Raw genomic sequence first — 144179 nt, forward strand, 5'->3', positions numbered from 1 at the left:
GTTAATTTAGAGGCAATAAACATTTCTGTAATAACAAATCTGCATTCGTACATTTTTCTTTAATAAAAGAACACATCGCACTGTAGCGAGGCAAATCTACACAATATGATCTAAAACACTTTGACTTTGCGAAATTGTGCTTTAATGTACTGGAAAACGATGGAATTGCTCTTCATGAGGTCTGATTTTGGAGGGAAATTTCGTTCTGCTAGGAAAAAAAGTGAAATAGTGAAAAAGGGGATTTCTGAAGATCAACAAGAAGAGGGGAAATTGTGTTATTCTTAGTCAAGTGAAAGTCATGAATTAATGCCTATGCAAAGTACAGTGGAGACCGGGCGGCATTTTTCCTCCCTCTCCCTCTTCCTTGTGTATTACAGAATGGATTAGTTTATTGTATTAGAAATTCCCCAGATGGAAGTTCCTGTATTACAAATTATAATATGGGTTTTCCTTTATGACTGATCCTGTTGTATAAATGTGTATTGAACAATTAGGTTTTGTATAGCCGTATCCAATAGCGACGGCAATTTGATCGTAACTTACAACGAAGTCTTTTTAACACTTGATGTGTCACATGTGAAACATAGGGTCTATATCGAATGCATGTAAAGTCAATATGAAATTCCAAATAATCATCTTTCATTTAGGTTCAGTATTGATGAAAATGTGACGTTAACAAAATTGATCAATAATTTGTGCACACCTAGTATGGTATATTAACAAGTTGAAAGTTTGACTATTAAATTATAGTTTACTGCGGACTATAAATATCGTCATATACAATTATTCCTCGCAGCAGGGAGAAGAGGGGGTTGTTAGATATGGATAACACCGATTGCGAACCGAGTACAGCAGAATGGAGTAGGGACTCTATTCTCAAAAGTACTCGATTCTGCCCATCTCTGCGTACTAAGGTTTTTATATTTAATTCTACATGACAGTGCTGGTCTAGATTACTAGAAATGTCTAATAAATAAGATACTTCCATTAACAACATCTGATTAAGCCATGTCAGGATACGCGGGCGTCTCTAGTGGGGGGACGAGGGGGACACGTCCCCCCAATATTTTGAGGTAAAATATTCAATATTCTATTCTAATTTAGTTTATTTGCTAACAACAGAAAAACATTACATAATAATAATTATATTTACTTGGTATATAATATTCAGGCTGTGAAACGATTATAACAGAGTTTTTGATATGTTTCAGGGATCTATGAAGGTAAGCAGAAAGGTAACAAATGGAATCTAAGATAACAAACAGGTTGGGCTAGGTACTATCATTTAAATCACTTTCTTTGATGTCCCCTCCAAATTTTACATGCCAGAGACGCCAGTGTCAGGATACATTCGTAGCTTACATAGCAAAGAATATATCTAGCAATTGTAAGCTATAGGATTGGCACTGGTGTGTTGAAAATAAACGAAACAAACAATTAGCATTTAATAACCTAAGCTTTGAAATACATTACTTACGATATACTAGAAGTACGTCGATATGCAATGAAGCTACAATACACCAACCATTAAACCAATGTATAAAGTCTCTGTAGACTGATGTGCTATTGTAATTTTGCAAGTTATGAAGATTTTATGTCTATTATAAGAAATTAGGAAGTTTTACTTGAACTTGTTATGAGAAAAATAGAACATTATAAGAAACAATAATTTAAAATATGCATTTCGAGACCTACAAACCAATTAATCCTATAGTATCTACATCCTACTCTAGCTAGAATAATTAACTGGAGAAGTACATACCTTATCATCCTACCTAACCTAAAGGGTTTGGGTACAAAACCTCGCGGACCAAAATCTCGCCGGGCCGAAACCTCGCCACCCAAAACCTCGCGGGACAAAATCTCGCCAGGCCAAAACCTCGCCTGTCCGAAACCTCGCCGCCCAAAATCTTGCGGGTCAAAATCTCGCCGTTCCAAAACCTCGCCTGTCCAAAATCTCGCCAGGCCGAAACCTCGCCTTGCCAAAACCTCGCGTCCCAAAATCTCGCCATACCCAAACTCTCGCCTGCTAAAACCTCGCGGTCCTGATCTCTGGACACAATCTCGCCTGGTCTAAACTACGTGGGACGTAATCTTGCCTGGGAAGAAATGGCGGCAGTATAAAACCTCGTCAACACGATTTCTTTGATGTAGAGTGCTCTATTTATTGCTATATGTATATATTTTGTAATAACACATAATTGCATTAAAATAATGACAGGAAAATATTCTAACGCGTGCTTTGAAAATCTGTATATATAAAAATGAAACTTATTATGTTTGTGATATCATACCTCTTGAGCCACCCGACCGATCTCGATCAAATTTTCAACATAGATGAGGTTCGGACCTGGGATGTCTTTTGTAATTTCACTTTGACGGCATAATGAAGTGCAGGGGGAGATTTATAAAAATAAATAAAACTTATAACTCTTGAACCAAGAGACCAATCTCGATCGAATTTGCCAGACAGATCAGGTTACCGCCCGGGATGGTTTTTATCATTTCACTTTGACGGGAAGACGGAGGGAAAGGGCGAAACATATAGAAATACATAAAAATTGAATTGGCTGTGTTTGTGACTTAATAACTCTTGAACCACCCGACCTGTCTCCATCAAATTTTCAATATACATGCAGTTCGAGCCTGGGATGGTTTTTATTTCATTTTGACGGTGATCTTAGGAAATTCTTACAAAATCGAATAATATTTATGAAAGTATGAAATAATATGTGAGTTTTTACGTCCCTCGTTATGTCCTGTAGGTTAAAGAAGACGTAGATGATCAGGATGAAGGAAATGATGGAATGAAGAAAGTGGGAAAAAACGGGAATACCCCAAGAAAGCCCCCACACACGATGTTTTGTATATTATTATTATTATTATTATTATTATTATTATTATTATTATTATTATTATTATTATTATTATTATTATTATTATTATTTGTAATATGGAATTGCATATTAAGAAACTCATTGGGTAAGTTTTATGAAAATATTTCATTCAGCAAATTTTTGGCCAAGCGAGATTTTGGTCCGCGAGTTTTCGACCACTAGGTTTTGACCAGGCGAGATTTTGGGCGGCGAGGTTTTGTCCATGCGAGATTTTAGCCCGCGAAGTTTCGGGCGACGAGGTTTTGGCCACGCGAGGTTTCGGCCTGGCGAGAATTTGTCCCGCGAGGTTTTGGGCGGCGAGGTTTGGGCCACGCGAGACTTTGGGAGGCGAGGTTTGGGCCACGCGAGGTTCTGTGCGACGATGTTTCGGCGGCGAGATTTGGTCCGTATCCCAGCCTAAAGTACTATAAATTATTATTATTATTATTATTATTATTATTATTATTATTATTATTATTATTATTATTATTATTATTATTATTAAGTATTCTACCTTTAGGCATGTCCTGGGACTAATGAGTTTTTTTCTTTCAATTTTAGATTTGGAACTGGAAGTGTTTCTTCCATGTTTATCGATCCTCAATTTTCTCTTTTAACTCTAAATATTTTCTTCTATTATTCAAATCATCGACCAGTATTGTTCCTCTTCTTCGTATTGCTTGCTTTCCTTCCATCTATCCTTCTATGGCGATATGAAGAAGACAATTTCTTCGCAAGATGTGCCAATCCAATTGGTCTTCCTAGAAGTGTCTTCTTCTCTCTCATTCATTTTTAAACGTCTTCGTTTGTTGCCCTCTCTGTCTATTTTATCTTCTTCATCTTCTGCAGGAACATATTTCGAAGCTCCCTAAATATTTCTTCTCTAACTTCCGTAATGACCAAGTCTCTGAACTATACAGTCCAATGCTCCATATATAGCACTTGACCAACTTCTTCTTAAGTCCAATATTGAACCTGCTAGTTAAGACTGATCTTTTCTTGTAGAATGCTTCTTTGGCTGTGGCGATTCTTGACCGGGTCTCTTTGGTGCAGTAAGCGTCTCTTGTAAAATACTTTCCAGATACTTGAAATATCGACCTCTTCAAGTTCTCTTTGTTCTATTCTGTTCCGTAAGGGTGTGTTTCCACGTGATATTTTCATGACTTTCGATTTTTGGATGTTGATTTCCATTCCATACAGTTTTCCAGTGTCAACTATTTTGTCAATCATCTCCTATAATCCTTCTTCGGTTCTAGCTATAATAACCATATCATCTGCATATCTGATCTTGTTAATGATCTATCCTCGAATCTTGAAATCTCCAATTCCCATTAATGCTTCCTCCATTAAACATTCACTGTAAATGTTGAATAATTGTGGCAACATTACATCCTTGTCCGACTCCTCTTCCAATTTCCACACTATTGGTTTCTCCTTCATTCAAGCGCAACTTCACTCGTTGTCCTATGTACAGGTTGCGAATGAGTTGTCGGTCTCTCCAGTTGACTTCGATTACTTATTTTATACATATCTTACTCGCCTGACAACTGGAATATACCGGGAAGTCTTCCGCTGGAACATCTTGAATCAACCTCGAAGTATACCTGTAAAAGAAAGAAAAGATGAATATATCATATTGTAACAGATGGTTAATAGTAACGCATTATGTATATTATGGATTATTGGGTTTATGTGTCTATAATAATAGTAATGTATGTGTTAGCATTTCAGTTCTTACATAGTTATTTTCCTGGCATTTCATTGTACTATCTGCGTACTGTAATCATTGTAATTTACTGTAAGATTTCGGTACTCATTATTTCGTTAGGGGCACAAGAATTTAGAAGTGTTATTTAAGATATGCGGGCTTTGAATTTGAACTCTGTTTGGGACCAGGGGCTGGTTCTGTATCGCCTCCCAGTCCATCATTTGCTTAACATCAATATGGCGAGATGTCACGATACAACACTTTTAATAACAACTTTAATCAAGAATGCCCATACACTCAATCCAAGCTAGAATCGGCTGATAGAGCAGCGGCGTGGTGCAGATGTCGCTGTGACACGGAAAATGACTAAGACGAGAAGGTGGGGAAAAATGGAAAAATGGTAAACAATAATTCTTGAATTATATTAAACATTTATTTACCTCAGGAATGTTACTGTGAATGGAGATTTGGAAAATCATAGACAAGTTTAGGCTTGCAATTCAAATAGATAGTTATAAAATACCAATAAAGAAAAGAACAAGAACCTCGAAAAATAAAATTTCAAATTATATATACAAAGAAATACATAAACATAAGGTTTCTTACTATTTTTACTAGCCTGAAGGTCAGAATTGTGGATTTGACCCATTTATAAGTTATGCAGAGTATTTAAGGCAACTTTGTACTCACTCCTCTGGATTTGTGAAACTTCACATGTGGTCATTTAGGTGAAGACCGACAGTTGGAGAAATACTGACACTTCTGATTTTACAACACTATCGATTCTACTTGGAAATGAAGGTAGGAAGGTTGGAATAATCAATACAGAGTGAAACTGTGGTGCTTGGGGAATGTGTACTTGTAATTTGAAAACAAATAGAACAATTGAATAGACAAACCTAGATTTATCAGGTAAGTTGTGAGAGATATTAACTGACGAAAATCATATTCACGAAGAAATTAAATGTCGACTAAAAACAGGGAATTTGTATTATTATTATTCAATTCAAAATCTGTTGTCGTCGCCAATTCTGTCGAGGAACTTGAAGCTTAAAATATATAAAATGATAATCATGCCTATTCTTTTGTATGGTTGCGAAACATGGTCGCTTATTCTGAGGGAAAAACATAGTCTGAAAGTATTTGAGAACAAGATCATGAGACGAATATTCAGACCCAAGAAGAATGGGAATGGGGAATGGCGGAAACTTCATAACAAGGAAATACATAATTTATACTGTTTACCAAACATTGTTAGGGTCATCAAATCTAGGAGGCTTAGGTGGGTAGGTCATGTAGCTAGGATGGAAGAAAGTAAGAACGCTTTCAGAGTCTTGACTCGAAGACCGATCGGAAAACGGCCATTAGGAAGACCTAGGCTCAGATGAGATAGGTATACTAAGTGGAAACTGGATCCAGTTGGCTAAGGATAGAAGTCAGTGGAGAGCTTTTGTGAACGCGGCATTGAACCTCCGGGTTCCATAGGCCATAGGGTTAGTTAGTTAGTTAATTAGTTAGTTATGAGAGATATGTGAAAAGTTAAGGGTCATTGTAAAATTTGAGTTTGTTTTGTTAAGCTCTTGTTTGGAAGTAAAAGTCGTACTGTTAAGTCACCACCAGCTCCATCCTCTATATGGTTCTAGCGTAGCAGTTGAAGAAGTTACTGGCGCAAAAAAAAAAAAAAAAAAAAAAAAAAAAAAAAAAACAGACAATACTGAAATAATTGAAAGAATATTTTTTTTTACACGAATACAAGGTCAGTATTATTTCACTTACAAATATATATGTTATAGTGTCCATTCGGGAATTTACATTTTCCTCAAACAAAGAGGAATCTTTCCTGTACTGTAACTGATCGTCATTGCGGTGGTTGCTGGAAACTCGAATGAAAAGTAAGTAATGTAGCTCTTTGTGGAAAAATTGACTAACACACGTGGTTTCTGTGTGTTGTTCCTGGTTCGACTCACGGTGGATAGTAATTACCTCAGGCACAACGTACAAACCTGAGTGATGGTTTTGTCCCGTTTTATATTGTCTCTCATTGAAGAGGAACATTAACCATTAGTCAATCAACCGAATTAACAGTGAGTGTCTATGCTGAATTCAATATAGACAGTTGTAAGGTGTGTAAGAGGGTAACCGTACTGTTTTACAGTTACTGACGTACAATACTTTACTGTACTTTTATGCCCTTCCTCTTGATCTAGTGGCTAACACGTGTGTTTGTGGTGCTCGAGGAGATTGGAGAGCATTGAAAATTTGAGTACATTACAGTAAATACAAATCGCTGATCAAAGCAACGTTTATTTAAAAATACAATAACTGTGTAATAGTTTCGCCAAATAACTGAACATATTGGCTGCATCAGACAGTCTCAGTGACAGTGTAAGTGTAAGTTATTTAAGACAGCAAAGCTAGTATGAACCAGTTAGACATTACGATGGTTTCGATTTCACCTTAAACTGTAAGTTCACGTTTTACATAGCTTTATAGGTCCTGAAAAGAGATGCTAAAATTTAACAAACAAAAACTTAACTCTCGTAGTTCAGAGGTTAGTTTAAATTACTTCTGTACATAGTTCTAGCTTTTGGGTGTAGAGGGCAGTGTTTGTAAGACTTCCATGAAAATCCAGTTCGTTTGTCTGACATCTAGTGGAAAGTTTGAAAATTAGTTCGTCTTCTTTATGAGCTACTGTAAATATGTTGCTGTCTGTAACAGGGTTGAAAAAAAAAGTTTAAAAAAAAAGAACGTTTTTTATGTTTAAAACATGTTTTTTTTGTTTAAAACGTTTTAAACGTTTAAAACAAAGTACTTTGTTTTAAACAAAAAAACATGTTTAAAATGTTTATTTTGTTTAAAACAATAATCTAAATACGCATATATATATATATATATATATATATATATATATATATATATATATATATATATTACATTTTTACACTCTTAGGTATTGCTTGCCATCTATATTCAACCGCTAGATCAAATTTCGGGAACTTCCCTAATCTCGATCCGCCCAAATGTTCAATTCCGGAGAAAGAAATCGGGATTTTCCCGATCTCCATTCACGGACTATGTAGTTTGGTTTCTTTGTGTTACGTCCTACTGGTCGTCTGCATTCTTAATCTTTAAACGCCCATTGATGCAAGTGCTGTGTCAGGGCTTTAAACCTCAATGGCTCAGTCTTAAACCTCAAATTAAGGCTGGAAAATGGTTTTGGTACCAATTTATTCCTGAAAGATGCAGCTTTGCTGGTGTGCATTATATGTATATGGGAGGAGGGTAAATATCGTGTTTGTTTTGTTTCTTTTCCAACAATTTCTTGGGGGGCAATTTCCCCTCTTGGGGGATAGATTCATAAAAATTGTTACGTGAAGCAATGAAGTAGGCCACTACATGGTAATATCGTGTATTAGTACTTCTTGCTTATATGGGGGAGAAGGGAGGAGGCAAAGTTAGCCATTTTTTGGAGTTTAAGTTTTTTGACGTAAATTACATTTATTTTTACAACAAACATCAATAGCTCAGCCTCTAATTAAGCTAGAAAGATGATTTGGTACCAAAGTATTTTTGAGGGACGAAGCTTTCCATCAGTTGCATTTTATGTATATAGGGGGTACGTATGTACGGCCGAGAAAGGGAGGATGAAGTTCGTTTTTTTAATTTTTCAACAATTTTTTTTCATCAGGTTTTGGCGGGTATTCCTCCCCCGTTTGTGGTACATCCATAAAAATTGGTATGTGAAGCAATGAGGTAGTCCCCTACATGATAGTAACCTGTATGTGTAATTGTTGTTTGTAGAGGAAGAGGGGGTCAAATTTAGTTAATTTACATTTATTTTCGGGACGGTCCCATATAACACAAGATATATTTCAGTGAAGTGGTCTAGAAGCATAATTCTTGTTCTTATATATGATGTGTGCAGCAAAAATGATTTCCATATGGACGTGGTACTAGTGGGGAAGGGGAGAGGATGTATAATTCAATGAATGTTTTCTGCGCATATTTTTTTTTTTTAAATATTTCCTACATAAAGCGAATTCATTGCGCAATGACAGCAATGGCTACAATTTCTTACATTATTGTCACAAGTATGTGGCCTACACATTCATCATTTTGTCAGCGTAGGGTGGCTGCAAGGGTTGCCAGGGCCCCGAAAAATCAATACTTTCATATTTTTAATGATTTTTTATGTGTTTTTTTTCTACGAATACAGCGGGAATTTCACGAATGTTACCTCATTGGAATTTTTGGTATATAAGCTTTCCAATGGTGTATAACTCATGACTCTGTGATAATTAGGGAGGTCACCAGAGCCCCGAACGTGAGAGTCTACCATTTTGTTAAAATCCCTGGCGGGCGTCTAGAGTTAATTGTGTTGTTATGCCGTAGACATTAATCATTATTAGCTACCCATGTTGCAGATAGAGATGTATCTTGAAAACTGTTTAGTTAAAATATGTCATTTGCTCCTTGTAGGCTAGTCACTGTTCTTTTCTATGAGTTGTATTGTATTTGCCAGAGCATTTCTTCTAGCTTATGATGTGAGAACTCTTCATTATTATGGAAATGATAGTGATCAAAAAATACCCAAGTTTTGAATTTGTGAATTTGGATCTTAGAATAGTGTATAATTCTAGTGTATAGTGTATAGTGTATTATACACTTGTGAATAGTGTATAATAGAACAAACTAACTACCACGAAAGAAAACAACCCAGATACTGATGAATTCTGTTTATGTTAGAAGAGAAGTTGCGTTCCTACACAACTAGCCCCTTCGTTCCTTATCAGTTTTCATAACAATTAACACTCTTGGGCTTGGTCTAGATCTGGCGAAAACAATCCGTCTGATTCTTAAGCAAGTCCATATGATCGAGTTTGTTTTGGGTTACGATAATTTACGACACCATTCAGACGCCTGGTGCTTTTGAATCCCTGTTGGAGGGGAAAAGAGGGAATAAGTGATCACGTATATGTGACGTAGTGAAACTTAAAAAAAAAAATACTGCTTTTTTCTGTCGAATAAGGAAGAATCTACCTGGAAGTGAACTTCAAACCAATACTACGAACTTCCCATACTTTGTTCTTACGATGCTATGCATATATATATATATATATATATATATATGCTAAGCATGCCTAGTATTCATATATGGAGAGATTCTCATATACATAAATCAGAGGGTTGATATTATTTAATTCGCTCGCTTACTATTCTCAGGGGTGTAACACGGGGGAAAAGGGGGCCCTGTCTTTCCAAACTATTTCCAACCCCGAAATGAGGTTCGTCTGGTATATTTTTAATAAACTTGTTTAATAGTTAATGTAAATGAGGGACGCTTATAATAAAACATAAAAATTAAATAAGGAAACATCATTAGTACGGTTTCTATACCTAATTAAAACAGCTAAAATTAATCACGTGCTTTACATTCTCATTTTCCTTTCTGGGCGCACACCGTGTGAAGTCTCTATATTATTGCATAGTAACATCTGAGTTGATATTTTTTTCAAGTTTTTTCCTTTAATATTTTAACCCACATAAACACAAAGTCAGATAAACAGATTGCCATAAACAGCATTTGTTTTCTTATGAGTAGCTTATTGATTCATCTTTTACAATCCGGTTTTTAACTTCAGTACTGTCAAGATCCGTCTTTTGATAAGGTAGCATTGTGAATATATAATATGTGTATAGTATGTATGTAAGCTTGCCTCCCCCTGAAAGTACTGTTCCCCTAGAACAACATGCTGGTTACACCCCTGATCATGCTGTAATAAAAGTTGTGAGTTCTATTTGCAAATCGAAACAAAATCCACTGGAAATTAGACGCGGGACTCAACGCTCGTTTTACTAATTGTTTTATATGGGAACCTTTCAAACCGTCTATCATAACAACCAGTTGACATAGAAAGATGTAGTTTTCACGTATGTGTTCGTAATTCTTTTCTCTACTTCGAAAAGTGATCAGTTAATGTGATAATACAATATTTCTAAGTAGCGCTTCTGATATTGTCAAGATTCGCAGTAGCGCGAGAAGTCAGAGTGCAGAACTGCTTGTCGCGAACTGTCAACACCGCTCAATGCCAATTGGATGCCGTGTGAAGCCAACTCAAGGCCATGTCGTTTCTCATTTGAAACCTGCAATAAAACTTTGCAAACAACATGTACCAATTTGTACCACCATAATTATGGCTTGCACCCTTAGCAATTTCGCGAGAGTTGAATTTTTAATGGCGGGTCAAGTAGGCTTGCACAACCCTTTTTTCTTCCCAATTCAAATCAAAACGGTACCAGAATTTTGTACCCAATGTGCATCAATTTGTAACACCAAAATTAGAATTTGTATCTCAAGAAATTTCTTGAAGCATTGCAGGTCATGCCAGGCAGAATCTTGTTGGCTGGTCAAATTTGCCCACACAACTTATTTTTCTTTCCAATTTGAATAAAAATTGTTGAAAAATTTGTACCCGATACGTACCAACTTTTGCCACAAAAATTAGAATTTCTGGCCCCACCAATTTCGAGGAACTTGAATTTTTGATGGCGGATCATACTGACCCACAAATACTTTCTTTCCAATCCGAATCAAAAACCTTACAAAAATTTGTACCCAGTATGTGCCAATTTGAACTACCAAAATAAGAATTTTAGATTAACCAATTTCGAGAAATTTGCATTTTTCTTAGATGTCAAGCTGGCGAGCACAATATTCAGTATTTATCCAGGATTAGGGTACTATTGGTAATAGCTGTTGTATAGCTTCTTTCATCCTGTTTCCTTGGGAAAAGAACAGTTTTGTCTCCAACAAAGTGTGAAGGAAATATGCAGACAGAAACAGACATCTTAATATCAAACGTGATTTATCGTGATGAAATGGCAACTTTGCCATTATTTAAAAATAACTTTAGCAAATTACTGAAGTTGGTTTCTCTTAAGCTTTTAACTAAAACATATATTTTCTTTGTAAGACTATACTTTATAAGGCAAGGTGTGCGACCATACCCATCAATTTAGCTAGGGAGTGAAAAATAATTTTTTTATACAAATATTTTACAGATTTAGGTGCGTGAAACATCCATACACCATGGTCTCGCTTATCCGACCTTCGTTTATTCCACATACCGTATTATCTGACATATCATGACTAGTGTTGTAACATTTCCGGAAATTTTGAACCCGTTGGTAAAAAACCGTTTTTTTCCGGTTTCTTTCCGGAAATTTGGGGAAATAACAAAAATCCTTGTATTAGGTTAATTTTACTAGTAATGAAGCCTTTTTTTTTTTTTTTTTTTTTTTGAAGGCGTGGAAAGTGTAAGTTGAGAAATTTGAATACTGCAAATATTAAAAAAGAAAAAAGTAGCAATCGAAAACAAAACTATTGTAATTATTCTTGAAAGTTAATAGTCTGTACTCATTACCTTTATGTACTTTTTAGTCGTTTATTCGTGGTTGTGTATTAATTAAAGAACTTTTACAGTTGCATACACATCTACCATCATGAAGCGTTTCTGTTGCAACAAATAGGGCTCTTGCACTAAAACATATAATTACTGTTATTTAATATTCTAATATAGGATTTTACATAAATTTTATGTGCAAAATTTTGTATATAAACAAATACATGTTTTCTAGTGTAAGAAATTATCTCTATATATATGAAAATGAAAGTGACTAATTTATAACTTAACAACTCTTGAACCACCAGACGGATCTTGATAAAATTTTTAACATAGATGAGGTTCGGGTCTGGGATGGTTTTTACCATTTCACTTTGAAGGTTCAACTTGAAGGAAGGAAGGGGGGATATATATTGAAAATGACCGATATTCGTGTCGCATCCATAGTTTTCGGAGTTGCTGAGATAAACACTGACACTTCTGATGCTGTTCTAATCCAAATTCAGCACTGAAACTCGGGGGAGAGGGATATATATATATATATATATATATATATATATATATATATATATATATATATATATATATATATATATATATATATATATATATATATGTATAGTGATCGAAAATAATATATATTAATGTCGAATCCATATTTTTCGGGGTCGCTCAGATAAACAGTAACACTTCCAATGCCGTTTAAATCCAAATTCAGCGCCATAACTTGGGGGCTGGGGAGATATATAAAAATGATGAAAAATGACCGATATTAGTGTCGAATCCATAGTTTTTTGGGTCGCTCTGATAAACAGTAACACTTCCGATGCCGTTTAAATTAAAATTCAGGCCCGCAACTTGGGGAGGAAGATATAGTAGGGGAGCTTACGGGAAGTATCCTGCACTTTGTGTTAAAAGATGCCACTCGAATATGTTATTCCCCTGATCCAACTAAGCAGGAATCGAAGTGGCCCCACTCCGACAGGCGGCCGGAATCCAATATGGCGGCTATCAAAGATGGCTGCCTCTGCGAATTCATAGTGTTGGTTTTAGAGACCTATATCTCCTTAACTAATAGTCCAATCTTCACGATTCAAAAACTAAACGACGTAGAAGATAACAAGGTCTAATAAATTAGCAAACGTTTTTACCTAACACTGAAATTAACACATACAGAAATTATTTAATTTGGAACTTTACATTTCTTATGATGGAGTTTATTCACATTTTGTAAAATAACGAGTAAACGGCTGGGATTATCGAAAAAGATGCCGTATAATTTTTTAAAGAGTGTTAAATTATCTTTAATTTGGTGTATAGTTCATTCAGATTGGTTAATAAACAACGAAGTTATGACAATTTAAAGATTCACGTTGAGTCGATTGATTTTCCCAAATTTAGAACAAGAGTTCATTTACCGTAATAAAACATCAGTGGTGGATGCTGCATTGTACGAAACAAATCATTCTCTTGTTATGTATTCTTTATAAGTCCCACTTTCACCAGAAGCACAAAGTAGCTTGACCAAGCCCGGTTATGAATCCAATATGGCGGCCATTAATTATGATTCATATAAATTAGTTTCTTTCGAGATATTGACTCGAGTATCTAGATTTGTAAACAAATACGGACAATCACCTATTCTATTACTATTCACCTTTACACATGAATCGTGTTTAAGAATATCTTAAGAAATTACGTGCGTAGCGTCACGATAGAAAAGTTTAATACAGGGGCGGATCCAGGACAGACATCTGAGGGGGCGGTGGGTTGTAATACTGCTACTTAGAGCTACTTTTAAGAGCTCCAAACTCTGGGATGGGTTTTGTTTATATATAAATTTTAAAAAAATCCTCTTCTGGGGGGCAAATCGCCCCCCCTGCATCCGCCACTGGTTTCATCTGGATTGAAAGAGAACTGTACAGGAAGACTAAGAAGTAAATTCATGTTTTTAAACCATAGACATTGGCTTTATATCCTTTACAATATTACAAGGAATTTACAATATTTACAATATTACATATAATTTCTTTCGTATTGTAAGAACAGAAACACAACACAAACACTTGGTTTGATAATTTTAAATTCACAATATATCTTTTGTATTTTCTATGTGTACAAACAGTTTTATGATTTCGACGAACAGTTAACACTACTTTGTGTACAAGCTATTCTATAAAGAATCATACATTTATCTATTTATTGGTACGGTTCTAACGTGGTGTAAGTTTACTGTGGATCAACTGAATTTTCAAAAATAATGAGTGCTACTTACATGAAAGTTTTATTGGTCTAGATCTTCGTTTTCAGTTTTCATCACCTTTCCACATGTTCCCCTACACACAGAACAAAAAAGCAGCACGGGACGCTTGCACTTATACAACGACATCTTGTGGTACATGTCTTGCAGGCACATTTCAAAAATAGTTTCCTACATGCTTCGTATATAACTGGAATGGAAGTCTATGTTGGAGAAAGTTCACTTCCATCGTCAGTCCATCCCTAGTTTACTGGTGAAGGAATATGTGCTGTCTTCTTTATTGCCTGGCCCCAGATTTGTCCAGCTTGGTATGCTGCACACTTGGTGTGAAGAAGCAAGGCATCACAAGTTGGAGGAAGGGCAGTAAGAGGTCTGCCCTTTTCCAAAAAGATTTCTCGCCGGGCTTCATTAACTTTAATTTTTTCACTTGTTTTTGAATATAATAGGACAACATATCGTTGCAGTGAATTAAAACAAGCTTCGCCTATGTTGATTACAGGGTGTGAAATTATTAGGAAAGCTGTGGTCACCTCTGGATACAAAAGCCATGTTTTCCATGCTGATATTTTTTCCATGTCCGAGAAAGTATGACACTGTATCCCATCCTGTAAACGTGTGAAGGCCTTGTAACGCAGATGATTTTTCTTTTCCTAATGCTTTTGAAATATGATGAACTGGGAGAAATCGATGATGTTTCTTGGTGCCGAAAGATAGCCATAATTTTTCTATACCGTGTCGCTCAAAGTCGTAGAAAAACGATACAGGAAGTATTACAACATCTGCGTCTACTGTGCGGATAACTATCTTTTTGTGTCCATTTAATGTTTCATCAAAGCAATGTAACATGATCCTACTATCAGCTTCTTCTAAATGACTTCCTGATGATTTGTTTGAAAATGTTGGAAGATTTCTTGAAGTTTCTATGTGATATCCATTGCTCGTTGCTACTTCAAAGTTACTTCCTGCCTTTTCACACATATACTTTCCAAGAAAAAGGAACAGTTCTTTATTTTCGTCATTACGTAGGAAATCGTTCCACTTTCTAGGAATTGGTTGGTGTAGTTGGTGTTACTCTTTCCTTATTCCTACGCCCCTGCTTTCTCTTGTGGAAGATTTTATGCTCTTTGAAGAGTATCTATCCCATATCAGATCACTCGCTTTGCATGGAATGTGTCTGCTTCTCTTTGAACATATTTGAAGAAATTACACTGGAAATAATCACAAAATGTTTCTACTGATGCTGGTTGCAAAATGTGAACCAAAACTGCTGCATCAAATAATAAAACATCACAAGAATTAGAAAATTGTTTTCTTTGATGCTGGCTTCACTCTCTAGAAGCATAATTTAAGTCGGACTTTTTTGAGGATTGTGAATTATGGCAGAGAGACAGTAGAATTGGTTGACTCTCGTGCTGAAAGAATTCATCCAAGTTAAGTCGTCTTGTTTGACTGATGTGTAGTAAGCGAGAGAATTAGCTCAACGTCCATCTTAAGTAATTTTATTTCATTTCTGTTTGTTTTATTCTTTTGAAGGGAAGAATGAAGCACTAGAGAAGATTTTTTCATGGGCGAAAAGAATGGCTTAGTACATTCTACTAATCTTTCTTGAACAAATTCCTTGTACGTATTAGACCCTTTTTCTTCTGCTGAATATAGGGATTCAATTATATCACCGCTATAGATGATTCTGGAAGCAACATTAACAAGTCCACTATTTTCCTCAAACCGATTCCCCAATTCGACAAAAACTTGTTTCATCTTTTCAACAGACGATTTAAATCTTTCTTGCATCGACGAGTAATCTTCATAGTGCTTATTATCAGGATCATATTCATTATATGACATTTTGAATTTATTAATTAGTCTACTAAGTTCTCGTCCCGCTGTCATCCATTTGACAAGAGCATTGTCGTCGTGTAAGAGACCAATCGCCCCGCCATCCCCTTTTATAATTTTGTTATTCTGTTCGTGAGCCTGATCTATAGCTATTGCAGAGAAAGGTCTTGATGTCTTTCTTATCACAAAGTAATCCATTTCGAAAGCATTCATATTCTCAGGATGTGTTTCTTCCAACTTCAAATCTAAAATGCGAACGGGAAGCCAACAAGCATAGTTCAGGTGGTCCATTGCGAAAAACAATTCTGCCATTAGTTTTAGTGTTTCAACGTAGAGCTTAAAATTTCCCTGACGTGGCTCTGATGTAAATTAAGAGTAAAATCAGGAGACGGTAATATGTTATCCAAAACTTAAACGTTGGATACGAAGATTCCTTTTCAGTTCACTGAAAGATTGCCTTGATGAAGAATTCTGATATACATCACGCAGAAAATGATGTAAAACTGTCAGAGCAATCTAATTAGCAAAACGAGCTTTTGTAAGGTTAGTTACTTTCAATATACTGTCAGCGATTCCTGGTGTTGCTGCATCTGACTTGCATAAAATTTCTACCCAACCACTTCCATCTAACCAATTGCCTATAAGATGCAGGAAGGCTTGTTCGATGTGTAACCCTCCCAGCATCAGAATTTGATGATCTTCGCCATATAACTTTGGCCAATTCCATTGAATTCATTTCCCCAAGGCAAATAGTGGTTGAACCATTACAAGAACCGGAACTTTTCCTTTGTTGAGTTTGTCTGTAAGTTGTCGCACAACATTCATTTCGTGCCGTATCATAGCAACAGATTTAAGAGTCTTCCTTAAACAACGGGAGCAGGCATCATTTGCAGAGTTTTCGAGGCATGGTGTACAGACCAGGTGCAAGTAGTGTCATTTTTTAAGCATGCTTCAAGCCAACACTCCTAGTTTTCTTTTCTGCGAAAGATCCACTTCGTGGAAAAACTTTCTCTACAAACTGCGGGTTCTGTTGAGGTAAAATTGGTTCCTTACTAGTGATATAAGCAGGAGGTACTAGAGCATAATTATCGGGGAGAGCAGGAGCAGTTCTCATTTTTATATTCACTTATCCAGTGAGACATGGTCACGTCGAATGCCAGAGTTATCCTTAGAAGGATGCTGGAAAATAGAAATGCTCGTACCATGAAAAGAATCCTTTGATGTTGTGCTAGAAGGATTGTAGTCAATATTATGTAATGCTGCAACGGTTAAAATATCTCGACGAAGAGTGGAAGGACACACCCATTTGGCCACTTTGATTTATCAAGCACTGAGAAACACTTGAAGATATTTCCTGTACACATGTAGACGAATTGCCTAGTGAATGCAATTCATTTATGAGAGATTTTTTTTTACGAGTTTTAGCATACACGCTCAGCCCAACATAGAGAGGAAGACGTGGCTCGCGACTGCGTTTATGCCTTGCTGCTTCTGTTTCAATATCGCCTGCTTTCTGATGGAAGTTATTTAACTAATAGTTGAAGTTGCGTGACTTGCCTTGCTATCGGGGGTGACAGATGAACCATAAAGTAATATATTAACAGCAGCTATTAGTGAAGGAGGAACAGAATCTTCGTGGCAGTGATTCTCAAATTTTCCTGCAAAATGACTCTTGTGGTTTGCCATATCCTTTCGAAGCATCTTAACAACACGACTCAGTGCCATAGCATCTTCATCGATGTCTTTCTCCAGCTCACTGATTATGTCAGATCCTTCTGAAGGTAAAACATATTCTCTGCCAGACAGATGAGCTGTTAGCTCTGCCCTGTGACGAAGAATCCTTTCACGAAATCTTGTACTATAAACTTCTATTTATTCTGATTCAGGCTTCTTCATAATAGTCATTAACCGTGTTTTGTACAATTTAAGAAGATCGCTCATTTTGAATCGACGACTTCTTGGTAACACAAGAATTGCGTAGGCGCCTCAAACTTTGACTTTTTGTGTGAATCCGAACTATTCCCGCCGAAACGTTACACGGGATTTACGCCATTGTTACCTTCAATAAAATACTTCGAGAATAGTGCAGTTGTTATTACTCTAAGTTTTTTAAACCCTCAGTTCTATCTGATTCTTTTGATGTATTTCGAAACATGATTTGGAGTTCATTCCTTCCCATACTTACTTTGTGGGGCAGAAGGATCGGGGAGAGAGAAACGTTTGTTATTACTTTGTCGTACTTGTTTATAAATCTAGATACTTCAATCAATATTTCGAAAAAGACTTATCTATGGATGATAATGGCCGCCATATTGGATTCATATAACCGGACTTGGTCAGGCTGTCTTGTGCTCTCGTAAAAATGGGACATATGAAGAATACATAACAAGAGAATGATTTGTTTCGTACAGTGCAGAATCCATCACTGATGTTTTATTACGGTAAATGAACTCTCGTTTGAAATTTGGGAAAATCAATCGACTCAATGTAAATCTTTAAATTGTCATAACTTTGTTGTTTATTAACCAATCTGAATGAACTATACACCAAACGAAAGATAATTTAACACTCTTTAAAAAGTTATAGGACATCTGTTTCGATAATCCCAGCCGTTTACTCATTATTTTTAAAAATATGAGTAAACTCCATCATAAGAAATGTAAAGTTCCAAATTAAATAATTTCTGTATGTGTTAATTTCAGAGTTAGGTAAAAACGTTTGCTAATTTATTAGACCTTGTTATCTTCTACGTCGTTTAGTTTTTGAATTGTGAAGATTGGACTATTAGTTAAGGAGATATAGGTCTCTAAAACCAACACTATGAGTTCGCAGAGGCAGCCATCTTTGATAGCCGCCATATTGGATTCTGGCCACCTGTCGGAGTGGGGCCACTTCGATTTCTTCTTAGTTTGATCAGGGGACCAACATATCCGACTGGCACCTTTTTAACACAAAGTGCAGGGTTTGGCCATTTTTTTGCCTTAAGCTCCCCTACTAATATACAGGGTGGGCCATTTTAATTAATCCACCGAAATATCTGAAAAATGATAAAACATAGAAGAATTTTTTGAAGTACACGTTATATACTGCTAAGGGGGAAAACCAATTCCGCCAAAAGTACCCCTCCCCGCCCCCCGTAAATGGGGGTAACAGGGGGTAACTTTGAAATGTCAAATAGGAACATGGGTCGAGTAATACCTCGTTTGAAAGGTCTTGAAAAACTAAGTAACGCTGTACCAAAAGATGTTTCATATTGTTCACCAGTTTCAAAATGGCCGCCATGATATGGTTCGGAAACTCCAGTACCCGTAGTATGAAAACCATGGAAGGTAAATGAATAGAACAAAATTAAAATACGTAAATATCATAGGGCATATCGAATGATGTAATCCCTGTGATCCCAGTGGCCTCCCTAAAGGGGTCTTGTGGGCTAACTTCAAAATTTCAATGTCCGACCGGACAACGGTTCGGGCGTACGCTTGACCTACCCAATGCTGTTTGGAAGGCAGACTTCATGCATGGAGAATTGGTGCACTAAGTTAACGCGGATGGCCACAGTTACATTTTGATTAACCATTAGCATTCATGTCATATTGTGAGCTTGAGGGACGAAACGGTGTGTACGTATATCCCCGAAATGCTTTCTGAATAACCAGCACGCATTGCATAAACGTTTCTCTTTTTTAGTCACTACAGCGTCATCCTTACAAACAAATGTTTCAACCACACCATACCTATTTGTAAGGTTAGCCTTAATTTACGAATTAAAGTAGAGTTCTCGTTTGAACTTTCACTTTACTTTCCACCCCACTCACATACAGAGCGCAGGGAGAGATTATTTTGCAGGACTTGGATATCTCTCTATACATTATGGCAATTTTACTCTAATATTTTTATCTCTGTTGTATTATTCTCGAGCCTTGGAACGCCTCCGTGGTTTTCCTATTTAATTTTCGTTATTTTCATTTATGTCTAACCGTATTCATACTATGGGCACTAGAAGTTTTCTTAGACACAGTCACCATGTCTTTGTGATCATTTTGAAAACGGTGTCTCATGTCGAAAATTTTCTTACAGAAGCTGTTTGATATTAATTTGTCTATGTAACGTGATGTTACTCGCTTCAAGCTGCTATTTGAAAGTTTCAAGTTGGCCCCGGATACCTTTCAGTTGGCCCTTGGAGTCACCCCGACAACACCTCTCGATGTGCCTTACGTCAGTTAGCTACTCCAGTTTTTCTTTTGTTTATTTATCTCCAATCGCTTTCATACTACGGGTACTAAACCTTTTCTCTGACACGGATACTATGTTTCGGCGGCCTTTTGAGAACACTGCCATTTCACATCAATCGTTTTCTCCTGCAATATGTTAGATTTTGCAAGATTTATCGAACGAGGTACCACTCGACTCATGTTACTATTTGAAATTTTGAAGTTAGCCCCCAAGACCCCTTTAGGGAGGCCACTGGGATCACAGGGACCACACCGTTCGATATGCCCTATGATATTTACGTATTTCAATTTTGTTCCATTCATTTACCTTCCATGGTTTTCACACTACGGGTACTGGAGTTTCCGAACCATATTATGGCGGCCATTTTGAAACCGGTGCACAATATGGAACATCTTTTGGTACAGCGTTACTTAGTTTTCCAAGACCTTTCGAACGAGGTATTACTCGACCCATGTTCCCATTTGACATTTCAAAGTTACCCCCCGTTACCCCCATTTACGGGGGGCGGGGAGGGGTATTTTTGGCGGAATTGGGTTTCCCCCTTAGCAATATATAACGTGTACTTGAAACATTTCTTCTATGTTTTATCATTTTTCAGATATTTCCGTGGATTAATTAAAATGGCCCACCCTGTATATAAAAATGATTGAAAATGGCCGGTATTAGTATCTAAAAATTTCCATATATCATGTGAACAGTTACTAAGTCAGATCAATTTTCGCGTACCCGCTAGAACAACACGGTCTAGTGATCTCTTTTACACTCGAGCTGCGAGAGTTAATATTGTCCAAAGGTCCCTTTTAAACCGAATTGTTAGCACGTATAATCAGTTACCAGAAACTGTAGACGTTTTTTTTCAAATAGCATACCTTCAGATCATCTATATATAAACTACCTTTGTAATGTTGCCATTGTACTGTACCATCTTGATTTCAAATTGTTATTCTATTGTTGTGTTACATAATTGTTATAATGTTTCAGTGTAAAATGGCCTAGTGCTGTATATGAAACCTATTATAAATAAATAAATAAATCCGTAGTTTTCGGGGTCGCTGAGATAAACAGTGACATTTCCGGTGCCGTTTAAACCCAAATTTATCCCAGCAACTTAGGGGTGAGAGAAAGAGGATATAGGCCTATATATATACAGGGTGTTAATGAAATAAACCGCCAGACTGTAAGAAGTGATTCCTCACATCAAAATAAGAGGAAAGTTCATATGGATCTATGGCGAAAAATGCATAGTGTCAGACCTAGGGCTGTCCACAATCGCGAAAAAGTCAAATTTCGAGAGGCCCTATTTTGAATTCGAGAAACTGTGGATAGTGGTGCTTATCAGCATAAAGGAAGTCACGCATACGCAGTCCAAAAATGCACATCTCATTAATGTTCAATGGGTGTACAGAGTATTCCCTGCAGGGTGAAACCCCAGACATGTCATCAAATGAATCTTGAGATATGCTCTGACTGTATGATTGGTAGAAAGTAGGCAAACGATAAGTCTTGATAGCAGTGAACACTGAATCCTTTGATGCTATGCCAGAAGTGTTAATGATCGTCACCAGCACGGTCTCTCCTACTCGGGAAAACGCATACTGCGATGTTTTCTTTCATGCTTGTAAGCCAAGAAAACGTGAAATATAACGTGACAAAAAACATCGCATCACACGTTATTCTGAATACAAAAAGACAAGGAGCTGCCGGTTCCTAACACTTCCGACTTCCCTCCGAAGCATCGGATGTCCCATTGTTGTCAAGGTGTACCTTCTGCCTACTTTGGATCCTCCTTGAAGTCAGGGTATATTTCAAAACTCTATTGAGAACATATCTGAGAATTACACCCTGTAGGGAATACCCTGTAGACCTATTGAAAATTGATGAAATACGCACTTTTGGATTCTGTATGTGTGGCTTCCTTTACGCTGATAAGGATCACCATCTACAGTTTCTGGAATTCGAAATATTATCTGTCGAAATTTAGCTTTTACGCGATTTTGGACAGCCCTGGCTCTGAAACTATGCACTTTTCGCCATAGGCTCATCTTAACTTTTTCTCTTATTTTGATGTGAGGAATCACCTCTTACAGTTTGTCGATCTAGTTAATTAACACCCTGTATATATGATCGAGAATGACCGATATTAGTGTCTAATCCATAGTTTTCGGGGTCACTGAGATGAACAGTGACACTTCCAATGACGTTTAAATCCAAATTCAGCCCCCATGAGTACTCCTAAAGGGGGAGAGTGACATGTAAAAGTAACTGAAAATAGCCGATATTAGTGTCGAATTCATAATTTTTGGTGTCCCTAATGGGTGACACTTTTGGTGCGCTTTATACCCAAAATGAAACGTACTCTCCCCGTGCGAAGAGCAGGTATCCTGCTAGTCTTTAATAATAAGGAACGGAAGTTTCACATATTAAATTCTTTAATGTTTCCCGCTGCTCAAATTTACGCACTTGTGCGGTGTATGTGTGTACGTTAGGTCATCTCCCTTTTCGAGTTGTTCGAAAAGTATACAAATAATAAAGAGGAACTTTACCAGAAATCAGAAAACTAAAAAGTAAAATTAAAGCCTGTTGCTCTAAATATTTTCCTGCTAACGAAATACATTGTATATGCTGCAGACACATTACAGCAAATAAGATTAGAATCAGCCAAAAAAATAGTTTTTAAATTATATTTTCCGTTTTTTGCCAATATTTAAGAACAAAAGATTTTTTCTAATGGGTTCAATTTTACACAGCGCTAGGAAGATACTATCTCCATAAGATATGTATATATATATTTGATTTTAGCATACGGGCACTAACTAAAATTATTCTAGCCCTGGGGTGCACATATATTTGTTGCCACAAATTTTCCCTATTCTAGTGCAGGAAACATTAAGTACTCAATGATCTGAACTGTAAAGTGGTAAATATAAAATAGTTTTCATTTTTAAAACATAATATTCGAAAATTTCAATTTTTCCCAAATTTTCCGTGTTTTCCAAGCCCGGGAAAAAATAGGTAAAAACTGTTTTTTTACCCAAAATTTCCGTTTTTTTTCCAGGCCTTCACAACACTAATCATGACAGATAAAAAATAGCATCAATCGGAAAGAAGAACTGCAAGTTTGGTCTTAATCTATTTTTTGATGCTCAGGAATCTATCGCCTAACGCGCCCGTCTACCCCATGCTTTGTATGTCTATCATTCAGTGCAGACACGCATCCAGGTTTTCTTTTCGGAGGGGTCCCAATACGAATCCTTGTAAGCACGTAATTCTAAAGTTTTAAAAATATCAATAAAATATCAGTATTATTACTACTATTATTATTATTATTATTATTATTATTATTAATAATAATAATAATAATAATAATAATAATAATAATAATAATAATAATAATAATAATAATAATAATAATAATAATAATAATAATGCAACAGTTCTTGATTTCTCTTAAACTTCTCACACTTTTCATTTATGAACCGGTTTAATTTGAACAAACTGCATTGTAACACAAACAAAATCAAACATATTTTCGAGAGACATACTATAACTAAGGAAAACTGTCTGCTACGTATATCACACACACACACACACACAAAGAAAAGGACAATGAGTGTATTGTCCTAATACATTAAAGCTATAAACACAACGGAATCGAAATGTTCATCCTATTTAAAAGTGTTCTTCAGTTCCACCTGGAATCAATGGCATTACGGTATGTTCTTAGAATTATAACAAGACAACAACACATTGCCCAAAGTTTGGACACTGACTCAAAGTAAATTGACATAAAAGAACTTCAAAAGGGTAAAAGCAAGTATATTAAAAAGTGCTTGAGTTTGGGAGGGGAACATCCTTCAGAACCTCACGCTGGATATGTTCATGATTCAGTGCAGTACATTTATGTGTTATAAAACATGATTATTAGATGCGTAATATGTAAAATTAGTCTATATCATAGTTTTACTTTTAATAGGCCTTTCCTTAACACATTCATATTATCCGGCGTTCTACCTGCCTGTTTATGTCGGATAAGCGAAACTGTACTGTATTTCCAAAGATAGCATATACATGAACTAGAATTGTATCATCCTAAAACAGACAATAGTGTGAAATGCTTATATTAAAAGGGGGAAATAAAAAGCTTAAGTGCTGTTTTGGTAGCGTGAGAACAAACTAAAAACAATTCAATATATTTCCTAGGTTTCAGGTTATCATCTTGTGTGTCGATGTGTATTTTTTTTTTAAACATATTTTTGAAAGCCATACCATTCGCAATATTCCTAAGGAAACTGAAAGAAAAACTCCCAATTGCCTCTTGTAGCAAAGTCCCTTAAGTCCGAGATCTGATTCTCACGTTAAAGTATGGATAACAAATTGGTGCATAAAAGGAGTTTTAAATAAACCAAATCAAATAAATCAATCACTCAAACAAAGCATAGAATATTAGGAAGATATCAAGGATTTATTATTTAAAAGAGGTTGGAGACACTAAAATGTCCATCTTAAATGAGTCATTTTCAAACGTAAATAATAATAATAATAATAATAATAATAATAATAATAATAATAATAATAATAATAATAATAATAATAATAAAAACTACAATACCAGGTTTATTCAACAGTCTCTGGCTAAAGTTACCCTGCCAAGAAGTTACTGAAATATCAGTAAAAGCAGCAATCGATGAGAAATATTAGGATAATATTGTAAGTAGGGACGGGTTTTGTACTTCAAATCATAAATAGTATATATATATATATATCATAGTTTGAGGAGTTGCATTGAAGTGCTTATCGTTGCTGAGCCTTCAAAAAGCTCCATGTACAGATTTTGTTTAAAGTATGATTTTTACAGATGTAGATGCAGTTTGGTATTGAGCATATACCTACAATCGTGCTAACCGCACATCACCCCAAAGTCGTGAGTGCCACAAGTTCTCTTCTACACCTTGACACAATAAGAGCTGTTGCGTTTAGAGAGAGAGAGAAATAATTTAAGTCCACTGCACTTACATGCGTTAATAATATGTTAACTTATGTTCATAAATTATGTAAATGATCGTTTCGTTTATTATTATTATTATTATTATTATTATTATTATTATTATTATTATTATTATTATTATTATTATTATTATTATTATATATTTCTTAACAAGTTGACTGCCATGTATATGGAATTCCATACACACGGCTCTCCCGTACAGTGCTGCGTGTGTAATTTCCATACACGAACAATATATTCCAAGTTTGCTGTGTTCATTCTATAGGTGTGTATATAATTAGATACGTATGGGGTAGAAGTCAAATTTAAGTCCATGCCACGTATATGCAAAACCATAGACAAAGAAATTTATGAACAAATACATTTATGGGGCTAAAACAAAGGCGAAAACTAAGAATTACTGGCGAATGTTGTCCGTGGTGCACAGGTGATAACGGTCAACAGTTTTAAATTTAAACAAATAGTTTTAATTAAGCACAATTTAACTTATAGTGTACAGTGGGAAAGGCTCAGGAGTTCCTTAGGATCGTTATCAAACCCTCTGAACTGCACTGCAAACCTGTCCGCAGGCCCTAAACAATGTTGAACAGATATTGTGTTCTAATGTTCATTTCATTGCAAACCTATATACGAGCTTCAATTCTCGCCCTCAAACGAAGATGCAGACTATTCATGAGTTGTAGTATTACTATTTTTTTAAAATAAAATTCTCGCGGACCGTATTTCTAAATCGAAGCCTCTCTATCACCCACTGTATTTTTCTAACATGTCTCCCAGTGATTACAACATTTTTTGGTATATCAATCACTCCTTAGTAGGATAGCTTTACCTAGAGACCACTGATTAATCTGGTGTTGTAATTTTCCCTTTTTTAGCTTTGGAATTGACAATCATCGGTTGGACATTTCAGTCACATCTACCTAATATTAGTAACGTTTCTTCGATAATTTCGTAACATTGTATTATTTCTTTGTATTGTTGATTAGCTTGGTTAGGCTTACTTAAACACTTTTTTCTTTGCACCGACGTGTCATCTTTACCTTAATGTTGGATGAAAATACACAGCTCTCGCTGGGAATCAAATCCAGAACCAATGCACTTGAATCATTTTGCCGCAACAAGGCACATTTAAAAAGAAGTTTCAATTTTGTTAGGAAAATTGTGATTAGGTGTAACACTGAAAAATGTATTTAAGAAAGGGTACGGAGCAAACGCACTGAACTTTCCCGCTCGACTTTCTTAAACTGACTCGTGTTAGGCTGCAGCTATTACTGAAACATTTATTTGGAAAATGCGAATAAAATAATGGGTTTTGGAAAAATTTGTTCGAAGAAATTTTAGGCCCAAAAGTAAAGTACACATTAGTCATATTTTCGTTACAAATAACTTATGCCATGTACTAGAATTATTAAGGAAATAATTGTATGTGAACTATGAGCAAAAGGGTCTGAATAATTTCTGAGACAGTTGTCGAAAAAGTCACCCCCAAGAATAAACTATCACTTGTGTTTCTTTTCAGAACAAAGGAGTTGTGTTAGGTTGTTACTGTTTCCATGAAACATTTATTTATGAAATATGAACAAAATCGCCTGAGTCGTTCTTGAGAAAATCGCAGGGTAAAACTTATTCCCAAAAGTGATATACCACTTCTAGATTTTCAGGATGATGGCATTATATCATTAGGTTATTTATGTAACATTTATTTATAAAATATGAACAACAAACATCTCCTGAGTTGGTTTTGCGAAGGTCATCGGGAAAACTTACCCCAAACTATTATATCTGTAATTTTGAGGATAAACGATTTATGTATATTGTAAATTATTTATGAAATCTGCACCAAGTAGCTCGAGTCTTTTTAAGCAAATCGTTGGGGAAAAAATTCACCGTCAAAGTAAACCTCTTTTGGATTTTTCTTTTCGGGACAAGCAAGTTATACCATATTGTAAGGTTAGTAATGAAATATTTATTACTGAAATTAGGAGAGATTCGTCTGTTATTACTGGAGAACAGATGATAGGCAAAATGTCTATTCTTTAATCTTATAGATATGATCAAAAATAACGTTTTAAAGTTTATATTGGGGTTATAGTTTCAATTTAAGCCAATTGTATTTGACCTATTTTACCTATTTCTCCCCTTCCTGCCTAAATAATTGTTTTAGTGCCTAATATTGCCTATTCTATGCATTTTCTTCAAAATAAAACTTTATTGGGAAAATATATAATTTAGTATTTCAAGACAGAATTCTGTTTCTTTCGAGAAATATAAGTGTTGTTTGCAGTGATAAGATGCCATAAAACTTCGAACTATGTACTGATAAAGTGCTGTAAAACTTTGGACTGTTATGTGTAGTGATAAAGTGCTGTAAAACTTTGGACTGTTATGTGTAGTGATAAAGTGCTGTATAAAATGTATTTACCAAATACACATGGAATACATGTCAATTCGTTTTATTTATACAGTAAAAGAGGACATTAACAAACAGGTATGTTTCTATATTCTTGTAACATTATCTATGACGAATTTATTTCTTAATTGCATTCAGTTTTTAATTAATTTTCAATACTTCGAGCTACATTTTAGTGGCTATTTTTTAAATTGTAAGTGCCTATTTGCCTGCCTATTTTCCAGGTTTTTAATGCCTAAACATTCGGTATCTATTTATTACTAAGAAAATTGTCAAAAACAAATCACTCCTTGAGAAAACCACTCCTTCTGGATGTTTTCATTACAAACGATTTATGCAGTATATTAGGTTATTAATGAAACATTCCTTTACGAAATATGAACAAAATTGCCTGAGGTGTTAATGGGAAAATTGTCGAGGAAAAGCTCACTATGGGTAAACTACCTCTCCCGAATGTTTACATGAAGAACGATTTATGTCATATTTTAGACTATTAATGATACGTTTATTTATGAAATGTGGTTGAGAAAATTGTCCGAAAAAACGCATCCCATACAGTAAATTACACCTTATGTATTTTTTCAGAACAATGATTCATACTACTGTGAAGGGTTGTTAATAAAATATATACTTGTAGAAATAAACACAATCGTTACAACTGTTTTTGAGAAAATTTAATTATTTTAAATTTCTATCCATCAGTTAACTACCCTTATTTTTAGGTGTCAGAGAGTATGGAATTCGCAACGATAAAATATTATAAAAACCTCATATTTAGAATTCGCTCCAGATACGTTGAACAATATGGCCTCTATTTGAGTGCATGTGAAAGCGTGACGAACCGACAGACGAATAGATAGTCAGACATCGAAAAATCATTTTTTTTCGATATGTAGGGGCCATGAAACTTGAATTAATGGAAATCTCCAATTCGATTTTTACCACTATCACAACAATTTCTTCTTTCGTAGCTCGAATGTGAAAACGAATAGGCCTACAACGACAAGTAAAGTGATAATATGTAATCCCAAAAATTTAATGAGTTACGTGTAATGTATTGTCATGCTAGAAAAGAAAGCTTATTCCTGATATTTTAATGTCAGTTTTCCACGCTACTGTATAATTTAGAAGAATGGTACAATTATCGTTCATATCCATGCTATTTTTTGGAAACATTCGGCACACAGAGATCTGTATAATTTAGTTTTGTTCAAAGAAAGCTTTCTTTATTCCTTACACAATCTTATGATTGCATTTCTTGCACCTGTAGATATGAAAAAAAAACAGAGAAAGTCAAGACTCTAAAAAGAAACACACACACGCACACGCAAACACTAGAACAATAATTTAGCATCAGCTTCGATCTGGTGGGGATGGGATGGGATTAGATCTGGTGTCAAAACATTATAATAACTACTAATCCGCCACGCTACCCCCCTAACCACGGAGACTACATTTCTTTTGCTTTCTTTTTCTTAACAAATAAATGCTCATAGCCATAGTGCGTATCACTTCCAACCTTAAGACAACTTTTCCTGTTTGTTTCTATATTTTCGTAAGAGACTTGGTTACAGAAACTAATTTATATTTGACAGACAATCTAGACACTATGTTTAAAAAAATAAATGCAATATTTTATTCCACTTCCCAGTTCCTTCATTCAACTCCCCGACTGCAAATTTGAAATTCCATGCGCAATCGTGCTGTGCTATTTCAAAAATCCCTCGAAAGCATGATTGCCAGTATACACAGAACCGACCATAATTTTGTTTTTTGCTGATTTTTAAAATTATTTTATTATATTATTTGGAAATATCTCCATAGATGTATTGCTTCCTATTATCTGCACTTACTAGTAACAGAATTTTACCCATAAACGTAAGGAAAATTGAATAAATGCGAAAATTCGTGAGTTACAGTATACGCGCAATTTTTTTTAACATGTGGGTACTCAATTCACATGTTTTTTTCTTTAAATCAGGGTTACCAGCGTTCCTTCCCCCATACCCTTCACACGACCAACTTATTAAAACATTTGCAACCCCGCCCATTTTTCTTCCAGGAGAGATTGAAAAAACGCTGTAACACGTCTTTAAATATTTTAAGTGATTGAGTCTGAGTCCAGATGCCAAATGTCATGTTTCTAACCTTAATAGATTTCAGATATGGACATTTAATAAATTAATTGCCAAAACTATTGCCTCCCTGTTCCACGTGATACAATATTATTTTAACGCAAAAACATGCACGCGAAAACAAATTTAATCATTTTAGAGGAAAATCCTGATTAATCACACTTCCTTAATATGAAGGTCAAACAACATTATCTAGATTCTTTTTTTTATCTGTTTCCGACTCGTTTTCGTTGTCAGTATATGGTTTATGGATCCATGTCAATCACCTATGTGAACGTTTGGTAATAGTTTGTGTGTATTGTGCTAAAATAAGTCTGTGATTTCCAAACGATGCGTGCACGTTTTATGCTTTTGATTGTAATTTTTCCAACTTTACTTGTCTTCACTGAAGGTAAGTTTCTGATGTCGGCATTAAATTTGGAACATTTTATAACATTCAAGAAATGAAATCTTTGAGTTTTACGTCCCAGAGCTATGCCGGCTAGGCTAACGGAGACGGTGATGATGAAATAATGAATGAAATGGTGGAATAAAGAAAGTGGAAGGAAACGGGAGAACCCCGAGAAAACCCACGCACACGGTGTTTGTCCACCACAAAGTTTACTTGGTGCGAGCTGGGATCGAACCAGGGACCCCAAGCACCAGAGGCGAACGCTCTAGCATTGATCCACCTTGGCCCCCTATATCATTTAAGAGTCAGATACGTAGCTCTTACCACACTGAAAGAAATATTCTTTGTAACCATACGAACACTATACTTGGGTGAATGCAGTGACGGAAGAAAGTCACGCCGGTAAAAGAAAAACTTTTATGGCGTTACTAAGGGAAGAAAACATCTACTATTCTAATTTCTGTATACAAAAAGTAGAAGTGCGGTGGTTCAGTAGCAGAGCGCTCACCTCTGGTGCGTGAAGTCCTTGTTTTGTCTCAGTTCTCGTCAAGTGGATTTTGTGGTGAACAAACACTTTCCGCACGGATTTTCTTGGCGTTCTCCGGTTTCCTTTTACTTTCTTCATTTCACGATTTCATTCAATATTATCATCACCATCTTCTTTATCCTTGGAGGAGCATAATCGTGGGACGTTAAACTAGAAAAAGTAGAACATTAGATAAGTTTCGTTCCCTTAGTTTGAAGTGATAAAATGTTATTTTTATTTTACTAATCTCACTTCTCCCATAAGCTGCCTCTGGACAAAAGTGAGATAAAAGAATAATATTGGTTGTACGGGTGTTGTATACTGCACGATTACAGCAGAATTTCAAACAGAAAAAATGTACAATACTACACTTGTACAATACTTGTATTAATACTATACAGCGTGTATCGAAATCACTCTTCAATAATGCTGTCTGTGTGTCCGTGCATGTTGCAAGGTTTAATAAGTAGTTCTTGAGTATCAGTGAGAGAAAATGAACTCTTTAAGTTTTATGTGCCACGGTTATGGCGGCTAGGCTAAAGGAGACGATGATGATGAGAAATGAATGAAATTGTGGAATGAAGAAAGTGAGAGGAAACGGAAGAACCCCGAGAAAACACATGCACGCGGTGTTTGTCCACCTCAAAGTTCATATGGCGCGAGCTGGGATCGAACCAAAGACCCCATGCACCAGAGGTGAACGCTCTACAACAAAGTACTGCGACCCCATCAGTTGAAGTATGTGGTGGTTGTGGACACTCGGAACCGGAGACATCAATATATAAAATTTAATAAAACAACGTAAACAAATATTAAAATTATGTATTCACTTAATTTCCACGGAGATATTTGTAATTTCATAAAGGTGTTTGATATTCCACCGATGTTTTATTTTATTATAACTAACGTTTCAAAGGCATCTGGCTACCCTTACTATAAGAATTGTACTTTGAAACGTTAGTTCTAATAAAATAAAACATCGGTGGACTATCAAACGTTTTATTTATTGAATTACAAAGTTTAAGACTGTTGAAATAGCGTTGCAATACTTCGAATATTTTCTTTCAGGTTTCTTAATCATTCTCCTCTATATGGAGTTACAATCAGTACAGAGTAAAGTGCTCCATATATCACCTCCTTTCCGATTTATCTCTTTAAAAAATTCTCACTAAAACTAATTCGGTTTTGATAACAATATTATGTGTATTTTCTTTTTTGAGCCTTTTCGATAATTCTTAGTGCTTGAGATTAAACTAGTCGATAACTAGTGAATTTAGTCCTCTAATGTAGATTAGATCCTCCCTCATTTTCCTCAAGCGATTAAAATATGGTTCACGATATTTTACATAAAAGAAAAAACATTAGATTTTGATGCACTTTTGGGCATATTGTTTAGGGCTCACAATAATTCTCACTAACTAGATTTAAAATCAATCAAAATTGAAAGAGTGAACTTATATCCCCTTTCCTCGGGTTTTTAAATAAATAGTTCTACTATAACTTTCGTAAAAATTATTTGATTTTGAGAATATATAGTGTATATGTTTATTGCATCTTTCACAAATTTCCATGCTTGGAGTTCACGTCGGTTAAATATGAAGACTCACTTACCTTAACCAGCCATCCTCTACGGTAACTTTCGTAAAAGAATGTTCGATTTTAGTGCAATATGTCGTATATTATTTCTGCTGCTTTGTAACAATCACCATTGCTTGTGTTTGAAATCAATCAAGAACAAGAGAGTGAACTTACCCCTTTCTTAATCATTTTTTAAATATATATTTTTAAAAATAACATTCTCTTTAGGTTTCGTTCGAATTTGTTAGAACACGAAGTATAGGCTATTTGAGAGCTTTTTTAAATTAAATCAATCAATAATGGGTGAATTTGACCCGATAATGGGTAAATCATCCCCTTAACCGATTTTTAAAATAAAATATTGTTCTACGATATCTTTCGTAAGATAATCGATATTGGTGCAATCGCTACTACTCATTGAGAAGAAAATTAGTGGAGAATTAAGGTAAATGCAGGTATATACGCCAGTGCAGCTAAATGTGCCAAGTGTTCAGTGCTGGAACGTTTCTGACGAAATCCATGGGCTTGGACTAGTCCGATGACTGACAAGCCTTGCAGTGTTGCTTGCTTCGGGAAGGTTCCGTGGGAGGACGTTATTATTTCAATAGAGGTAAGAATCCGTTATTAGTATCGTGCTAACTCAGAACATTGTTGGTTGCTTATAACAACGTACGCCTTATTTTGTCTACAACACTTAGTTTTGTAAGTGTAACTTCAGTATTTGTGATTCCATTGCTACTAAATCAATACCAAGCATGGTGCAGCGAAATACGCCAGGGTTTGTGCAGGACTGATTGCAGAAGACAAAGATGTTTTCATTTATACCACATGTTTTTGTAATATCGGTGTAGTATTTTTAAGACACAGTACATTGACACTGTCTTTTTATCTTCTTCTGTACTAAAACTTTTCAGTTTGGAACTTTATTTCAACTTTGTAGATTATCGTTTTTACAGTTTATCTTCATCTTGCACTTTGATTATTCTAGTTTTTTGCATCAGCCATGCTGTGTAGTACGCGTAATATTTGAGTTAGTATAATACAGATGATATAAGTAGTTGCAAAATTTATTACAGGTTTTTAGTAGTATCCTAGACTTGGCGTAATTACCTGCACGTGTTGGTAAATACGCCAGTTTTTAACACTTTTTTCTTTTACCTTGGGTACAAAACAAAAGTGAGTGGCATCATTGCCACATTTTTTTCTACATGCGGAAAAGAGTACTCTGCAACGCACATGTGTTGTTCTTTGTGTCTTATGAAAATTAAGGCTGTAAAATATCCAACCTTAACATGGCGTATTTACCTGCACCTACCTTAGGAAGTGAATTTACACCCTCTTACTTTAAAATTAAGTACAAAATAAGCATCGTAAAAATGATCGAAGTTTGATACAGTATAATGTATAACTTATTTGAGTCTTTTCCCCAATTCATACTGCTTGGGGTTGAAACGAGTCAAGAATGAGGGCTGAAATATCCTAGCCCATAAACTTGTATTCCACGATAATTTTTGTTAATGATATTAGATTTTCATGAAGTATGTAGGGTATGTTTTACTCAGGTATCGCAATCTTCTTCACTGCTTGGAGCTAAAATAGGTGTTAGTAAATTTAACCTACTACCCTCATACGATTTATAAATGACATTCGCCAAAATTTTGTAACACAATTAGAATTTTAAGGATAACAATCTCTGTTCTTTCAAATTACATACTTACAGATATTGCACTCAGAGGGAAGGAAGTGAATTTATTCTATCTTACTTAAGCATTGTGAAGCAATAACCTTCCTTAAAAACTACCCGATGTTCAGGAAATATTGCGTATACTTCCTTTCGCGCTTCCCAATGAATTATCTTGCTTATGATTGATATTAGTCAAGGAAAAGGGGAAACATTTACGTCTGATTCAGGGTAATTGCTATAATAATAATAATAATAATAATAATAATAATAATAATAATAATAATAATAATAATAATAATAATAATAATAATAATAATAATAATAATAATAATGTTTCTGATTTTCATGAAACTAACAAGGACACTTTTTCTGGTGTCACACGAAACGTAGAACGATACTATGGCCAATCGATTTGTGTTAGTGAACACGAAAAACCATAGGCGGGAAAAACCCTCGATAGCAACCGTTCCGTACTTATGGGGGGAAGAGTAGGTCAACTGGCAACACAACATGTTGTGGATAATAGACGGAATATGGAGTGAATTCAATGAAAATATGCATAGGAGCGCAGTTAAACATATACTACAATGTGACAAGCAGGGCAGAAGCGTAGCATGTAACAACAGAGGAGGGCGGGTAGCGTGTGGTATAGCGTAGGGGAAAAGTTCCATAGAAGGTATGAACACATACGAGCTGGACTTGAGGTGAATATCATAGTAATATATTTTGGACATTGTCAAGTAGAAAGGCAAGGGGACAACGGCCCTCACCTTCCTGAACTGATTCTCCAATGTATAGTGGTGTATTGGAGTTTGCAGTTCATTCCCACAGGGGCATATATTGTTGTCTTACTTTTATGCAGTGGCGAGGGGTCGTAAGAGGCCATGATGCCCGGCCTATCCATTTAGGCTCACCGAGTAGTGTCTCAGGCGGCAATAGAACTACCGCCAAGCTACTCAGAAAATCCTGCGAGAAAACGTTTGGTAATAATCTGCGAAGGACAAGTTTATCGACTTTCGTTTCTACATAAAGCGTTTCACTCGAGACCTTCGATTTCGATTCGATATGTTAAACGAATAAAGAACAAGAGTGGGGCTCCATTCGGTACGAACTTTGCTTAATTTTGCGGACTCTAACGTAACACAAAAGCTGGAAAAGCAATGCGCCACGCCTATTATGCCCCTTTATTCCGTTACCTTGGCGCAAACCCGTACGAAATCAGATTCGTTGAGTTGATTAGAATTGAGCAGAGAGTGTGTGTGTTCTTGAAGTATTGTGAGTGAGATTTTTTCTTACATTTGCAAATATGAATGAGAGAAAATTCTAGTAAGTGGAGAATATGAACATCATATAATTCCTATTAAATAACCCTCCTTGTCAGTGGTCTTTTGAAAATTAATGTGTTATTAAGAAACGAAGACCAACTTCTGTGTAGAAAATAGAACAAACAGAGGGCAAAAAAGTTCTACATGCGTTGGTACAAAAAATTATTTGTAGGCGTTGACATAAAGAGCAGCGTATGAAAAAATATTTAAGTCTGATTCTGTTTTTAAAGGGGAATTAAGTGACACACAAAATGACTTGATTGAATGCTTGTTACGTGTTTTGAACAATATAATTAAAGACAGAATTTTACAAGCAGAGTTTGTTTCAGTACAAGTAGACGAACCAGCTGATGCGCAGATAATGTGATAGTCCATCTTCCTCATCCGATCACGCTCAATTGAAAAAAAGTTAAATTGCATTACGGCGAAATAAGATCAGGTATGAGTCACATACGTGAATTTCATTATGAAAGTTGAGATCCGGATCGAATAAGTGCTGACGATTACCTACAATTATGTTAAATTTATGAGAATTTGTCTTCTTGTGTTTTGTAATAAAATAGGGATATAACGTATTTCAAGGGGACACATTTTATCATCTCTTTCAATCTTCAATAAGAGAGCAAAAAGTCTTCCCTTGCTCATCCAACCGAGAAATGTCTTTGGAAGTAATCAGATAAGAAATTTTGCAGGTGTCCACTCAGCCGTGGACTCAACACCTCTCGTTATCTTCCGATCAGCTTTTTCTTCAAGGAAGTGATTCATTGTCACACATTAAAAATAACAGGAAATCACTAACTAGTTCATTTTTAAAATACTGATTTCATTTCACAGGTAGGGAGGTATATGAAGACACAATTATATATAAATCTCCAAAATTGAATTATAAATTAGATATTTAAAACAAAAAATCTGTGCATTGAGATTTATATAAAATTCGTTTATATGAGTTTTAAACTCGTAAGCAACAAAAGCTCAAGTTGCTATTTCGATTCAAATTGTCTAATATATATGATAAATACATATTCCTTTTTTTGATATGCGAGACGGGATATAAGTGGATCTGAACCACTACTCAAGTTTGTATTTCCCCGGTTAACACGGTTCTATAATTATATCCGGAGGAATTGGTGCGAACATAAATAATCATACAAAATCAAATTCCTCGTAACGGGGAACAAACGCATCAATAATTATGTGCCCATTAACTCTACAATCAATTAGTAAATCAAAAATCATGTTATATAAGTATATGGTAGATTTTTCTCACTACTGTTTCTCGCTTCCAAGAGATGGCTTAGGGGAGCATTTACATCCGTTTGAATATACGTATATACTTTGAATTTTCATTATCTAAATGTAAGTTTAGAGACCAGATTCAAATAAATGCAATACCTATAAAAACAGAGTTAAAGAATAAGAATATAAATAGATTGTTCAAATGGAAACATAGAACAGGTTACTAGAATACTTTACGATTTTTGAAATTTAGAAAAGGAGATGCTAGATGACAAAAATTACAATTTTTGAATGTGGTTCAAGTACCAGAAGTAGGCTAAAAATACAAGCGGATGTATCCCAACCTTCCTCTCACGAATCGAACACTAAAATTTAGTATGTTTAAAGCTTTGAATTAAAAAAAGTAAAAGGAAAGAAACTTTTGGATGTAATAGTACGCAAGAGATCAAAAATAACCACATGTTGTACTAATATATCTAATTATTTATTGGAGGCAGTTAGTGAGGCCAGTGAGACCATAGGGATTAAAACCTAGGATCATGTGTCTCTAATGGTATCTTCTCGTTTGTCCAATTTTCTTGTCGCCTGCTGACTTAACTACCAGTTTACACTATGATTTTTATTTCATTTTAGACGGCGAAATAGTATGTCCATTTCACTGACGCTCATTCAGCAAAGCATATTTAGTCTGATGGAATTTCTAACAGAGATTTATTAAGAAGATTCATTTCTCAGAGTGAACAACAGCACCCACAGCCATCTGTAACAATATATGTAGTGATGTGAGGTGGAAAATTTTCCGCTATATTTTTCCGGAAAATTTTCCGTTCTAAAAAAAATATCAGTAATCAAGTAACAATTCCTCAGCAATCATAAAATTGGTTGAATTTATGTACAGAAATGTAAAAAAGTGAAAGATCGTTTAAAGAATCTGAAAATTTGCATGGCTCACACAATTTTCAGTAGTATGTAGGAACAAGTTAAACAATTTTTCATGAATCGAAATATTTTGTCTTATATGGAAAAATTGAAGAACTTTTTATGAGCCGGAAAATTTTCATCATTTTGAAGCAAAAAGTAAAACAACTTTTTGTGAATCGGAAAGTTTTATTGCTCTGTAGAAACAAGTGAAAGGAATTTTCATAGATCGGAAAATTTTCATCACGATGTAGAAACAAGTGGAGAAAACTTTTCATAAGCCAGAGAATTTTGTATATTATATATAGTGATGTTAGTTGGAAAATTTTCCACTATATTTAACTGCACATTCAGCTACAAAACTGAATTTCTGTAGAGGAAAGTTAGTCAGCAACAAATTATAATTTTCCAATTAGCTTTCGGGAACCGGAAAATTTTCTAATATTTCACGTTGGGAAGTAAACTTTTACACAGTGTTACTCTTCATCTGCGAGCTCCTTCGTTGCTAAGCGGTTAGCATACGCGCCTTTGGCATGGAAGACCTGGCTTCGATTCCCAGCGGGAGCTCATGTAGTTCGGATTTCACGTTAATCAGTTGGTCCCTTGGTCCCGTCTTATCTAGTCTCGCTGGTGAAAGGGACGTTAAACTCAAAACCAACTCAATTCAACTCCTTTCTCTCTCTTTCTCTCTCTCTCTCTCTCTATGTGTGTGTGTGTGTGTGTGTATGCAAAGAGCAGAGAACATGAGTTCGTAGAGTACAAATATTCCATTCTATTAATTAAAATTTCAATTTATTAAAAGTCATGAATATTTTCGATTCATAAAAACATTCTCCACTTATTCCTACATCGTTGTTTAGCCGTAGAATTTATTGGTAATAAATATTGTCTTAAAAAGTTTTATGAAATGAAAATCTAACGATTCTTCATTTCAAGAATGTTTCAAAAACTTCAATGCGTTCTTCCCTCATAATCCACCTTTGATCTTACAATATTAGATTTCGTCAGTTTAATACGCATAAGACGGTTTTCTCATAGCTTTACTACTTTTATAGATTTACACTCTGCAACATTTAGAAAGAAGTAGATATAATAGAGAGAGAGAGAGAGAGAGAGAGAGAGAGAGAGAGAGAAAGAAAGAAAGAGAGAGAGAGAGAGAGAGAGAGAAACACTATGTAAATGTTTACTTCCCAACTTGAAATATTAGAAAATTTCCTGGTTCCCGAAATCTAATTGGAAAATTATAATTTGTTGCTGTCTAAGTTTCCTCTACAGGAATTGTATATCTCAATGTGCAGTTAAATATAGTGGAAAATTTTCCACCTAACATCACTATATATAATATCCAAAACTGTTCGGATTATGAAAAGTGTTTTCACTTGTTTCTACATCGTGATGAAAATTTTCCGATTCATGAAAATTCCTTACATTTGCTTCTACAGAGCAATAAAACTTTCCGATTCACAAAAAGTTGTTTTACTTTTTGCTTCAAAATGATGAAAATTTTCCGACTCTAAAAATTTCTTCAATTTTTCCATACAAGACACAAAATATTTCGATTTATGAAACATTGTTTCACTTGTTCCTACATAGTACTGAAAAGTGTGTGAGCCATGAAAATTTTCAGATTCTTTAAACGATCTTTCCATTTTTAACATTTCTATACATAAATTCAATCAATTTTATGAATACTGAGGAATTGTTACTTGATCACTGATACTTGTTAAGAACGGAAAATTTTCCGGAAAAATATAGAAGAAAATTTTCCACCTCACATCACTGCTAAACAACGATATAGGAATAAGTGGAGTATGTTTTTATGAATCGGAAAATTTTCTGTTTCAAATACTGGGCAAATGCTAGGTTAGTACCTTGATCTAAGGCTCTGGAGACCTTCCTTTCATTCCTTTTCCAATGTTGTTTTCATCTGTTGATTACTACAGTGTAAAGTGGCCTCTGAGGATGTATCTGGTAGCTTATAGTAAATAAACAATAACGACATAATATATCTTTACGAAACGTGTGGGTTAATTTAACTACGGCCTTACAGTCCCAACAGATAGCTCAAGTTTTAATATCAATTTCCTGACTTTTAAATACTATTTTTATATTGTTTTAGCTTCCAATTGTCTCATGTGCGTTCCCACCGAGAATTGAACCTGAGATCAGATGAACAAATGCGAATATGTTAAATATTTTTGAACACTTTAATATACAAAACACAAAACGCTTCAATGATACGATGCATGAATATGTTTTGGTTACGTCCTGCCATGTATGATGAAAGAAACCTGAGGGTGAAGAAAAATAACAGAAATCTCTTTTATATTTATTCCTTCAACAAACTCTCAACCTCAGAAGGGCAAGCCATAAAGTACGTGATAAAGTCACACAACGAACACTTTTATTAATACTAATAATACTACATAACCATATCGCTTTCCTGAAATTCTCGTGTGTATGTTTAAAAATCTACTGTTGTTCCGCGCCAACCAGTCTTATTTTTTGTTGTATCTTGGAAGTGAAAGATATTTGTTGGACTCTAGTGAGTCAGAAACTACAATTAATATAGAGTTTGTTTTGTCTAGTATTCCTGCGATTAGAAGGGCCTTATCTAAAAGATATTTCATTCGTATATGAGAAAATAGTAAAGTTTATTTTCTAAGAATAAAATAAACATTTTCAATGTGAAGCTAACATTAAGTTTTGAAGAGGAGCTAAACAGAAGAATTTGTTACCATTTACATCAGTTTTCAGACAGTTCACTATACTCTGAAATGGGAAGAAATCAAACTTGGAAACATTTTACTAGACTTCGTCAGAAAGTGCAACATGTAAAGAACATTGCAAGGTTAAAATAAAATAAAGAACAAAGGTAGCACAGACGTGTTATGGAAACATTTAAAAGCACTACAACCTACTATATTAGTGAATCCGAAAAAAAGTTTTAACGAATTTTAGATATTCAATTTTATCACCACAATTTCAGATGTAGGTTTGGATACGAATCAAGATTTGAGATTCGAATTTCGGATCCAGATCCGAGATCCGGATCTGAGATTTGGATCCGAGGTCCGGTTCTAGGTCCGGATCTGACAAGATTCGGATCTGGATCTCATTGGGTCCGGGATATCCTGATCCGAACATTTTTGGCCATCCCTACCCAATATTGCTAAAATTTATACTATTCAGAGAGATAAGAGATACATAGTATCAAAAATATGTTTCTCTAGGTATAATACTTGACACTTTGACTATTGGATGGGCTTCGAAATGGCGATAATAAATGCTTTAAAAAAAGTTTCGTACCGAGTGTAAATGTGAAAGGCTGTTTCTACCTTTTGTCGCAGTCTGTGTGGAGGAAGATTCAAGCATTAGATTCACGAGCTGTATACAAGGAAGATAAATCAGTGCATACACGTAGTGGAATGATTTGTGCTTAGCATTTCTAGCAGTGAACCAAGTTGAAAGTGGCCTGAGATATATATGTAATGTAGAACGTATTGCAGAGCATACTGAAGAATGAGGAACAGCAGACAGACTTGATAGATTATTTTGACTTATGTGAGGTCTTTTGTCGAACTCAGTATAGGCGGCTGAAAATACGGTTTAACCCTCAAAAAATTCCTACAAAAGGTTTTTCAACGATTTTTTGTAGTATCAAATGTGCTGAATAACATATTAAAAGTTTACCAAAATTTGACCACCGGAAAGACCCAATTTTCAAGATGGCGTCCAAAATGGTTGTTAACTCTTTTACAATCTCAGACTTTCATTCAAGTAGCTACTGGGTCATCACTATTTATCCTAGGATTATGGATCGTGCATCATTCTCTTCAGAATAAAACAAGCTTTCGGGTGGTGCCATCCAAATGTGTGCATGACCTACGTGGAAAGGGAAATTGAGAATAATTTGAGAAATTTCCCTCTTAAAAATCCCTTTTCTAAAGTTTTGCGCCCTCAGAAGCGGCTCCGGATAAAAATACACGACCCAAACCTTCCTAGAGAAGTACTATGAGATATAGGCTATGTACGTGCCAGATTGCATTGTGAAATCTTTAGTAGTTACGACAGAATAAAAAATTTACCAATATCCTACTCTTTGAATGTATCTAACCAAATATATAAGTAGACAATAAATAGGACAGAACATAAAAGTTTCTAACACAGTACTATTAATTCGGGTATTATCATTCGTAACTCATTATTTTTAGAATGAAGCAAGTTTTCCTATGGTATCATCTCCATGCGTCCATGATACACGTGAAAAGGGAAATTGTGGATAATTCGAAAAAAATTCCCTTTTCAGAAGTTTTGAGTCTTCTGTAGCGGCCCCAGATAAAAGTACACTACCTTAATGTTTCTAGAAAATTACTATGATGAATAGACTATATGTGTGAGAAATTTAATTCTGAATTTTCTATAGTTACGAGAAAACAAAGCATTTACCAATATCCTACTCTGTGAATATACCTAACCGAACCTATAAGTAGGCAATAAATAGCACATCCTACAGTTTTCATCGTAGAAAAGTTATTCTAGTGTCTACTCATAATTTTATGGACTTAACACATATCTGCTACACCGAAATTGTAAACAGTACTTTCTTTATTCTTATTTTAGCAAAAATTAACAGAATTTTTCTTCAACATATTTACAAACAATCATTGTAAGATTTTTTCTTCCCATACTATTTCATTCAAAATATTTTGTTTCCTCAGTTTTCATTCTAATGTATTTGAAGTGTATTTTTTATAGTCTTAAAATACATTTGTTACATCTAAATGGTAAAGAATAGTTTCTTTGTCCTTAGTTTACACAAAATTAATATAAGTTTTATTAAACATTAACGTATTTACGAATAGTCCTCGTTACATTCTTCATCCCAAACAGATTCATTGAAAATATTTTCACAGTTTTCTGTTTGGCAAGGTCTGCAAACAGATGTGCATGGTAGTCCATATCTCTTGCAACTGCACCGTTTTGTTAGGCAGGCAGTTGAACAATTACAGTGGAGCACACGAAGAAGACTTTCTGGTGCAACAGATGTATCTGTCATAACAGCTATATACTGATTGTGCCATAGTTTCCACCTCGAATCAACTGCATTCATATCACTGTCATTTCTGATCCAAACCTTGATTTGGTAATAAACTTTAATGCTGTGGTATTTTGTAGAGGACTCAGTAGGAGGAAGGCACTCTGGAGTGATGAGTGACATGAAAGAAACAGTTTTTCTTTTACTGAAGAGTTGGTAGCGCAAGGAGGTCAGTACTTCTGCGTATAAACAAGATAGCCATTACCTTTACCCCTAACGATGCTACAACAAATTTTGTTTGATGTGGCAGCAGGAACACATTTCCACAGTTCTGATTTTTTTTTTCACTGCTCATGAATCTTTGGAATACTGACTTCTTGCCTACACCAAATATGTGCGAAGTTAAATCACATCCTGTTTAGCATAATGAACAACAGTTGCGAATATACATTACCACCCAGACAACGTTTCATTTCATTGATGTCATATATCTTATGAAGTGTAGACTTGTCCGAACGAAAATATAGGCCTTTATTATCAAACTGAGCACAATAAAGAAGGAGGATGAGTAAATCTGTATTCTCCCCAATCAATGTTGTTGAATGTTGCTCTGATGACTTGACAGATGCTTTGACGATGTCTACGTCTGCATCTCCTGATGCATTGATAACACTGCAGCCACTTTTCTGCAGGTTTTCTGCCACCATGTGAAAAGTTACTGTTTGTTGCTAGTTGTGACAGGAAAATCATCTTTCCCCCCCTAGAAACTCTGTTGCTTCATTGAAGCTGATAGTGAAATGGGTGATTTGGCCTCCTCGATGATGTGTATTATCCTTGATGGAAGGACCAGCTTCGTAAAAGTTAAAAATAACATTTGCTTTGCCATTATATTATGTTTTATGGTAAATTCTACGTATGAACGTACAATGCCACCATAACTCTTGCTCTTTATCCAAGGCAGCCGATGAAAAAGTGAACTACCATCTAACACATAATGTTCAGTTGCTGAAACCGAATCCATGATAGCTTGTTTAGATTGGTTAGTAATATACAACTCAATCCTATGAGCCAGTTGAGTTTTGTCACTTTTACGAAATTTATTTGGCGTCAAACATGGCTACTGCAAATGGACTGAGCTCATAGGTCAATACACGTTCTAAAGAAAGTTCTCAAGTTTTTGACAACCAAAAATTGTTGATAGAGAAGAGTAGGATCAATGGTTCTGCCTTTGTCAATTTTAATGCTGGACTCGTTGGCAAGGGTTTTTGCTTGGTCTTTTCTTTTAAATGATACATTAAAATTGGTTTTCCAATTATATTTTGTACAATATTTTTCCTGATCATCTGTGAATTATGCACATTGACACCCTCTTTGGCAATTACACCCGTAATAATATTTCTCAAAGAAGAGCCTGTGAGAATGGCATAAAGGTTACAAGTTTTTCTTTAATCTTCTCCAAGTCTCAGTGATTTCTTTTCATCCTTGACAATGTTGTTCCTCGATGCTAATGACTGGTTGTGTATGTAAGGCCATTGAATTCCTGCATGTCATCGTGATATTGAGATGAGATAGGCGTGGACATTGTCCACAAAGCACGCATTTCTTCAGTAATGCCACTTCCGTAGATCAACCTGCCACTGCTTGATTACTAGATCTGGACTAAGGCCTGCCCAGAACTGGTTACTGCGGCGAATCACATGGAATTCCTTGACAAATGCGGTATATACATCAGAATGTGGCTCTGCAGTTGACTCATTTCTTGCACTTAGATATATGCAGATTTTAGGTAGTTATAGTGTCCAGCAGCAACAAATATTGGCAGACAGTCTAACACCGCTTGCAGGTGCATCATCCAGGACCCTGTGCGATCTGCTTTGACGAGTGATCGGGCAACCTGCAACATTTTCTGATAGTTTGCCCAAAGTAAACTTGTTTCTGACCTGTGGCCATATTCTGTCTTTCTTTTATTTCGATCAGCGTATCCGACTTTATGTCACTTTCGATTGTAATCTGTTTCAATATCATTGATGAATATAGCGTTTCTGCTTCATTCACTAGTGACAAATTGTGCGCTGTTTTTTCTAGATCTGAGACAATTAGAAAGTTGAGACATCTGTCTAACAAGAGATTTCCACGTTAAGCCCTCTGTACTGGTTTCCCGGTCATCATACTTTAGATATATTTTACCTACAAAATACCATTTAACAATCTTTACAGGAAATCAGGTATGAAAGAAAGGGTTCATCGTCATTATTTTCTACATAAGATCGAACTTTGAAGAATGCTTGCTCTTAATCTTTGTTTTTGGGTCGGCCAGATCTACTGCGTTTCGCCTCTTAGTCATTATGGAACTGTAGCAGTATGCAAAGCTCAGAACGAAAATTACTGCTACAAGAGTGATAGTAAACACAGCCAGCGGCGTGGAGGTAATGTCCGTAATATTCTATTCTTCCTTTAACGATACTCACCCATTCATCTAAACGACTATTACAACACTCAATAATACTGTTCACAATTACTTCTGTTTTCACATAACTAATACCAGCACATCCATGTGTGAATGTAATACCGCAGAAGAGACAATTTATTTGGCTGTTAGAAGGACCTTAAGATATCCTAGTGGTTCAAGTCTTTTTTGTTGTTTACTTTTAATGTCTTTTGTGTTGCTGTAGCGCTGCTTGCATTTTGAGTGTATTTTTCTCCTGTTGAAATTAACAACTTATCTCTTCTTTCTGAACTTGCTTTGCTGACTCCTTCAGCTCCCTTCTGACGAAGTCGTACAATGTCTGAGCCACAACTTAAGTTTTCATGGCCAATAGGACAGATTTCTCGGGTTGCAAGGTTAGCGTTCATACTGAAGGTTGAAAGGAACAAAATAAAATATTATTGCATTGTCATACTATGTCAATTAACCCAGTAAAGTAATAACAAATAACATAGTAAAATAATGAGATATCGGAATGAAATTTAGCACACACATAGCATATACCGCATAGTAATTTTCTAGAAACATTAAGGTAGTGTAATCTTATCCAGGGGCGCTTCAAAGGGCGTAAAATTTTAGAAAAGGGAATTTTAGGGGGAAGTTTTCCGAATTATCCACAATTTCCCTTTCCACGTGCATCGTGGACGCATGGGAATGATACCATAGGAAAGCTTGCTTCATTCTAAAAAAAAACAAGTCACGAATGATAATACCCGAATTAATAGTACTGTGTTTCAAACTTTTATGTTCTGTCCTATTTATTGTCTACTTATATATTTGCTTAGATATATCCACAGAGTAGGATATTGGTAAATATTTTATTCTGCCGTAACTACTAAAGATTTCACAATGTAACTTGGCACGTACATAGTCTATATCTCATAGTACTTCTCTAGGAAGGTTTGGGTCATGTATTCTTACCTGGAGCCGCTTCAGAGGGCGCAAAACTTTAGAAAAGGGATTTTTAAGAGGGAAATTTCTCAAATTATTCTCAATTTCCCTTTCCACGTAGGCCATGCACACATTTGGATAGCACCACCTAAAAGCTTGTTTTATTCTGAAGAGAATGATGCACGAACCATAATCCTAGGATAAATAGTGATGATTCAGTAGCTATTTGAATGAAAGTCTAAAGTTGTAAAAGAGTTAACAACCATTTTGGACGCCATCTTGAAAATTGGGCCTTTCCCGTGGTCAAAATTGGTAAACTTTTAATATGTTATTCAGCACATTTGATACTACAAAAAACCGTTGAGAAACCTTTTGTAGGAATTTTTTGAGGGTTAGGTAGGTTTTTTTCATATCTGCAGCCGCCTAGTAACTAATTGAGGAACCAAACTGTAATGGCATTATATCTGCCAGCATAGAATGAATGTTGTCTATCACGTACGAATAAATTCTGCAAAGCGTAAAACAAAGACTTTTCGCACTTGATTGGATATAAGCATGTGAATTGCAATACGAAGTATCAAAGAGGACACAAGTTTTCGGAGCTACAATACAAGAGCAGACGGAAGTTGGCATTGAAAAAAACGCAATACTTCGATTTGAAAAAGGAACTCAAAATTTATGCACTAGTCTACTTGGCAATAAACTAAGGAAAACTGATTTCTAGAAAGTGCAATACATATTATATATTTAGATTAAAACGCACCTGAGATGTGATTAACGTGCATTAAATTGTGAAAGTAAATATTTTTGTCTTATTACAGGGCCCACAACAGCTTGTCATATAGATAAGTATAACTAATATAAAACTTTGAGGATAGAGAAATAAATACGTTCCTTTCTTGGGACATTGAATCCATATGAGAACAGTGGCGGCATTTCAGATTCTGTCAGAGAGGCAAGATTATGCTCCGACAAGAGCTTGACGTTTTTTGTTATATATTAGTATAAGCTACATTTTAAAAAAATGTATTTCTTAAACTTAAGTAGGAACAATTGCTTCCCTGCCCTCCCAAATGACGGCCCTGTATTAGAAAGTCATTACTCGCTATACGGTGATCTACGGTGATCAAATTTTAAACCGGAAGAAGTAAGAAAAATTAAACTCTTCCGGTTTTGTAGAGTGTTACGAGCGCAAATGATATGATTCCTTGAAACGCTGAACCGATTTCCAAAAACCGTTCGTCCTTATCTATTACCGCTTTTATGGTACGGGTATCAACGTTAAAATTAGAAATTGTTGATTTTAACACTCCCGGTTTCAATAGAAGCTTAACGGAGTAGATAGCATGTATTGTTGGGACGTTTAATCGATTCCAGGAAAACATTTCTCGGTAACTCTCGCCGTTTTTGCTTAATGGAAATCAATAATGAAACCAGAGGTACTAGTTAATTTCAAAAATGTTCGGTTTTAGAAGAATGTTAAGAGTAGAGATGATATATTTTATTGAGAATTTGATTCAATTCTAAAAATACAGCTTCTAGCTATGTATTATCGTGTTTTGTTCTATGTCAATCAACGTAAAGCCCTAACTTGAACGTCCATATATTTCTACACTTTTATAAACTATTCCCAATGATCAGCAATAAGAAATTCAAAGCAAGAATATTTATTTGAAACATATACTAGACAACTTTAACTGGAATAGCAGTGAAGTTTGGATATTTATATACCTATATAATTGTGTCTTTATGTACCTCACTACCTGTGAAATGGAATCAGTATTTTAAAAATGAACTAGTTAGTGATTTCCTGTTATTTTTAATGCGTGACAAGGAATCACTTCCTTGGAGAATGTTTATAGTGATCTTGGAAGAAAAACGCTGATCGAAAGATAACAAGAAGTGTTGGGTCCACGGCTGAGTGGACATCTGCAAAATTTCTTATCTGATTGCTTCCAACGACATTCCTTGGTTGGATGAGCACAAGGAAGACTTTTGCTTTCTTATTGAAGATTGAAAGAGATGATAAAATGTGGCCCCTTGAAATGCGATATATCCTAAAATAGTTATGTCCATCGATAATCTGTTTCATATTATTATTATTATTATTATTATTATTATTATTATTATTATTATTATTATTATTATTATTATTATTATTATTATTATTATTATTATTATAGCATAGGGCCTACCCTCTTGAAACTATCACCGTTCGCCACTGCTTTTATGTCATTATCATCATCATCATCATAAACATATGAAAATAAATGCCTACATGTATACAACAGTCTATACACATCGTACGTTACGAGGGGAGGGGGTCCGGACCCTATGGACAATCCCCTCCATCTTCTATTTCTACTTCACGGTGTCGTCTACAGGCTGTCTATAGTTCGTGATTGATTACTTGACCATGTATTATTACTGTACTATTCCCCTGACGTTTTGCTTCTTCGTTTTCCTCAATTACCTAGGTATATGGCAATTTTTACTTGCGCTTACCCGCTCCCTCCTCCGTCGTTATGTGCTACGTCTCTGCCCTCACTTGTCAGAGTATTGTCGAATATAATGTCACATTGTAGTATAGGTATGTTGTGCTTCTACGCATATATTCATCGAACTCGCTCCATATTTGGTCTGATTATCCACAACGTGTTGTGTTGCCAGTGGTCTTACTCCCTCCCCCTCCCCACCTAAGTACGGAACGATTGAGATCGAGGGTTTTTCCCGCCCATGGATTTTCGTGTTCACTAATACAAATCGATTGACCATAGTTTCGTTCCACATTTCGTGTGACACCAGCAAAAGTTTCTTGTAAGCGTGATTTCTTAGAAGATAAAGAATTACTGTTGTTGATTTGGATTATAATTGGTGAATGTCAAGATAGAGTAAATGTCAAACAAAACAATAAAATTAATCAGTTCCTTCTACAATGAACACTATTATTGTCGTAGTATTGAAATAAGGAGACTTCGGAGTCTGGTCAAATTCCTTTTCAACCAGTTATTCTTGACATTTTCAACCGTAACAAATTAGGATAATCGAGATGTAAAAAATATAGATTTTTTTTAAATATCATAATTGACTAATATCTACTTACTTATACAGAAAAGTTGTTTTCTGTATATATATATATATATATATATATATACATATATATATATATATATATATATATATATATATATATATATATATATATATATATATATATATATATATATATATATATATATATATATATATACTGGGTGCGTCATTTATAATGTCAAACCTTGATGACCTTGATGACGGAGAAACCAAAAGAGAGAGAGAGAAGCGAAACTTTGCACGAAGCAACTATACAAAGGGGCACATTGGCAGACGTATTATTTGACATCACCGGATGAACAGTGTTGCCAACCCAATATAAAGTTATGATTTTTAAAATGGAACGACCTAAATTGTATTTCATAATTGAATTCAACACTAAAAAGGGAGACGAAAGATATGCCACCCGCAGGACAGTGTTGCAAACTTCTTGAGAAATAACGTTAAATATGTGTCACATTTAAACGCCTTTTGCACACACAGGGAGTGAGGTACACACTAGTTTTGCACAATAATTTAAATATTGGCCAGAACGGTTTAAATTGACACCAAGTTTAGATGGGTCCGTTCAACAGTGTTGACATAACAGAAAAGACAAAAGTCGAGTTTGGATATGGTGCATAAGTACATTACGATTTAAAATTTATAGAAGAATTTGGTATGTCATAAGAAGCATTCTCACGTTTATTTGAAGTCGATAAGTCAAGTACTTACCGAGATATTCGGAATTTTGTAAAAGCTGACAGCGTTACCAACTTCTACAGCGCAAAATTCTCAGCAAAACTCATTCCATGTATTTTCTATCTGAACGTATTTTACTGTAATTCTTTGTCTTATTAAAAAAATACTTCTGAGACCTTTTCTTTTATCCATAAAGGCTAAATTATTCTTTATTGATACTGCTTTTCGACCTTATTCAGTTATCATTGTTGAATAAAGTTCTTTAGCTAGTAACTACTCCTTTCGATAGAGGTGCTATTTTCAATTTATAACCCCTTCCATTTTTTTTCAATGTGATTTGTGATTCTTTCACACTTTATCTTTAAAAAACAAACACTCAAAATATTTCTAAGAGCTTTTCTTTTATCTATAAAGACTAACTTATTCTTTATTGATATTAATTTTCATTGTTGAATAAAACTCTTTTGTTCTAGTAACTACTTTTGTACTTCTCCTTTCGGTAGAAGTTATGATTTGAATTTAAAATCCCTTCTATTTATTTTTTCAATGTGATCTTCAATAGCGTTTTAGCCAGTTACACTGTATAAGCTCGAAAATTACTATCAATAAAGAAGAATTTAGCCTTTATGAAGAAAAGAAAATATATTATAAGTATTTTTTGTAACAAGAGAAAGCATTACAGTAAAATACTTTCAGATAGAAAATATATGGAACAAGTTATGTACACTACAAACTGCTTAAAGAAAACTTGAAATTAGACAGTACGTAGAATTTGTGACATAAGATACTCCTCAGAAAGAATGTTTGATGGTAGTTTTATTTAGAAGGGGAAGAATGGGGATGGTAGTTACAAGATGTTCAAATCACAGAATCCCTTACTGTACAAAAAAAAAAGAAGAAGAAGAAGAAGAAGAAGAAAGAAAAAGAAAGAAAAGAAAGAAGAAAAATTGGTATTTAGACTTTTCATTTAAACTTCGACTGACCGTTTTTCACTGTTCCACAACGTCGTGCTGTCTTCTGCTGCATGTGGTACGCTTAGAACCGATTTTCAAAATTTGTCTATGGCTAGGGTTTACATACGTCCGTATTTTGTATTGACTGTTTGTATTTTTGGGTTCGTGTCCGTATCGTACAAAGCATGAAATAGGAAAATGTCTGTATTTGACAGATTTTGGAGCTGCCCGAAAATTTATCGAGTCGAGAATCGCTAAAATCTCGGGCGAAAAGAATCGTGTTTTCATCACAGGGTATATCACTTATACATATTTTAGTTGCTATTAGTAAAGTGATGTTTTTAAAAAGACTCTCATTTTTCCATTCCAGGGATCTTTTGGTTAGATTTAAGATAACTAATTTAATGACATGATTTATTATTTGTGTTAATGAAAAAATATAAAAAATGAGTTATTTCCCAATAGTGTTTTAAGGGCCATTCCACGCGAAAGTGAGCCTGAACCCAAATTTTCGAAAACTGTCAAAACCAATGCATTTTTACGTATATATGAAGTAAATAGAACGAAATTTACTTTTTCACAAAGAAAAACTTATTTATACTTAGAATTCACGTAAAATTTTAAGTCTAAGTTGTGAATTTGTAACATGTCAGCTGCGAGGAAATATTTATTCTTGTAATCGGCAATATTTTACGGTATATTGTGCATGTTTGGCTGAAGTAACTTTGAGCTATTCAAGAAGCTTCTTTTTGCTACAAGCTGCAGTTGAAAAAGTGTTTACAGGATAAAAATTGTTTATAATATCATTAAAGATATAAACGTCAACTTGAGTGTCCTGCCCGTGACAGAAAACTACCAAAAGTTATTGTACTGAATTACTAAATTTGAGAATGTGGTTCGTACTTAGTAGAAGTGACAATTTGCACGTTTACTTCACACTTACCAAATTTTGGACTAATGCTAATAATTTATTTCGATTTGTTTCAATTTGAAAACTTGTCCTGCCCGTGACAGTGGGCATGCCACAGGTGGGATAGTTTGTGTACATTGGTTATTCCTGGTAGAAAATGATTCCATGTGCACTAAAATAAAGTTTTCTAAGCATGAACATTATTTACTTAAATAGAGGATTATCTATTACTGTCAGTATGATGTTTTAACTTAAAATAAGTGTCATATAAATATTATCAGTGGGTCACCTTTTCGTTCGTTTCAAGGGAGAAGTGGATGGGATTGGAGTACGTACAAAAAGGCCAGTATGGAACTTTGTGAAACAAAAGAAAGTAATTGTAGAATGTGCTGCTGATTTCGTAGTAGCTTTAAGCTCTTCGTTTCAAAATATATCTGTTTTACTACTAAAGTACGGGACAAGAATAAACGACCAAAAATGCCATTAGTTTTAATGGTATTTTTGGTCGTTTATTCTTGTCCCGTACTTTATCATCAACAGAAATTGTAAAAAAAAAAAAAAAAAAAAAAAGAAAAAAAAGGCGCTTTGAATAAAAGACGGGAAAATGCTCTTGTCAATTGAATGTCTTCAATCAAAACAGTTTTTTCTCCTGCAATTTGACAGCGAAAATTTGGTATTTCGTCGAACTTTTAAATCAGAGCTTCATCCGTGTAAAATCTTTAAATTTCTAACAGACTTTTATTCAGATTCTGAAAATGATGATTCCGAAAGCCATGAAGTTATCCTGAGGGACGACTTAGGTATACATGTTAACAAAGCTTGTGTTAGACCAGCTGTTGAAGATGTAACACAAGGAACATTTTTGTTGATGGAATTTTTCTCTAGTGGACAGAAAAAGCAAACATAGACATGCAACTATCGCATAAAGCCCAGTGGAAGAGGACGAAGAAGTCAAGGAAATTCGTATGAAGACCTAAGCGATTGCGGTAAAAATTTTCAAGACTGTTGAAGATGTGTCTTACACGTGAATTTCGATCAAATAATACATGTGATACCAGCAGTGCCGTGCCGTGGGGGGAAGGGGCGAGCGGGGTGAAGGCCCCGGGCGTCAAAGTAAGGGGCGCAAAATTCAGGAGGAAAAAATAAAAGATATATATAAAATGGAGGGGAAAAGTATTAAAAAGTGCTCAAAATCAAGGAAAAGCAGGGTTTATTTTTGAAAATTTTCTTACGCGTCTGATCTGTCGACCTCACTCATATTTACGGGGCGCCGTCGCGACGCGTCGTATACTCTCGCCCCGGGCGCTGATTTCCCACGGCACGGGCACTGGATACCAGCACCTATTTTATATACTGTTAGACAGTGTTTTGTACGAATTTCCCTACAAGGTGGGTGTAAATGGGCAAGTAAAACCATTTCCTAAAGTGTAGGTGGTGAGAAATAAGTGTACGACATATTATTATTTTTATGTGATAAAATCGAGCCTCAAGTAAAGTAAATAGAATTATTTGTGTACAATGCTATAACAGAACAGCAGAAATTGACTTATTTTCGATTTTATTTCATTTTTGAAATCATTCTTATTGAGATTTTGTGTATTGATTCACACGGTGTTCTGCCCGTGACAACCATGTGTCCTGCCCGTGATACAGTAAAGTTTAGTTTATTTATCAATATAAATATTTGGCAAATTTCTCTTATGTGAAGTTTGTTTAAAAATTTCATCATTTATACATTTCCGTTTAAATAAAAACATTTTGAGCGAAGAATTCACAGAGTTTTGTAACATTCACTTGGTGTGTCGAAAGTCACTTCTCTTTTTTGTCCCCGCCCGTGACAGACGTTTAGGGATTAATATTTTCTACTATAAACGGAGAAAATACTGAAAACATCAGCTACATATAATCCTAAGTCTGTACTGCTCATGTATCATACAATTAGCAGAATTTATGTTGTATTTTTAGAAATATACAACTTTAAAGCATCAAAAATGTAGTGTAAATGTCCTTCCCGTGACGATGGAATGGCCCTTAAGTATTAGAGTAAACAATTGTGTGATAACCTAAAAAGGTGATTTTTAGGTAAGAAATCACAAAATATTTGTTCTGTGTTTGGGCACCGTATCTTTGAACGGTCGTCGTTTTAAGGCTTGTTCGTATTTTGGGTCAAAAAATTATGGCAACCCTATCTATGGCTCCCTCCCCTTATAATTCGATCCTGAATATCTCGGCAACCACACATCAGCAAGTGATGAGACCAACTGTAAAAGACTCCTTAGGTCCTACCGATTGACACCTCAATTGTCCTCTCAGGCAATTTCCAACAAACCCCGAGAGCTATCCAATATTTCGAACTTTTCTCTGCAAGCTTAACGCGACCTTCTTATACAATATACTCGTGTCATAGTTAAACAAAGCAAGTAGAATATATTGTTATAATTCGGGTACACGCAATATTCTCGCATTTTTTTTCAAAATTTTAAGCTGTAATATTATTACTTTCTATCATATAAAAAAACAAATGGAACAGTGTTAACATTTATATAGAATGAACTACCATATATTAGCCGCTTTGCTGAGTTGAAATGAAAATTTAAATGCACAACTTTCCATCTTAAGTATTTAGTACTCGTGAAATATGCTGTTTTCCTTTTAAACGACATCGATTTAAACGGCATCGGAAAGATCATTGGTCATATCGGCTACCCCGAAAACCATGGATTCGACACTAATATTGGTCATCTTTGATCATTTTATTATCTCCCAAGTTGCTGGGCTGAATTTGGTTTTAAACGGGATCGGAAGTGTTACCGGTCATTTCAGCGGCCTCGGAAACTATGGATTCGACCATGGGCGGCGATTCGGGGGGGCAAAGGGTGGCAGTTGCCTCCCCCACTTTTTTTGAAATTACCCATTAACGTATATAGTTTCATTTGGAAACATAAAGTTTTGTAGGTATTGTTGGTTCATAGAATAAAAATGGTGCCATAAAATATTTGTCGTTCTATGAGTACGTATTAGTTGTTTTCCCGTGGAATTAAGAAAGCTACAGGAATTGCGTTCGAACTGCCACTAAAAGTGGCCGAAAAAATTAATCTATTGCAGCGCCACAATTCAAGCGTACTTTCATTTCTTCTTGCAATTGATCGATATGTTAGTCAGCCGCTCTGGAACTAATTGAGATAACATTTCGCAAGAAAAGAAGTCCTTCACAAGTTATTCTTTAATTGCACAAAATCGACAGTTCCTAAAATGTATTTTCTTCTTTCTAATAATAAGGAATATTTTGAATTGATTTTTTTTCAGTTTAACATCCTGTTCAGCAGCGAAGTTATGAGATGTGGACTAAATGATCAACGTGGAGTCCGAACCACGTGAGCTCCTCCGGGAATCGAGCCCTGGTCTCCCACGTCTAAGGCGCGTACGCTAACCGCTTAGCCACGAAGGAGCTCAGTAAGGAATATTAATTTTGTGTAATATACGAGTTTAGGGGTGTACATATACAGTTTTGTATATACAATTAAATTTAGTGAATTCTGCATAATTCTAGATTTTAGGATTATTTTGTATAACTGAAATGTGGAGTGACTCTAAGTATTGCTGAGTTTTGATATATTCCAAGAAAGTGAGAAGTGTACTGAATGGCAGCGAACATGTTTCGGGAAGCTGCAAAAGTATTTCTTTAAATGTCGTAGCATATGCTTATAGTATTCACTGTCATTCTAAGAGTAATAACACATATAATAGCATTCGTGGAATTAAAAATATAAGTTGTTCATTAATTTCCAGTTTCAATATAACTTTTGCAAAACAAGCCTCATTATTCATTACTATGATTATTTGATTAATATTATCCTTTCTGTTTATTTGTTTTGCAAATTTGTTATTAAATAGGCCCATAATCTGATCACACAATTTTCCAGACAGATATTCATGAGCAAGGAATCAAATCTCTTCTTACACCTTCGTTGTTTAAGAGTACAAAGGGCTAGTATCTACGTGCGTTGCTCTTGTCAATTTACTTAATAAAATATGAAACAAGATATACGGTATAACTGAAAAAGACAGTATCCTAATAGTTATACAACCTTTCGTCAAACAAAGTGTTACAAGCAACCAGGAAAACTAACATTGATATCAAATATTCAGATCATGTCTTGCTCCCCCGCTTTTAACGTCCAATCGCCGCCACTGAATTCGACATTAATATGGGTTATTTTTCATCAGTTTTATGTATTTCCCTTTCCCGCTCCCCCAAGATGCGGGGCTGAATTTGGATTTAAACAGCATTAGAAGTGTCATTGTTCATCTCGGCGACCCCAAGAACTATAGATACAACACTAACATCAGTCATTTTCAACCATATATATATCCCCCTCCTCCATGTTGCGGGCCATGGCATTGTAAGTGTTACCGTTCATATCAGCGCGCCCAAAAAATTGTAGATTCAGCACTAATATCGATAATTTTCAATCATTTTTAAATATCTCTTCCTGCCCCGCCCCCAAGTTGAGGGGTTGAATTTGAATTTAAACACGATCGAAAGTATCACATTTCGTCTAAGCGACCCAGAAAACTATAAATTCGACACTGATAGTGGCCATTTTCGATCATTTTTCTATATCTCTTTCTCCCCCTTTCCCAAGTGGCGGGGCTGATTTTGGATATAAACCGGATCGGAAGTGTCACTGTTCGTCCGAATGATTTCGAAAACTATGCATTAGATACTAATATTGGTCATTTTCGATCCTTTTAAATGTTTATCCCCCTCCCCTACGTTGTACACTCCCCTCCCCAACTATCAGGGCTGAATTTGGATTGAAACAGCATCAAAAGTGTCACTGTTTCTCTCATCGACCCCAAAAGCTATGGATTCGTCACTAATATCGGTCATTTTTTATTATTTTTAAATTTGTCTCCCCTCCCCCTCCTCTACGTTGCATCGTCAAAGTGAATAGCCTAAAGTAATCCCTGGCACTAAACTCATGTATGTTGAAAATTTGATTGAGATCAGTCGGGTGGTTCAAGAGTGATGAAGTCACTAAAACAGTCATTTTTATTTTATTTTTTTTTATACATATCTCTCCCCTCTCCCTCCCCTAGATTGGCTCGTCAAAGTAAAACGATTAAAAACACCCAAGGCTCGACCCTCATATATGTGGAAAATTTGATCGAGGTTGGTTCGGTGGTTCAAAAGTTATTAGGTTTTATTAGTTTTTATTTATACATCACAGTCCCCTCTCCCTCCCCTAGGATCTACCCTTAAAGTGAAATTACAAAAATGTTTCCAGACCCGAACCTCATATATCTGGAAAATTTGATTGAGATCGGTCGGATAGTTCAAGAGTTATTAAGCTACAAAAATAATCACTTTGAGCCTCATATAAATTAATTTTTATATATATATCCCCCCTTCTCCTCCTCTACGTTACTGCGTCAAATTTAAATCATAAAAACGATCTCAGGGCTGAACCTTATCTAGATCAGGATCGGTCGAGTGGTTCAGGAGTTATTAAGTTTTATTTATTTTTATATCCTCTCCTCCCCGTCCCCTTAGTTCTACCATCAAAATGAATAGCCTGAAACCAGCCCAGCCTCGAACTTCATCCATGTTACAAATTTGTTCGAGATCGGTCGGTCGGTTCAGGAGATTTAGAGTCACAAACATAGTGATTTTCAATGTTATATATATAGATTAGATAAATTTGCTATAAAACATTGAACATTGCTTGAAACACGGCCGTGAGCACATTTGATAGCAAATCAAAAATTTTAACGGCACAAAATTCAATATAATCTAATCTAAGAATATATTTCTTTAAAAAAACAGTTTCGGAGTATTTTAAATAATTATGATCTTTACTAGGAATGGCCATTTCCGGAAAAAGAGTTTTCCGGTTTCCGGAAATCACATTTTCCGTTTTTTCGGAAAATTTTCTGTCTTTCGTTTTCCGGAAAATTTCCCCTCTTCCGTTTTTCCGGAAAATTTTCCGTCTTCCGTTTTTCCGTAAAATTTTTCATCTTCCGTTTTTCGGAAAAATTTTCGTCTTCCGTTTTTCCGGAAAATTTTCCTTTTTCCGTTTTTGCGGAAAATTTTCCGTCTTCCGTTTTTCCGTAAAATTTTTCGTCTTCCGTTTTCCGGAAAATTTTCCTTTTTCGCTTTTCCGGAAAATTTTCCGTCTTCTCTTTTCAATTTTCCGGTCTCCGAAAAAATATTTTTCGTTTTCCGTTTTTCCGGAAAATGTGGCCATCCCTAATCTTTACTTGACTTCAAAACAATATCGCTCCCCAATTTTCACTTACGATAATTGTTTTAACGAAGTGAAATGACAAACTTCCCCCTTTGTGTACAAAATTTGTTCAGTCGTAACGATATAACACAGAAAGATGTACTTGTTTTTATTACAGTGAACGGCTGTGCTAGTAGGCCAAGTTTTTTTAAAAGGAGAAATCTCAGGCACATTTGAATCAGAAACTATCACTTATCTGGATGAATAGTACGTAGTGTTGAATGTATGAATGTTGTTTCTCTTCTTACATTAAATACAAAGATTCCTACGGTACCTTTAACAGGAAGACGATGATAAAGCCAATCGAACGTCTGAAGTAAATTATGAAATATTAGACTTCGCCATCTGAGCTACGAAAAGAAAGTTCGATTTTGCTCTATTTTTATTTTACCATAAGTTTAGATATTGCACTCTAACCGTATCCCTGCAATGTTGTATGGGTGTAAGCATAATATTTTCACAAATATGCGTTTTCTTTTTTTGTATTATGAAGTACAATAATTCTCTAAGTTCACCAAAGTGGCTTTAAAGGAAGGAGATGATGAGAGCAATCAAAATCTAATCCAAATTATGACGTTTCGGAGTTTTATAATGTGAACCACTTCAAGTATTAAAAAAATGAAAAGTTATGTATACATACATGAATATTAGTGTTTCCCACGAGACGAAAAATAAAATTTCGTCGTCTGTATTCCGGAAGAATTCTTTCTCGTCTCAATTCTCGAAAAACTTTTCTTGTCTCAATTCTCAGAAAGCTTCTCGTTTCAATTCTTAGAAAGCATTTCTCCTCTCAATCCTCAGGAAGTGTTTCTCGTCTCGATTCTTAAAAAGCTTTTCTCGTATTAATTACCAGAAAGCGTTTCTCGTCTCAATTCTCAGAGAAAGTGTTTCTCATCTCAATTCTCTTAAAGCGTTTCTCGTCTTAATTCTCAGAAAGCATTTCTCGTCTCAATTCTCAGAAAGCGTTTCTTGTCTCATCTCAAAACTCTACTCGCCTCTTTTTATAAATTTCTGTACAATATTTATACTCTCATTTTTTTTTCCTAATTTCATCTAGAAGTTATCAGATTCCTTTCGTCTCAAGAGATGTCCATGAAGGTTGTGAAACAATAACATTTAAACCATAATTTTTCGGGATGACATTTCTCGTTTCGTGGGAAATATTAATAATCATACAGTAGTTATATTGTTAATATATGCCATTTTATGTTACAGGAACTGGTTTAAACCACTTATTTAATGCCATATCAGATACAGTTGGAACTGCGGTGCATGTAGGCCGCAATTTTTTTGACACCATATTTAGAAACAATTATGAGAGGAATTGGTCACATAGGGGGAGTAGAGGCAACTATTGGAATAATAAGCCTCTAGAAAATATACCTGAACCTCCAATATATGGACATTATCCACTATACAAACCTCAACCCCGATCATATAAACCTATACCTCCAATATATAAACCTGAATATCCAGTATATGTACCTAAACCCCCAGTTTACAGACCTGATCCTCCAAAGACTGAACCTCCTGTATTCATGCCTGAAGTTCCAGTATACAAACCTAAACCTGAACCCACAACAAATGACCCCAAGGAAATGCATACGGAAAATGAAACAGAAAATCCTGCTGGGAAGTGTAAGAAACCTCGAGTGCGAAGAGACGTCAATTCCAAACCTCCACCGAATACTATACGTAAAAGTGAAGAAGGTAAGGAAAGTCTTATTCAGAATTACTATTGTCAATAGCTTAGCACCAATTTCAGTATATACTGTAGTACAAATTTTATTCTATTGTTTTAGGGATGCGACAAAAAGGATAGGTGGATTGGATGAGTTGAGATTTAGTGTCCGTTTCAGAAGCAGTACTATATAAGACGTGGACCTGCAGCTTAACGTGGGATCTAAAGCACAAAAAGGTCTCTTTGGAGGAATCCAACTCCGGTCTCCCGCGCTAAATACGCGTCCTCTATCCCAATGTGAAAATTGAAGCACTTTGAGGTGGGGGAAAATTTAGTATGTGCTTAAAATATACTTGTACTAGGAGAGTACTCTTGCAGGCTAAGTGTTAATTTCTCAGTGCATTCCAAGAAACTTTTACTCACAGGAAAATACCCCTGTACAATATGGAAAAGGTTATGATGTCTCAATTCACAGTATTTTTCTCACAAAAGACTTAAAAAATCAGTTTTTCTAATGCACATAGCGTATAAAGGTGTTTACTTACCTCTGTGAGAGTCTCCTCATAAAGTTTACTCATAATTGTGATTTGTGTAATCACTAAAACACCACGTTAAATTTACGTTACAAATATGCATAACTGCAATTATTATAAATATTTATTCAAAGTATTTACCTTCTAGTTTAAAGAAGCAATATTATACACAAAACATAGAACACATACTTGTTAAAAATTAGGAAGAAAGTTAAATAACACAAATAAGCAATTAGTAATACAAGTATACATTTTCCGTAACTCGTAATTTGTAGCCTTAAAACAAATCTGAAATCGAGTTTATTTCCTGTTGGCTTCCAGAACTTTTTCGTAGTAAATCATCCGTAGCGGAATAATGTCCATCTTTCAACCAATAAATAACTGGCTCGTCTACTTTGAGCTTTTCTAACAGTGGGCCTTTAACATTGATGGACAACAAGTTAGATTATGTTCCAGCACTTAGTCTATTTCTAATATCAGTCCTTATAAATTCATAAGGAAAAATCCCTGTTCGCACTCTGCTGTGGAAATTGGAAATATTTCTTCCCGACGTAGAAGTTTCTGCAACTCCTTACCAACAATTTGCTTGTTAGACTCATAATTCCGGAAGTCTGATAACGATTTTTCTCGGTCAGTTTCTCAGTCAGGAAGAAGTATCATCTCTCTATCACCATACAGCATCTTTTCCATAGTGTCAGTTAGCTTTGTCGATTCATGGAGAACATAAACTTGATCTACACATCTTCGGTAGGAATTCTTGCGCATAAATTATCAATTAAAGCCTGATAAAATATTTCCCTTTTAGAATTTTCGATGCACAATATATTGCTTGAAGGGACTACAATTACTCGCTCCTTTAATGTACTTGATTCATTCAAAGAACCTTTAAATTCTGATAATTTCATAACATTTCTGTCTTTCAAGACTTTAAGGTATGAGAAAATGTAATCATAGTGACAAAATGTGATTTTGCTACCAGCACACTAGAAGAATGAGGCTGTAAGAACTGTGCAAAACAATAAAATAGCCTCAACAGCAACTCGAAAACAAAACAATAACTTTCACTTTGTTTCACATACCTTTGCACTTAGCTCTTATGTTAGGCTATGTGATCTGTGGCTCTTTCAGAACTCGATTCATACATACAGGTTTCCACATCAAGACACAATGCTTCATAACTTGACCACAGAGTCTTCAGATTTTTATGAGTGGAACATATCCACCTTATGCGAAATACTTTCCCTAATTTGAATGTTTCTAAGAGTGATTGCTTACTAAGTTCTTTCAATTCACTTAAGTTCTTTGCTGATATGGTGTAGAAAGAATATAGACACTCAATTAGTTTGTAAATGAGAAACTTCAGAAATAAGTGTTATTGTGCCATGTACTGTTAGTTCAAGTTTGTGGCTCATGCCGTGCAATGTTACAACAGAATCCTCGTGCAGTTTCATTATACGAATCCATAGATTTATAATATTTACAGAAGAAATTTCTAATAATATTTTAATAGTGTAGTTTATAAGTAATGGAAATATTGTGTGCACTTACCGCTGAGATGCGTATTTACGCGGAAATATAGAAATAAGAGAAGAACCTGAAATGCACATAATCTCCCATAAGGTAATTACAGATGAATGTATAGTTTGTGAAATGTTTGTGATAAATTACAACAAATATTGTATTAGTTTTTAAGCATTCGAAGTAGTTTGTGCTTTTGCGTCCGACACGAATTTGTATCTTAAAAAAAAAAAAAAAGTGAAAAGAAGTGTAACATTGTACACAATCATTGGCGTTGAGGCAGCCATAATGTACTTTCGTTACTTGTACAGTTCCACTCCTTACAGTGTGCCACTTAATTTGGTAGAATTAAGTTCAACATCAGGAGAAGAAATAGCAAAAACGTTGCTTACAACGTTGGAAGATTTTGGATTAACAAAATGCGTTCTAAAGGAAAGATTAATTGCCGTATGTACAGATGGTGCAAGCAGTGGAGGTCATGTAAAACACATGAGAAAAAGATTCTCGTGCAGTTTTACTATACGGATCCATGGTATAAGTAGTAGCAGTAATAGTAGTAGTAGTAGGAGGAGGAGTAGCAGTAGCAGTAGGAATAGGTTAGAAGCCCCGCAGGGGTTCGTTGAGTTCCGTTCTCGACATAAAATTGACAAATTAAAGACTTCCCCAACTTTTTCCGTACATTTTACAATCAGTGGATCCGTATAGTAAAACTGCACCCTCAATTGTACTTAAGCATTTTCGTTTCGTTTACCAGTCTTTGAATTGCGTCGTGCTACATATTTCTGGTACGAGAACATCACTGGTTGCTATCGAATTACATGGAACTTCTGGCGTATTTTTAGAGAATTCCTAGTCATGATTTTCTTCAAGTTTGCTAGATTTTTTTCAGTTTTCATCATGATCTACTTTGAGCTTGAAAAACTGTCTTATATCCATTGTTAGCAGTAAAATTAGTTTTCAACAGAACTAAACCTGAGACACTCCAACACTCCTAAACCTGTTCACTGTTCAGATGTTACTTTTCACCGTTTCGGATAACTCACTGTATTAAAGCTTTGTCCTCTCGGAGTAGATCCCATTTCGGTACAGATGCCTTAGTAGTAAGTTAAAAAAAACTGATTATTTCTTATTTGTTTATAAATTTAATTTTTGTAATTACACATGAAGGTTTGATGTCATTACCAAGTTCCCCCTCTTGAAAGCACAAAGGGAACGACGTGCTGGAGAAGTATTCAGAGGTGCTTGGGAATTTCCCCCTTTCTCCGCTTCAATAACTACACTGCTCTAACCATATAGCCACCAGGAATTCGCGGCAAGATACACTGCGTTCGAAAAGTAAATATGCACCTATCATGCACTGATAAAACAATACGTAACATCTACTTACTTGTCGGGATGACGTTGCATATTGGCTGATACAACTTGCATTTTTTCTTCATTGAGGGCTGATGTTCTGTCATTTCGCTCAAAGCCCTTACCCATCTAGTCTTCGTAATATTCAGATTATCTCTATTCGGGACTATTGTACTTAAATATTTAGCGAAAAACTGGTTATCAGCTAAACTGGTTCTTGGAAGCAAACAGTACACACGCACATACACACACACACAAAGTACAATCTCTTATAGGAAACATTACTCAGCACACGATATACAACCGCTGAACATATAGTCGTGTCTATATAGGAATGTAGTCACATTTCACACTTATATATATATAGTGTAAACACTCCGAGCATCTATATAAAGACTTATTCGGGTATACAACTAGTCCCACAGGTAATGAATGTCTATTTAGGCGTGGTACCCACGCCAGCAATACATATTGATATATCTGAGCGATGATTGTTGTTGGAATCTGCCACCATTCCCACACGGACTAGATAGAACAGCTCACAGACCAGAGGAGACGACGCAAAACACTTCGTATCCTATTTGACCACCTCATGAATGTACGACGCGCTAATTATACTCTTGTGAGTAAACACAACAGGCTAACAGAAGTTTAGCTTCTTGCATTCCAAGACAATATGCTAGACATCGTCATACATGGGGAATGTAAAAACATGTTGGATTTTTCCACTTACCATTTACTACTTACATCTTTGTCACTGTGTCTCAAAAGGAAATTACTCTCACAGCCGAGAGGAATTAGGATCTAGTAAATGATGTAAATGATCATGATTTATCGCACTCATAGAGGTCGTGCCCGCGGTCTCTCGGTCTATTTGATGGGCCGGTACCGTCAACAGAGACAAGCAGCCCATTTTTCCTCAATCTTGGACGTCCTGTCCCCGTGCACAAGGTGCACCGTCAATATTTTTCCCTTAACGCTGACACTTCCTATACACTAGGGATGGCCATTTCCGGAAAAAGAGTTTTCCGTTTTCCGATTTTCCGGAAAATTTTCCGTCTTCCGTTTTTCCGGAAAATTTTTCGTTTCCGTTTTTCAGGAAAATTTTCCGTTTCCGTTTTTCCGGAAAATTCATAATATCCTAAGGAGGTAGTGAGGATCCGAACTTGTGCGAAAAAAAATGAGTATCTCGCAAGCCATTAAACTTACGGAGCTGAAATTCAGTGTATTAACTCTTTATTAAAAATAAACAGAATGTGTTCTAGCTTTTATTAAAATTCTCCTTTATGTGGGGGGGGGGGGGACTTTCTATATATGGAAAATTGGTAGTTAGTTGGTTTGTAAAAATGATCGAAAAAGATCGATGTTATTTAAGAAAAAAATCAGAAACAAAAAATACAGTGCTTGGCTCCATATATCCATTGCTTTCTGCTATAATAATTGCTGAAGCTTATGTTTATTATATGGAGCGCTCACAGCACAGGGCAATCAACCCATAAAGTTGTGAGAAAAATAGGCATAAAATTTGTACTGTAAGCTTAATTACACGGAAATTTTAAGTTTGGATTGTACGCATAATTGTATGGAAAATTTTACACTTTTTTCCCTTTACGTTGGTCTACTTACTTTGAAATTTCATCCTTTTTTCCACTGAAAAGTATTGATAATTCAACAAGGAAATAATTATACTATGATGATTTAATTGAAATTCATCGTAATTTGGCACATGACAAACAGCAGTGTGGTAATTGAAGTTGAAGAAGGAAGGAAATTCCCATTCACCTCTGAATACTTTCCAGAAACCTCGTTCGCTTTCACTTTCTAGACGGGGGAGGGAACTTGGTAATGGTATCAAACCTTCATGTGTAATTACAAAAATTAAATTTATGAACAAATAAGAGATCATCAGTTTATCAGGCTTTAATTGATAATTTATTCACAAGATTCCCTATCAAAGGCGTAGTAGATGAAGTTTCTGTTCTACATGGGTCGACATTTCCAACTGACATGGTCGATATGGAAAATATGTTGTATGGTAATAGAGAGATGATACTTCTTGCTGAGTATTTCAAAACTGATCAAGAAAAATCGTTATCAGACTTAAGTCTAACAAGCAGATTGTCGATGAGGAGTTGCAGAATCGGGTAGAAGTATTATCAATTTCCACGACAGAGTGCGAACAGGGATTTTCCCTTATGAATTTACAGATGACTGATATTAGAAATAGACTAAGTGCTCGAACATTGTCTAACTTGTTGTTCATCAATGTTAATGGCTCACCGCTAGACAAGCTCAAAGTAGATGAGCTACTGTAGTTATTTCTTGGCTGAAGGATGCACATCATTCCGCTGCGGATAATTTACCACGAAAAAGTTCTGGAGACCAACAGGAAATAAACCCGATTTCAGATTGGTTTTAAGGTGGTAACTTAAATTTAGCGTGGCGTTTTAATGATTACACAAATTACAATTATGAGCATACTTTATGGAGATGCTCTCTCAGAGAGTACTCGAGCACCTTTGTACACTATGAAAAACTGATTTTCCAAGTCTTTTGTGAGAAAAATACTGTGAACTGAGAAACCATAACCTTTTCCATATTGTACAGGGGTATTTTCCTGTGAATAGAAGTTTCTTTTGGAAAGCGTTCAGAAATTAACACTTGCAAGAATACTCTCTTAGTACAAGTATATTTTAGGCACACACTAATTTTCCCCCGCCTCGAAGTGCTTTAATTTCCTCACTGATAAACACTTTACCATTTAATATCGTAAAGGTCAGATTCACCATTATTGAGCGATTGACTAGAAATTCAAACTCCGATTAGTGACAATTTCACAGTCTTGTTTTATTACAAGTGTAAACTCTTTAGTCAGTACAGAAGAGGCCGTGGATCGTGTTCAGAGTTGATGACGATGGATTTTGGTGAGTCAGAATAGGTCACAATGGATGAGAGTGGTTCATGGTGGGTGGTAGGTCAGAGTGGGTCACGGAGGGTGGTGGGTCACAGTGGGTCGTGGGTCACGGTTGGTGGTGGGTCAGTGGGTCGTGGGTCAAGTTTTCATTGACCCACGCCAACTCTGGTCGGATGTAACTGAGTAATAAACTTACAAAAAAAACAGTCGGGACGGGTAGGGCGGGAATCGAACATCGTCTTCTGAATGTTAATCCGATGTACTAACGCCTGAGCTCAGTTGGAATCCGTAGTGTACTCCCGCCAATACTACTGCGTGTGGATTCTATAGAATCTATGGCGCCGATTTCTCTGTAACTTTTGGGATCCATTCAGATGTAGAAGGTATATATGAGGGTTTTAAGACAAACTGAATTCAAATTGTGCAAAATATTGTATATTTATAAATACAATGCGGGGTCCACATGAAATTTGAGGGGGCTGCCCCCGGCCCCCCAGGATCTGTGACCTTGACAGATCACCGTGGTCACGATAAGCAATGAAGAAATTGTTGGAATAGAAACATATCAGTTGTATTAATAACACACTGCCAGCTCTCTTTACTGCCAGGGTTCTGCCATCAGGTACACGCATAATCGGGGATTCCCCGAAACACACGCATGATCGGAATTTCCTGGTGGAAACGAATGATCTGCAAGCCCTCACGCAAACAAAAAAAGTACATGATTAAGCAAGTATACAAATGGATGTAACATGAAGGAATATTTCGTCGCTGATTTACTCGACCTTTCCTCTCTGTTACTCAGATTCCTCGGATAAGCTCTCATGAGCTACCGAATCTCACTGTATGACCAAGCCCAGCAGAGTCTAACCCAATCCAGGAGCTTCTGGCATGTCCAAGGGGACTTGTTCAATCCAGCCCTGCCTACCTCTATTCGTTCAATGTCAACCGACTTCGCACCTAGAGGTACCACGCACAGGTCGAGATATTGCCGTATCTCATCCTGGATCCAATGGTTCGTGTTAAGTCACCATTTAAGTTTGATGCTAGTTCTTGTCCCACAGAGCTTCCTCCCTTCCACTGGGATCAGGAACCGTTACCCAGATACCTGGGGTTGGCACTTTTCCCCAGTCGCTGTTCAGTCCCCGTGCAGGTAGAAATCTGACATTCCCCTAAAAAGTAGGATCGTCCAAGTAATACGAGGCTTCCTCTAATTTCGGGAGAGGTACACCCAGGGGTGTAGCCATGGGGGGGCCCATCGGGGCCCGGCCCCCCCAAATGACTTCCTGCCCCCCCAAATGACCAGCTTTTAAAACATCATTGTAAGATTACCTCATTTCAGTCACTTGAAAATAACAAAGTTTACATATCATTAATAATTTACGGTAAAACAGTTTGACACTTTGAAAGCAAACGTTTCAACAATTTGTTTTTTTTTTCTGTTCGGAAACGCAGCTATGCGTGCGTACGCAATTCCCCAAAGGAACGGAGGGATTCCCGGACATTCTGTAAAGGAAAGAAGTGTCACACATTGTTAATCCCGTGCGCACACGTAGCTGCGTTTTCAAATATGCATTTTTCAATAGAGTAGGTATGACTTTCTGAGTGGCGTTTTTAACCGCACTCTCCACGATCCTACTGTTTTAAGCTGTTGGCCTCTGAAGTTCATGTTCCCATGCTTTCAACACTCTGTCATTGCTAAATGGGACGGAATTTCCCCCATGTTCACTCGGACCTTTTTTGACTTTTTTAAGATGTACTATCACCCGTCCAAGTCCGTCCACGTAGTTACCGTTCACCCTGTATATATAGATATATAGATAGATAAATAAATAATTACATTATTTCGGAAAGTTGCGAACTATAGCCTATATAAATTGAATCACACAGAAGTTATTCGAAGACGCACTAGACACCAGCATGACTGGTGAAGAACCCTGTGTGTATCACAATACAATAAAACTCAGTTTTGCGGCTATCACAGCATTGCATTTACGTCACACGCTTTTCTGAAATTAGTTGTTAGTGATCGTAACCACCGCTTTAATATTCCTTTGCGTTGCCACTTGTATCGCTATTTCTGAGAATATTATTTAAAACTTCTGATTCGAATCATTATCCACTCTTTTCTTCGAAGTTTTGTATGTGAAACAGAAGAAACTTTTTTTTCTTGAAATATTTTTTGACGGAACAATGCACGATTTGCAGACCTTAAGATATTAAAAACCTAATTCGTCAGATATTAATGTCGTACTACTTTTTTATTATTATTTTTGGATTTAAATATTTCTGAAGAAATCGAGTTTATTCCCATTCTCGCACTAATTTAGGAAAAAAAGAATTTGTATAGTGGTAAACTGAAGTCCGGAGTCCAAAGAAGATGCTCGAAAGCTTGTTTATAAACGAGATGTCCGTGCCCCTTCACGGTGCAGCCACTTCGAATCTGTGGTCGAAGAGGAACAGAACTCTACATCGTTAACACTGGCGAACTTCAAATTCACGAAGCACCCTGTATCTCGGAAAAAGAGGTCGATGTTATTTCTTTAAATCCTGTTTTAACTGCATCTTCCGCAGTACTTTCTCCTTGCCAATCACCAGTGACCTAAAATGATGGGTGTGATCTCCTTGGGGAGTTTTGAAGAATTATGATTGGTTAATTAAACATCCTTATGGGGATAAAAGATTATTACGAGTCTACCATTTTCTAATACTTTGATTTGTTGGCGAAAAACGCTATAAATATATTCACAATAATATAAACATTTTGTAATAAAAAGTTCTACCAATTAAAATTAGATTTTTTATTGTATTGTAAAATAATCAAAATAATGAAAAAACAAAGATCAAAGAGTGTTACGTAACAAAGGGAAGGAGTTCGGCCTTGCGTTACGAAGTGTGACAAGCAGGAGAGAGGGGGTAAAAATTGGTCAAAAATAGCGTTACGTAATATATGGACGGCCCCTAGAACAGGAAATAAGACATAGATGTTAATAAAATAATTGTTTCTTTTAGTAACAAATAATAAATGATTATTTTTGTCAGGAAATCTTAAAGAAAATAAGTGAAATTTCAAAGAAAATCAGCCTTATGTAGATAGGTTCTGTGTACAAGGGCTTAAACTAAACTAGTTATGCACAAAGGTATATTCCGGGTCCGGTAAGGTATTTGGTCCGGGACAGTAGTTATTGGTTAAACATAATAAAAACTACTTGGAATATAATTTATGCGAAAAAGCAAATAATAATAATAATAATAATAATAATAATAATAATAATAATAATAATAATAATAATAATAATAATAATAATAATAAGCTAGAAACTAAAATTTGCCGATTTTTCATGCCTCAAAAACACTAGCTGCAACATAATTTATTTTGGCTTTGTAGCTGGCCCCCCCTCAAAAACGACGGGCCCCTCCTACATAAACCTGCTGGCTACACCCCTGGGTACACCGTACATTAACAGAGCTAATTACTGATGCAGACCGTCTTCTTAAGACAGATATATTCATTTGGGAGTAGTGGCATACTCCCCTGGTAGGCTCGCCGAAGAAATACAAGACTGCCTTTCTTTACGTGTTTAGATACGACGTACACGTCGTACCTAAACTACATTCTAAATCCAATGCTACGTGTACACCACCATTAGGAAGGACCACCACACCCTCCTTCGGTAGAGTCGTTCAACTAATACGAAACTTCCTCTAATTACGATAGAGGTACATAGTACATTACCAACCCAATGGTTGGTGTAGACTGTTTCCCTTTAAAGATAATGGCCATTTGGGAGCGGCGGCTCCTCTGGCGGGGTCTTGAATTCTATTTGCCAGGTATAGTCATCACTACCTCAGCACTTCTGAAGTACGAGTGTGCGCTAGGGTATTGGGTATCCCATCCCGGACCCAAGTGCCCACATGAAACGCTCTTCGAGGACAGTACCTACATCATCCTGTGCGGGATCTTCCTGTATATCCTCCAGTTCGCTCCCACAATCCCTCTTCCTCACCGCCTTATCTCCCGGACCCAAGTTCCCCATTTCGAAGGCTGGCCTCAATTTCACCTCCACTAGTAGGGGCGGCAGTTCTCACTACCTACCTCGATGAGATTGTGACGAGATGCCACGTACTCTCCCGGATCAAAAGGCACGAGTTAATACCCCATTCCGGTGGATAGCCGAAGCGTCATCTCCGCCAGTAGATTGTTAACTTGATTTGCCAACTACTGTCATGTGGTAGTTTCGGTGTTGGTAGCAGTCTTGGTACCAGGCCATACGGGACTACGATTTACCACATTTCCAGTTGGTTCTATCTGCTCCTCCTTACCAAGAGACCCGGAATGCTGTACAAGTTCGGTAGTGGCAGGAGGGGCTTAACTGAGAGGAATGTAGACATGATTCCGATAATCGATTGTCTGGTGTTCGTGGGCTTACAATAGGGAGGTACGATGGTTGTCTGTATTGGTGGTCGCCATCTTGTAGTAGGACCGTCTTAAGATTTTTCTGTTCTGGTTTTCTCCGAAGACGCTGTAAGTATCCTCCTTTGACAACTCTCTATTGCCCGTCATGTATACCACGATTGACCATACGAACCTCTATTCTACAGAACGGCCGCTCAACCTCTCGCAACCGTCTATACTGCCATGCTCAACAATTGCAAACTCAATCGCACAAAATACGTTTTTTGGTATCATCGATCTGGTGTTGCAGATACAGACTCTAATCCACACATAGTGTATTCACATACATAAGTATACTCGTCGTGTTGTTAAATTACCTCAAACTATTGGGAGCATACCATCTACGGACACTACGGGCAGTCGCCTCCAAGGTTCGTAAACGCTCTAAGGTAGACCTGCTTTCTAAGTTTGCAGCCTTCATACTAAGATCAATTTTATTCCAATTAGACTATATATGTAGGATGTTCTTAAAAGGGTTTCCAGTAAAGTATTAATGTTGATAATATATCTCAATTGAAAATGAAAGCTAACCATGAATAAGACGAAACTCTGTTAAACCCGAAACTTCGTACCAGTTATAGGAGAAAGATATGAGTAAATGTATAACTATTGTTTGTAACTTATTACTGAATAAATATAAAATATAACGTTGGCAAAGAATCAAGAACTTTCACGAGCAGAAGAGTGGCAAGTGTTCCTTCTAATGTTGTGACACACTTCAAAAGTCCTATAGAAGAATACACAATTTAAATGAATTGAAGTTTCTTTTCGGAGTGTTCTTCCTTCCAGTAATCCTATGGACTGTGAACGCTTGTGAAAAGAGAGGTGTTATGTCGTTTTTTGTACTGTAAACCGTAAAATCCGAAACTAGATGTTTGAAAACCTGTAAAGTTCTAAAATACACTTTTTAAAATTCTTATTTGAATTTTTGGGAACTTAAAAAAATCCGAAGCCTAATTATTATCAGATATTACACGTCAAAATTCGTATTAGTAGTTGGACATAGTGTAACGTACCTACTACCCGATATAAGTTCAGACTTCGGTATCGTTCCTGGGAAAGGGAGTGTTTAAAACTCCCTCCATTTTTTTATAATTAATAAGAAAGGCAGGTATGGATCTATTATAAGGAATATATATATATTCTAACTGGGTTAATCAATCCCCATAAACTATCGCAAAATACGAAAAATTCCGTTCTCTTGTAGAGACTGCAAAGTGAATTGATTATTATACATAAATATATTTATAAATATAAAAACACAGTGGATTCTAATTGAGGAAAAAGAAAAACTATATCCATGTGATTTAATAACAAATTTATATGATTAAATATCAAAATTGAGTAGATCCAACAATAACTTTGGCGTTATCTTATTCAAATAGGACCTTACAAAAGGCCTGAAGGGCTGGTTACTACATATCACTTAAAAAAAAATATACGCAAATTGGTCCCAATTATCTTACAAATTAAATATTTTAAACAATAGCGATATAATATGTACATTTTACAACTTACCAATACTGCAGATTAAATAAGTACGTAATATATGATAACTGTGCCAACTTACTTGCTTCACACTTAACAACACCGAAGATTTTAATTTAAATATCACATCATTTAATTTTTCCACATATAACTATAACTTAAAAAAAAAAACGTATACCATATGGAACTAGGATGAATTACACATGAGTTGAATACACAAATATAACAACCATACACTTAACTTTTATGCTTATATTGTGTTTTATAAATTTAACTTCCATTCCATATCACAAACGTAGACCCGAAGGTAAACATGAACTAGTACAGTAATTCGACGTAATCTATTATCAAGGTCTGATGTTCCCAGTTTGAAATATAGCTTCATTATAACGCTCGCCTGTTATACACCAAATCATGTACAGGATATTTCATCATAACGCCGCTAATGGCGCTACTAGTTTTCCACTAATCGTAACAGGATTTTTTTTTTTCGAATAAACATGTAAGTCATTACAATAGGCATTAGCGTTTCTATAAGAACGCCACATTAGTAAAAGTATCAATATGCTGGCTTGAAGATAAGGGAAGAAAGCTTCACACAGCTTCAGAAAGCTGTACACAAGATTAGTGCATTACGTGAATTTTCTTCCCTTTACTTGTAGCAATAAAATTGAAATTTTCATTGGAGTGAAATCCTTCAAGAGCCACCACCGAACACGGAATATAAAGAGCAGGAGAGCTAAAGATAATATTGAAATAGTTGTATTAAACATGAAAATCTATGTAAAACGTCCTGGCAAATTTTGAACTAAAATGATATATTTCGAATTTACTATTTCCTTTCAAGTTATGGTTCATATGTAATAAAAGATAATTATCATGTTATTATTATTATTGATTTTTTGTATGTATTCCAGCTTGTGATGAATATATGAAAGAAGACTGTGCTGTACTTGTAAATCCTGCGATTGAAAATGGAGCAAGGGTTGGAATTCAAGAACTGACACATATGGTAAGTGTTATGTAAATTAAGAGAAACCAATATAAGTTAAAATCAGTTTGTTTGAGTGATTAGGCACGTTTCACAGTTATACAGTACTTCTCTATCTACAAGGTATTTCAAAACAACGCCGACAACGTTTCGAAGATGATTCCTGACGCCAAGATAAGAAAAGAAATTCATATCCGCTTGTATGGAAAAGTGCCTACTTTCACAGCTAGTTCTGCGGAAAAGCGTGGAAGTGCTTAATGTAACACGCGTTATTTCAAACAGAAACCGTGAAATGGTGGTCTATATTAGTGTAAAGGAAATCACACATATACTGTATATGCTAAAAGTGCAAAATTTTAGTAATGTCCAATGTATGCGCAAGAGATTCACTATGTAGCATAATTCCTAAACATGCTCGAAACAGAATTCTCTGTAATGTTCTGACTTAAATGTGGATATAAAATAGGCAAAAGGTAAGGTTCCACCATAGTGAATATAGGGATGCTTCAGCGAGATGTCGGAAATATTACGGAACGTCAACTCCACCTTTTCATGCAGTGGCAGCTTCACAACAGGAAAGTCAAATCGGCAATGAAGGTGAAACTGGCTTTGTACTCCCCATCATCAGGCGTCTCAAAATCGTCCCTGGGCTTTGGGGCATCCAGTGATATCTGATATTACGAGCAAATATTTCAGGAAAAATTTGCAATTGTATAATCTTTACATTCAGAATTGTTTACACGTACTTTATTCAGCGCGAACTTAACTTTACATACTTTATTCAGCTCAAAGTATTCAAGTTATTCAAAACATGAAAAACAATTGATGTGGTCAACAATACTCAACCTATTTCTTCTGTTGAATTTTCCTAATAGATTCTGTAAATGAAATGGAATTTCTACTTATACGATCCATGGTGGTGCTTTGTAAGCTAAAGGAGACAGATGAATTGATGAAATTGAATTACATAATAGTTGGTGAAATGAGAATGTGGGAGAAAACAGAAGAACCCGAAGAAAACCGCAGGGACACGATATTATCCAACACAAACTCACGTGGACGGGGATCAGAACAGGATCCAGAAATGAGTAGGCCTACTCTACCACCGAGTCACCATGTTTCACCTTTCAATTGGTTCTGTAAAAACCAATTGGTTACATACCCATTAACACACATACTTAAAAGTGTAGTTTGAAACACATACAAATACTAAGTAATAGTGAAAATGTTAACCATCTTCGTTTATCGCATAACTTAAAGAGAGATACGATAATATTTTCATGATGAATTGCAACAAGTATGCATTAAATTTCAATCGTTTCTAAAGCAAATGAGTAATTTATTCAATCATTCATTCTAAGCACCAAGACGTAGACTGGTTGTTTAAAGCAGACTCTGAAATTGAGAATAAAACCCTGGTATCCCATTTCGAAGACGGGTTACGCACGAAAAAGCTTCAAAATATGCATGAATTTGCGCAAGTTTACCAGGGACCAAATATACTGTTCTCTATGAGTGTTGTCCGTCTTAAACCCACCCTACATGATTTGACGCTTGAATATTTTCTATACTTCTTGTTACTTTACACTTTTGAATTACAACTGTAACACTTAAATATTAGTCTGTAGCCTTGCGTATTTGCTTTTACTGTGATTTTTTCAGCTACGGTAAAATTCACTACACTAGTGACTTTTCGAGAAAATTGTACATGAATTTGATGTATCTCTTCCACCTATTCCCATTTAAAAAACGAAAGTTGAATCCAATATGGTGGATCCAAGATGGCTGTCAGGGTGGGTAACATTTGTGTCAGAGGAGCAGTACTTGATTAAATTTGTCTTGCATATGCCTACATTCATGTCCAGTTACATCTAAAGAAACTAAATGCAATATTGTGTCCGAGCGTTATAGTAGTGTATGATCGAATTCCATATATATATATATATATATATATATATATATATATATATATATATATATATATATATATATATATATATAGATATATGCCCATTAATATGCAAATCACTGGTATGGGCAGGTCAAATAAGCGCAATAGACATTGGGCGGTGGAGAACTGAACAAATACGTCGTGATTGAGAAGAGACACTCTGTGTTGTCGTCATCTTGAAACTCAAATATATCAATTCAATGAAAAAACTAGCTAATTACAAAATCTAATATTCTACGTGTATTTCCTTGATAGTTATTCAATATCGGACATCCGAAGAGGAAACGGACTAAACTTATTGACTGCGCCTATAGCGACAACTCCCATTCACGACTTCCCTTCAGTTTTAATTTAAAATAGGAAAAAATTGAAAAGAGATATAGAAAAGTCAAGAGAAAGGTGAAGAAAGGAGAGGGAGAAGAAGAAAGAGAATAGAAGGGAGGAAAGAGAGTTAGAAAGATCTTCTGAAGGAAATATATTATGTCAGAGATGGTGAAATACAAGAGGAAAGGTTATGGGGAAGGAATATTGGATAGTCTATGGTTAAAACAGAAGATAAAAGAGAGAAGAGAGAGAGGAAAATATAAACGGAGAAATACGAGATAATTATTGAAATATAGTAAGGAAGCTCAAATAGGTTCTAAAATTACTTCATATTCTAATTTTATTACTCGAGAATCGATTCTGAACTGTTCATGGTAAGACACATGTTCCTTCATACTACTCTGACCTGGATCCAGACAACTAATGAAGTTGGAGTTACCCCAATCCATTCCAGATGATGTGAAGTACTAAGTTAATCATTTATTTGTTGTTTCCGATTATTAAATAACTTCCATCCATTAAACTGATTTTTACATGAAGCTGGAACACATGTTTGAGTTACTCAAGGAAAGAAAAAAATAAGTGATACACATATCTTCCACAAATCGGAGTTTTTAAAGTTTTGAAGCAACTGTTATCATCTCCAGCTTATTCCGTTGTTTCGACTTGCCTTTCAGAGCCGATTCCGATTTTTAAAAAAATAGGGATTAGTGACCTACATGACCTCAGTCATGACTCAGACAATGAAGATTATTACTTTATGTTAAACCTTAGAATTTACCACTTAAAACTAGAGTTATCATTCATTCACACACATATCCGTCTATCTATATCTATATCCGTCTATAACATAGAAGAAAACACTTGAATTTCGATAATCCTAATTTTACTAGACTGAAACATTAGTCTCATTATTGAGTTGGTTATTTAGGCAAAATCGGTGTCACATAGGTTCCACAATAAAGTCACTTGTGTACAACATAGGAAGAAGAAAATTTAACAAATTCGTAAAATATTTTAGTTGTTCAGGGTGAACTTACCTCAAGATACTTCGTATTATATTATAGACATTACAAATCACTTTTGAAATAAAATCACGATCACTAAGATGGATACACTATTAGGTTTCTGTTGATTCACACATAACAAGGGAATTGAGATACGATCGCATGGTAAGGTTTCAGATTCACAAGATTAAGGACATACTTGATGTTAAGATAACCTGTCTCCTTTTACATGCAACATGCAAGTAATAAGATAATACTGAGATGTTAAGTACACATATAAGTTAAATCACATTACAAAGACAAGGATGATATTTAAATGTAAGGCGGTATACTCCAAATCTACGTTTTATATCTGTCGAATTTACAAAACTATAGCAACGAAGGCAACCACTCGGGGCAGGCAACGAGACAAGTTATTTACGTTAGTTAAAGTAGTTTTAACATTAAATTATACTCTTTAGTACAACACGTATACTCATTACATTTCTACAATTCAACACACATATATTTAGTCATTTTCTGACAGTTTCTACTTAAATACCCCGTTTAAAATAAGTTTAAGGTTGCACAACTACATCATATATCATGAAATAAACTCGACAACGAGGCGGGTAACCGCGCGATACTATAAAACATGTTTACATCCTTAGAGATTTGTAAATAATAGACATTAAGGGTAACAGGCAGGCTCGTAAATTGATCTATGATACTGAAAATTTTTCGCAGTTTGCAATACTGATAATAAGATCTTAAGAAGTTAACAATAATTCATGGGCTCATATACTTTACACAAGCAGATTCATTTCTATAGTACGGCATTGAAACGAAATTCGACACAATGAGCAATACAATGGTGGAGCCCGAACCATTTTGTCAGGATATGTCGATGTAAAAAAATTGTGTAAAATATTTTAATGTTATTTCATTGTGGAGAAAACGGAAGCAAAGTTAAATCATCTGCCTGGCAATCGCTCACTACTACAGCGGGTCAACTAACAATGAATACACTCCCTTGATATATGACGAAAGTATCTAATCCTACGAATTGTATCTTGCAACATCTCGTTCAAAACCAAACGAATATCTAGATAATATCCCTAAGTTTATATCAGTTATACTGAATGGTTATATGAGGTGACGAGATAAACGGGGGCAGGTTAAAAAATCTTAGAGAAAAAATAGAAATATAGCTAGAAAAGAGGACGAGCGCAGAAGATAAGATAGAATGCTAGATACTACAAAGAAAGTGGTCGAATCTGAAATTGAGCCAAATCGTCGACTTCAAAGCCAAACATGTCCTTTATGCCGAAACATGTGGCCTACTAAATGCTTGGCCTGTTGGGGTTTCTAAGCGCTAAAGTACGAGTCCGTGCCTTGTAGGCAACCATCTCACAAGGAATAAGCCCTGTAGAATGATTGACTATTAACCGTTTCTGGTACCAAGACGCTCAGATTACAGCCGGTGCAGCCGGAAGGTTAATGTGATCTCTTAATTTAGAAACTTCTAATACAAAAACATCTGACCCCTCAGAAAACTGAGAAGAGTTTAAGTTAAAGTATGGAGAAAATAGTGTAGAAGTCAGCAAGTGAAGAAAATCCTAAACGGGGATAGCCAAAAATAAAATATATAAAAAAAATAATTTTGTGCTAGCAAGTTGTTTACCAAATTCTTGCTAGAGCTCCCAATCCCGCAAAAGCACTAACCTTGGACGCCTGGTTCCAAATAATTTAATAAGTATAAACGGTAATAGTTATAGTTATGGGGAGGACAGCGGCGTCTGGTACGGGAAAAATACATCTTTACTGTAGTAAACCTACTATATTATTCATCCTTATCCATCCCGTCACCTCTATGAACGGTAACGAACTCAACTTAGTAAAGTAACATTGAAGAGGAGAGAAAAAATCTCAAACAGGGACCAGGTTCTATCACGAGTCGGAGGTTGAGGACGAGTATACTTAAACTACACCATAATTCGCGAATCAGTTATACCGTTCTGTAGTTGCTCTTGAACTGTACTAAAACATCTACTGCACAAACACCACTCACATCGTCAGACTAAATATATCATCAACGCAGTAAACATTGACGAATCCAATTTACTTGAGTGATTACTATATATAGACAGGGAAGATTTTATAAAGACTACGAAATATTAATCGTCTCTTTCCGTACGATTCCTTTAAGACACTTCTTGGACTCAATTTAAGCAATTACGTCGGTTGACCAATAGGTTACACAATGTAAACATAGTCCGTTATTTGCACACAACATTCCCTTCCATACGAATTTTTATGTGGAGGCCACTACTCAAACATTTACCATCATACATAAACAGTCATGCTACTCTTCTAAGTTGCAATCCTAACCAGTGGTAGAAGAGTAAACTGGGCTCACATATACATTAGATGTCCTATTTGTCTATTACATTCACTATATTATACGTATATATTATTACTTACTTATATTTATTCCCATTTCATATCGTAGATTCATTTTTCAGACACCTGATTTTTACACACGCCCAAACTACATACGCCACTACAAGTAAATATTTGAACTACCATTCGTATTCACATTATTCAATAAGAATCATGGAATAGGGGTGATAGTCTTAAATAAAATTTATTAAGTACTGACTGCCACATGAAAACTCGCATGAACCGAGTTCCACTTCTTCCAATACAAGCAACACCCTATGTTTACACTCCACGGCACTCATTTATAAATATACTTATATTCCGAGATCAACAATTAAAGTGGTTGCAGAAAGAAAGGAAAAAAAAAGAAAAGTTAAAGCTGTGATCTAACGACAGAGTAGCGTTTTGTATAATGGCTTGTAGTTAAATGCGAACGTAAAGTTTAATTTCGTTTACTATTTAATTATTTAACTACAGAACGGATAATAACTTTGAGTATAGGTCATTGGTAAAAATACTTTATTGATTTAGCTAGTTACATTGACTGTGGCCATCAAATAATTCCATCTATAAACGAAAAATAGGTAATTTCAACTTTACTAATCTTCTTAACTATTTTGATAAACAAATTACTCGCGTAGCGTGATTGTTTACTGACGTTAGTGGGCGCAGTAAAGTGACAATAAACTTTGTACTCGAAAATGGTTTGTGCACTATTTACAACAAACTATCTATTCCATATCACGAAACAAGTGCGTAATATTACAACGGCAATTTAGTGATGAGTTAACCATTAGGTTCGACAGAAAGAGATGAATAATTAATAAGCCAACAATACATTGTCTTTAAATAAGTTAATAACACTCTCACACATACATGCTACATCGATACACACATACATGCTAAAACTACACATATAACACATATTACTACACAAAGTCATATCCTACGAATCTATACTAAACAATTCTCTAAACATCACCACATTTTAATCGGCTTTGATGCAAAAGAGAAGGGAGGATAGCTAGGACCAGGTGGCCCTTGTACCAAAAACTAATCCTTTCGCTCAATTATATAACTATTATGGATGACCTCGAAGGGACATATCAAGGAAGATTTCCTTCCTGAGGAGAAAGGAACCTTCACGGAATTATTCAGTCCATACTATGCTGAAAGCCAGGTCAAATTAAGAGTATGATAGGAGTCCCTACTAAAGTTTACTCTGACATTTTAATATTTATCTTAACTAACACAAAAATCACGTACACCGCCATGTTATCCTCTAAATTACAAATATAATACACATATAAAAGCTATATCTAGGACAGGTTACCGGATTTAACGACACAACGGATGGAAAAGGGAAAATTTTGTTTGAATCTCCAAATGTTAGTTTGTAAACACAATGCCAGAAAACCAACCCACTATTCCTTCACTCCTGTCCTGGGATGTTTACTATTTCCAACGTGGCGATCACAGCACGAACTTCCATATTTCACTGGTTTCGATTATTACTGAGATGAAATTCCAATAGATTGGGACTCCAAAAAGCTTCCAAATTATTTCTGTGGCTATTTAACTAATATTACTTGCATATTCAACAGTTTTCTCCTTAATTTATTGGATTTTTTTACTACAGCATTACAGACGGCGTTGATAGCTTGACGGTGATAAATTAGACAAAGAACAAGGTATAGACCAGGGTTGCCACACTCGAGACTCGCGATGATGCCAAACACGGATCCGAATTACGCTAGATTTTTGTAAATTATGCCAGATTTTCAAATTAACTTTCCTAACTAATTTTATAGACCCGCTCCTACTTATCTTCATTATTCTAATAAAGTGTTTCAACTGTATTCATGTACAAAACTAATATGACGCTGTCAGGACTGATAATGAAATAAATTGGTAAATTGCACATATTTTATGAATGGATAACATTTTAAGAAACATATACACAACATGCCGCTTCCGACACAGCTCTGAAGCATTTCTTTTAGTATATTACTAGCTATCCCCTGACGCTCATATCCGCCTCTCAAGTTGTAAATTGAAAGGGACAGAAACATTTCAGATAACCACACATTCAGGTTTGAGTTGACAGTAATAAAACTATGGGTAAGTAAATATGTTTTGTAGAGTCACATTTTGCTATTTTTGGACATTTCTCTGAATTCAACAATAAATTATAACCGCGGAAATAGACTGGTTTCATTGCTCCAACCATCGCTTCAACTAAGAAGAATAATTCCGGACGGTCCTTGAACCATCTAAATTTTCGTTCTTTTTCTGTTCACCAGAGGGAAGAATGAAATTATGCTAGATTTGGCCAAGATGCTAAACTCAAGATGCTAGATGCTAAATGCATGTGAATTATGCTAGATCTAGCACCAAAATGCTAGATATGGCTTCACTGGTATAGACGTGCCACAACACTGAGGTGGGGTATAGTTCCCAATCATGGCGCAGGAAATTCGCGGCGGGAAATACAAAAGGAATGAAAAATAGTAAAAACTGGATCAAACCGGCTTTTAGCATCATATGGGTATCTCATCGGGACGAAGGGGGTGTAAAGTATTCTACCCAATATCGGATTGGTGGAAAATTCTGAAAATTCTACCCAACTGCTAACCTATGAATTACATCAAAATAAGAATGTATATTTTTTATAATCATCCAAATGAGATGCCCATACACAAAAAATTACAATATATATATATATATATATATATATATATATATATATATATATATATATATATATATATATATATATATATATAAATAAAAGGAATTATTTCCCGAAGATCTATTTTCCTTAATTATTCTGAAACTTCTGAATTAATTTTATTTAAAAAACGGATTTAGTATTTAAACCGAAAGTTATACAGTAAAACCTGATAACACAGAACATTGTTACACAGTACGGATGAAAATTATTCGGACCGAGAAAAAAATTATACCACCTCAGCTGTAACTGAAGGTTTCAGAACTTTGCATTTTAATCAACTTTACACGAATCCCGAGGAAACACTTCCCGAATGTACCTTGTAAGAAAATGTTCTTATTTTTCTTTTTTATAATAATGCTAATATGAGCGTCGCAATCAAAAATGATTCAAACCCAAAATTCTCCTGTGGATTCTTCTCGTCTTTGATATAATGTAAATCATTCTTTTGTGTGTATGCGAGAATCGGAGCAAATCCATCCTACTTCGTTCGGGTTGAGTGCGTCAACATAGTCACAGAGCTTGTTCTCTGCTCTATTTCCTCTTCTCCCGTCTGCTGACCGAAACACATCATTCTCTTCTGTCACGAAAAAGTATGACAACATTGTACGTAAGGACAAACGTTTAAAGGGTTTCTGAAGGAAGCAGGCAATTCAAGAACCAAGCCAAACCAGAACATGTGAACAGAGAGTAACATCAAGCATCATTACTTATACTATGTTGCCAAATCTGTCAATCAGGGTTGCAAACTACATATTAAAATACAGAAACTATTTTTTTTACTTTGGTTTTTCTCATTCGTATACGTAATAAATGTCGGTACTTTTTTAAAATTGCTTTTTCTTTTTATTATTGTAAAGACATGTGACTCATATACCGCAATACAATGCAATAAAACTTGTATTGCGATATATTACTCTATGGTATATTTCGCGTCTTTTTGCGCTTATTAAAGTGAAAAAATACATTGCAGCTGGAGTTATTCCGAACATTAAGAACCGTGGAACTGGCGCTTCACAACATTTCCGATTTCACGCCGATACACTCCGTATTCACTTATCTTCTGTCTACTTTATACCCAGCATATTTGAGAATTTTATTGAAAGCAGTCTAGGAATTATGCCTTTTAGAGAATCACATTGAGTACATATTGCACACTACTGAAATATGCACTAATGGATGACATACCTGCGACTTCCTTTACTACTTCGTTCGCCACTATGAAACTTATATTTTATTATATTATTCGTAATATGCAATCAATGTATCAAAACCAAAATTATGCAGCCTCTATCAATTACATAGAATAAGATACTGAAGTCCATTTCAATGTATGGCGAAATTCATTTGTATATAGTGATTAGAGGAGATCTAATATCTGAGAAATTTTATATTTTACAGATCCTTCTCTTTTTAACAAAATTTTCACTGTAAGCATTACTTAGTAATTTCTTACTAAACGAAGCATAGAAGTTGACGATATACTCATACATAAGTTTCTGGGCACATACAAGTTATGGAAGAGTTGATGGAACTGTCTGAAGATGATTTGCAAAATTATTCAAGAAAAGGAGCTATACCTGAGACTGATCTTTTTCTTTTTTACCCTTTATGTTGATGAATCTTACAATCATTACAAATATTTCTTTTAAGTAGTATATAAGGAACAAAATGATATCAGAATAATTTCAAATTGTGTAAAGTTAGAAAGTTATTATGTAAAGTTCAACATTGTGCCATGTTTTGTATATTCTATATAGCAAACATGTAGACGAAAGAGAAATTCTGATTACACATTCTGATATTCTGTAGTTAAATACATATAAACGAGTTACTTTTTATTCATGCTACAAATCTTTGTAAGCAGTAGTTAGCAGCAATTAAATTAAAATTCAATGAGAAGTTTACTGATATTTTTACAGGCCCTTATAGGTTTTCCAAGCCGCGTAGGTACTTCTTGGGATTGTGGAGGTAGCTTGATAAGTCATCAGCATGTACTTACTGCAGCACATTGTATCTTTCAACGAGTTGATGATGGCGCGGGTGGAAATAGAAGGTTAGTTAACTTCAGCTACTAATAAAATAACTCTAAGAGTGATACCTCAACAGCAGAGGTCTCGCAGTTACTGTATCTCCTAATCTAACAGCACAGCATTGAAATGTCTAGTGTTGCTTGTCCTGAGTGTTTAGTCAGTTAATTTTGGTGAAATGAATTTGATGTAAATTACATTTTTGGAAACGAAATATATACCTAGATATTCATCTTATCATGTACATGTCTAGTATCAATTGCCATAAAATTATTGCGTTATCATTATGTCAGGACCTTTTTGTCACATTATTTATTGTGCATTTATTTGTGTCTCAGCAAATAAGTTATTTATATTTTATTTTGGATTCAATATTGTGACTTTTCGTAACTCGATGGTAGACTAATTCGTGTTGGTTTATAGCGATGCGAGCGAAGAATTCCATCCATGCAGGAGATATGGCAGAAGAGAGAGAAGACTATTCTAGAAACAGAAAGTAATTAAGGAAATATCTAAAGTAATTATTGGGTATATAATATAATAAATAAAAAAAGTATCCGTCCCACAAGCGATCGTATTAATTTTGGCTGTTATTCAATATGCAACAACAAGGAAAATTGGAAGCGAATTTAGTGGAATCTTCTATCGTTTGAAAGAAACAAATCATCGAGAGATTGTAACGCATGGTACCTTTTTGGCACGTACAGCGGGTTTGTACTGATCCAAACGTCACGAGTGACGGGACGATCGTTGATGAGTGGTAAGAAAGTGTAAGAATATTAACGGTAAGCCAAAGAGAAGCTATGTACCGTACTTGCTCATATTTTGTGGAAACTAGCTGGAGAGTTGCAGATAGACAGAAATAATAAGTGACATGTAAAAATAAGTTAAAATTTGGAGAAAATCCCATTAGCAACACCATAAATCTTTGTGTCTCTTATTGCGTGATCAAGACGTTTTCCACATATTATCGTTCTTCAATGGTCAATTAGTTGCTTTCTACGCATTTATTCTAGTAACCTTCCTGTTTAACTATATTTCATCATTGAATGGCTTCATATTGCTGCGATTACAACAAATTGCACAAGTGTTGCTATTTACATGGTTTCAACAAAGTAATGAATATGGTCTACAGCCATTAGGACTAGATTTTCTTGGATTTTGGGGATAGTATTCTAACTTTTGGAACAGCAACTATTTTATTTTGGATAGAATGTAGGGATGCATTCGAGTCGAGTCGAGTCGAGATTTAAGCCTGTCTCGACTCGTCTCGAGAAAATGTTGTCTCGACTCGTGTCTCGACTCGAAAATATGTTTCTGTCTCGACTCGTGTCTCGACAGTCTCTGTCTCGACTCGACTCGAATTCGAGTCGAGACGTCTCGAAATTCGAGTCGAGACAAAATGTACGAGTTAAAATATACGCACACATCAGCCAGACCATCATGACTACCTACCTAATTGTCAGTATGTCGACTTTTGGCATGGATAAAAACGGAGACACGTCTTGGCATACACGCAATGATCCTTGATAGGTCGCTGGAGAGAGCTGGCACCACATGTGCTCACTCAGGTCACCTAATTCCCGTAAATTCCGGGAAGGGGGGCGATGTGTTCTGACGTCACGTTCAATCACATCCCACAAGGGACATCACTCAAATGTCCGGCTCCAATTTCAATGAAACCTTTTTTGCTGATAGAAGGCGTGTATGCATCATTACTTGTGATGACAAATTTTTGCCATGGTGCATGTTTTCTATTTTTTTTTTTAAATAACTTTTAAGAGTTGTGATGTGGTTATTAGAGATTACTACAGAAGTCCCTTGCTACCCTTTGTAAACGGAGCGTTAATGAAGAAAAGTGAAGAAAAACCATGTGGATACATATAAGTCCTGGGGGGAAGTCGTATGGTAGATATGACCTTGATGGCAGCCATCTTGAAATCCGCCATTTTGAATTAAGGTCAAGTTTTCAAAATGGGAATAGGGTAATATGATACATAATTTCGGGCTAGAATTTAATTAGAAAAATAATGGTGAGGTTAGTTTTAAGATACACCCATTTGGGGGAAAGTTACAGGCATATTAATTGTTTTTACTTACTGTGTGCGTAAGCCCCTTCTTACTTTCGTCTCAAGACCTGTAAATCGATCGCAACGGCAGAGCCCGGTTTCGCACTAGTGTTTAGAAATCTTTAAACTCACTTGAGGCAATATTTGTGGATTATTGTATTGTATTTTGCCTTTAATTAAATTTGAACCCACTTCATGATCTAGTGTAAAGTATCACTAAAAGAGAATTTCTGTTTTTATGGAGAACGTAAGCATAGCAATTATAAAAGGTGAGTAAGGTACGTATGTATTTATAAGAAAGTTTATTTTACGAGTGTTTTGTGGTTCCGCCAACCTATTCTTTAGTTGTTTCTTTTTTTCAAAATACTCATATCTCATAAATAAAAGAGCTATTATAAAATCTCTTACCACTATTCTTTAATACTTATAAAATTTTATTTATTGTAAAAGCACTGGCGAGATATTTCTTATCGCCCACTAAAATTATGGTGGAGCTCCTTCGTGGCTAACGGTTAGCATACTTGCCTTTGGCGTGGGAAACCTGGGCTTGATTCCCGGTGGGAGTTCATGTGGTTCGGATTCCACGTTAATCAGTAGGTCCACGTCACACATAGCCTCGCTGCTGAACGGGACGTTAAACTCAGAATCAATTCAACTCAAAATTATGGTTTTGACTTTATTATGATGTCATTAGTTTAAACGCCCAACTGCCCAGTAATTATAAACATTGACTACATTATAAAATTGTAATTTGTGACGACTAAAATATCAGAAATTAAAGATTATTCTTTGGGTTTTGGAACATTTTGAAAAACGTGAAAAACTGGTACTGCACCGATACAACACACCTTTTGGATTTGTCATTGTGTAAAGTGATACAAACTAAAGAAGAATTACAACTTTATGAAATTGTATTAGGACTTATTATTTAGAAATAAACACCAAATAAGTGTAATAGTTCATATCCGTATCAAATACCAAGTTTATGATGAATCAACTACACAAAGTAGGATCCAGAAACGCTCATTGCAATTTGTTCCATCCTTCAGTCGAACCAGGAACTGAAACATACAGAGTGACATTTTCTTTTTAAAGATACTTTGTCCAGCTAAGTATTGTGAAGGTTTATGTCAGTAGAAGGAATTGCATTCCATTATACAAGCGCAATTTCACAACTTTATGTACACATTACTAAATATCGAACACCCTTGTCCATATGATTAGCGTACGCGTCTTTGGTGCGGGAGACCTAGGTTCGATTTCCGATGGGAACTCCTGTGGTTCTGAACCCACGTTAATTTGTAAGTTCACATCTCATATAGGCTTGATGCTGAAAGGGACACTAAACTCTAATCTAATACTAAATACAAATATTTAAAGAAAAATGATGACGCACCAAGATGACGTGAATTCGGCTATCAAATCCATTTTGTGTTTTCAGTTATTTTCTAGTAGTATTTTTTCTAGGCATCCTTTCAAAAGACAGTGATGCAAATTTCGTAACTGCGAATTCCTGTTAGAAGCCATGAAATTATCCGATTAGATGCAAAATTTCCCGTCCACTAAGATACCGTAAATTTACAATATCTAACAATAAATAATTTTGAAAGATATCGCTTTCGAGGGAAAAAATGAAGTGAAATCTTTGAGTTTTACATCCCACGGTTATGGCGGTTAGGCTAAAGGAGAGGGGTGATGATGAGAAATTAGTGAAATCGTGGGATGAAGAAAGTAAGAGGAACGGAAGAACCCCGAGGAAACCCACGCACACGGTGTTTGTCCACCACAAAGTTCACTTGGTGCGAGCTGGGATCGAACCAGGGCCCCCAAGCACCAGAGGTGAACGATCTATCACTGAGCCACCGCGGCCCCGCTTTAGAGGGGCTATGACGTATAGTTGAACTCATTCTCGTAGTATGAAAGGCATTATTTATAATTATGCATGATAGATGATAGGATCACAAACAAAATTTAAAAATATTATGTGCACTTTCTTTTAACAAACATTATATTGTCTTTTATGGTGTGGAAGGGAATGTTATGTTCGAAAAAAAGTCCTTAACACGATTCTTGTTGCTACACACTGCATGTTCCTAGCCACAGAAAAGATGCAGCGATAGGTAGGCTATTTTTCAATTGCTTTACATTAGCTTGATGTTTCAAGTCTTTTGTGTGTTTCTGAAGTTCACTTTTACCACAAAAGAGCTCAATATTAACATGTCTTACATAGCTTTGGCTCGATTCTCAACACGGACTGCAACTACCCGTTAAATTGTGCATCCGAAAGGCACTCTTTGTTAAACCTCGCTTATCACCGCTCATCTTAATAATATATATAACTTCACCGCGAAGCAAATGTTGCATTTCTCTCTTTCATCCTAACACAAAACAAAACTAACCACAGCTGTGACACGAAGGAGCTATTTCGAAAAGAAACAAGCTGTGCTTCATAGAGATGTGTACCAAATGATAGAAGTATAAAGTATTGTTTTCTTTCCTGTTTATTGATATCAGTTGGTGTTCTTAATGAGTTTACTCATTAGTTTAGAAAGAGTATATATGGAATTTGGACATATGTTGTACGTATTCTCCTGAGAAATTGATGAGACCAGAAAAATTATAAGGACAGATGGAATAGGTTTAAGCGCATCTACGTGACTTTATCAAATATTTATTCTCCATAATGGTAGCACGCGGAAAACATGGTATAGGCCTACTTTTATCTTTGCCTCCCTCTGTTAGCTGTTTTGTATCATATATATCGGATGGTTTTGATATTTCTTCTGATCATTAAAACAACAATGGTACCTGTGTGCGTGAAGAAATGCAAAAGCAAAAGGTAACTTCCTATTTGTTTTGGAAACAACAAACCCATTTGACGTGTGCGAGAGAAATTGAGCACAGCGAGATCGGGTGTTTACTCACGGTCAGTTCGCAGCAGGAGTCCATGGTAAAAGATTTGGCTATCTCGAAAACACTCGCAAAACCTTACAAATACAAAAGACTGCGCTTCAAAGAAAGTTTAGACACAGATGTTTCAATTTTCTTTTAGCATCTTTATTCAGCAAAAGAGTCGGTTCATTGTATTCGAAAAAGGGAAGGGAGAAAGGGTGAATTTATATTTTATGTGGGGGGTAACGTTGTAAGTAGTATAAACAATACATACCGCATCCTGACCCTCATCCCACCTCAAGTTGTAAAGTAGAAAGGGACAGAAGTATTCAACATGACTGCGCACTTGAGTTTCAGTTCACAATACTAAAACCAGTGAGCAAGTAAACAGTCTTTTGTAGGATCGTGTTTTACTTCTTGAATTTATTTTTGAACATTTCTGTGAATTCAACAACAGAACGCAGTAGAAATACGGACTAGTTTTTACTCCAACCATTACTTTCGCTCCAACCCAGGGATGCCACATTTATGATTTCGTACTAGATTTAGTGATTTTACTATTGAACTAGTGATCTAGTACGTACTTTGGGTAAATAGGCACATTCTAGTGATTTTTTTGCATTTTTTTTTCTGATGCAGACAAATGAGAAGGAAATGGTTCTTAAAATAAAAGGAAGAAGTGTATTGCAGTTCAAAACAAATGTAGAAACCTTAAATTATTTTTTCTTTTCCCTCTGACTGAATGAAACCCCTGCTGTGTAACGACCTTAGGTAAACAACGGCTATCTTTGGTCCGCTACCTCCTTTTGTTAGCCGACATGAGATGGGTTACTTTTTTTTCTGGAAGAAAGTGAAGAAATAATTATCCAGTACATTTACGTTTTGTCAGGCACACAGGCGCAGTCTGTACTTGTTTCCTAACGAATTTTAGCAACATAACATAAATGAAACATATGTACCAGAAAATAGAGGCAGTACAAACGGAAATTTTCATCTGTGACACATTTGATGAGAAATATAGTTAGATGTCACGTGCAAGCACTCTAAACATGTCCTATCCTGTAATTCTATTCGTATGTTTATGTAGGTGAGACTGAGAAATCAAGAAACAATAATAACTGGGTTTCTTCCAGGGGAAAAAATCTAAATGTGAAGGGGTGTTACACTGGGACTTTAATTGCGTCCTTTGTACAAGATTAACAAGTAATAGCAATTTTTTAAAATTTATTTTAGTTCTTGGGGAGAGGAAGGTGGAAGCGAACCCTCGTAAGGACCTCTGCAAGGAAACATGAATAATATCCGCCACTGTTTGTTACATTACACAAAATAGTTTTATATATATATATTGAGTTTTAGTCAGGGTTTTCATTCTGCAGGAGAGGGGGGATAGTAATACCTGACGAACATTTTCTATTCTCAGAGTGTTGCAATGATAGCATTTCCTCCATTATAACTTGGCCAAGCTACTTGCATTATATGTAAGGATTAAGTTAGCCTAAAAAGCTTAAATTTCTATGGCTGTTTTACTCTGTACCCATGTTTCTTATTTTCGGTCTACGGGACTCTGTGTCCGGAAATTTTCGATGGCTTCCAAGTAGGAAAATAAGTGTATCAAAGGCATATATATTATATCTATGGTTATATGAGGTATGGATCTACAGTTTAAAGTGGGATACCGGTAACAACTTCATGAGCTTCCACCGTAAATCAAACCGGAGTCTCCCGCGATCAAGGCGTATGTGTTAACAATACAGCCACAAGGAAATTCACATAAGCACACACACATATATATTGTTGAGTTGATTTTGACTTTACCTTCTCTTTCAGCAGCGAGGATATATGAAATGTAGACCTACTGATTAACGTGGAATCCGAACTACATGAGCTCGCGCCGGGAATTGAACCCGAGTCTTCCACGGCAAAGACGCATACACTAGCCGCGGAATTCACACACACACACACACACAGAATCAGAGTCCTCACACACCAAGGGTGAGAGCTGTGCCACTGAGTCTCAGCGGCCACGGGGCTAGGTCGAGTCCACTTTACGTTCATAGTTTCTTAGTACATAAATGTTACGATTATGAAATAGATTTTCCTTAATGAGCTGCATAAAAACAAATGCTTTCGAAATGCATTAAACAATTAGCTCGATTTGAGCGTGAACTTAAAGTTATATCAGAGTGTAAATACGGATACGCACCAAAGCTCGAAAACTTAATACACTATTTCTCCTATATAGTCAGCATGTATCAAGCAATCGTTCAGCTTTCATTTGAGAGGATGGAAATCGAAGGCCCCTGAACAACTATGTTACTAATGTGCGGAATGTATTTATCTTACAGTGAACTGCTTTGATGCCAAGTGGCCTAACTCCAAAATTGAAATTTTCCAGGAGTGAAAGTTGAAGTTCAATATCTCATGAACAATCCATATTTCTTTTATGTTGGGAACCATTACAAAAATCCTTTTAAAAAATACCTATTCATAGAAGTGAATGGCACTTATCTGTACTAGTTCTTGGCATTCAAGCAGTCCATTTATTGTAATACTAGCTTAATATACCCATTCTTCGCATGGGGGCTGTATTTGGAAGTCAACACCTGTGGAAGTATCACCATTCAGTTCAGTGAGCGCGAAAACTATGGATTTGATACTGGTATCAATCAATATGGGCTATTTATACATGTCTCGCTATTCCTCACCCGCTGACACCCGGCCCACATACAGTAGTAGCTGAATTTGCAAATCATCGCTTATGGAAGTGTCAACATTGATCTCAGCGACCGTGAAAACTATGGATTTGACACTAATGTCGATCAATTTGGATTACTTTTACTACATGTCTCGCTAAACGCCCCCCTGAGACCCCCTGGTTCCAATTTTGACAAAAACGCTTCGCCTTAGACTGGGACCTGGACCAAGGTATCCGTGACCAAAATTTGGTAACTCTCGGTCAACTTGTCTGGTCCCCAGGTCGGTCCCAGTAAACGTCCCCATCGAGGTCCCCCTGGTTCGAAATTAAAAAAAAAAAAAAACGCTTCGTCTTGATCTGGGGCCTGGACTAAGGTACCCGTGACCAAATTTTGGGAACTCTCGGTCCACTCGTCTGGTCCCCAGGTCGCACAGACAGACAGACAAACACACAAACAAACTCTTTATTTTATTTATATTAGATAAGATATACTATGTAAAATAGTCTCGTATCATAATATGTGATGTACAACAAATGTTACATTATATATTATCCGTAGCTCGTGATATGCTGCAACACATTAAAGCCTCAGAATAGTTGGGCAAGCGAATAATCCAGACGTTACGTAACCCTATTGCGTTCATGGGAACGAAAACACAATAATTATAACTATGCTAAATTACTATAGACTACCAACAGCTCATTCAGAGAATTTATGAAGTTCACTTTATCGCAATAGTTTTATACAAACTAGATTTAGACTACGGATAATAGTTTTATACAAACTAGATAATCAATTATTATTATTATTATCATTATATTTGCAGTACAACCAAATACAACGACATTAACTATTAGTTCTAATTAACTGAATTGAGCTGAAAATTAAATCTTGATCTTTAAAGATTAACTATTAATTTTATGCGTTCTGTACCTTTCTGAAGGAATAAAAGCTGGAATTGGTTTCAAGGCTGTTTCTGAGTGAATACTTTCTTCAAAATAATATTAAAAATTATAGAAAGATTTTCGAGACATTCGAGTCGAGTCGAGATTTTTAAGAGCCGTCTCGACTCGACTCGTGTCTCGACTCGAAAATTCGAGTCGAGAAATACGTTTGTCTCGACTCGTCTCGAATTTTACAAAGTGTGTCTCGACTCGAATCTCGACTCGAATTCGAGTCGAGTCGAGTCGAGATTCGAGACATGTCTCGACTCGAGCGCATCCCTAATAGAATGTACTTCTGGGAAATCTCTTCGCCTATCTGAATTCGTAAATTAACTGGAAGCGATAATATAATTCCTCTTCAGTATAGTACAGCTTATCAGCTATTGTTTTACAGTGACGTAATGAGTTGAGTTGATTTTGAGTTTAACGTCCCTTTCAGCAGCGAGGCTATATGAGAAGGGACCTCCTGATTAACGTGGAATCCGAATCACATGGGCACCCGCCGGGAATAAAGTGAAGTAATCTTTCGTGAAAAGTTGTGGGTAATCACATAGTTAAGAGGCCAGTTTCCTACATTTCCATTTCAGTGTAATAATCATGATGTTTGATATGCTATTTTATTGGTACCTAATGTTACTTTAAGTTTCTCACTTTGCCCTCCAGGCTAGGCTTATGACAACAACAAAGTAATTCTGTGAGGCCACTCACACTTTGATATGTACTTATGAAATTAATTTCATATGAACACTATTACTTATCATGTTACTTTCAGACTCTTTGGATATAATGATGTGTATTTACTCTACCTATAAACAAAATTCATGTGTTGGAAAAATAATTGGTTGCATGTGCTTAAGTTAAGAATAATCTCACTACAGTATGTAGTCATACAGTATATTGCTATAGTTTCCTTTGTACCTTTCTTTGTTAAAGTTAATATGTTCTAAAGATTGTGTTTTCTGCGTGACTTGCAAGAGTGTAGATTGACTTCATTGCACCACGAGTACGTTGTCGTTATTAATACTGGCATAATTTACACCAGATAGGAAATTTGAGTGTCTATCTAACATTGTAAGAGAACATTACATTTATAATAGTATTTGCTGTTTTCTACCCACAGTTCAAAATACAGTCACTCTTGCGCTCTCACGTAAGTCTTAAAGTTATTAGTAATTTATTCACTGCAGGATAAGTAATTTGTTTTAGAGGTATTATAAGATCATAACGCACTAAAAGTGAGTTTGGCCCTGAATATTTATTAGCATTTTACTATGTGTACGAATTACTGTTCCTGGAAGCATGATTAATAAGCTTATTCGTAGAAGCTTCTCATAAATGCAGTAAGCATTTGGAATTACAAAGGTGCTGCTCTTAGCTTTTCTATAATGCAGTTTTGGGAGATTGTATTTCCATTTGGTAGCTGGAGTATTGATGCTTTAGATAGTATTTTCGTTTATACAAATTTTATAATAAGCAGGATGGGAAGAGCTACTTCCGGTTCCACGTTGGATTTATTTCCCGAGGTAGCATTGTCGCTGACCTGTAATGTTATACTACTGTACGTCCCGGCAAATCTCACTTAATTAAACATGTAAGTTTGTATTAAAGTAATTGCAGTGTAAAGTTTTGTGAAAAAAGTCTGGCCTCTTCATACTTCACTTATCCCCACGTGCAGTGAAATTAAGTGAATCAGCAAATCAATGATAGTGCTGCTAGGATCAGCAATGGTGATCTATTGTTTATTTGTATTTCTTCAAAGAATTTTATCTAATTCAACGCACTACTCTATTGGAGCTAACTTTGGAAATTAAGCATCGAAAGATTAAATTAACGAACTAATCTGATAATTTTTCATGATGCTTAATTATGCTATTATTCAGATATAATTTTGATGGTTCGCAAACTTGTAGCCTGAAGATGATACCTGTTACTCTTAAATTGGTAATTAATTTAAAATCAATAAAAAGGAAAGGAGAATAGCCTAGTTAGTCACTACAAGGAAAATAAAAAGTACATTTTTTCTGTTTTATTGATATATATGAATACCGTTAATTTGAGCTGTTTCTTTATAATAAATGGTAACTGACAGATTAATAAATGAGCACAGAGCCAGAATAAATTAGGTGTCCCATATTTAATGTAAGAGTCAAGGGTGCCGATCCTGGGGGGGGCAAGGGGACCGGCCCCCCAAAGCTCATGTGAGCTCCCTATTGTATTTATGAATATACAATATTTGGCATAACTTGAATGCAATTTGTCTTAAATCTTTATATATATATATATATATATATATACCTTCTGCATCTGAATGAGCCCCCGCAAATTTACAGAGAAATCGGCGCCCTTAGTAAGAGCTTGTGATAAGTAGCTGTTTAGTCAGTCTCTTAAAGGACTTTCCTTCTTTAATTCGTACTATTACTATCTTCATCCTTTATATCCTAGAATTTGTATCAGTTACAATAATCTTCTAATATTGTGTAACCATATAAATTTCAAAGCCATATACAATATATATTTTTAATACAGAACACACCATTTATATGGGTATGCCTTATGGAATTAAGATTTAATTGTTTGTTGTTATGGCATATGGCATAGTGAGTAAATATCGTGGTATGAGAAATGAACGGAGAGTGAATTCTTTTGTTGCTGTCAGAAGTATTGCCTGAGAGAGGTCATTTATGAATTAATTGAATTTAAGTTAATTTCACTTACTAGATATTTAACCTAGAATGTATTCACTGTTATTAAAAGTAGAGAAGTTGATAGTAAAGATGACTACTTGGGAAAGTAATTCCCACAGAAGTACAGGTATAGTTTTGACACTCGTGAACGAGAGTACGATTGTTGTAAACAACCTATCCAAGATGATAGACAAACTTATCCAGGAAAGGGTAAAGCTGTTATGTGTGAGCGTTGTTTTTGATGGTATCAGTTTGAATGTATAGATATGCGTGGGACATCTAGTGTTTATGAAACGGTTAGCTCAAATACATTTTACTGGGTTTGTGGAAAACGTAAGGTGAACAAGACCATCCCAACTAATAGAGAGAATTCAGATGAGGTAGGTGGTCTCATTCCTGTAGTCGTATCATCTTCAATTGCCTCACAGGACAATGTTTTAATGTTTTAACGGTTATTTGCTAAAATCGAAGAAACTAATGCCACAATTACTCAGACTAGTAAGGAGATAGAAAATAAGCATTTTAGTCAAATGTCTGAAACTAATGGTAAGAAATCTAAAATTGTTCTGGCTTGGCTAGTAATGAGACAAACAACAAAATTGCTAACATTTGTAGGGAAGTGTTCTCTTCTTAATCAGCAGTTTGACTCTAGAATTAATGGACTTAATGGTGGAATCGATTACATTTTGTCTGATTTCTTTGTCTCTAAGGTCAAGACGTGGTGGTAACGACGTAAAATGATAAAACTGGCAAATAGGTGGGTGCATACAGTCCAACAAAAAGGGGTTATAGTTAAGGAGAAGAACTTCACGGTTACGGATGGAGTAGAAACGCCATACTTTCAGGAATTATTCATTGAATATCTACCTACTTAAAAAGTTGGTAATATACCCAATTTTAATTAGTTAATGAGTGATTTGAAATAAAAGAAGACGTGTGTGTATTCCGCTCTCGTTGTGTTTTGAACGTTGTTTATTTACATTGACGAGTTGCGATTTTCGCATGTTCTATGTGACGTCACTGAATCATGGAAGTGCGTCTGCGCAGATTGATATAGGCGGCAGCTGAGTGAAGGAGGAGGCAGAGTAATATGGCGACGAGCTGCACGTGGAATGTGTTGAGAACACGGTAAGAAAAAAATGTCGGGGGGAATGATTACCAGTGATTATAGTTATGTGAGTGTGTGACTCATGGAATATTATTGAGTATGGTGTTGTTGAAATAAGAATTACCTCACGAAAAGAAGACAGTTTGAAGTCGCTCGGTTGTATCCTTGAATCATTTGAGGTATGTGAAAATGAATGCTTCCTGGCCCTTTTTCTCTTTTTCGTTGCAATTCTTAATTTGGCCCTTGTACTTAAATGTGTATCCCTGTAGTGCCCTTATAATCCTCCAACCATTTGAGGTATGTGAAAATGAATTCTTCTTTGCCCTTTTTCTCTTTTTCGTTGCATTTCTTAATTTGGCCCTTGTACTTAAATGTGTATCCCTGTAGTGCCCTTGTAATCCTCCAACCATTTGAGGTATGTGAAAATGAATGCTTTCTGGCCCTTTTTCTCTTTTTCGTTGCAATTCTTAATTTGGCCCTTGTACTTAAATGTGTATCCCTGTAGTGCCCTTATAATCCTCCAATCATTTGAGGTATGTGAAAATGAATGCTTCCTGGCCCTTTTTCTCTTTTTCGTTGCAATTCTTAATTTTGCCCTTGTACTTAAATGTGTATCCCTGTAGTGCCCTTATAATACTCCAATCATTTGAGGTATGTGAAAATGAATGCTTCCTGGCCCTTTTTCTCTTTTTTGTTGCAATTCTTAATTTGGCCCTTGTACTTAAATGTGCATCCCTGTAGTGCCCTTATAATCCTCCAATCATTTGAGGTATGTGAAAATGAATTCTTCTTTACCCTTTTTCTCTTTTTCGTTGCATTTCTTAATTTGGCCCTTGTGCTTAAATGTGTATCCCAGTAGTGCCCTTGTAATCCTCCAACCATTTGAGGTATGTGAAAATGAATGCTTCCTGGCCCTTTTTCTCTTTTTCGTTGCAATTCTTAATTTGGCCCTTGTACTTAAATGTGTATCCCTGTAGTGCCCTTGTAATCCTCCAACCATTTGAGGTATGTGAAAATGAATGCTTCCTGGCCGTTATTCTCCTTTTCGTTGCATTTCTAAATGTTGCCCTTGTACTTAATGTATATATGTTTGTCTAGTGCCCTTGTACTTAATATATACGGTATGTTTGTTTAGTGCCCTTGTACTTAATGTATGAGTATGTGTGGGGACAATTGAACGCATATCGCATATTTCGTGCACGTGGATACTTCTTACTGTTGCACTAGCTATAAAATTGATTCCATTTGATGTACAAATGGTAATACAACACATAAGAAACCCAGATCACGCTGCATTCTCACTTCATATTGGAGTGTGAATACAACATGATCTGGGTTTCTTATGTGTTGCATTACCACTTGTACATCAAATAGAATCAATTTTGTAGCTTGTGCAACAGTAAGAAGTATCCTCGTGCACCGGAGATGAGAAGTAGCTGTTCTTAACAATTACCGTAGAAACTTCTAAATCTAGCTAAAAATAATACAATCAAACTTCATTAGTAAAATAAAACAAATGTTAATAAACGTGGGTCAAAAAATACATCCTTTTGGAGCTATATGCAATCGAAATTACAAAAAGTCCGATTATGAATAACTTTTGCCGCAGGGGTGCTGAAGTGGCGTTAGCGTCTTAGTGTTGTAATGTTCTGTACCAGATTATAGGGGGCGCGGTGGCTCAGCGGTAGAGCGTTCACCTCCGGTGCTTGGGGTCCCTGGTTCGATCCCAGCTCGCGCCGTGTGGACTTTGTGGTGGACAAACACCGTGCTCGTGGGTTTTCTCGGGGTTCTCCCGTTTCCTCCCACTTTCATCATTCCACCATTTCACTCATTTCTCATTATCACCGTCTCCTTTGGCCTAACAGGCATAACCGTGGGACGTTAAACTTAAAGATTTCATTTCATTTCTACCAGATTATACACACTTCAGAACCATGTAATTACAAGGATAAATGATAAGTCTTGCAATATTCTGATACAAAAACGTACCTGTGTTTATTAAAATACAATGAAAGAAGGTTAACATTGGAAATATAGCCGTTTCTACTTTAAGTTACTTCCGCAAATATAATATTTTCTTTCAGTTTAAATCTCGCTAAGGAATTCAAAATGTACCTTTATTTGACTGTGGATGTCGACACATATCATAGGTTTACTTGTAGTAAAACGAAGGATTGACTGGTGCTCTTCATTGGTACAAATCTTTATTGAAATTTCTTCTATAAATCTGTGTTTCATAAATACGTGTTGGTCATTTAGGGTGCATTAAATAGCATCTACACTAGAGGATCTAACCTAACATTTCATCCAGAAAAGTCAACACAATATAATACAATACAAAATTATAAATTATAATTAGGGATAACTTTCAAGTTCATTCACTGAATACCTTCATATCCAAATAATAAAAAGAATTAAGTTGTAGTACTTTTGTTGGCTTATCACTTTACTTTATATTCATTTATTATAGACAGGTAAACCCTGTGGTTGTGAGACTGGGTGAAGTAGATCGCGAATCAGACGAAGAAGAAGTTAAGGACGTGTGCATTGAAGAGATCTATGTTCATCCAAATTACACACCTCCAGCTTCCTACAATGATATAGCAATTTTAAAGTTGAAGGAAAAAGTGGAATTCTCTCCATTTATTCATCCCACCTGCCTCGCAACATCAGATAATGTTCCAAATGATCTTGAGACTGCTGGATGGGGAAGAACAACTTATAGTAAGTACATTTTCCTATAGTTGTAGGTTCAGTTCCCCTATGATAATTGGAACTGTTTGCATCCAAAGAATGGTGACTAAATATATTTAATACTAGGTTTCTCATCCATTAATCTAAATTCCAATGCTTATTTGGTGAGGACTGAAATGGAGAAGATTAAGATAAATAATACGATAATTAGAAGTCTTTATTAAGTTATGAGTATTTCATCCTAGTATACGTTGTTAGTTATTTGATTTCAGTCCTCAGTAATATTCCTCATTAGCGTCTCTCCCAATGAATCATCTTGATATCTTCATGATCTAAGAAGACATAATGGTTTATACAGGAGAAATATTGATATACACAAGATCATGTATAATGTAATTACTCAATTCTTATTATACATCCTATTCCATTCTCAACCTATCTCTTCACTTCAGTTAGATCATTTTGTAGTTTAGGTATTTATTCCAGTAATGCTAATAACCAGGGCCCGGATCTTGTTGACAAGTCAACTTTTTTTCTGTTACGCATAGGACAAGGCAAGTTCAAATATAAACGTTATCCATGAACTCTAGGTTCTAAAAATATAGTTTTTTAGGGTCAACTTTTGGTCACTTTTTGCCGTTTTGAAATTTCAGGTCATTTTTTAATATTTTAAGGAGACTTTTAGGTCACTTATGGTCTTTCTATTCTTTTTCTTCTACATAAGGAAATCTTTAAATGAACACGGTTTACGGATGTGGAAAAGACGAAGTTGAATCATCTGTTTTCTTGCTTCCTGACTGTTGGGGTGGAAAAACTGCATTCTTAACAAGCTAATGAAAACTAAGCTGTAGCTGGTTAACAAAAGGTGGGGGTTGGTAGGTGGCCAAACAGATAGTTTTGGGTTGTTGACCACAAAGGATGTGATCACGTGAATAACTAAAAATGGATTAGAAGGCGTACAAGGATTTTAAACATGTTTCTATCTATTATTTTCATGTAGTCTACACTTGCGAACTTTTATTGTTCAAGAGTGCTTCCTAGGTTTAACTCGGGAGTGAATTGACGCTTTCAATACTTACAATGCCGTACAATGGACTGATCAATAGAAATAAATGATCAATGGACTGCAACTAAGTGAAACAATACTTTTTAATATGAGTGAGAAATGTTAACTAAAAATCCAATGGATATTACAACATGTCAATGTTTCACGAAATAAACGTTTAAGAAAACGGAAGTTTTAAGGTCAATTTTTGTGATTTTTAGGGTCATTTTACAGGAATTTTAGTGTCATTTTATAGGTCACTTTTTAGAAAATTTTAGGTCAACAACATCCGGGCTCTGCTAATAACCGTCGTTATCTATGCTATCGGTTGCTTGTCTGACGCAAACAGATGTCAGTAGCGCGTAAGCAATTTTCCGATTTAAATCTACTCTGACGATTTCATTGTATACCTTAAAATTCTTATTTTCAATGTAATTATTTGAAAATAGGACAAGGACCGTATCCATAATTCAAATTTCAGCATATATGTATTTTTGAAATTGCATATTGGTTGGCGATCAAACTCAAAATAATAAATTTGTTAAATTTAAACAATTAGAGCTTTCAATTAGGCTCGATTTTATTCCACAGTGTACATCGGGGCGAAGTCTCAGTCGCAATAACTTAATTCTTGGAGAACATGTCCTGGCAAGCTGGTCGATGCCTTTAACCCAGAAATTCGAGGCCACTGTTCAGTGGTGGAGTAAAGTAAAGAATATTTTATTGTCTTTTGTCGATGGCTGCATAATAGGTTAGAGGTAGAGCATAGTTTGAGCTGGGATGATATCTCATGAATCACCTTCAGAATAGTCAATGTAAGCGCCACATGAACTTATCGGAGTTCTGGTAGTGGGATGATAAACAGATATATTATTACATTTGCGAAGTTGTGTGGATATTTCTTATTCTTTCTTGTGATAATTTTCCCACACGAAATATATTATTCTGAGAGATTTAATATATATACGGTGAGTTATCGACTACCTGGCTCTCGATTATCCGGCTTCCGTACTATTCGGTATAGTTCCGAGAAAGAAAAGTATCCATAATAAAATTTAAAACTTTTTTAACGAACTACTCAACTTTTAACACCTTTATAAAAACGAAGCTTGGTCAAGAAGAAGTAGTTATCTATCAAGGGCTTTCTCAAACTTTTTAAAAAACTTTTTCCCTAGGTCTACTTTTTCAGATTTGTATAATCGTTTATCAATGAACAGATAATTTTAAAAATTATACCTACGTTTTACGTTAGTGTTCTGTTTATTTTAAAATTGTGTGTATTTACAGCTACATCATTTTATGTTTCTTGCAATTAAGTTAGACTATAAAATTTATTTTAAATTGCTTTTTCTGTAATAAATTTTCAAAATGTACAGTACAATACACAACAAATATTTATGAACTACTGGCCTCGGGGTCAGAAAATATGAATAAGAGTGGATAGGCTCGTAGCCAGGGGGACGTTAAAGGAGCACTGTCTGCTTTATTATTTTTTCCCTCTAAAACAGAACATTGTAAAGAATTTTTAAATTGAAGCAAAACTTGATATGAAACTATTACAATTTTGCTTACGAAATGAAATTCAACTTAGAACATTTTTACTTAATTGTATTTGAAATTATAGTCTTCTTCCTTGATGTACCAAATATCTCCCATTGGATTTTCACATTCTGAGAATTTCGATTCAAGTACCATTTTATTGTGTCATGGCAAGTATCAAAGGCGTGGAATCAGATGCACTTCCAAAATATGATTCCATCAAGATACAGAACATTAATTGTGAATATAAATGAATTCTAGAGCAGGCCTGTAGCTACGGGATGGCCAGGAGTTTGCACCCCCATCAGCCACTTTCAACCTTTACTGGAACTTTCACTGTCAGTTGCTTCTTCAGATAAATATATGCCAAAACTAAACAGTCAAGAATGTAAATTGAAAATGATGTTGATAATGCTTGTTACAGATTTCATAAACTATAAATAGATAGAGTTTCATGGTGTATTTTGATGTTTTGTATTGTCCAGTGAAGTTTTCGTTCCCTCTAAGAAATCGACCTACCTACGATCTGAGAGGATTTTGGTATAAATACAGTAGAGCGTCGATTATCCGAAGTAATTGGGGGACATGGGTGTTCGGAAAACTGGTTTGTTCGAATAATCGAACTGTACATGTTTATTTGCCAAAAAGAAGTACTGTACAGTAAATTTATTCATAAAAAGAAGTGTGCTGATTGTTGAAACACAGCGACTGGCGGCTTGGCCGGTCAGAAGCGCCTTATGAAGGCCCCATTAGAAACAATGTTCCGCCAGCGGTGGCTCAGTGCGGCGACTACTGTGGGAAACTTGGTTGGGAGTGAGGGGGATGATGGACGGTAGGGTGGGAGAGTAACAGGTGCGAGCGAGTACACAGTTTGGTTAAGCGGCCGTTCGGTTGACCGACGTTCGGATAATCGACGCTCTACTGTAGTGCTTTTTTAATGTATGAGTGGGACAGGAAGTGAGAATTATAGTAATCTAGCGTTCTTCTTTTTTTCCCCTGTTATTATACACTTTGGTCCCATTGAGCCGGATGGTTGTGGGTCTACTATATTCGTATGCTAAAAGATCTGAATTTGACAGTAATGCTGATAATCAAGATCAGGAGTTTGCTTTTTTGACATGATTTTAATGCATTATGGTTACTAATTTACATGAATTTATTACATTATAGATGGTCCTAGGAGTAGATACCTACTAAGAGCTTATCTGAACCATGTAGTTAGGGAAAAGTGCAATGAACAATACATAAACAGAAGAGGAATTAAAATTGTCAATGGAATCGACGAGACTATGGTGTGTGCTGCACATATGAATGCATCGATGGGTGTATGTGAAGTAAGTGTTACGTACTATATTATTTATTCATTTGATCGATTTTTGAAACTAGAATATCTTTAGCGAATATGTTACATTATGTTTAAATGTAGTAGATATGATAGAATATATTACAGAGAAAAATCTGAAACTAGACTTGCTGTGCTTGAGAGAGAGAGAGAGAGAGAGAAGGAATATCTCAACTGCTAGAGTTTTGTACTGTCTTTTATGAGTCATTTCCAATATGACAGTTATTCTGGTCATTTAGAGACACTCTCCGTAGTTTCAATATTAAAACCATTACGTACAGTCGAAAATTCGAAACGAATTTCGTGTGTTATTAAACTAGCTCGTATTGTAAAACTCAAATTAATCATTCTATGTAAATTCACTTAAAAAAACTTAATTTGTAACAATTGAAATCTTTCTTTACAGGGCACAAAGTGAAAATGCATTAAAATTTGTACAAAACCAAGATATTTATAAAATCAGTTTTTTTTTCTATATGATAATTTTGTATTGTTAAAATTTTGTTCACGACGGGGGGAGGGGAGCTCCAAACACTTTGGGGCCTAGGGGCGGCAAAACATTAAATCCGGCCCTGGTCGAACACTAAAAATAAATCAATTATCGGTGTTTGTCCGACTAATATTGCATAAACGGTATAAGTTATCTCCGGTTTGGATAAAATATAGATGAAATATAGCTTTAGGAACACACGTGAGCTAGTTGCATCTTCCTAAGTTGTTCCGCTCTATGAACAACGATTAAAGGATTATACGAAAATGGGTTAAATGGTCGAGGACTGGCACATTTACCCTATTAATACAAAACATTTATTTATGGCTGTTCTGCGTAGTTATATTTATACAAAAACAATTATTTAGTAACTATATGAATTTTATTTCCAAGTAAATAGTTGGTATATATGAAATTCTGTATACTTAGCAAGATGTAATAATGTCTCTCAAATACTCGCCCAGAAAATATATAAATTCTATTTTCTATTTGGAGCAGTCAGGGGTGCCCACAGGCTGGTTTTAGGGCGTTGGTTGCACCCGTTAAACTTTTTTTTGGGGGGAGGGTATATTTTCTTTCAAAATGACAGAATCGCGCTTTTAATTATACTATAATTTTCCTTTTAAGAACGGCAACTGTGAAGGTAAATGAACGTATTCTCTGTGGCTTGAAAGGATAAAATTATAACGGAAGGTGGAAGAAAATACTGTATAGACTGATCCTGTTTAGGAAGGATGGACAAGGGCTACTAAGTGATGTAGCCTGCAATGTATTCAACATGCAAACCGGTGTGGAAACTCATTGGGGAGGGGGAATCTCGCTAAGGATTTAAGCACTCTGATTTGGGGGCGAATAGTATATTCGGGGGGAAATTGTGTCCAAGTAGTTGGAGAGATGGGCTCCCCTCGGCCGAGGGTGGGGGAGGGCTGCAATTCTTATGTGATTGACTGCTAGCCCAAAATTCAAGATTTCCCTCCCCTCTAGAAAATTCGTAAATAAAACACTGACTTAGCCTACAAAATCCCTATTAAACAATAGCAAGTGAAATCACAACAGAAAACTATAGTTAAAGGGACAAAGGAAAATATTCAAACCAGTTTTGGCGGTAATGTATCTTTAAAAATGTAGGCAAATAAAAAACAATTTAATTTAATCGGTTATTTTATGATACTAAATGATGAATATTCTTGATCGGATTTCGAGGTTAAATACCCCAGTGTGCCTGACAAAACAACAAGACATTTCGTGATTATTTTCTACTTGCTTCTAAGAAATACCTGACGACAAAGACACTAAAGAGAATAATGTGTTCAACTTGCTATCCATTTTGCTAATCATGTGTTCAATGTGTTGTGATAATATAATTCAGTTTGTTTGTTCTTTGTTAATGATATCTATGCGACGGGTATGTAGGAAAAAGGGTACATTAGTGTTGAATAGTTGAGAATCGGTTGAATGAGTTTACATAGTACTGAAGAACGTTGCAAATACATTTTTTGTGTTAAATTGTTGAATCGATCTATAGGTAGTTCGTTCAATTTTATTGCTTTAAAAAAAATATTATATATATTTTTTTTTTATTTGAAGACGGGGCAAACTGTAATGGACCTGTTTGATCCATTACAGCATTTTATGTGATTTTATCTATGTGCGCCCTTATTACTCATATTAACGAACTTTAAATGTTTGGAATTATTGTTAATGTTGAATTTGATCAACGATATCAATCTAATCTCTAAAGTAAAAGATGACATGAAATTTATCTGCACCATCGTAATGTTGGCAAAATTGATATTGAAATTAATGCCTATTTTTATTCTTTTTCTTTACATGACAATTGAAGTTTGATCTTTGTATGTTAGAAAGAATAGTTTTGGCATATAGAGTTTTGGTATGTAGAAAAATGGGTGATTGAAGTGTGATACATATACGTTGCCTTCTAAAGTGATAAATTTTATATATTGTTTCTGGACGTAATATAGCTTAAATAATGTCCAGCTAAATCTAAACGTCCGGAATCCGTAAGGATTCCGTGAATGGAATATATTCCTTTCCTCGTATTTGTATATTTGATAACCATATCAGGAACTTGCTGTTTAATCCTAAATTAGGTTAAACAAATGGCAATAGCAGTCACAGTTTTAATATTGACACTCAGGGGCTGATTCTGTTGTACAATGCGTTGGTTTTATATTAATGTAATTGCGTGTCTAGTGTGCTTCATGTTGTTAAAGGAGATCATTTATGATATATTCTGCGACGAAGATTATTAATTATAGTAGATATAAATATTTGATGAAGTGAATAAATAAATGAATAAAAATATGAAATAATCTATGATAATTATGTGTATTGTATACGTAAAAGGCATATATTCCGAAGTTGGGCGTCCGCTTTCGCCACGTATTTTCGCTGTTATCTCCTTTCCACACTTTCTGCAATTTGTTATTAGGTTCATTAATCCGTGCTCTTCACAAACTTTTAAAAGATTTTGCTCGTTATCAACGTATTGCTTCACAAATGTTAAAACTGTTAGTTAATTCCCCTTGTACATTCGCCATGTTGATAACATAAATGCTCGTTTCTTTCCCACAATGCAACTGTTCAGTTACCTTGCGCCAAGTAGTTCCATCCGCTCACCGTGTAGTGCCATGTTTATAACCGCTTATATATAAGAAATAAACAGATTTTTCGAGACTCTCATATATTATCAAGCACACAAATGATCAAAGTATCCATATCTTTCCTGTAAATTTTAAAAATTTTGCTGGAAACGGACGCCCAACTTTGGAATTTAACCCCGTAAAATAATGATTCTCCTTAGGCGCTTGATGGCTAATGTAAACGTGAGTTGTACGTGGAATCATATGTCGCATCAGAAACTGCATACGCCCCTTAACCTAATTGGAGCTAAATAAAGAGTGATCGTTAAGTATTCCTGATATGTTATAATGCTTTGTGTTTTCTTCTCCTGGTGTGGCTTTCCTGCGTGATGCAACTTATCTGCAGTCTACAATCTGCAAAGCTGATGAAATTAATCACTTTGTGATCTGGCATATCATCAGCCAACAAATATAAGCAAATCTATAGAATGAAAGCAAATCTAATCATTTGACATGGCATACACAATAATAATAAAACGACTACACTATCATATCTGTACAGGCATCCGAATTGTTATTTGTAATTAACTTCTAAGATGTTCTATTAATCCTGGTGTGAAAGATATTATTTATAAACAGGAGAGAAGACATTCCAGTTACGGAATCCTCACGGATTCCAGACTATTTAAATTAATACAACAAATTCATGTTTTCTTCTCTTGATCAACACTACTATTTCTATTTCAATCACTAATAATATAAACAACAGAGGAAATCAGAGGAAAAAGAGGAATCAGAGGAAATCAATTTAACAGAGGAAAAAGAAGATAACTGGCTATAATTTCTCGGCCATTAACGCCAATACACCGGTGGCGCAGATTAAATATAAGCCAACATTAACTTATATATAACAAAATAACAGAAATAATGGCATGAATGCAATATTAACAATAACTAATACGCCCTTGAAGTGGTAAAGGTAAACAAGGTAAACAATAAGGGCGTATACAAAGAAAAATAATTTTATACTGCAATGGAGACCAGACGGGTCCATTACAGTTTGCCCCGTCTTCAAATAAAATATATATATATATATATATATATATATATATATATATATACATATTTTTTTTTCTGATTGTCTAGTGCAAGGTACTTAAATAACCGGGCACACTCAAATCACAACACATGACAAATACACAATAAACAATAATAGAGAAACAAGGAACGAGTGAGCAAAATTTACATGAACTAGGCTTCATTCACTACTCTTATTTCTTTCTTCACTTTCCGTTGGTCAATCTTCCGTTTCATCTTAAACCATCCTCTCACATGTACAGTCCTGATTTTCTTTCGTTTCTTCTTTCTATGACTGTTCTTTTTTTCCTCTCCTACAACTTTCCGTGTCCATGTGTTCGATTTCCAGGTCCAGATATCGCTATTCAAGGTTTTCTCCAGATTACGGATCCTTCTAATCTCATATACTTTTCTTCTCTTCTTTCGATGCACATTCAGGATCATTTCTTTCACTTTCTTTCCGTTGTTCTTCTTCCTAGTTTTGTAATTCATACAATTATTTGAAGTAGCCCTGTGTATCAATCCTTCTTTAATTTCGCTTTCAGCCTTAAGGTAATCGAAGTCTTCATCCTGTGACCCTTTCCATAGCTTTCGTACTCTTCTTACACTATTTGACACACATTTATTTTCTTTATTTTCTCCGAGCACTATTTTCTCTTGCAGGGTCTTAGTTCGCTTCCACCGTTGATTACTCTGATCATCATTCTTGTCAGATTCTGGCGAATAATCAGAGTTTGATGGTTCTTTCTTAAGCCTCCGATACTTATATTCCCTACTACACTTGTGAACGGATTCTGAAAGCTTTTCATTCTGTTCTTGTAGCTTGGAGTTATCTGCTTCCAAAGGCTCAAAATCGACATTCTGTGGTGTACTCTTGAATAGCACATCCCTAAGAGCTTGAACTTCCTTCTTCTCTCGGTCTAGTTCCTCTTGTTTTTGTTTCAAACTCACTTCAAACTGTGACAACAGCTGGCCACGATTTGTCTTTAATGAAACCATTTCCGTTTCCTTCAAATCTAAAGCCTCCTTCAGGCTGTCTATTTCCGTTTTGAGACTATAATTTTCGTCTCGAAGACTATCAAATTCTTGACATATAGTCTTTATGTACCTTTCATTCTTCTCATAAGCTTTAAGCTGTATTTGCAGCTTCTCAATTTCAGCATCTTTTTCCCTTATAGCAATAAAATTATCACGTATAACAACTTCGGCACGATTCAATTTTTCAGAATACATATTAATCTCTGCATTCCTTTCTTCTTTTTCTTTTGATTTTTGAGAAAGCATTTCCGTCAGTGCATGTTGTAATGAAATTATCTCCTTTTCCTTCTCAGACATTCCTTTATGTATCGTATTCTCCTTTTCATGTAGAGTATTCCGTAGCTCCTCAACTTCCGCATGCAAATTTTCTTGAAGCTGCTGATTATTTTCAAACTGTTTTCTCTGTTCTTCTAAATTATTTTCAAGGCTCTGAATCTTTTTATCCTTTTCTTGCACAAGGGATTCCAACTTTTTCATTCGTGTTAGCAAAGATTCAGCCTCACACTTATGCTGTAAGTCCATGTTGTAGTTAGCTTCTTCGAGAGCTTTACTCCTTTTTTCCAGAGTGATTTTATGTGCACATAATGTTTCAATCTTTTGTTCATAATTATTCACTGACGACAATAACTCATTCACTCTATCTGTACACATTCAGTTTTATGTTTTAGTTTATTGTGTTTTGCATATTCGACTTCGAGAAGTCGCTGGTGTTCACATAGTTTTTCAGTAATCACACCGAGTTCGCTGTCTTTAGCGCCAATAATACTTTCATAATCCGCTACACGCTCCTCATAAGATCTGATTCGATCCAATAAAGCTTGTTGTGCATTTGTTGTTTTTGCTAATTTTGATTCCAGCTCCGTCACCTTATCATTAAGAATGGAACACTTACACACTTGAGTCCGTTCTTCAAGAGTTTTAATAGTTTTTACCTTTTCAGCTATTTCTTTGTCCTTCTGTTTTAACTTGGTCATGAGAGAATATTGATTTGCTTCCATATCACTCATTCTTTTCTTCATCTCCTCAGACTTTGTTTTCTGTTCATCCAGAGAGAGTAAACAGTCTTGAAGCTTCTGTTGTAAACGATTATTCTCTTCGCAAAGACACTTCATCTCCTTCAGTTGAGAACTCGCTTCAGCTTTGATGCTCTCTTTCATTTCATCCAAAGTGTTAACATACACAGCTGCCTTGTGAGTATTTGGTGGCTGTGGTTTTCTTGTGGCTTCTATATTCTGGCGTGATGCCTCTTCTCGCAAGCTAGACACCTTCTTCTGTTTACTTCGGCAACGGTCGCAAATCCAAATTTCTTCAGTAAAACTCATTTGTACACAGCTTTCAAATGTCATGTTAATACACCTAAAGTGATAGTAGCATTTACATTTTTCACATATAATTGAAGCCACTATTTTGCGTCCTTCCTTAGGTGATACTTTTCTTTTTATACAGCAGGCATATTGCCAATCCTCGCCTAAGGCTTCCTTCTCACTATTTTCTTCTATCATTTTCATATTGTCCAAAATCCAGTGATTCATCCGCATCTGGTCATCTCCTCATGTATGTATCCTCTCATGTTTCTCTTCTTGTTACCTACTCACCACGTCGTGCTTCAGTAAAACCAGACTTTACTATATCCTGGATAAACGGTCGCCAATTTTGTAGTGCCCTTTCTTACACCGTTCTGGTACGGCGCAGGCAATCCCACAATAACAATTGAGATAAACATTAAAGCATCGGACTTCCGAGTGCTGATTCGTTGCCAACGTAGGACAGGCTTACAAGGAAAGAAACAGGACATAAACACATCAGGAATAAATACACAATGCGTTCCATAAGATGAGAATAGGAATTAAACACAACTGTAGAATGTTGACTAGTTTTAATTCTGTTACTATATATAACAAACAAACAGTTGTCGTCTCGTCATATCGGTTACAATCAAGACGGTTATGCCAGTGTGATTATGATAGTGTACACATCCATATATCCAAATTCATCAACATTAACATGTGAGTTATGTACGTAATAGCATTCCTGTTTCATCCACCAATACACATAATTAACATTTATTTACTAATATCTTCGTATTCCAATGCATATTTAGCCCTTTTAAATCGTCGTGTTTCATCATATATATGTATATCAATAACATTTATATTACTTGTAGTGACTCAGTTTTGCAATAGCAGAAGGATGATCATTTAATCACAGGAAGCAAACCTAATCATTTGACATGGCATACACAATAATAATAATAAAACGACTACACTATCATATCTGTACAGGCATCTGAATTGTTATTTGTAATTAACTTCTAAGATGTTCTATTAATCCTGGTGTGAAAGATATTATTTATAAACAGGAGAGAAGACATTCCAGTTACGGAATCCTCACGGATTCCAGACTATTTAAATTAATACAACAAATTCATGTTTTCTTCTCTTGATCAACACTACTATTTCTATTTCAATCACTAATAATATAAACAACAGAAAATATCAATTTAACAGAGGAAAAAGAAGATAACTGGCTATAATTTCTCGGCCATTAACGCCAATACACCGGTGGCGCAGATTAAATATAAGCCAACATTAACTTATATATAACAAAATAACAGAAATAATGGCATGAATGCAATATTAACAATAACTAATACGCCCTTGAAATGGTAAAGGTAAACAATAAGGGCGTATACAAAGAAAAATAATTTTATACTGCAATGGAGACCAGACGGGTCCATTACAAACTTCTATCCCAAGTTGGCCAATGAAAAGAGAAGGTAGCGGACCAAAGATACTCCCTGCTTACCTATGGTCGTTTCACAGCAGGTGCTATCTTCAGATAGAGAAAAAGAAGCTTTTGTGTAGAGAATAAAAAATCTACAGTGTTTTCGAATTACAATATACTGTATTTCTCCCTGATATTGGAAGAAACAGATGTCTACTTTGATTCAACTTCACTAAACCTCACGCTCACAAACTCATTTCGACCTCGCACTCACTCGACCTCACACTCACATCATCAGTCTGACCTAACCTCACTCAGCCGCACGCTCACAAACTCATTTCGACCTCACGCTCACCTCACCAATCTGACCTCACGCTCACATAACCAGTCTGACCTAAGCTCACTTCGTGAGGTTGAGGTCGAGTGAGCGTGAGTTCCGAACTCGTGAGCGCCGACCTCATGAGTTTGGACACCTTTGACTCTGTGACGCCACAGTTTTCTGCTCCTATTTTCAGCAAATCACTTGGAAGAGAAAGAGCAGATAGAAAACCTTACAACAGGCAAACCAGAACATCGATAGCGTAGTTGATGGTTTTGCAGGCATACTATTCGCTGATCCATGATTACCTCCCCTTCTTTACTCTATCGTTTCTCCGATCTTAAAAGCGTGTTCCTACGTCAGAGGTTGGACAGTTGGAAATGTCTTCTTTAAAAAAAGTAACAAAAATGCCATAACAAACCGGACTCATGATTCAACAACTCATGGTGTGATAAAGGGATAGACATTTTTAAATGGAACGTTACCTAAGGTTTTCTAAATCGTTACGGTTTTTTTTATTAGAAGAGTGAAAAAAAAAATTTGCACCTTATATGTTATCATCTCTGAAATAATGTATGCACAAGTAAGTCTTGATGTTTTAAACATTATGTCCTACAAGTGCTTACCATTTCGCTGTTCATGAGGCTGCAATGCCTTAGTGGTAGAGCGTCCACATCTACCGCATGGAGTCCGTGGTTCGATCCCAGCTATCGCCAAGTGAGCTTTGAGGTGGACAAACACAGTATGCGTGATTTTTCGGAGTTCTTCTGTTTCCTCCCACTTTCTTCATTCCACCATTATCATCCATATCATAACTGTCTCTCTTAGCCTCAGCGCATAATCATGGGACGTTAAATTTAAAAAATCTATGTTCATACTCGGAATGTCGGCAGCAAAATTCATTCATGTACAGATATTCTTTCTTGTGTTTGCCCTTCACGCTGATTCTAAGCTATGCCTAATGCACGTGGATCCGGGTTCGATTATCGGTGGAAAAGCATTAAATGCTTACAATGGTCTGGATACCATCTTAAACTCTAAGTCTACGTGTTATATGGCCTTGGTGTTGAAACCGGACGCAAAACGTTAAAAATATCAGGCCTTATGCAGAGTCGTTTAGACGTATGATTAGCGTCATACTAAAGGCCTATCTACTGCAGGAAACATATGTTAGTCGAACTCTTTAGAATGGCACTAATCACGCGTCAGAACGACTCTGCATAAGGTCCATCGTGTTTATGTTTGATTAACTCTTAGACTCACAGTACGTGCAGATTTGTGTGTACTTCCTATAGCTTCAACGTTCCTCACTCAAACCTTGATTGTATGTTGAAATGGAACAAAATCATGCATTCCGAGATTAAAACAACACCAATATTTTTATACAGCGCAGTTTCAGTTTTCAAGTACAACTTTATTCTACCGATCAAGTTCTCTATAAATGGCGTTTCTTGATAAAGCAACTGAGTTCCAGTGTGTGTAGATCATTACAGAAAAAATCAATTCTCAATTTTGTAACACGCCTAATATTTCTCTAAACTTTTAGCATTTTAGTTTTTACTGTACCCTCAAATATGTTATGAATTCAAACAAAAAAAAAAAAAAAAATGAAAGGAAGAAAATACCTCACAATTTAGTTTCTGACTGGTATTTTAAATAAAAAGCTAAGAAAGCTAATATTATTATCAATAGAAATATAATAAAGTTGAATTTACTTTTAGGGTGATTCAGGAGGGCCTTTAATGTACGTCGAAAATTTGGAAATGAATGAAATTCCCGATGATTTTGATGAAGCTATCGACGTAGGGACGTGTCAGCGTTTCACTGTGGTTGGAGTGTTATCTTCTGGAGTGGAACCATGTGCTTCCCCTGTGCCAGCAATTTTCACTAAAGTATCGAAGTTTCTTGATTGGATTGAAACTGTGGTGTGGCCCTGACAGATCCAGTGTTTGTTATTATCTTGTATTTTATTTAACTGTTTAACAAACTTAGTTTATTATTATGTTGATAATAAATGGAATTTTCCTCTCAATCTTACAGATAGCATAATTACTTTCCTTACTTTAAGTACAAAGAGAAAACTAAGAAATGTTGCCAGGTTGAATGTTAATAGCTCTTTCTACTGGAATATGGTTCACTACTTTAGTTTAGACGTTACTTGGTTGTATATTATGCAGATAGATTAAATTTAGTGAAGTTAACCTACTACCGTAGTAGCCTATGAATATGCAATAATATTTGCCCATATCTTCAACAAAGATTTGTTCAGCCATTTAAGCGTAAAACAGAAATCTTCTAAAATCACTGAATTACTCATATTCATAATAATATTATTTTATGCACAGAAACCGGTCACATATCATTATTTCTTAAAATACTTCGAGCTCCAAGGCTTAAAATAATATTCTCTTACAAATTGTTGCATTCCCCATTAATCGTGCTTACAATTGCTCTTCCGTTTCTTCCGACAAGGACTATATTCTGAGCTACATAAGTCCTAGTTATATTACAAATTTTGTATAGCTACGACCTTAATTTTCTTTCCTTTTTTCTATAAAGTACCGGTACCTGAGGAAATGTCACATTATTATAATCATCAGAATTGTTTGGCTCTTAATCTTGCATCCTCATTTCCTTGATTACTTGTTCCTCTTCAGGTGATGGGGAGAAAACAAAAGACCTGATCAAATAATATTGGGCTAACTAGGTAAGCTTATTACCCTGCAATAATCCAATTGATGTGGTGTTAAGTTTACTATATAAATTACTCATTTAAAAAATATCTATAAAAACGGCCTGTTGATCAGACGTTATGAATGTAACAAATTTAGATGAAATTTTAAGCTTATACATTTTTCCTGATAAAATACCAGGAGTTACTGAGTCCTGAGCTTTTCGCATGTCTATACTGACGACCGTAAAATATTTTCCTGTGAACCTAGTGCGTCACGAGTAGATTTGATTTCCTGAATCCCATCATATTTGATAGGACTTTTTCTAGGAACCATTTTAGTCTGACTAAATTTTCAAAAATTTTGAATTAACGAAGCAATAAAGCTATTAGAATTTACTGCTATGTCTATGGGTTTATTGCTTTTTAGTATTGGAACTATCAAACCTTTATACCAGATCTGACAAGGGACCATTCTTTTTTCGACAATTCGATTTCTGAAAATTTTGCTATACTTGGATGCAGCACCCAAAGAACCCGAGAAAAACAAGTTTTTAGCGGTAGACCTAAACAGGGCCGGAGATAAAGGGGTCCAAAGTTTGAATACAGAACTCAGAAAGTGCATATAAACATCATGTAATTTTGAAACGAATGAAGGAATTGAGATCAAATTTGAGGTGTAAGTATCGAGTGTAAAGCTCTTCGAATAGGTATATTGCGCATCATTTCGGCCATCTTAAAAGTCGCCATATTGGAGTTACCGAAAATAAAGAAACGGGAAAGAAATCATGTGGCATAACAATTTAGGCTAGCTTGTTCCCAGAAATTCAAATATGGAGTTAGTTTTTACCAACCTTTATATGTTGAGTAGTTACGAATTCTGGAAATTTTGAACAAGCGAAATTAATGGCAGTGTCTTCTGCCATTTCAGTCGGTTCAACGTGAACCAGAAACATGATCAAAATAGAGCTGTGAGTGTGGCACAGTGTTATGTTGTTAAATCAAGCTTGAAAGGTGCATACAATCATATTAATATAGCACCTTAAAGAACCTCATAAAGGTTGGTAAAAACTAACTTCATATTTGAATTTCTGGGAACAAGCTAGCATAAATTGATATGCCATATGACTTCCTTCCCGTTTCTGTATTTTCGATAACTCCAATATGGCGACTTTTAAGATGGCCGACATGATGCGCAGTATACCTATTCGAAGAGCTTCACACTCGATACTCACACTTCAAAATTTGATCTCAATTCCTCCATTCGTTTCAAAATTACATGAAAGTGAAAATTATATGCACTTTCTGCGTTCTGTATTCGAACTTTGAACCCTTTATCTCCGGCCCTGTTTACAGTCTGCCGCTTAAAACTTGTTTTTCTTGGGTTCTTTGGGTGCTACATCCGACGATAGCAAGCATTTTCAGAAATCGAATTGTCAAAAAAAATGGTCTCTTGAGAAATTATTATATCAAGTTGTCTAAAAATTGAGCCTTTGAAGGTCAAAATTGAGAATTCATTTAATGTAATTTAAAAATAATATTATAAAGGCACATATATATACCATTATGTTTAATGGCCTCCCTTTTGTAAGACACCACCATAATCCCGTCGCTACAGAAATTCTGTGGTTTCTGGCCAAACAATTGAGAAACGAGCTTTTTACAGACCTCTTTCGAAATTAACTTAACATCATTCAGGGAGTTCTGCCTGTACCAGGCCCTTGCTAAATGGTAGATACGTTAATATCTACCAGCCAGGTTCTATCAATTTCTGATGGGTCATTAAAGATGTATGCGGTCTGACGTTGTAACGATACCCTTTCTGTCCAACATTTTCGGTCATTTCTTTTGAATTGTTAGGTGCACTGACGATAATTGTCGACGTTACAAGTCTAAGTTCATCGTTTTGCCCAGTGGCAGCAGCTTGTGATGCAGGATATAGTTCTAATACCACTAAACAACATAACATAACCTTTCTGGGTGTTGCTCCAGACTGTGGAGCTCCTCCTCCCTTTCATCACGATCTTTTTCGTGCGTTGTTGTTTTAAATAGTCCATTTTTCGCCACTCATGATCAACCGCTTCAGAAATGGCTCTAGTTTATGTTTCAATAGAGATTTGCAGATAGGAATTCCATCGAGCAAATGTTTCTGAGTCAGATCATGTGACATCCAATGGTCGATCTTCTTCTTGTAGCCAACTTCTATCAAATGGTTTAACACTGTTTGGTAATTAATGTTTAGGTCATTGCCGATGCCATGCTAGTTTCATACTTTTGACTTTTGCCAAAACATCATCTATCTTTTCTGTGTTTGATAGTCCACTGCCAGGAGCATCTTGAACATCAAAATTTGCAGAAGGAAAGCGTCTGACCCATCTTTTGGCTGTTGCTTTTCATCTTCCTCATAAACAGCACAAATTTCCTCAAGAGCCTGCGCAGCAGCATTTGCGCCTGTATTGAAAAAAAATGTAAAATGTGGCATAGTTATAGGGAGAGTTTGCTTACCTTCACGGCGCAATAACGTACATCTGATTATAAGAATCCCAACGCATTTTGTATATCTGCTAGCTTCTACTGTCAGTTGCCAAATGACATTAAACATGACCCATTGCCACAGGCGGAAATCCCAGAGAGATGAGAAGGACAATCTTGGAACTGGGGGGATTGTCCCCCTCATTAATCCATTTTGAAATGTGCTTCTTAGGAAGAAATGTCATGATTTGTGTCCGACTGCTATAAAGGGAAGTGAGATGAAATTGATGATTATTCAGAATAAGCCTCAAATCTGCCTGCCTCCCAATGTCGAAGACAACTCTGCTTCCCTGATCCTCCAAAGCATTGTTTTTCAACTCATAAATATTTTGAACATCGTTTAAAAATGATTATGGGTACGGTCTTACCCGTCCCCCGCAATGTTGAAGACAGATTTGCGCCGGTGCCCACTGCAACTCATATACCCTGAGATTTCGGAAACGAACATCCTCTCGCGTGCAAAAGACTACTTGATTCAATGGGCAGTAATATTAAAGACTGTATTTAGAGAAGAATTGGAATTTAATCAATTTATGAAGCACTTCTGAAATTAGACATTTATATTTGTTTGATTGAAGTTCAATGTTCCTTTTCCTCATCGAGAACGCTTACCACTTAGTCACACTTGACCAAAGATGAAAATGCTTAGCCAGTGGCAGACTTTACAAAGGGTAACCGCCCGTGTATCGCATATGGAAGGGCCCTACCCTTCATACTAATACTCCTGATTTTTTGAAAAAGAAAACATTTTTGGATAACAGATTATGTGCCATTCAGTAAAATGATGAAGTTTAGGAAGTCCAGAATAGTCAAACTGATTACAGTTCCATAAATGTTAAATCTGTAAGACACAAACACGTGCATTACAAATAAAAATATTCACATTATTCCCTCCATATAAATGTTCAGTTTATTAGTGAGATCTGTTGCCTTTCAATTTATCATGTAGTATTTCTGGAGATCAGTATCCATCAAAGAACTGCTCTGTGACGTCATCAATATATGCCTTTAAACTCTAAGGAAGCTTCGAAATTTAGCCGGAACATTTAGCGTCCCTCTTCGTATTAAGGCTATATGAGATATCGGCCTGCAGCTTAACATGGGATCCGAACCACATAAGCTCTCGTTGGGAATCAGAAGTTGGTGAAACAGCGTGTTTGTGTGAAATTTTGCCTAAAACTGGGGGAAAATTTCACTGGAAGATTTCAAATGCTTACCAAACATAGAAGGATAATTGCATGAGCCAAACGCAGTGCTATGATTAATTGTTTAAGAGTTTTACGCTGGGCGGAAGTTTGGTTACCGAAGGTCTAAGAATGGAAGAACCTTCCACGTCAAAGGCGACCAATATACTGAGATTGTGCACTCTGTGATTTGTCAAAATTGTCGTTTATGTGTTTGTGAGGTTTAGGGATGCGTACGAGACTAGTCGAGACAGAATTTTCCTGACAAAATTCGAGTCGAGACACAGCTCTTCCAATAGAAAAGTATATATCTTTTTCGAGTCGAGACATCACTTTTACAACACATTTTCGAGACGAGACAGTCTCAAATCTTGTCTCGTGCGCATCCCTAGTGAGGTTGTAAAGACGTTGGTATATGTCAGAACTTTGCCATCAAATCCTGAGTAAAATAACTTGCCAATTATCTGGCAAAGCATCGCACTTCCTCTATGCCCCACACACTCTAGTCTATTCTCCGAACTTGGCCCCATATGCTATTTTTTATTTCTCAACTTAAAATCACTTTGAAAGGTCGTCATGCTCAGTCCATATTGCAAATTCAAGAAAATTCGGCAACAGTACTGCACGCCCCTAAAATTTTGATTTCCAGCAGGCGCACCAAAATTGGAAGAAACAATAGCAACGGTGAATTAAACACTAGAGGGGAGTATTTTGAAGAAGAAAGTAGTTGAAAGTTTGTATATCTTTATATATACGAGGAGCGCTTTTTCAAAACTCGATAGAGCACAAATTTTGAGAAACGGAGGTGTACATATGGCATAGGTATTTTTTTATGTTACCAATCGAGCTGGGAAATCAGAACTGGTAAGTCTCGATATGCGCTGTGTGCATAGCACACTGAATCATGAGCATTTCGTCAGCACTCGATAGATTACATATACAACAATTTCTCAAAACTCGATACAGCACATAGCCGAAACACAGACCCGACAATAAGGTCTCGCTTCACGTCTACGTCTGTATCACTAGTGTTACTTCTCTTGCAAGAACAATCAAAGTCATGGATGAACGGACAGAGTTCGATGGTAGAAAACTGCATCGGTGGGTGGTAGAAAACGTAGAAGAAAACATGTTGTTCTAAGTACTAAAACAAATAAATAACCATCAATAAAATGCATTAATGGAATGGAGGGTTTTTCATCTAAGTTAAAGAGGAAGGAAAGTAAGGAATGCAGTGTACGCGATGTGACATATGAAGATATCAATAATTTATGTAATAAAATAAAAAATCTGAAGAAAATGGACCGAGAAGTTCCTGCTGAAATACAAAGTAAGAAGAACGTAGTAATGACCATGCTCATTGCCTTCTTGGAAAGAAGTACAAAATTTACGTCTACATCATTTCTTTCTCATCAGAAGACATGCCTACATGGCTCCTGATCGTGTGTTTGGTGTAGGGCTGAGAAGAAGTACAAACGAAAAGAAGTTATTTTGTCACCCAATGAATACTATCAAATCCTGCAATCCCATGGAGTTGTCAAAGTTCTCAACAGAGACTAGCAAATCAAAACAATGAAGGAGACTTCTCAGAAGATTTTGAAAGCAAAGTTGCCATTTCACATAGGGATGCAACGTGTCATATCTTACAGAAAGTCTTGTACAGAAGTATGTATTGTTTCTGTAAGTATACACAACACTTACACTGGGTTACCTGTGGAGGTTTCTGTTTTCAAATCTGGAATTAAAATATGCCACAAAGCAATGCTGAGGTCCTAAGGACGTAACGAAACTCATGCACTTTTTTAAAATTCCGTAAGAAGCAAAAGGATTTTATGAAGATTGAAGATGTTCTCCGAAACTGCTAAATACAATGCAAATGTATGCTTCATTATTTACTACAGTAATCACTTTGTATTCTTACATTTTGGTGTTACGTTTTGAAATTTTCCATAATGTCCATTAGTTTTTCATTGATATAACAATGTAGATATAACCCATTACACTATACACAAAAAATAACTCAACAAAACCAAAAAAATACTAATAGAAACTAAATAAAGAATACATCATGACGAAATAAAAATAAAATAGCAACAGTAATAAAAACAATAATACTAGCAGCAAATTCAGGGTTCAGTCACGATCCTTTGTTCCCCGTCCATGTTCTCTATCGGGTTTGGAAAAAAAAAAAACTGCATTTCTTAAGTGGTCAATTCTATGACAAGTATTTGAATTCTCTAGGAGATTCATGCTGTCTGAACTTGTCCCAGGATAATAATTATAGGTAGTATTACATACAATTAAGTTCCTATAATGAAAGGTTATGTGTATATACAATAATAACAAACATGCAATTCCTGTAAAAAGTATGTCTTGTGCTCTAACAAGTTTTTTTTTTTTTTTTTTTTTTTTTTAACGCTCCTCATATATACTATACCGAGTAGAAATCAGAGACGGCCTCTTCAATCAATGCTCACTCTGACTTGCCGTGAATAGGGCTCACTATTCTCAATGGTGCTTAAGTTCACTAATCTTAATTAAACTCGAATTATCTCAATATCGCTTTCAGTAATCTATTTCAGTAATACTGTAGTGTTACGCACAAGACGAGACGAGACGAGAAAATAAGGTTTTGTCGTCTCATCTCGTAAACTTAGAGAAATTTTATCTCAGTTCTCAAAGAATGCTTTCTCCTCTCGTCTCGATTCATTAAAAAAAAATCTCTCGTCTCGGTTTGCAAATGTATGTACAAAAATATGCCCTTTTCTCTTCTTTATTTCATATTCAAGTTATCAGAATTTTTCCGTGTAACGATAGGTCCATGAAAGGAGTGATATAACATTTAAACCATATTTATACTATTGGAGTATATTGCGTAATGACTTGCTTATCTTCAAACGTTGATAAATACTCTTTATTTTGTTCGGACAATCACTTCATCAATTTATAGTTTTTACTTTAAATCATGTAACACTGAAACATCTAAGACTTGTGTGAAGTAGAGTTGTTCACGGCACTAATGGAATTTCTCATCTAGTTTCGATGAGAAATGTCACCTTTTTCGTCTTCTCTAGGCTTTCAAAATGTACTTCTCATTTTGACTCTCGTCTCGTTTCTCGGACGAGAATTAAGGCGAGACGAGAAATTTCTCGTGAGTAACACTATCCAGTGGTATTTAATCATTTCTTTTTCGCATGCCCCTAAAAACAACATTTTTCCAATTTTAGTACAGTACTTTATTCTTAATTCAAATTATAGGTAACTATATCAAAATAAATTATCGGATTTATTTGCTATAAATTAAATAACTAACTATAATGAGAATTAAGGTATAAGTTTAATAGAGCTATCTAACAGCATGGGATAATAATTGAGAACTCACAGGACTTTAACCTAATTACATTAAACTTTAGGTAATCCTCATAAGAAATCGTTGCATACCCCCAGGTTACATATCACCGCCCCATTGCACTCGCTCACTAAAGGTTCGGGTTCGTTATCCTCAACAAAACTCGCACTCGTTCATGCTCCCTTTCACTAGCCTTGTTGGAACTCACGCTCATTTGGAGTTGAGCACGAAGCTGACTATAAGCCCAAGTGCTTGAACATTTCTTAGTAGAACGTAACGTTAATTTACTTTGTGTTAGTTAAAACAACGAAACATCTCATAAAATTGACGGAAAGCAAAATCTATTTGCATAATTTTAAAGGAAATCCTGAACACATAAGATAAACCATTCGACATCCTTGACTTTTAAAATTCTTTATCTTTCTTTCGACAGCACTTCCGCTGGTATTACACGTTAATTTAAATCGTTAATCATAATATAAACCACTAACTACCCAATTCTTGTGATCATTTTGAAAACAGATTCCGGATTGAGCTAGGTTAAACCTGAGAGCTCTAGAATGTTGTGTGCACGCGTCGTTTATTTGGCTCTAATTCTTGTAGTTAAATTTGCTGAACAAGGTAAGTGCGCATTTTAACTTTCGAGCGATAATCGAAGAGAAGAAAGTATAATGATCTGAAACAAAAAAGATCAAATTCGAGTTTTCAATGGATTTAAACGTTTTATGGCCCCCTAAAAAGCGTCCTCTCGGAACTCAGTCCTGTGCGACATTTGTATCTTAGCAACATTTCGGGCGGACGGCAGATCAGATCAGTGGAAGAGCTCTTACCTCCGGTGCGTGGGGTCCCTTGGTTCGATCCCCGGATAAGTAAGTTTGTGGTGGACAACATTGTGTCTAAGTTTTCTCGGAGTATTTCCTCGCTTACTTTAATCATCCGTCTCGTTAGCCTAACGCGTATAATTATGGGATGTTAAAGTGAAAGATTTCTTTCATTTCTTATTTTTCTCAGTGAGCTTCTTCGTGGCTAAGCGATTAGTGTACGCGCCTTTGGCGTGGGAGACCCGGGTTCAAATCCCGGCGGAGCTCATGTGGTTTGGACTCCCGTTAATCAGTAGGTCCCGTCTCATCTAGCCTCGCTGCTGAAAGAGACTTTAATCTCAAAATCAACTCAACTCAATTATTTACTTAGCAACATTTGGACATTTCTTTTAATTTATTATTATTATTATTAGATCTTATTCTTATTATTATGGGTTTATCTATCAAACCTTTATTAATACACAATATTAAAACAAATCTGGAACTTACACTCTCAAATAACCCCCATTATTAACTGCGTTCTAGTCGCCAAATTAGTATGGTAAGGGTTCCAACTATTGACTGAAATCAGTTACGCACTGTACATAGGGGTGCACAGGAGACGAGTCAACACAGGATTTTTCTGACAAAATTCGAGTCGAGACACTGCTCTTCCAATAGAGAAATATACATTTTTCGAGTCGAGACATCACTTTTACAGCACATTTTCGAGACGAGACAGCCACAAATCTTGTCTCGTGCGCATCCCTAACTGTACAAGAAGAAATGCGTATTCAGTCCCCTAGAATTTGATATGGTTTCTGTCATGCCGTTAATTCTGATATGTCCCAGAATTTTAAAATTTCGTAGTTTAACAAGTACAGCATCCAGTATTTTATCACAATATAGTGTGGGGCGTGGGTCGCATGACAATAGCAGTTTTTTAGTTTTAAATAACTCGAGTAGCAATGGCTGATTGACGTAAACATGTTAAAATGTGGTTCGTGACAATACGAGGTTCGTGAAAGATACGTCGTAAGAAGTGATTTTATAAAGGATTTAAACTAAGGTGACCAAACGTTCCGTTTAGCCGGGACAGTTCTTATTTTTTTAGTCATTGTTAAGTTTTTTGTCTGATCCTCAAACGGGACGCCTAAATATTCCGTTTTTCAGCAAATGTAAAGAAAGTGTCCAGTAATTGTTATTCAAAATATAAATGATCCAAGTATATTCTACTTCTTCGTTGAAATGACTATGTATAGAGCTAATATTAATACCAACTCTTATTGGGAAGTTTTGGGCCATGCCTGGAATTGGTGATTGTTGGGTATTACTTAAGGAACACTACGGTATCATCCTTACATGTGTGTTATGTAATTTGAAAACACTGCTGGCGTTCTAAATACAATATGGGAACTTTATAACTCCCTCCCTCCCCAAATTCATATGCCTTTCGTTTTTGCAAGTTAAAATTCTGATTACCTTAATCTAAACCTTGTTGCAATTGTAATTAAGTTAGTTTACAATGAATAGAAAGTTACAATATCAAAGGATAAACTAAATTAATATTCGTATTTCGAAAAGCATGGTTATATATCATGAGATCATCGGTCCAATGGACTTCTCTGTCTGGAGATTGATAAAAGATCATTTAAATCATCCATCATTAGTGATCTAATATGTTCTTCTGTGCTTAAAAATGTAATTCTCGGATTAGAAATTATGGAAGACACTTTGAACACTTGATTAAAGTAACTTAACACATTGTTAGATAAAACTTGTAATAATTTCATAGTTTCGTAGTTTACAAATAATTAATTTCAAATACATTTTTATCAAATGACTTATGGGCCATCATGTACTCAAATAAAAATGACAAACTTTACTTTCCTCAACTTTACAAGAAATTGGAGACAGTTGTCTTAACTGTACAGCGTTTTCTAATACATTTTCAATCTAATTTTTAAACTGACCAATTTTAGAAGTTAAAATGTTAGGACTTCCTGGTCATGCATTAACTTCCTTCCTTGTTCCGGCTGAGAGATGACAAATAAATGCTACTCAAGGAAATCCTTAATTTGCATTCATTATCACAGATTTTATCACTGTTCTCCTTGGCAAATAGAATCGTTCCTAGTATTCCTAATGTGAAGGAAAGGAATGGCTACTCGAAATAGTTCATAAATAAGGGATGGCTTCGGATGTGAATAAGTATTCCCCAAACACTAGAACTTAAAGGGTCTCTCAGGTATTGCATAAAGATTGAAATATACTACTACTACCACTATTATTATTATTATTATTATTATTATTATTATTATTATTATTATTATTATTATTATTATTATTATTATTATTATTATTATTATTATTATTATTTCACATTCTAATTTTGAATTTTTCATAACACTCTATGAAAATAAAACTCAAAGCTTCTTAGAAAAATAACAGACAGATAAGATAGACGGTAATATAAGGTGGTTGGAAGAAGATCTACAATTCCATATCTTAATGTAGCTTTCTCAGCCTACTTCAGATCACGACTTTCTTTTCATAAGATCCACTTGCCAGTGACCCGCAGAAGTAATAATGTTTTCGATTATTGCTGCTTATCGCTTATAGTTTTATTATATATGTGTATAAGCCTTATTAGACACATAACGCAGTGTTGCATTTTAGTCAGTGTTACATTATATGAAAATGTTCACATAGCTGTCAAGTAAGTTGTTCTTACATCTGCATAAAGCGATTCAGAACGTGCAATATTGCCTTTATAAAGTCAAGGAAGCACATCAAATTTTCAATAAAGTAACTGTCCGCATGAAAGGATAAAGCAGCGCTACTATTATCAACCTACAGTTCTAAACATTTACGAAGATTGGGAAAAAGTAGAATGTGAAATAATAATAATAATAATAATAATAATAATAATAATAATAATAATAATAATAATAATAATAATAATAATAATAATAATAATAATAGTGGTAGTAGTAGTACGGAAAATTGAAGTAATAAGAATGTTCTTTTTTTAACATATTCAAAGTTTCGGACCTAAAAGTAACGCGTTACTTTCGAAGCAGGTAATAGTTACTTTTTTGGGGCAAGTAACGCGTTAGTAACTCGTTACATTTTAAGGGAAACTAAAGTAATTTGTATCGCGTTAATTTTACAAGTAACTTACCCAACACTGGCGCTACAAGCATAACATTAGTGTTTTTACGTAAGAAAAGTTATTAACATATTAAAGTGGCGACTCTGGCTTGAAATCAAACCAAAATCTCCACTTTTATGAATAAGCTTTGCGAAAAAAACAAGTGAGATTCATTTCACAGTGTGAAACTACGGTAGACTTCCACACTATTGGAATTCAATACGCAAACTTAAACTAATACATCCATAAGTACTGGTTACAATAGGACCAAAGGTAGAACCTGTTATTCGGACATTGAATTCATATCAAAAAGCCATTACTCGCTTTGTTCTATGGCTATAAAGCTCGAAACCGGAAATCGTTCATTTCAACTACTTCCAGATTTAATAGAGGGTTAAGGAAGGAGAAAAAACACATCCTTATCATTTTAGCTCTATGAAAATCAGTATTGAAACCAAAAGTAAACTAAATTTCAACTACTTCCATTTTGGTAGAATGTTGTAAAACCTACACTTAGAAAGCTGAATCTATTGCAGAAAACTGCATCTCGATATCTCTTACTATTTTTACTCTTCAGAAATCAAATAAAGCAAAATGAAATTTTAACCACTTCTGGTTTCGTAAGAGTATTGCGGGCTGTGATGGTACGTTCTCTTGAGACCATCAATGTTTGCAGAAAAACCGCTTAACGCTATTTAATAACATGTTTGTTCTATGGTGATACGTGTTTAATCATGAAATGGCTAATTTGGAACACTTCTGGTTTGAATAGAGGGTTATTGGAGAAGATAGGGCCTATTCTTGGGACAATGAATCGATTGCAGAGAACCACATCTCGATATGTCTTACCGATTTTTCTTTATGGTACCGAAACCAGAGGTAATATTAAATTTGAACCATTTTCGGTTTTAGTAGTGTCGTGGTACGTTGCGTTGGGACGTTGAGTCATGTAAAGAAAACCTCTTCTTGTTATATGTTACCGTTTTTGTCCTATGGCGACAAAATATTGAAACCAGAAATGTTTAATTTAAACCACTTCCGTTTTGAACAAAGAGTTAACGGAGATGAGATTCTTGGGATGCTGAATCAATTGCAAAAAGCCGCATCTCGATATCTGGTCTGTCACTTAGGCCATCGTTTGGAAGTGTAAAATGAGTTATGTGTTCGTTAGTACTACAAACACAACATTATTGTTCCTACGTACGCAAAGGTAATAACAAATTAATATTCACTACTTTTACAGATAACACTGGTCAGCATGGGTTCGGTTGTCTCGAAGGTAATAGCTGTTTCTTAACAATTTTGACATGCTCATTGCGAAAATGACTGTTTGTTTCTATCACGTACAGTTTTTGCACAAAACTACAGTATATTACTTTCCGTAATTTAAGAGAAGAAAGTGTTATTCCAGATGTTGTCACTAGATGGCGCTATGTAAACATGCACAGTCAGAAACTAGACCTGGAGGTTTGATAAGAATAAGAAATGATAGTTTTTTCCAATAGCAGAATTCGCTGACCAATTACAGACTGTCTTTACTCCATCAGAATCGCCTTGCCGTGATGAGCGGATTGATCTCTCCAGCATCTGTTCCCTAGAACATTGTACATCACATCACATTGATCACAATCATCCTCTTACAAGGCCTATTACACCGACTGAATTTCATTCAGGTCTTAGTAGAAAACGAAACACAGCACCAGGCATGGACGGCATTTCTTATAGGATGATAAAAGAATCACCGGTCTCTTTTCTCACTTTGTTAATTTCCGTTTATAATTTCATTCTCTCAACTGGGTATTACCCGTTACAGTGGAAGGTTTCCAAAGTGTGTATGTTCCATAAACCTAATAAGCCCATTCATGATGTCAGCTCATATCGGCCGATTCAGTTGACTTCTGTATTTAGTAAACTATTCCAAAAAATTTTAGTAAATCGACTTCATGCTCATCTTAAGGCATATGATCTATTACCAATACATCAAGCAGGTTTTTGACCTAAATTCTCTGTCAGTGATCAACTGCTTCGTTTAACTACAGTCATTACAAATCAGTACAATAAGGGCCTTCCATCCTGTCTAGTTCTCATGGACTTAGAAAAAGCATTCGATAAAGTGTGGCATTATGGCTTACTATGTAAACTACAGTCACTCCGCCTGCCCACTTCTTACCTTCGACTCATATACTCCTTTATAAGTAACCGTACCGCATATGTTTCAATAGGAGATGTACTATCAAGGCCCATTTTTCCACATACAGGGGTACCACAAGGTTCCGCCCTTAGTCCATTATTGTATATATTATACGCTTCCGACATGCCGAGCCCACTGCCTAATGTATACATCTTTCAATACGCAGACGATACTGCCTTTTTATTGCTTGTGAAAACAATCCTTCAGGTCAGCAGAAACCTACAAATAACCTTAAACAACTTTCGTACTTGGTGCAGCAAATGGAAATTAACTGTTAACATTGCGAAAACACAAGCCCTTGTTTTCCTCCCTTGAAAACGACGCAGTAAAGTACACAGAAATCCTGGAAATCTTCGTGTGTCAGTACATGGTCATTTCCTTAGACCAGCAGTTTCTGCAACATACTTAGGAGTGGTCTTTGATTCGAAACTCTCTTGGAAACCTCACTTCCAAAAACTGGCGTTGCAAGCAAAGCGCAGGTTAAATCTCCTCCGTTGTTTCACTGGCACAACTTGGGGGCTAAAGACGAAGTTACTCCTCAATACCTATAAAGCATTCTTACGGCCTATATTAACATTTGGTCACATTGCCTGGTGCCATGCCTCACCTACGCTACACAAAAAGCTTGCAATTCTGGAACGCCATGTTATTCCCCTTGCATATCGTATTAAATTACCATATCCAAATTACCTCACGTATGAACACATTGATTTTTCCAACACATTGACCATCTCTCTACTCTTAAGGCAAGATATATACGCTCTCGCATCACTACTTCTCATCCCTTATATCTCGATACATTACGAGTTGATGCCCTTACCGATGCACCGTACAGATTTCTACACTCGCCACTCAACATCCTAACAACGATATATATTAAAACATCAAATCTGGACGCAGCAGAAAGAGATACCTTTGCCATTTACATGATTCACGAACATTTACCTCACATTCTACCATCTTAGCACTTGTTTTTCATTAATAATTAACATTGGGCTTCCATCCTGATATAACCCTCATGTGTTTGAACTAACTAACCCATTGTGATTGTGGCGTGAATGCACTTCATTTCATCTATTCATATCAACATTATATTTATTTACACTTTTCAATAAATATAATGTATGTATACTTTTTCATATCCAGTACCTTAGTACCTTGAATGTATTTCGTGCACTTACGTTTTCTCATTATTATTATTATTATTATTATTATTATTATTATTATTATTATTATTATTATTATTATTATTATTATTATTATTATTTTATTTTTCTCATCAAGATTAATGTATTTGTATTTTGTTTTAAATATTAATCTCCTCATAGTCGCACTTAAACCAACCACAATCCTTTAAATTCAATTAACTTGTCTTAACATCTGTGCCAAAGAGAGGGCGTAACCCTCTAATGGCTGGGAGTGAAACATCTCTTTCTCAAAATGGATGCTCTAAAATGATGAATAAAGATATCTATTTTATACCTTTACTCCCTCACCTAAAAATAATCCAGTAGCAGCATAATTTCACTGTATGTCTGATAGTTGGACAACCAACATGATAGCAAATACGTGCTCGAAAACATAATATGCCACGATATTCCTCCACATGGAGGAAAAAGTATTACTATCTGAGAGCATCACTTAGAGAAACGACCACGAGATAAATCTGCAGAAATTTCATTCACGTTAAGTTCAAAGAGATAGGAATTAATGCAAAGGAAACGAAAAGAATAATACGCATCATGCAGAGATCGAAAAAGTATGGAAAGCTAAACAAAATGAGAAAAGAAGGAAAGAGCAAAAGACATGGGAATAAATTAAATTTTAACACTTAAGGATAAACAGCCTCCGTCTTTCCCCTCGCCCCCTATATTGTCTTGTTTTCTCTCCCTTCATAGGATAAATCTCTATCAGTATCAAACGAGAACATCATTTATAGTGTTTAATTCCTTGAAAAAAGTGTAACTCAGTCTAGGCAGAGACTCGAACACAGAATCCTTAGAATGACAATCACACACGCTACCCAATATCTACAAGGCTATCTTTATAAATCAACCATTACACGTGCTGTTATCAAACGTGTTAAATCAGCCATTGTCCTCTCTCGGTCGGCATTTATTTGTAATCGCCTTGGGGTCTCGGTTCGTGGTCTATCCTCCGTTGTCCCCCGTGGTCCTGCCAATAAGTATTCTCCTGAGACTTAGACTTACTTGGGTAGGACGTTGAAGGACCTCTCCAAGAAGGGATTACAAATTGTTTCCAAATCGCTCATCGGTCTCAATGATGAGATGAACATTAGGCGCTGAGAGGTTCGGATGTCTCGTCTCGAAAACCTCACGGACGATTAGACGGTCATCCAGACCATAACACACATAAATATCATTCACACACACAACGAAAACACACTGGGTTAACTATACTTATTTATTAGAATACTATTAAAAAGAAGAACGAAGAGAAATGATCACTATATACACAGAATATAGTGATCTGTATTATATATGTGATATATATATATATATATATATATATATATATATATATATATATATATATATTTCCTTTGCACTATATTGTAACCCTTTATCATGTTGATTTATAATAGAAAATTATAATTGAGATTTCACTATAAATGCTTTTCTCACACCATTGACGCACTTGGGGGATTAGCACTAAGTTGCCGGGAGAATCCCACTTAGCAATCTATTTGCTGCTCCAAACAATCCTGAAGAATTGAGGTGAGTCTTCAGCAAAATAAGTTTCCAAAGTGGAATGCTAATGTTGGAGGGCCCGTTTATAACTTATACGCACAAGGTATGTGAGCCTGGGACTTCACTAGTTGAGCCTAGCCGTAAGAAAATGTCCTTCACTGGCTAATAACTTGTGCCCCATAACACAAAGTCATACTTGAAGCTCGACGAGACGTGCGTAGTTACTGCTTCCAAACCTGGAGTCAAACTCCTCGAGCGCAAAGGTTCGAGATACGAGCTGCAATGGTTCATTGAAGAATATTGGCAGTTCATTCTAAAAACCACTCAGTTAAATCACCTGTATGCACATGCAAACAGAATACGGAAAAGAATTTATTTTAATATTAGTCCACTGGCCACGATGTACGAGACATTGCGTTAACTCGGGCGTGTGAGAGTACAGATAACGAACTCAAAAAGCGACGAGGTTGGCGTCGCTCTGGTGTACGAATATCTGGTCACCTAGAATTTCCATAAATGATTAGAGAAAGCGCTTAATTCAGTTCCAAATAACAGTAGAATATAGACTGTGCATATTAATAAGTCAGGGAGAAACACTGAAAAGGTTCGTCGCTCACTGAAACGTTCTCACCAGAAAGCAATGTTTTAAATATATATATGAAAAAACAATGAGAGACTTCTTTGTCCAGTTGCGTGGGAAGGAAGCAATTCCCACCAAAGAAAGAACTTATTTGCGTCGCAAAATAAAGTATAAATCGAAAAAAATAATCACTGTCTTTACGAAATATACAGATCGTACACAAAAAAATAATTCTATAACCTGGTGGCGGTTATATTTGAATAACCCTGATATTTTGTTATGTGTGTGACAGTTACATTGTGCTCAAACAGAGACTCCCTATTACAAGTTTCATAAAGAAAGTGAACTTGGCTTATTTTGGTATCAAATTAGGCGATCAAGATAAATCGTGGGCACCTCACAGTGTGTGCAGAATATGTGTAGAGACACTGAGATACTGGGCAAACGGTAAAAAGATAGGAATGCAGTTCGGAATACCTATGGTGTGGAGGGAACCTCGAAACCATCATGATGACTGTTATTTCTGTGCAATAAATGTTAAAGGATACAATGCAAAGAACAAGAAAGGTGTTCTGTATCCGGATAACATAGCTTCAGCAATTCGGCCCGTTCCTCATGGTGAAAATCTATCGATTCCCAATTCACCAACCTCTATGGATGTTTTATCATAATCTAGTAGTAGTGAAGCAGATGTTCCATGCGAGGATGATTGCAACTATCGTAGCACGATTCAGCAGCCGTTTACACAATCAGAACTTAATTATCTTGTTCGAGATTTAAAACTACCAAAGGAAAGTGCAGAATTTATTGGGCTTAGACTTCGTTCGAAAAACCTTTTGGCCAGTGGAACACATTATTCATGGTATAGACACCGAGAGAGAATTTCTTCCGTATTTCTCTGAAGAAGACGGGTTAGTGTTCTGCAACAACATTCCAGCTGTTGTGGATGCATTGGGTGCTTCTTATAAGGAATCCGATTGGAGACATTTTATAGATGATTCGAAATCCAGCCTAAAAGAAGTTCTTCTGCATAATGGAAACAAACTTGGGTCAATTCCTGTAGTATACATTCTAAGTTAAAGTACGAAGAACACGGTTGATCAGTTTGCGGGGACTTGAAAGTCATAGGTCTTCTAATAGGAATACAGCCAGGATATACAAAATACCCATGCTTTTTATGTGAATGGGATAGCAGGTTCAGAGACAAGCACTGGAATGTGAGAGAGTGGCCTCAGCGCTGTGATTTGTCTGCAGGTAAGAAAAGTGTAATTCACACTCCATTGATTGATCGTAATAAAGTGCTACTTCCACCACTTCATCTGAAACTGGGACTTATGAAGCAATTTGTGAAAGCTGTGGACAAGAATGCACAGTGTTTTCAATATATAGCTAAAACTTTTCCATCACTGAGTGCAGCAAAATTTTCGGAAGATATTTTTACAGAGTCACAAATTAGAAAGCTGTTAGTAGATGACACATTTGAAAATTCAATGACCGAATTGGAAAACAACGCCTGGTTAAATTTCAAAAATGTTGCAGGTAACTTTCTCGGAAACAAGAAACACTCTATGTAACAATTGTAGAAGATATGTTGACCCATTTTCGCGCACTTGGGTGTAACATAAACTTCAAGATACATTTTCTACATTCTCATCTCGACTTTTTTCCTGCCAATCTTGGTGAGGTCAGCGAAGAACAAGGGGAAAGATTTCACAAAGGTATTTCTGAAATGGAGAGCAGATATCAAAGCAGATGAAATATCACAATGTTAGCAGACTATTGTTGGATGATGAAGAGGGATCGTGACAGTTACGACAGAAGTTGTAGTAAAGCAAAGAGGCGTGCATTTAAAAAGGAATAAGTGGCTTCTCAATGAGCTTGAGAACCAGCGCAAGTAAGGTATTCAACATTATACCGTAGGAAATAAGGTTTATGATAGTATTGTGTTTGTGTGTGTAGCATTGTTTAGTGTAGCCAAAGCAATCTATTTTATTTGTTTAAATTGTTTAATTGAATTGTTCTGCAGTATTATTCGTGCCTTCCGAAATTATATAATACTATATACGTATATTGAATTAATGGTAGTGTTCGAAATAAAGATTGCAAATTGTAAGAAAACCTGACGTGATAGGCATAAATGGATGTCATTTCTGTAATCAGCGCCCAAAAATCATTTAGGATCACTTATTAGTTTGTAAACAACCGAAACTTCTTTTTTTCAAAATGCTGACTAGTGTAATATTTGAGGAAAACAAAAAGGGGTCAATCATTAGTGATACGTTAGTGCTGGTTAGTGCTACAAAGACAACATTATTAGTGCTTATACATACGGAAAGTTATTAACAAATTAATGTTGTGATAATGGCTTAACGAAATGCCAAAATCACTACTTTTACAAAAAGATTTGTCAAAAACGAAAGGGTCATCAATCGTTAGTAATTCGTTAGTATTGGCTAGTGCTGCAAACACAAAGCTAGTGCTCCAGGATACTGAAAGTTATTAACAAATTAAATATAACAACTTTTACAAATAGGATTTAGAAAGAACAAAAGAGATGTCAGTCATTAGTACTAGAAGTCGCATTTCGATATCTCTTACTGCTTTTGCTTTAATGCCTGACGAACGGATGGACTATAAGCCGTTCTATAAGACTTTCGATACTTATGCAATCGTTTGGAAGTCTAAAATGGATGTCAATCGTTGGTACTACGTAAGTGTTGATTAGTGCTACAAGTACAACATTATAGATCCTACGTACGGAAAGGTATTAACAAATTAGTGTTCGCCACTTTTACAAATAATCTTTGCGGAAAACGAAAATTCTGTCAATCGTAAGTGTTACGTTAGTGCTGGATAATACTACAAACACAACGTTAGTGCTCCTACGTACGGAAAGTTATTAACAAAAAATGTGGCGATTCTGGCTAAACATCAAGCCAAATCGTCACTTTTACAAATAAGCTTCTACGTAGGAAAAGTTATTAAGAAATTAATGTAACTGGCAAGTCAGAATCGCCACTTTTACAAACAGATTTTGCGGGACACGAGAAGGGAGGTAATCATTAGTGCAGTCTTGGGAAGTAACGCAACGGAAGTAACGCGTTACTTTTTTGAAAAGTAACTGTAACGGTAACGCGTCACAAATTTTTAAGTAACGTACCTAGTTTGCGTTACTTTTTTCGCGTTACATTTTGGATGAGTAACTACAATATATGTATATTTTTTTCGGAAACAAATTTTTCTTTCCTGTAAGAGAATTTCTCAGAATGGAACAATGGAGAATGAACTACGTTATGTCAGTGACCGAGAAGCAGTCATCGACACACAGAGAAACAGATAGGATCATAGTGCCACTTGCTGTTTTTGGAGGATGAGGACAGCATCAGGAAAATCGCGTGTACTGATTGCAAGCACCTGGAATATTTTGTTATAGATTTTGACAGCTCCAAATCAATGCATTCGGTGAATGGACTACGAGTGAAATGGTAGTCTATTTTACTTTGATTGGTGTTGTTTTTATAAAAATGGAGAACGAAAATATTTTGTCGTTCGAACATTTGAAAGTACTTTTTTCTTAAAAGCTGAGGAAGATGATGAACAGAATTTAAAAGTAAAAATTCTGAAGTGCCCCGGTGGGAAATATTTATCAACAGCTAGGGTGCCATAATTAACGATGTACGTACAGTAAGGCGTTAATATGAATAATATGTGATGAGCAGGCCAATTTTATCACTAGAAAATAGTTTGTTGATGATATGAAATATTGGAGTTCTTTCAGATCAATTTGCGTATCCTACTGTCCGTTGATTATAGAGTTTGGGACAACTACCTCTAAAAATCATGTATCGATTTTAGAGTTAAGGCAAGTTTTGATTCACCCTCAGTTCATGTGTTCTCATTTTATTTGTAGTAGTGTACTGCTTCTCTGTATTCTGTATTTTTAATTTAACATAACAATATCGTAAAACAGATCTAATTTGTAATTTCTAAAAGGAATACAAAATAAATCAGAAAAGAGTAAAAAGGAAATAAAGATACGCGATTATTCTAAATTTAATTTTACATTGCATAGAAACGATTTCTTTTCGCGTCTCATGCAATTAGCTTGCAATAGTTCAACATTAGCCGGAAGCAAACATGCAGATAGAGCAGAATAGAAAAAAAAAAAACACAACGAAACTGCAGACATAAGATGGAAACACACTGAAGAGAACGTTCTCATCACAGGCAATTGATTTGCTGAGATAGGGACGCCAGATCCTTCGAACAACGCCGAGCGAACTTACAAATAGAAGCAAGGACTTGTAACACTAAGCTTTTTACCTCGGTATTTCAAACTCGCAACACCTCTGTGCGCGAGCTACTCCGATTTGTGTTATTTTGTTATCCAAACATATACGAATCTGAAGAAGAAAATACCTAAAATGAGAAAAGGACTATCATAGACTTTTAGGATATTTTAGAACCTTAGGAGACACCCTCGTGGTCCTCCCAAAAGAGGGAAAAATCACCGAAAACTTCGTCCATACCCTAAGAAGGAAGAGATGATTGCCTAGCAGTCTACGATGCTGGAGTCCAGATTCCTAATTGGTCGTCGCCCAGAGTTAATCTCCAAGCAATCTAGATGCTTAATGGACTAAAAACCTTCCCACCTCATTTTTCGGACTAGTGTCACTTAACAACCTTCAGGAACTGTGTATTAGTGAAATGCTAGTGTGAGTGTTAATACAGACTACTACGAACTGGAATGGTTGGAACCAAAGCCGTAAGTAGTATTCATTTATTGGCAAATCCGAGTCAGTTGCAGTTTCTATACATACATTCTCCATCCTGCTCTCATATCTGAATGTTTCCTTTTAGGCTGTGTTGTTTCCAATCCAACATCAACCCAAAAATCTATCGGGAATTAAATTTCAAATTAGATTCGTTTTAAGAAACAAAGGCACTCGCATTAAAGCCTCACACATTGCCTTTGCTGTGAATGAATATTTCCTTTCTGCTCGCACATTTCCTCCTCGAAACTGTGTACCTTTTCATTCACCCAAAATGCTCTCCCAATACTTAGAAATGAAGATAGTTCTAGGTTGAAGGTACGGAAACCTCATCTTGACAAGAACGTTTAATGTGCGCTGTGCCCTGAGACCAGGTAAGACTCAGGAGCAGATGCACACATCGTGGTGCCGAAACCCTCACTTCTACCGCTAGGAATTGAACCCGTGGTACTTCACTCACAACGTGGTGCCGCACCCCGCTCGTACCCTTGTGGCCACAGGCTCACAACGTATTGCCCGAAACTCACTTTTCCCGTAGTGGTCCTGCGGACAAACAACGTGATGCTGAAACCCGCTTTATCCACAACGTGGTACCCGTGCTTTCTATGCACCTTACTTTGGTAATACCATCACTCGGATTCGTACCTAGGGCCTTTAGTATACTTTTACGGCTCTTCACCTTTACGGATATTCGACTTCTTTATGGCTGAACATCAGAGTGTTTCTTTTACTAGAACGACGCACTCCCAAAGCTCTTGGATTTTGTGGCCGGGGTTCCCCGTTCATTCCCCGCCAGGGCACGAGTCCGAACCCGCTCCACTTTTTGGTCGTTGTCGCCCTTACGCCCTAAACGTGGTTTTGTGCGAGGTTCTGATACTTCGTCCTCATGCCCCCCCCTGGATCCCCTTTTGTTGGCCGCACTAACTTTTCTATGGATAACTCGTCTCGAGTTCGACGTCCGCGTACGTACTATTTTTGTGGTGTCTGTACTTCTCCAGGTTTTCACTGAACTAAGGACCATGTTTAATACGTTATCCGTAGACAGACCCTTATATTTCGCGTAAGTTTTATCGCGATTGTTTACTATGCCATATTCATGCTGTCTACCCATATCCTGCAATTCTCTCGTTTTGTCGTGTCAGCTTCAGCTGAGTTACGTGCAGACGCGTAGACTTTTACTTGCTTTAGGTGAATAACCTCCTTATCATCATGAAGCATGTCATCTTGCTTGTTTGTGTAATTGTCTTCATAGTTAGTGCTGGTAGTTCTTTCTCAGTCCCGCTGTCCGCGCAGTATTCATTCCCATCTCTTGGCTCGGAGATCCGGTTTTCAGAACCGGTTCTGGAACCGGTTCCGGACCTGGATCTGAAAACCCGGTTCCAGAACCGGATCTTAGGAACCGGTTCCAGACCTGGATCCGAAAACCCGGTTCCAGATCTGGATCTGAAAACCCGGTTCCAGAACCGGATCTTAGGAACCGGTTCCAGATCTGGATCTGAAAACCCGGTTCCAGAACCGGATCTTAGGAACCGGTTCCAGATCTGGATCTGAAAACCCGGTTCCAGAACCGGATCTTAGGAACCGGTTCCAGACCTGGATCCGAAAACCCGGTTCCAGAACCGGATCTTAACAACCGGTTCCAGATTTGGATCTGAAAACCCGGTTCCAGAACCGGATCTTAGGAACCGGTTCCAGATCTGGATCTGAAAACCCGGTTCCAGACCTGGATCTGAAAGCCCCCAAAGACCCGTAAAGGAGGGATAAAGTTCACCTTCTAAAATAATGCAAAGAGGACCATGCGCTTGTGCCTTCCCCGCCCAGACCCGCTTGTGCCCCCAGAAAAAAAATTTGGTCCACCAGTGGGTGTTTAGCCAAATAAGTTGGCCAGTTTGCCTGTTTAACCAATGAGTTTGCCAGTTACCCAGTTTATTTAGCCAAATGAAACAAGCTGCCGCCGCCTGGGTGCCTGCCTGTCGCTTTGTGACCATCCCTTCCACCATTTCATCTAGCATACTGTTCACAGCTTGCCAGCAGCTCGGGTTTAGCGTAGGGATGGTCACAAAGTTTCGGTTCCAGCGGAATCGGTTCCGCGAGGAACCAGTTCTGTTTTCAGAACCGGTTCCAGATCTGGATCCGAAGAACCGGTTCCAGACCTTGATCCGAAGAACCGGTTGCAGACCTGGATCCGAAAAACCGGTTCCGGAACCGGATCTTCTAGAACCGGATCCGTTCAGACCCGAAAACCGGTTCCACCAGGAACCGGTTCTGGCCATCCCTATTTTGTACCTGTTCGTATCCATTTGGATTTTGGCTTCCAAACTTATCGATTGTCTGGTTGCCCTACTTGGAATAGACATTTGTCGTCTCATAGAGAAACGGATCGGGAATTTCGTGACAGGATTATTTCTCAAATCCCTTGTCATTTTCAACTCGCGGAACAACAAGACGACTTAACTTGTTCCAATCGTCGTACGAAAAGGGCTGTTATTCCCTTTTTACTTGGTATTACCACCTTGGGACTATCGTCGTGCAATACTTACCAAATACACAAGATAAATGGTGTGGTAAACTCCTTAGAAAAACATGATCAAATTTTAGCGTCGGAAATAGACTCTCTTAAACGTACGCTTCACAGGGAGATTTCTATCATGCATGATGTTGTCCTTACTGTTAGACGGACTTTGGCCGGAATTCAGTCTTCGTTAGGAGCCTTGTATTGTCATCTTGCGAATACAGAAGGCTTCCTTATTGCTAATTTGACTCATGTCTTGACTAGAGAAGACATAATTCGTATGTTTGAAGATATATATGCCAATCGTTTAACTATGCGTTTGTTGCCATCCCATGTTGCTCGCCAATACATACAGGGAAACAAACAATTACGTGATACAGTATACCTTTCGGACATAGGTCTGTTTTACTCCGTTACGAAGGTCTCCTTATTACAATATTCCCTTGATCGTGATGTAATTACCATTCTATTGGAGATCCCTCTCGTATCCCACACGAATATAGCTCACCTCTATTCCATTGTTAATACCGGAGTTTTATCTGGAAACACGTTAACATCTCTAGTTTTACCACCATTTGTTTACCTGCATAACACCCATTTTTATACTGTAAATATGGCCCATTGTCAATGGCATAGTCATATCTTCCTTTGTCAGATTGATGTCGTCTCTCCGGAACATCCTTCGCTTTGTATTAATGATTTATTGTTGTCCAACTCTACATCCAATTGTGAATTTCGTTCCGTTCATACTTCGGAGAAATTTGTGTATCGCTATACCTTGGCTGGTTTGTTATTTACATCTCTGTTGGATGTACACATTATTAAACGCTCTCACAATAGACCGTTTTATACGAACATGTCAGCAATACAAGGTTTGACCCAATTTCTCCCTTATGACAATTTTACTACCCTTATGGCTGGTTCTTTTCTTTTAGAATCGAGAACCCCCTTGGACGTTAATCATACCGTCCTTCCTGTTGTAATGCCGAATTTCAACTTTTCTGCTAATTTTGACGAGTTTATTGTTGTCCAACTCTACATCCAATTGTGAATTTCGTTCCGTTCATACTTCGGAGAAATTTGTGTATCGCTATACCTTGGCTGGTTTGTTATTTACATCTCTGTTGGATGTACACATTATTAAACGCTCTCACAATAGACCGTTTTATACGAACATGTCAGCAATACAAGGTTTGACCCAATTTCTCCCTTATGACAATTTTACTACCCTTATGGCTGGTTCTTTTCTTTTAGAATCGAGAACCCCCTTGGACGTTAATCATACCGTCCTTCCTGTTGTAATGCCGAATTTCAACTTTTCTGCTAATTTTGACGAGTTTACAGTGAAATTGGATCTTTTAAGTTACGAACTTAGTAACTTGTCAGTTAATAGTCAATTACCAACTTGGTCCAACTCTACGATCGTTACTTATCCCGCTTTAACATTGGCCTTCATTTTCATAGCCATTTTAGCAGGTTTGTTGGTCTATGCATTTATTCGCATTCGTTCCATCACTGTCGAATTCTTCAAGTTATGAAGACTTATAATGCATCACATCCTATGGCGGAATCGCGCGATGTTGAAGCGCAATAATATCTTTCAGAATGTTCATAACCGTTCCTCCTAAATTCCCCCTTTTTCTTATTGGCTTCGAAAGACTTGATTCTGTGGTGAATAGATAACCCTTCTTTGGTACCACAATGCTAGCCCAAACTGTTCCTTCAGTTTTGGAGGTGAACCTTGGATTCCCCACCCATTGTGGCGTTCCAAAACCGTTCCCGTTTGCCAAGCAAGGTTCCATTTCGAGTGTTCTCTCTTACCCACATTCGTAGTCTTTCTTAGGTTTGGTCTGGTTTTCTTCGTAACGACATGGCGGTTATTCGAATAGGTTCTTAATTCCGTTATCTACAGGTTCCGCTGAAAACATTTCCATGAGAGGTTAACATACTTTGTTCAACGACATGGCCGGTTACTTTTGTCTTTAAGTCATCTCTAGTTGTACACTTTCGAATGCTTGGTCATTCTCGTGTAGGGTGATTTTATTTCGACAATTATTATACCAGGTTCAGCTCATGGATTTTTCGGAGGTTTTCCTACTCGTAGGATATACGACATGACCGTAGGGAATTTACCATTTCGTTTATAACACGTTCAGCCACGTTAGTATGGAGGTACATCGTTCACATTTCGTAGTGAGGGTATTCAGGCTTACTCTTGGTTGTTCCTCTTTTCAAATACTTTGTGGAAGTTACGAAACTCTTCAGATCATACGCCTATTTCGAAACTCATTTCGATTCATTTTTTTTTTTCGCGTTCATTTTCAATTCTTCCGATTTTTTAATTGTTCAGACTGACGTTCTTTTGAACATTTCGAAATTTACTAGTTCCTTCAGTACACCGTACTTTTGCCACTGTTTCGAATTTGTTCTTTTCTTTGAGTTTTGTTACTTTGTTTACTTCGAATCACATCATACGCCGTAATCTGTGATCCATTTTTTACCCCATTTTTTGATCGGTTATGTGCTCCCCTTTCTTTATGCGATTCCCCACCTCCTAGGTCGTTTATGTCATCTTTGCGAATCAATTTTTTCGTTATTTTGTTCAGTCACCTGATTTTATACTTCGTGTTTGGAAGACTTTGGACTTTTCGAAATTTGCATTTGGGATATAAATTTCAGAGTGCCCTTAGGTTGCCTTGATGGTACCGTGTATGATTTATTCCCCCTTTTGATGTATACCATGCGTGCCCTTTGTCCGCTTTGTATACACTTATACAATTTGTTTTGTTCTCCGTTGTCTTCCTTTCCCGACTTGTTTAGTAATTATCCCATGTGGGAATGACATAGGCACTTGCATTGTATTCTCTGGTAGGAGCAAACTGATCATGTATAGAGGTTCCATTCTCATACTTCAGTTTACTTCTTAAATATATATGTTGTCAGGTTCTTTTCCGTACCTTTCAGCATCCAGATGAATCTTACATGTCATCCTCGTGAGCACTTTAAATAGGAATGACATGGTGATCAGTCTTACTCAAATGCGCGCATCCTTTTGTTAGTACGTATGTGAGTCCTACTATGGCATTACCGAACACACCTCTAGACTGTATCACGCAAACCGGAAACTCAACTGTGCGAGTGTTTGTTTGTGTATTTCTCGTTTCCTCTCCTTTTGTGCGCACAACCCCGTTTGCCTATCGGGCTGGTCCTGTAGTCAGACTTTTCTTTCTTCTCCTTTGAGAGACCGGAATACGCAACCCTACATATACGCCAGTTTTGCAAAAAAAAAAAAAAAAAAAAGCATTTGCATAACGTAAAAAGGGTGTTAGACACACTCAGTAGTCAATGCACGCCATACAGTAACCTTCCCAATCCCAATCGACGTCACCGACTTTTGACAAGTCAAACAAGTATGTTGGGAACTCAGTAGTTTCACGACACGTTAACTGGAATATTTACCCCTGGTATTTTGAACATACCTACGCAGTCTTCTAGTTTTCGTTGCCAGTAGCTTTAGTTTAAGTTAGGTTAGTTTCTAGGGTTCGCACCTTCCCGCCAGTCATTTGCTCATATCATTCTGCTCTGCTTCCACATGTGGATACTCGGACGTACTCGGTGAACTTCGTAGATCCTCGTTCTGTTGTGTTTACGTTGTTCCAGTTCTGGAATTCCGCGGATACATTTGAGTCTGTTTCTGTTGGATACGGATACTCTTTCCTTAAGGATTTTTGTTTGTATCCTTACCTTTTGTTTCCGTTCCGTGTGAATAAGCTTACTCGTCTGTGGTCGTTTCCATTCAGTCCAATTTGCTATCCTTAGAATTTTAGTTCTTTTGTAAGCATATTCACCAGAAACTCCTATTATATATATATATATTTTAGCCGGCTTTTAGATAAATACTTCAGTCTCACAAGGTGCCGCCTCAAATAGGTAATCAGCCGTTTTCTACGAACCCTCCTTGGATTTTCCATAACCCTTTTAATGTTTTGCGTTTGTTGAAACTATTTAGCGTATTACTTTTACTTGTAGATTAGGTTATGTTAGGAAAATCGATTCCAAGTTTACGCGTTGTTTATTTACATATACGTTTTAATACTCATCGTATACGGGAGACTACAACGTTTGTTGCTTTATGCGTTTTATTTGTTTTAGATTTCCTTGGAATCCTTCCCTTACCCCTATCCTTATAATGGGGCTTTACGGAAACATTTATTTACGCTGTGTATATGCTCCCTTTGTAGCAGTGCATGCTTTATCACAGGCAGTAGATTAGATACCCATGTGTGATGATCTGCTTGCTGTTTACACACACACATGTATCGCATCATTTTCTCTCCATGTAGCACTACCGTGCTCCTCCTCTCTTGTATGCAGCGCATGCGCATTTGTTTATCTTGTCATATGTTGCCCTTGACACAGTGACGGAGTGGAAACATCGTAGCATTTAAGTCCCTCCTCTCCTTATAAGAAACTGTAATTTGATTTTGAGGATTCTTGTCTTTAAATGATTACTATTAAGAAATATGTTAGTTCCTCAAACAGACATTGAATCTACTTAATAGAGACTTGATTTTCAGTGCTACAGCAATATACAAAATGACATTGACATTTTGCAATTAGCAAGGAATTACTTTTACTCCATTTGTGTAGGATTCGTGTTTTAAGTGTGTTCATGAAACACAGGACTATAGAAGCGAATATGATTTCACTTTATTTACATGTTATTTTAGTTTGATTGATTTTAAACTCATTTTGCATTTTATTTTAGTTGGTTATATTCATTATCCATAACTACGTAGTGCTTGCTGAGAATTTAAGTATGTACTCATATAATTTTCATTTCAGGTACATTGATTTAAAATTTTGTCGTACCTTACGCATATATTTTATGTTCATTTAATGTTTACTTTTCAATTTCCTTTTGATTATTGAATGATACCTACATTATGCAATTTTAGGAACTCATTTCCAGAATCATACATTATTATTTTATGCGATTTTAATAATTTTCATTGCTTTGAGCTTTGATTTTATATTCAATATTTGCATTTATGTTTTGATTTTGATTATTGTATGTTTATGTCATAGTTAGTCTTGCACTCAATTTACGTGTTTACAACCTGAATGATATACAGGGCTTTCCATTTTAATTCGCCCTTATTTTGAGTTTAATTTTCACATATATATATGTTTCAATTTTTTCCAATTCAAGTTTCATTCACTTTGTTATGTTTAAGAAACACTTTCTTTTCGTTTTACTCCCTATTGCATATTTTCAGGTTTTCAATTTTGTATTTGAGAAAATTGTAACTTCGCGGAGGGAGCGTAAAACAGATCTAATTTGTAATTTCTAAAAGGAATACAAAATAAATCAGAAAAGAGTAAAAAGGAAATAAAGATACGCGATTATTCTAAATTTAATTTTACATTGCATAGAAACGATTTCTTTTCGCGTCTCATGCAATTAGCTTGCAATAGTTCAACATTAGCCGTAAGCAAACATGCAGATAGAGCAGAATAGAAAAAAAAACACAACGAAACTGCAGACATAAGATGGAAACACACTGAAGAGAACGTTCTCATCACAGGCAATTGATTTGCTGAGATAGGGACGCCAGATCCTTCGAACAACGCCGAGCGAACTTACAAATAGAAGCAAGGACTTGTAACACTAAGCTTTTTACCTCGGTATTTCAAACTCGCAACACCTCTGTGCGCGAGCTACTCCGATTTGTGTTATTTTGTTATCCAAACATATACGAATCTGAAGAAGAAAATACCTAAAATGAGAAAAGGACTATCATAGACTTTTAGGGTATTTTAGAACCTTAGGAGACACCCTCGTGGTCCTCCCAAAAGAGGGAAAAATCACCGAAAACTTCGTCCATACCCTAAGAAGGAAGAGATGATTGCCTAGCAGTCTACGATGCTGGAGTCCAGATTCCTAATTGGTCGTCGCCCAGAGTTAATCTCCAAGCAATCTAGATGCTTAATGGACTAAAAACCTTCCCACCTCATTTTTCGGACTAGTGTCACTTAACAACCTTCAGGAACTGTGTATTAGTGAAATGCTAGTGTGAGTGTTAATACAGACTACTACGAACTGGAATGGTTGGAACCAAAGCCGTAAGTAGTATTCATTTATTGGCAAATCCGAGTCAGTTGCAGTTTCTATACATACATTCTCCATCCTGCTCTCATATCTGAATGTTTCCTTTTAGGCTGTGTTGTTTCCAATCCAACACCAACCCAAAAATCTATCGGGAATTAAATTTCAAATTAGATTCGTTTTAAGAAACAAAGGCACTCGCATTAAAGCCTCACACATTGCCTTTGCTGTGAATGAATATTTCCTTTCTGCTCGCACATTTCCTTCTCGAAACTGTGTACCTTTTCATTCACCCAAAATGCTCTCCCAATAACTTAGAAATGAAGATACGTTCTAGGTTGAAGGTACGGAAACCTCATCTTGACAAGAACGTTTAATGTGCGCTGTGCCCTGAGACCAGGTAAGACTCAGGAGCAGATGTACACAACGATATTGTTATTATTATATAATTAGTTTAACAGAAAATGGATAAGCATCCATTTTTTCTAACGCATAGGGATGGGTACGAGTCGAGCTAAAAGAGATTTACTTTTCTGACAGAGAGTACGCGCTATTAGGAGGTTATAGTCAAACTTCTTCAGATAGTGGTTTAAACATTTCATTATTTTCGTATAATCCATTCCTGAGGGATCTGTAATATTAATCCTAGATGGGCACTTCATGCACACACGCAATTTCGGTGTGTTAGACTTAGGACTGGGGTATGGCGTTCATATTGCTTGCCTTCCTCCTCATTCGATCCATAAATTACAACCATTTAATATTACATTTATGTCACCATTCAAACAATACTAGACTGTAAAAAATGAAGTGTTGACACAACACAAAATGACTACCACTTTATCGTGTTACTTATGTGTTAATTCATCACCAAGCACATCGCCTTCTGATCATATCAGAAATAACTCGTTACTACCTGAGAGAATTTGCATTGGTATTTATCGTTTAATATGAGCAAAGCTTTGCGAAATATATTTAGCACTTGTGCCAATTAACGAATAATGTTCTATGTTTCCTGTTATCGATCACAATAATATTGTTGTAAACCTGTAAATCGTCTGACAACAGTTACATAAGCAAGAGT

The 144179-nt window shown here is 36.0% G+C and overlaps 1 protein-coding gene across 1 annotated transcript; it reads left to right on the forward strand.

The window, feature by feature from the left end:
- Window positions 1-30159: 30159 nt before the first annotated feature.
- On the forward strand, window positions 30160-112557 carry LOC145669250 (serine protease Hayan-like). Its single transcript, XM_081737571.1, has 7 exons — window positions 30160-30257; window positions 59084-59578; window positions 72729-72823; window positions 83159-83292; window positions 98130-98383; window positions 102108-102271; window positions 112252-112557. The coding sequence occupies exons 1-7, from the start codon at window positions 30197-30199 to the stop codon at window positions 112465-112467; spliced, it is 1419 nt and encodes a 472-aa protein (XP_081593697.1). The 5' UTR covers window positions 30160-30196; the 3' UTR covers window positions 112468-112557.
- The last annotated feature ends 31622 nt before the right edge of the window (window positions 112558-144179 follow it).

The sequence above is a fragment of the Thermobia domestica genome, chromosome 13 (genome assembly GCF_964235325.1).
Source record: "Thermobia domestica chromosome 13, izTheDome1.hap1.1, whole genome shotgun sequence".
Taxonomy (NCBI): Eukaryota; Metazoa; Arthropoda; class Insecta; order Zygentoma; family Lepismatidae; genus Thermobia; species Thermobia domestica.

Coding starts and splice junctions, on each gene's coding strand:
- LOC145669250 (XM_081737571.1), top strand. CDS start 30,197: ATGCGTGCACGTTTTATGCTTTTGATTGTAATTTTTCCAACTTTACTT. Junction 30,258..59,083: donor TTTACTTGTCTTCACTGAAG/GTAAGTTTCTGA, acceptor TTTATGTTACAG/GAACTGGTTTAAACCACTTA. Junction 98,384..102,107: donor ATGGGGAAGAACAACTTATA/GTAAGTACATTT, acceptor ATTACATTATAG/ATGGTCCTAGGAGTAGATAC.